Genomic DNA, 141,748 nt, shown 5'->3' on the forward strand with positions numbered 1-141,748 from the left:
GTAAAATGTCCTCAAAAAATATATATTTTGTAATGTTGTCTATAAATTAACTTTTGTCATGACAATGTTATTGCTGACCATGTCCCAGTAGTTAACCAACCTGTTTTACGGGATTCCTCGTAACTTTCATCCAGTCGAAAGTTTTTTAAATTAATCAGCAGAATCCTTATCACTACATTGGGAAGGAACTAATATCGAGTAAATACTCTCCAAGTCTTCTTGCTGCCCCTCTTTTCCACTGCTAAAGTGAAGATACTAGCTGCTTGGTGCAGACCCTGGCCCACTGTTCCCCTCGTCCAGGAGGGGCATGTTCGTTCCAATGGCTGAAACAGGAATCCCAGGCGACAGAATGAAACCTCGTTCTTTCTCATGATTGAGAGCGTATTGATGAAGTCCATAGTCCACGTTTGGCCCTGTTGGCGAGCAATACACCGAGTTTCCCGTTGTGCCAAACTGGAGATCTATATGATGTGGCTGATACTGGCGGAGAATGTGGCTCGAAGTCTTATGCTGAGGCACCGAAGAACCACCAACTAACCGCCCATCGGACCCGTAACTATCACTTGTTGCGCATGAATTGGAAGACGAGGACAAGTAAACATTGTTTCAATTGTGGTATCCGGCCTTGGCATTGAATATGTTCGTCCCCCGGTTATTACTTGTATAATCTAAGTAAGAGGTCATACTGTATTGTTATGGCAAAATTAATGAAGACGGATAATGTATCTTCCCTGTGCCCTACAACCTAACCTCTAGGTTGTATGTCAAAGCTGTAAAACTGCCTACCAAAGCTCATATCACCTTAGTGACAGGCCATGTGACTCACTTTAGGTCAATGGCAAGGCACCTACAGCAGTTTGTCAAATCGGGATCATCCATCAAACGTCTTGACAAATGGCTGAATCAAACGCGCCCATCAATTTGATAAGAACGCGAACACGTGACAGAGCTTCTGCAAATACCTTCTGGTCAGACTGTGGGAGAATGATAAAGTCTTTCAAAAATGAAAGATTTCGTTTGTCGATATTTTAGAGTTTGAAGCAATCGGTTGATTTGGATGGGCTATGTGCTCGAAGTCGTCAATTAGCTGTGCTTTTTTACGAGTGGGCCAAAAATAGGCCTATGTAAGTTTAGTGAACTGAAATGTTCCATTGTTCCAAGATGATACAATAAAAGTATGTTCCCAATGTGTATAAGTAAAGCAGCTCGTGAATTATTTCATTAACTCGGCGTGTTTTACTGGCTGAGAGATAAATTTTAGAGAGGAGTCTTGGATGCAATGATCAATCTTCCGCTCCTCTAAACGCTTGACAGCTGGTTCTTCAATTTGTTCAAGCGGGAACAAAGAAACGGCTAAATGATTGTGCCTTTTAACCATTTATTTTTGCATACAATTTTCACCAGACTACACTTCGTGTGGCCTATTTCATTTGACATATTTTAACATACTTTTTATGTATTTTACATTTAGTAGATTTGTAGGTAGGGCATGCTCTTTTTTGAAAACAATATGTGTCATAAATAAACACACAGGTGCTGTATAACGTCTGAACAACACATGCATTTTATTCAACAGTACGACAATTCTTCGTCAGCATATAGCCTACATGCACTTGATAGAGTACATAAAAGGATATCACATTTAAATAACATTTTGAGGAACATTGATTGATTCGTCGGTCCCTCGAGCATAAGTGTCAGTCTGTCTGTAAACACTAAGCCCTATGATAGAAAAATGTCAGTCTTACAGAATAAAAAATAAGAATTTCCCATTAATTAATTTAGTAAATAGCCTATAAATAATACAAAATAACATTGTAATAAATATATTTCTAATATTCCAATGCCTGCTCCAATTATAAAAGTACACCACGTCAAGTCTAGCACAAACACACAAGTGAGAAACGTTTTTGCTTGATATTGATTTAAATTTGAACTGCACTTGATGTTTTACATTAACCTGTAGTTTCAGATAATTGGATAAGAAACCAAAATATTATAAATAAAGAACTGTCCGACAGGATCAATAGCCTGTAGGTGCTGCATGCATTTGGATATTGCGAGTAATGTGCCTTAGCGCAACAATTTTTTTTGTATTGCACAACCTGAGTTTGGATTCCATCAATAATGAGTCAGAGCGTGTTTGATTCTTTCTTGAGAAGAATTATGCCCCAACAGGTATGATGTGTTTGGATCACAGTGTATGTTTATGTTGCCTTGATGTCATCTGTGCAGTATTATTACACAAGTTATTTATCCCATATGCAGTGAATGGCAAGTTCACGTCAACATAAACAGGGCCGTCTTGAGCATTATGAATAAAATACTATCATTGTCCTGCATACTGCATGGAACATATTCTGGGGTTGTGTTGGCATATTTCTGTTGGGCTTTCATTGAGTTTGAATAGACTGGTGCACTGACATAATATTTTTGTTGAAGCTTTAAATATAACTAAATGCTATCTACTTAAATCCCCAAAAGTAATGATTTATCATGAGAGGGCCATAAACAATAACTAGTACTGCTACATACTCCAAGAAAGGTTGAAAATCTTACCTTTCTGGTAAAAATAGTTATACATTGCTGACTTTTGTAGTCACTTTTGAGGACAAGCTCAAGTACACAGCACAAATATGATCAAGTATGAAAATATGAAACAGTATTTCCTATTCAACAAAACTGTATGAATAAGGCGTCACATATTTTTCTAAATATAGTATAATCAATTTATAAAACCACTAACTATAAGATTTCACCTTCCTTATAACTGTAAAATACATATTTGTGTATTTAAAGTTAGAGAAAAAGTTCATATTTTCTAAAGCTCTCTCTTTATCAAAACCTCTGACCCCATTGCGGTGAATGTCTCAAAGAGCTCTAGCGTGATTTACTGAGCTCCTTAGGAACTCGCCTTTCATCTCATATTTATTTTATCCATCCATGACAAGCAGAAAGTGGTTTTGTTTCAAATCTATGAATTATTTTAGATTACTGGCTATAAATCGATCTCTGAATGGGCTACGGCAACGAAAAACACTCTCTCCTTCTGCATTACGATGTAAGGATTCCAGGCATATGTGGTGTTAGTGGCGTTGACATAGGATTCAGCTCGGAATTGATGGACAATTGGAAGAGCAAATGAAATGGTAGGAGAGACATCCCAGCTTCAAGTGGAGTCAGATTTCAAATCCAGCTTCATACAGGCAGAAGATACATATTCCTGTGTCAGTGAGAAACAGGGCTACCTACCGTTCATTGCAGGCCATTTCCACATATTAATTTATGAGCAAAAATGTCAGTCAGAAGCAGTACCAGAACCAAGCAGGTCCCCTAAACAGGGGATTTTACATCGAAGAGCTTTTAAAAGAGCAATATGCAGATATCGCTCCGCCATTTCCTGGTTGCTAAACTTCTAATAGTTCCACAAATTTCAGCTTATGTGACAAAACAAGCAATGCATAGTGTAGAGAATCATTGTACCAGTGTCACGCCCTGGCCTTATTATTCTTTGTTTTCTTTATTATTTTAGTTAGGTCAGGGTGTGACATGGGGAATGTTTATGTTTTGTTGTTTTGGGTGTTTATTTGGTAAAGGGGTTAATGGGTGTAGTATATGGTTTTGTGTTGAGTGTAGATGTTTAGCATTGTCTATGGTGGTTAGTTATCTAGGAGAGTCTATGGTTACCTGAATGAGTTCCCAATTAGAGACAGCTGATTTCGGTTGTCTCTGATTGGGAGCCTTATTTAGGGTAGCCATAGGCTCTCATTGGTGGTGGGTAATTGTCTATGTAAGAACGTTAGTAGCCTGTATGTTTGTGCACAACGTTTGTAGCTTCACGGTCGTTTTGTTGTTTTGTTGTTTTGTTAAAGTGTTTTTGTGTCGTGTTCATCTTCGTGTTGTTTAATAAAAGAAGATGGCTTATTTTCCAAAAGCTGCATTTTGGTCCGTCAATCCACCACACGATCGTGACAGAATTACCCACCATAGGACCAAGCGGCATGGAAGGCGGCAACAGGACCTACCTACACAGGATCTCTGGAGTTGGGAGGACGAATTGGAAAGAGATGGACCTTGGGATCAACCTGGAGAATATCGCCTCCCTCGTGAAGAGCTGGAGGCAGCGAAAGCCGAGAGGAGGCGATATGAGGAGGCAGCACGGAGACAAGGCTGGAAGCCTGTGAGTACAACCCAAAAATTTCTTGGGGGGGGCCTTAAAGGGAGTGTGGCGAAGTCAGGTAGGAAACCTGCGCCTACTCCCTGTACTTACCGTGGAGAGCGAGAGTACGGGCAGACACCGTGTTACGCAGTAGAGCGCACGGTGTCTCCTGTACGCGTGCATAGCCCGGTTCGGTACATTGCAGCTCCACGTATCGGCCGGGCTAGACTGAGCGTTGAGCCATATGTCATGAAGCCGGCCCAACGCATCTGGTCACCAGTGCGTCTCCTCGGGCCGGCGTACATGGCACCAGCCTTACGCATGGTGTCCCCGGTTCGCCTACATAGGCCGGTGCGGGTTATTCCACCTCCCCGCACTGGTCAGGCGACGGGGAGCATAGAACCAGGTAAGGTTGGGCAGGCTCGGCGTTCAAGGGAGCCAGTACGCCTGCACGGTCCGGTATTTCCGGCGCCACCTCCCCGCCCCAATCCAGTACCACCAGTGCCTCCTCCGCGCACTAGCTATATGGTGCGTGTCTCCAGCCCTTTACCACCAGTGTCTAAACCACGCACCAAGCCTCCTGTGTGTCCCCAGAGTCCTGTGCGTCCTGTTGCTGCTCCCCGCACTAGCCCTGAGATGCGTGTCCCCAGCCCGGTGCCACCAGTCCCGGCACCACGCACCAGGCCTACAGTGCGCCTCAGCCGGCAGGAGTCTGCCGTCTGCACTGCAATGACTGAACTGCCCGTCTGCCAAGCGCCATCTGAGCCATCCGTCTCCCCAGCGCCATCTGAGCCATCCGTCTCCCCAGCGCCATCTGAGCCATCCGTCTGCAATGAGCCTGCAAAGCCGCCCGTCTGCCATGAGCCCACTGAGCCGTCCGCCAGACAGGAGCCGCTAGAGCCGCCAGCCAGACAGGAGCCGCTAGAGCCGTCCGTCAGACAGGATCTGCCAGAGCCGCCAACCAGACAGGATCTGCCAGAGCCGCCAACCAGACAGGATCTGCCAGAGCCGCCAACCAGACAGGATCTGCCAGAGCCGCCAACCAGACAGGAGCAGCCAGATCAGTCAGCCAGCCATGAGCAGCCAGATCCGTCAGCTAGCCATGAGCAGCCAGATCCGTCAGCTAGCCATGAGCAGCCAGATCCGTCAGCTAGCCATGAGCAGCCAGATCCGTCAGCTAGCCATGAACAGCCAGATCCGTCAGCTAGCCATGAGCAGCCAGATCCGTCAGCTAGCCATGAGCAGCCAGATCCGTCAGCTAGCCATGAGCAGCCAGATCCGTCAGCTAGCCATGAGCAGCCAGATCCGTCAGCTAGCCATGAGCAGCCAGATTCGTCAGCTAGCCATGAGCAGCCAGATCCGTCAGCTAGCCATGAGCAGCCAGATCAGTTAGCCAGCCATGAGCAGCCAGATCCGTTAGCCAGCCATGAGCAGCCAGATCTGTCAGCCAGCCATGGGCCGTCCCTCAGTCCGGAGCTGCAGTCCCTCAGTCCGGAGCTGCAGTCCCTCAGTCCGGAGCTGCCATTCCTCAGTCCGGAGCTGCCCCTTACCCTGGAGCTGCCCCTTACCCTGGTGCTGCCCCTTACCCTGGTGCTGCCCCTTACCCTGGTGCTGCCCCTTACCCTGGTGCTGCCCCTTACCCTGGTACTGCCCCTTATCCTGGTACTGCCCCTTATCCTGGTACTGCCCCTTACCCTGGTACTGTCCCTTACCCTGGTACTGTCCTTTAGTCCGGAACTGCCCCTTAATGCAATGGGGTTAATGTGGAGGGGAGTCGTTTGGAGAAAGCCTAGGAGGTGGTTAGGTACTGTGGTGACGAGGGGACTACGACCAGAGCCGGAGCCGCCACCGTGGAGGGGAGCCCACCCAGACCCTCCCCTAGACTGTGTATGGTGCGCCCGGAGTTCGCGCCTCAAGGGGGGGGTTATGTCACGCCCTGGCCTTATTATTCTTTGTTTTCTTTATTATTTTAGTTAGGTCAGGGTGTGACATGGGGAATGTTTATGTTTTGTTGTTTTGGGTGTTTATTTGGTAAAGGGGTTAATGGGTGTAGTATATGGTTTTGTGTTGAGTGTAGATGTTTAGCATTGTCTATGGTGGTTAGTTATCTAGGAGAGTCTATGGTTACCTGAATGAGTTCCCAATTAGAGACAGCTGATTTCGGTTGTCTCTGATTGGGAGCCTTATTTAGGGTAGCCATAGGCTCTCATTGGTGGTGGGTAATTGTCTATGTAAGAACGTTAGTAGCCTGTATGTTTGTGCACAACGTTTGTAGCTTCACGGTCGTTTTGTTGTTTTGTTGTTTTGTTAAAGTGTTTTTGTGTCGTGTTCATCTTCGTGTTGTTTAATAAAAGAAGATGGCTTATTTTCCAAAAGCTGCATTTTGGTCCGTCAATCCACCACACGATCGTGACAACCAGCTAAACCACTGTGAAATATATAGTCAACAACCCAAAATATTGTATTTTCAGCTGTTTAAAGCTGGTGTACAAAACCTAAAGTTAAAGACCCAAAAACGAAACTTAAGAATGGGAAGCATAAAAATAGCACAAATAGAACAGATCTAATGCTTCTTAGACTTGCTGTCAATGATCATAACATATCTATAACTCCCATTTCTATGTTCGTTTGGTCAGTCACCCAGAAAGTTTGCAGCTTTAAAGATGGCGGGGAAACAGCATCATAATCATCATCATCATCACCCATTGCATTAATATAACCAAGGATGGTAAGAGCTTCTGGGCTACCTGATGAAGAGCACAGTCCTTAAACTTTTCATCTTTCTTGTACTTTCTTGTACTTCTCAGATTTTGAAACCAAATCTTGATCTGCCTTTCCTTTAAATGGAGTTGGTTAGGCATCTCCACGCGCCTGGGATGGCACAGGAAACGATTTAAGTGGAACGCCTCGAGCTCCACCAACTGGCCGCTTGTGTACGCAGTGCACACCCTTTTTAGGCTGTAGTGGTCGGGCTTTCCTCTTTACCAGAGAGTTCTGCCGAGATAAAATTAAATGTAACATAATCATAAATGGAATCTTATCAACATGATATTACATTATATCAACATTTAAGCTTCAGTCAAAACTGGAAATCGGCTAGAATTAGCCATCGCCCATTGGTCGTAATCACCTAATAATATTAGCATTTATCAAGCTTAAGAATCTATTATTTGTAATTGGGATTTCGCCTACTGTCCATCTGTTTGGCATTTGAATACACACCATATACTTTTACGGGTTTGTCTCGGTTGTTCTTTTTACAGATCTGCCTTGTCGACTCCTTCATCCATGGGAAGATGCTTTTGGTGAAGGTAGAATTTGAGTTAGGGTCACGCTCCTTTGGGTGCTGTGAATACTGTGATTTGTTGCCATTTAACTGCGATGAGCAATCCAACTCCTTCAAGTTGCTCTGGCTCTCCAGGTGGGACAAGGGTTGGTGGGCTGGTGCGTCATGATTGTGTCTAAACCCATTGACACCTTGATATGGGGAATCTCCAAATATATACGGAACAAAAATATAAACGCAACATGCAACAATTTTTACGATATTGCTGTTACAGTTCATATGAGGAAATCAGTCAATTGAAATAAATTCCTTAGGCCCTAATCTATGGATTTCAGATATGCATCTGTTGTCACATACCTTTAAAAAAAATGGGCCTCACAATGGGCCTCTGGATCTAGTCATGGTATTTTTGTGCATTCAAATTGCCATCAATAGGGCCTCCTGAGTGGCGCAGCGGTCTAAGGCACTGCATCGCAGTGCTAGAGGTGTCTCTACAGACCTGGTTTCGATCCCAGGCTGTATCACAACCAGCCGTGATCAGGAGTCTCATAGGGTGGCGCACAATTGGCCCAGCGTCATCCGGGTTAAGGGGGGGCTCTAGCGACTTCTTGTGGCGGGCCGGGTGCCTGCAGGCTGACCTCGGTCGTCAGGTGAACGGTGTTTCCTCCGACACATTGGTGCGGCTGACTTCCAGGTTAAGCTGGCGGGTGTTATTAAGAAGCGCTCTTTGGCGGGTCATGTTTCGGAGGAAGCATGACTCGACCTCCCCATGCCCATTGGGGAAACCATAGGGGAGTCCGTTGCGGAGTTGCAGCGATAATACATTAAAAGGGAGGTGTTCCAATGCCATCAATAAAATTGTCTTTGTTGTCCGTAGCTTATGCCTGCCCATACTATAACCACACAGCACCATGGGGCACTCTGTTCGCAATGTTGACATCATCAAACCACTCAAACCACACAATGCCATACACATGGTCTGTGGTTTTGAGGCCGGTTGGATGTACTGCCAAACTCTCTAAAACACGTTGGAGGCGGCTCACTAACAGGAATGTAAACAAATCTGTGCTCAAAATTTGAGAGAAATAAGATTTTTGTGCGTATGGAAAATGTCTGGGATCTTTTATTTCGGCTCATGAATCATTGGACCAACACTTTACATGTTGTGTTTAAATTTTTGTTCAGTGTAGTAGTTATGAAGTCATGGTAGGTATATTTTTCAGCATTGCCAAGAAAGGCCTCACCAGATATTGGGGCCTTTTTGACCTTCTGAAGGATCATTTGCACCCAGAAGTCACGTGATAGTTTTCTTCCAATGACCTCTTGGATGCTGTCCTGAAAGGTTATGAAAAAAGACAGAATCAATGAAACAATCAAATTGATTTATAAAGCCCTGTTTACATCAGCCAATGTTCAGAAACCCAGCCTAAAACCCCAAACAGCAAGCAATGCAGATGTAGAAGCACGGTGGCTAGGAAAAACTCCCTAGATAAGGGGGGTGACAGCATGAATCCATCTTATCATCTCAATAGCATCATGACGTGAATAGGACACTTTCAACCGACTTAGAGGCAATGTCACTACCGTTCAAAAGTTTGGGGTCACTTAGAATTTCCTTGTTTTTGAAAGAAAAGCTAATTTTTTGTCTATTAAAATAACTTCAAATTGATCAGAAATATAGTGTCGACATTGTCAATGTTGTAAATGACTATTGTAGCTGGAAACTGCACATTTCTATAGAATAATTACATAGGCGTACAGAGGCCCATTATCAGCAACCATCACTCCTGTGTTCCAATGGCACGTTGTGTTAGCTAATCCAAATATAAAAAGGCTAATTGATCATTAGAAAACCCTTTTGCAATTATGTTAGCACAGCTGAAAACTGTTGTTCTGATTAAAGAAGCAATAAAACTGGCCTTTAGACTAGTTGAGTATCTGGAGCATCAGCATTTGTGGGTTCGATTACAGGCTCAAAATGTCCAGAAACAAATAACTTTCCTCTGAAACTCGTCAGTCTATTCTTGTTCTGAGAAATGAAGGCTATTCCATGCGAGAAATTGCCAAGAAACTGAAGATCTCGTACAATGCTGTGTTAAATGAATAGACAAATGAATAAAACTAATTAAAGACATATGAATATAGCTATTGCATAATAATAACATTATTACAACTATCTATAGATATTTATCCAACAAAACTCCACACAAAAAAAAAACAAGATAAGCCTGTCAATAGTCTCGATCATAAAGTCCCATTTACAGAAAAACAAACAAAACCCTAACTTGCCACTGGCAGACTACACATTTCTTTATTCAATATCAGATACAGTTCCTTCAGAAAGTATTCACACCCCTTGACATGTTCCACATTTTGTTGTGTTACAAAGTAGGATTAAAAGGGATTTAACTGTCATTTTTTGTCAACTATCCACACAAAATACTCTGCAATGTCAAAGTGAAAAACAAATTATTACATTTGAAAAACAAATTATTACTTTTTTTCACAAAGGATCTAACGTGGTCAACACACACCAGCACAGTTGTGAAGAAGGCATGGCAGTGCCTCTTAACCCCCAGGAGGCTGAAAAGATTTAGCATGGGTCCTCAGATCCTCACAAAATTCTACAGCTGCACCATCGAGAGCATCTTGACTGGCTGCATCCTCCCCTTAGTATGGCAAATGCGCCGCCATTGCCCACAAAGCGCTACAGATGGTGGTACAGACAACCCAGTACATCACTGGGGCCGAGCTCCCTGCCATCCAGGACCTCGATATCAGAGGAAAGACCGAAAAATTGCCAAAGACTCCAGCCACCCAAGCCATAGACTGTTCACTCTGCTACCGCCTGGCAAAGGGTACCGGAGCATCGGCTCTCGGACCAACAGGCTCCAAGACAGCTTCTACCCCCAAGCGGCAGGGTAGCCTAGTGTTTAGAGTGTTGGACTAGTAACTGAAAGGTTGCAAGATCAAATCCCTGAGCTGACAAGGTAAAAATCTGTCGTTCTGCTCCTGAACAAGGAGCCCCCTGTTCTTAGGCTGTCATTGAAAATAAGAATTTGTTCTTAAAAAATAAATAAGACTGCTAAATAGCCAGACTGCTAAAGCATACCCATAACATGATGCAGCTACCACCATGCTTGAAAATATGGAGTGGTACTCAGTGATGTGTTGGATTTGCCCCAAACATAATGTTTTTTTGTATTCAGGACATAATGTTCACAGCCATTAAACACCATTGGCCTCATGGTGAAATCCCTGAAGAGTTTTCTTCCTCTCCAGCAACTGAGTTAGGAAGGATGCCTGTATCTTTGTAGTGTCTGTGTATTGGTACACCATCCAAAGTATAATTAATAACTTCACCATGCCCAAAGGGGTTTTCAATGTCTGCTTTATTTTATTTTTTATCCATCTACAAATAGGTGCCCTTCTTTGCAGGTCATTGGAACACCTCCCTGTTCTTTGTGGTTGAATCTGTGTTTGAAATTCACTGTTTGACTGAGGGACCTTGCAGATAACTGTATGTGTGGGGTACAGAGATGAGGTAGTCATTCAAAAATCATGTTAAACACTATAAATTGCACACAGAGTGAGTCCATGCAACTTATTATGTGAATTGTTAAAGACATTTTTACTCCTGAACTTATTTAGACTTGCCATTGTAGTGGTTTATTTGTTGAAATGTTGATGTTGAGGTTGTGCCTTGTGGTTATTTTTATTCTTCTTGTTTTAATTGTAATGTAAATTGTTCTTCCTGTTGTGAGAAAAATGTGTGTACTCAGGGCATCATTGGGAATGAGCTCTCAATTGAGCTACCCTGAATAAATAAAAGTTCATAAAAAAAAAGAAAAGAAAAATAACTGTTAATGGTAGGATATATGTTGTAAATGTCTAATAACGTTTATTTACATTTCCATTGAAATCTTCAACATGAAGAAAATCAAGGTCTCTAAATTCAGGTTAACGATTATGCTATAACGGGTATGCTGTTATAAGTAACCAAAATAGGTCAAACATAAGATTAGACACAGTTGTTTTGAAGAGAAAACAAATGTCGTTTGGTATGGAGACATACAGCTTTATGAACTCTGCTTGAACCGCGCGCGAGTCATATGGTCATAAATCAAAAAGAAAATAGCCAACCATTTACAAGCATTTTTCAGCCCTCGGCTTACCTTATTTTAGCGTAGTGTAGCCATAACGTAGATCGCGGAACTACTGACTAAATATGATTCATTTCACATCCAATGCCTCTAGAATCAATAACGAGAGCTCTATCCTTTCAAAAACACAAGGGAGTATTATAATCCAGTTCCAATGATTGGTTGCCTATAAACACATCTGCGGGAGGCGCCCACTATGGGAGAGGTCGTAGGAGAACATGGGTAGCTTTTAGCCTACGCAGCTGACTAGACAGCGAAGAAGAGTAATGGCCACATCGCCTATTGGGAAACACTATTCGCCGATCACCAGGATCTCATTCCGTAAATAAGAATCAAATCAAATCCAATTTTATTGGTAGCATACACATATTTAACAGATGTTATTGCGGGTGTAAATGCTTGTGTTCCTAGGTCCAACAGTGCAGTCATATCTAATAATGCAAAACAATACACGTAAATCTAAAAAGTTAAAGAATGGAATTAAGAAATATATAAATATTAGGATGAGCAATGTCAGAGTCCGGAATATAAATATATACAGTATGTATTATAGTTTACTTGCCTTACATGAATTAATTTAGGATATAATTGCTGACGTGAACATGGCTGCCTCGTGGTCTATGATTAGTTGTTTGAACATTAGTAAAATCCATTTGATTTGCAAATCCTGTTTATTGTATTTAATCCCCCCCTGTTACCAATTGGCATCGCATGAGAAGGGCAGCAGGAGGCCTTGCCGTTTTTAATAATAATTTGTCACATAACAATGTAAACTAATCCTATATATATATATATAGTACCAGTCAAAAGTTTGGACACACCTACTCATTCCAGGGTTTTTCTTTATTTTTACTATTGTCTTTTAATATTTTCTACATTGTAGAATAATAGTGAAGACACCAAAACTATTAAATAACACATATGGAATCATGTAGTAAGCAAAAAAGTGTTAAACAAATCTAAATAGATTCTTCAAAGTAGCCACCTTTTGCCTTGATGAAAGATTTGCACACTCTTGGCATTCTCTCAACAAGCTTCACCTGAAATGCTTTCCCAACAATTCCCACATATGTTGAACACTTGTTGGCTGCTGTTCCTTCACTCTGCAGTCCAACTCTTCCCAAACCATCTCAAATTGGGTTGAGGTCGGGTGATTGTGGAGGCCAGGTCATCTGTTGGAGCACTCCATCACTCTCCTTCTTGGTCAAATAGCCCTTACATAGCCTGGAGGTGTGTTGGGTCATTGTCCTGTCGAAAAACAAATGATAGTACCACTAAGCGCAAACCAGATGGGATGGCGTATAGCTGTGGAATACTGTGGTAGCCATCCTGGTTAAGTGTTACTTGAATTCTAAATAAATCACAGACAGTGTCACCAGCAAAGCACCCCCACACCATCACACCTCCTCCTCCATGCTTTACGGTAGGAACCGCACATGCAAAGATCATCCGTTCACCTACTCTGCTTCTCACAAAGACACGGCGGTTGGAACTAAAAATCTCAAATTTGGACTCATCATACCAAAGGACAGATTTCCACCGGTCTAATGTCCATTGCTCGTGTTTCTTGGCCCAATCAAGTCTCTTCTTCATATTGGTGTCCTTTAGTAGTGGTTTCTTTGCAGCAATTCGACCATGAAGGCCTGATTCACACAGTCTCCTCTGAACTGTTGATGTTGAGATGTGTCTGTTACTTGAAATCTGTGAAACATTTATTTGGGCTGCAATTTCTGAGGCTCGTAACTCTAATAAACGTATCCTCTGCAGCAGAGGTCTTCCTTTCCTGTGGCGGTCCTCATGAGAGACAGTTTCATCATATCGCTTGATGGTTTTTGAGACTGCACTTGAAGAAAATTTCAAAGTTCTTGAAATGGTCTGCATTGACTGACCTTTATGTCTTAAAGTAATGATGGACTGTCATTTCTATTTGCTTATTTGAGCTGTTCTTGCCATAAAATGGACTTGGTCTTTTACTAAATAGAGCTATCTTCTGTATACCACCCCTACCTTGTCACAGCACAACGGATTGCCTCAAACGCATTAAGAAGGAAAGACATTCCACATATGAACTTTTAACAAGGCACACCTGTTAATTGAAAAAATTAAAAATAAACTGTTAATTGAAAAGCATTACCTCATAAAGCTGGTTGAGAGAATACCAAGAGTGTGCAAAGCTGTCATCAAGGCAAAGGGTGGCTACTTTGATATTTTGATTTGTTTAACACTTTTTTGGTTACTACATCATTCCATATGTGCTATTTCATAGTTTTGATGCCTTCACTATTATTCTACAATGTAGAAAATAGTACAAATTTAGAAAAACCCTGGAATGAGTAGGTGTGTCCAAACTTTTGACTGATACTGTATATATATGGCATCAATTAGAATTGATCAAATTGTAACCAACCAACCCTTTTCGGATAGAGAAATAAATGGCCCCATTGAACGTTTCAGGAGAGGCCTAAGATGTGGGCATTGTTCAGGATATTATTATATATTTTTTTAAATATATATATATATATATATATATATATATATATATATATATATATATATATATATATATATATATATATATATACTTGCCTTGCAGCACATCTATATGAGACCAGACCGTCTGCCAAAGAAATATGAGAGTTCTTATCTTTGTTCTTGAAGGCAAAGAAGAAACTATGGGTATGTTTATTTCATATTTGCAGCACCCTGCAAATAATATAAAACACAAAGTTGTATTGCTCTGAAGCAAGTTCCTAAATCATATGTCAGAAAGTCTGGTGAGCAACCATAGTTGACCCCCACCATCTCTGTCACGTGATTAATGAAATACTCGAGGAAGAGTTTGCAGAGTAGATGCATTGGTCAGGCCAACCACTGTCATTTACAGCCGTCTGGTGTAAAAATCATATTCTTAAAAGTGTACATAGCCTGAAGAAGATCCTGCAAATGTATTATAAGTAGCCTATATCGACAATATTTTTTCGGGGGGGAGGATATGATTGGTATTATATGAATGTAGCTTACTCTGTGACATTGCAGAAAATGTATAGTCCAATTCAAGGAATGTTACATCATGTTGTTGGATTTTCTATATTGAAGTTTCAGTAGATGAGAGATCCATGGGCTCGCTAGACTATCTATCTCTATTTAATTGATTTTGATGTTTTAGAATAGATGATGTATACATTGCTTCCTATGCTGTCTTCCTCTCTTTCCAGTCTGCCAGTCGTCCGTTTTGATTTATAGACTAGTGATATGTGACCCAATATCAGAGCCAGCTGCCATTTCTGTGAGACTCTTTTTTTAACGGATGTATGTGCGATTCATCTTCAAATCTACAAGTGATAAGATTAATCGGTGCTCTTCGTTGTCTTTCTCCAGCCTTCATCTGGGCTGATCAATGACTGATAAAGACTTTATGAATGGAGGTCTCGGGTTACATCAACTTGGCAATAACAGAGACTTAACATTTAAGTTTAAATCTTGAAATAAATAATTGTCAAACTTCGACACCACATATATTTATGCATCTTTTCGAAATGATGGATCGTTCCTCCAGAATAGGAGCTTATTATGAAATAATATTGAAAACTATTATTATCGTATTCTCAGGACAGGGTATATGGCAATAATTTGTCTTGAGATTTGAAGAATAGACTATTATACCACACAAATATAGCCTATTTGATCACTACCTCACTGAAAGATTATGGTATAGGCACGTATCATCATATATTGGCCTACATTTCTAATGACAATGTAAAGGGAAATAGTGGGAGATTGACAACAATTTAATAGAATTACGGTATCCATGTGATAGCTAAATTCTACACATCCATGTGCATGGTCTGAACGGTCACAGACATATCTCGGCAAAATCTCGTTAGATTGGCAGTCCTGACGTATTCAATCAAATGACTGGTCAATGTCTAGGTTATGTTGTGTTATAGCCTAATTACTTTCACTTGTAATTAAACATGAGCTATCCTGTCTGGGGTAATACATCTTTTCCCTAACGAATGAATCGAGGGGATTGAATATTTTCAAATAAAAGATGAACACGATAGATCAAAGCACCGCCACAGTCCTAATGGGTATCGATCTACTAACAACAATCTCATAGCAGCACGTCTGATCCTCACCTCCAGTAGGCTCAATGTCTAAGCTAAACTGTACAGCCAAGAGGCAGATGGTTACCGAAAGAAATTGATGCAATTTGGGTCCATGAACTTTTGAGCACGAATTTTCTGGAATATAAACGTTACCTCTCCAAAACTGAATATGAGTCAGTGGTTGATGTTTTGACCCGTGGTTTACAAAATAGTAAGCTTTTCGTTGTGGTTCTCGGCCACGTTTGACAACAGCACAAACATGAAACCTCAAATTCACAGATCATGGAAATAAATTCTATTGAGATAGCAAATTTACATGAACGTTTTGACAAATTCCTCATTGACATCATACATTATTCATGCAGGGATTCGATTTACTCGTGTAGCATTGGGCCATGCCATATTATGCGAAGTCATAAATTGTCCAAATCAAAATCATAACCACAATTTAGTTTGGCACAGTTAAATTAGTAAATAATACAAAACTTATTTAAAAAAGAGTTTTGTCCATTTATTTATATTGATTTAACCGTTATTTAACTAAGCAAGTCAGTTAAGAACAAATTCTTATTTACAATGACTGTCTACCAAAAGGCAAAGGGCAAAAGGAAATTTCAGCAAATGAATTAAAAATTTAAAACAGAATACCTTACTACATAAATATTCAGACCCTTTGCTGTGAGACTCAATTTAGCTCAGGTGCATCCTGTTTCCATTGACCATCCTTGAGATGTTTCTACAACTTGATTGGAGTCCACCTGTGGTAAATTCAATTGATTGGACATGATTTGGAAAGGCACACACCTGTTAATAAAAGGTCCCACAGTTGACAGTGCATGTCAGAGCAAAACCAAGCCATGAGGTCAAAATAATTGTCCGTAGAGCTCCGAGACAGGAATTGTGTCGAGGCACAGATCTGAGGAAGGGTACCAAAACATTTCTGCAGCATTGAAGGTCCCCAAGAACACAGTGGCCTCCATCATTCTTAAATGGAAGAAGTTTGGAAACACCAAGGCTAATCCTAGAGCTGGTCACTCGGCCAAACTGAGAAATCGGGGGAGAAAGGGCCTTGGTCATGGAGGTGACCAAGAGCCTGATGGTCTGTCTGACAGAGTTCCAGACATCTTTTGTGGAGATGGGAGAACCTTCCAGAAGGACAACAAACTCTGCAGCACCACCAATCAAGGGCTTTATGGTAGAGTGGCCACACGGAAGCCACTCCTCAGTGAAAGGCACATGACAACCCACATGGAGTTTGCCAAAAGGCACCTAAAGCACTCAGACCATGAGAAACAAGATTATCTGGTCTGATGAAACCAAGATTGAACTCTTTGGCTTGAATGCCAAGCATCACGTCTGGAGGAAATCTGGCACTATTCAGTCAGTGATCCATTGTGATGGCAGCATCATGCTGTGGATGTTTTTCAGCGCCAGGGACTTGGAGACTAGTCAGAATCTAAGGAAAGATGAACGGAGCAAAGTACAGAGAGATCCTTGATGACCTGCTCCAGAGTGCTTAGGACCTCAGACTGGGGCAAAGGTTCACCTTCCAACAGGACAACAACCCTAAGCACACAGACAAGGCAACTCTGAATGTCCTTGAGTGGCCCAGCCAGAGCCCGGACTTGAACCCGATCGAACATCTCTTGAGAGACCTGAAAATAGCTGTGCAGTGACGCTCCCCATCCAACCTGACAGAGCTTGAGAGGATCTGCAGAGAAGAATGGGAGAAACTCCTCAAATACAGGTGTACCAAGCTTGTAGCGTCATACCCAAGAAAACTCCAGGCTGTAATAGCTGCCAAAGGTGCTTTAACAAAGTACTGAGTAAAGGGTCTGAATACTTATGTAAATGTGATATTACAGTTTTCCGTTGTTTTATAAATTTGCTAACATTTCTAAAAACCAGTTTTTGCTTTGTCATTATGGGGTATTGTGTGTAGATTGAGGGGGGGGTAAACAATTTAGTCAATTTTAGAATAAGGCTGTAACGTAACAACATGTGGAAAAAGTTAAGGGGTCTGAATGCTTTCCGAATGTACTGTACATAGATTTTGTCGGCCAATTCCTCAACCCACCATGCACGCTTTAAATAGCCTACCTCCGTGTCAGTGAAGGGCTGTGAAGTTAAAACCAGGAGTACCTTTAATTAAACAAAATGGAAAAAAGCACAGGCCTACCCATTGTTAGCTTAAAAATTTGAAGAAAATAAAACAGATCCGATTATATAAAGTGATCTACAGTTGTAACGGATTTCCTCTTCGTCTGAGGAGGAGTAGCAAGGATCGGACCAATGTGCAGCGTGGTAAGTGTCCATAATGAGATATTTAATAACCCAACAGAACACTGAACAAAATAACAAAAGTACAAACAAACAACCGAAACAGTCCCGTATGGTGCAAACACTAACACAAGAAACAACCACCAACAAAACACAATAGAAAACAGGCTACCTAAATATGGCTCCCAATCAGAGACAACGACTGACACCTGCCTCTGATTGAGAACCATACTAGGCCAAACATGTAGAAATATAACAACAGAACAAAACATAGAAAAACAACATAGAATGCCCACCCCAACTCACGCCCTGACCAACTAAAATAAAGACATAAAAAAGGAACTAAGGTCAGAACGTGACAGTACCCCCCCCCCCAAAGGTGCGGACTCTGGCCGCAAAACCTGAACCTATAGGGGAGGGTCTGGGTGGGCATTTCACCGCGGTGGCGGCTCTGGTGCGGGACGTGGACCCCACTCCACCATAGTCTTGGCCCACTTATGTGGCGCCTTTGGAGCGGCGACCCTCGCCGCCGACCTCGGACTGGGGACCTTTCAGCGGGCCCCGAATAGACGGGAGACTCCGGCAGTGCCGGACAGGCGGGAGACTCCGGCAGCACCGGAGTGATGGGCGACTCCGGCAGCTCCTGACTGACGGACGGAGACTCCGGCTGCTCCGGACAGGAGGGAGACTCCGGCTGCTCCGGACAGGAGGGAGACTCCGGCTGCTCCGGACAGGAGGGAGACTCTGGCTGCTACGGACTAGAGGGCGTCGCTGGAGGCTCCGGACTAGAAGGCGTCGCTGGAGGCTCCGGGCTGACGTCCTTCATTGGAGGCCTCATGCCATGGAACCTCACAGGGGGCTTCGTGCAATGGATCATCACTGGAGGCTTCGTGCCATGGATCATCACTGGAGGCTTCGTGCCATGGATCATCACTGGAGGCTTCTTGCCATGGATCATCACTGGAGGCTTCGTGCCATGGATTATCACTGGAGGCTTCTTGCCATGGATTATCACTGGAGGATTCTTGCCATGGATTATCACTGGAGGCTTCGTGCCATGGATCATCACTGGAGGCTTCTTGCCATGGATTATCACTGGAGGCTTCTTGCCATGGATTATCACTGGAGGCTTCGTGCCATGGATCATCACTGGAGGCTTCGTGCCATGGATCATCACTGGAGGCTTCGTGCCATGGATCATCACTGGAGGCTTCGTGCCATGGATCATCACTGGAGGCTTCGTGCCATGGATTATCACTGGAGGCTTCTTGCCATGGATCCCCACTGGAGTGGAGAGACACACAGGAGGCCTGGCTCTGGGAGAAGGCACAGGACTCACCAGGCTGGGGAGACATGCAGGAGGCCTTGTCCTTGGCCGAGGCACCGGATGCACTGGACCGTGGAGGCGCAGTGGCGGTCTCGAGCGCAGCGCTAGCACCACTCGTCCTGGCTGGATCCCCCCTGTAGCCCGGCAAGTGCGGGGAGTTGGAATAGGCCGCACTGGGCTGTGCTGTCGAACTGGAGACACCGTGCGTAGGGCTGGTGCAGTATACCCCGGGCCGAGGAGACGCACAGGAGACCAGATGCGCTGAGCCGGCATCATCCTTCCTGGCTCGATGCCCACTCTAGCCCGGCCGATTCGAGGAGCTGTGATGTAGCGCAACGGGCTATGCATGCGCACTGGGGACATCGTGCGCTCCCCCGCATAACACGGTGCCTGCCCAGTCACTCTCCCGCCACGGTAAGCACGGGGAGTTGACTCAGGTCTCCTACCTGAGTCCGCCAATCTACCCATGTGCCCCCCCCCCCCCCCCCCCCAAAAAAAATCTGGGGCTGCTTCTCGTGCCCGTTACCTCGCGCCAATTCCTCGTAGTGGCGCCGCTCCGCTCTAGCTGCCTCCAGCTCCTCTTTCGGACGGCGATACTCCCCCGGCTGTGCCCAGGGTCCTTTGCCATCCAAAATTTCCTCCCATGTCCAGGAGTCCAGAACCCTCTGCTCCTGGTTACCACGCTGCTTGGTCCTTTTCTGGTGGGTGGTTCTGTAACGACTTTCGTCCTCTTCGTCTGAGGAGGAGTAGGAAATATCGGACCAATGTGCAGCGTGGTAAGTGTCCATAATGAGATATTTAATAACTCAACAGAACACTGAACAAAATAACAAAAGTACAAACAAACAACCGAAACAGTCCCTTATGGTGCAAACACTAACACAGGAAACAACCACCAACAAAACACAATAGAAAACAGGCTACCTAAATATGGCTCCCAATCAGAGACAACGACTGACACCTGCCTCTGATTGAGAACCATACTAGGCCAAACACATAGAAATATAACAACAGAACAAAACATAGAAAAACAACATAGAATGTCCACCCCAACTCACGCCCTGACCAACTAAAATAAAGACATAAAAAAGGAACTAAGGTCAGAACGTGACAACAGTATAACAGCACTTTGTTCCGTAATGCTTTATGCTGGAAATCAGCTGTAAAATACCAGGGAAAGACATGACTGCAATGCATATGGTGATGTCAATGTTTCATTTCTTTGATATTCAGAGGATGTGCTACCACCTTCTATAGCTGAGGAGACAAAAAAATGTACTTTGCTTGGGAAGTAATGTAATTCTGTCACTATCAATTGATTAAGCTATTCACTTTCTGTACAATAAAAGTTGTTTAAACCCAGACAGCTTTTAGGGAAACACTTGTGACTTTCTCTCATTTGGGTTAAGCCATTGAAGAAGAGTAGCCAGCAGTGAAAGCTTACATTTTTTTCTGCATCGGTAGGCCTACTGTATGGGGTGGAAAGGTAGGCCTAACTTTTGAAAGTACCATGCTCAGATTCCTAATGACGTCTCAGACGTAATTGCAAACACGGACACTTTTGTTACAAACAAGACAGACTGATTTGGCATTGGAGAAATATTATAAGATGAATACATTAGGCCTATCTCTCTGTCCATTCTTAGCCTGTAAATTCTGTAATTTGTGTGGTATTAAAAATGATTCTGTTAATATGTAAAATGATGTAGAATTACATTAAACGTTTATGTCTGACCTGCAAATACAATGATAGATGAATGCAATTATTTTACTATAAAAGGAGATCTTTCCACCCCTACTCTTGTCCACGGTGGTCTGTGAACCCACAACCTTCTGTCCCGCTATCAAAATTCCTGCGTGGCCATGTTATGCTTACGGAACAGTTTCTAAAACGGCATATAAGGCTCTGGTCTGTCCAAGAAGTAAGGGTAAACGGTAAGGATGTTCTCTGCTATGCACTTTGTTTTAAATATTATTTTGGGTATACGAGAGTCACTCGTTTAGTTTTTTTCAATCATTCAGGAAGAGTTTAGGTAAACATATTTGCTCAAGGGAGGGCCATCCATTTCAGAGAGGCCTGGTTTTCCCCATGTAACCCTCACTATAAATAATGTTCCCTCCCTTCGTTCTACCTCCCGCAGTTGCACGTCTATGGGACTCCACTGCCCGTAGCACCCTTGTCATCAGTCTAGCTTTCAGAGAGGATTCCATCCTCCACCAAAGCAGCCTCGAGCAACTCTTTGACTACTGCTTTTGAATATGTGTTATACACGTGTTATTAAAATGCTTAGCAAAGAGGATCACATTTGCCTCGGTACATCGGTCTAGTACTTCCCAAGTGGGTTTTTCTTCAAATGCTTTTCACTTCGAAGTCCATGGCTTTTTTTTCTCCTTTTTTTATTGTTAATGCAACTTTCCACTGCTTCAGAGTGATTTGTGCGACTACAACTAACCTGGGACACAACATCCCGGATGAGCCCACATTTTGTGACGTTCCCCGAAAAGAAACCCAAAATCGTTGCTCAACAGAAAAAGGAAACTAACAAAGGAGCCACTGACAACCCAAACTAAACAGGTGGGGTTTTCAAAATGGGTTTTGAAAGGCATCCATGGAGGGCCTACTGAGTTGTGGCCAAGCAACTCTAGGTGGGTCTAAAAAGACACCCACTGGATTTAGCCAACCTGATATTTTTTATTTATTTACCAAATCGACCTCTAGGCCTCATGGGTGGAACGTTATTAATATTTTTCATTTTCATAATTAATTTTAAAAAAACATTTCTTTACCACAGAAAATCCAGTGGTTCTATGTCAAACGGTTGTGTTATATTTTTGTGTTCTGTGATGTATATGTAAGAATATTTCGAAGATAAATACCCAACGCAGAGGACGAGAGGTCAATACCGTACTAAAGGTCAAGAGGACTAAAAGTCAATAGAGTACTAACGATCAATGGAAATAGTGTTTTTTCTGTAATAGGGGATTTATGCAGAGACATGGGAGGAATTTGTCTATATATTGAGTCTGAAATAGGATACTTGTTATTTGGCCATTGACCCAGTTTTATTGCAAGGAATTCTAATTGGTCAACCACAGGCTAGGGCTGGGTTATAAAACTACATCCTGTCCCTTTGTTCTGTGGAGAGAATCACTCAGGAGAGAATCACTGAGGACAGAGGAGCATGAACATCTACCATCTATAAACATATTTTCCTTCCCCTGATTTGCTTTTGGGGTCTGTGTTATTGAAGAGTAACATCAACTGCTAACATATATAAAGTGTAATATTGAGATGCAAATTCAAAACTGAATACATTTCAATTCTATGTCTGACATGGAACAGGTGTTTTTTTTTAAAGCCCATAACCATGTGTGTGAGGTGTATACTTTTGTTTGAAAGTAGATTTGTTTAAGACTACCAAGAAACACTATGTTTGACCCTGATTTCCCCCACTGCAGTAAAAGGGTAGTCAAAACCGCTGCCCCTACAAACGTATTCAGTCCGATAGGTGGCAAGTCTAATGGTCACTTTATGGACGATGTAGTCTCGTTCTTATCAGAGGCTAGACATTCGGCCCACATTTCTTATTTTTTCCCTAATGTCCTGGTAAATGGCCCTGTTAAAAATCCGGTATGTGTTTCTCGGTAACAGTCGGACGGCACGTGAAGAGAGGCGGGGAGTGTGTTGTGTACCTCCAATGAAGTTGATTTGCAAATGTTCATCGACATTGGCACCATATTGGCTTAGATATGATGGTAGGGAGATTTGAATTTAACATTGAGCTTCATCCAATGCCAACAAGCGTGACTATAATTGAGAAAAATGTTATTCAGAAACATCAAATACCATTTACAATGTGATATGATATTTTGTCATTATCGCCCAGCCCTAATGTGAAGGTGGGAAGAAAGAAAAAAGTCCAATTATATTATTTGGGAGTGAAGAAAACAGGGGGAAAGCATTTTGTCTTCTTTTTAGTGACCAGAATATGACATATTTTTCTCACCACCATAGGACCATCTGGTTACAATTCTGACCACTATATTATGTGCTATATGATGTACTGGTCATAGTTAAGACCTCATCATAATCTGGTAATGACCACCTGACTACAGCTTATTACCCAACCCACTATAAAAAGTATTGCAGGGGATAAAGTTGGATATTGAATGTTTACATTTCTATGTGTATCCATAGGCACCAATTCAAGTTTAAATCTGCAACATTTAAAACAAATCTACATCCCCATTTTTTGCACATCTGCATACAGTAATTGTTTCATAATTCACTCACAGACTGTAACAGTCCTGACCTATTTATGTTAGTTTTTATGTGTTTTTGGTCAGGGCATGTGTTTTGGGTGGGCAGTCTATGTTATTCGTTTCTATGTTGGTTTTGGTTTACCTGGTATGGCTCTTGATTAGAGGCAGGTGGTTTGCATTTTCCTCTAATCAAGAGTCATATTTAGGTAGGGCATTTCTCACTGTTTGTTTGTGGGTGATTGTCTCCTGTGATGTCTTCGTCTTCGTCGATGTAATTCACTTTTAGAGCTGTTTGGCTGTTCGTTCGTTTTGATGTCCGTTCCTGTTCGTGAGTTTACGTTTGTCCATGTAAGTTTATGTTCAGGTTCCGTTGTACGTCGTTTTCTTATTTTGTAGTTTGTTAAAGTGTTTTGTTTCGTGACCATCGTATTAATAATAAAGATGGCATATTTCCCTGACTCCGCATATTGGTCTGAAGATCCTTCTCTCCTCACCTCATCTGAGGATGAGGAAAGCGACAGCTATGAAAGAATCACCCACCAACAAAATGTGACCAAGCGGTATGGGAAAAATCGACGGAGCAATAAGGACTTTTGGACTTGGGAGGAGATTTTGGACGGTAGAGGACCTTGGGCTCAACCAGGGGAATATCGCCGTCCAAAGGAGGAATTGGAAGCAGCGAAGGCGGAGCGGCGCTGGTATGAGGAGGCAGCTAGGAGACGTGGATGGAAGCCGGAGATTCAAGCTCGTAACCGGAATTATGAGGGGACACGTCTTGCACGGAAGCCCGAAAAGCCCGTGAGTAACTCCCAAAAATTTCTTGGGGGGGGGCTAAAGGGTAGTGGGCTAAGGGCAGGTAGGAGACCTGCGCCCACTTCCCAGGCTAACCGTGGAGAGCGGGAGTACGGGCAGACACCGTGTTACGCAGTAGAGCGCACGGTGTCTCCTGTACGTGTGCATAGCCCAGTGCGGGTTATTCCACCTCCCCGCACTGGTAGGGCTAGATTGGGCATTGAGCCAGGTGTCATGAGGCCGGCTCAACGCGTCTGGTCTCCAGTGCGTCTCCTCGGGCCGGCATACATGGCACCTGCCTTACGCATGGTTTCCCCGGTTCGCCTACACAGCCCGGTGCGGGTTATTCCACCTCCCCGTACTGGGCGGGCGACCGGGAGCATTCAACCAGGTAAGGTTGGGCAGGCTCAATGCTCAAGAGAGCCAGTACGCCTGCACGGTCCGGTATTTCCGGCGCCACCTCCCCGCCCCAGCCTAGTACCTACAGTGCCTATATTACGCACTAGGCTACCAGTGCATTTCCAGAGCCCTGTTCCTCCTCCACGCACTCTCCCTATAGTGCGTGTATCCAGTTCAGTGCCTCCAGTTCCGGTCCCACGCACTAAGCCACCTGTGCGTCTACTAAGTCCTGTACACACTGTCACTTCTCCCCGTACTAGTCCTGAGGTGCGTGCCCTCAGCCAGGTGCCACCAGTGCCGGTACCACGCACCAGGTATAGAGTACGCTTTGAGAGTTCAGTGTGCCCTGTCCCTGCTCCACGCACTAGTAGGAGGGTGCTTATCATTAGCCCGGTGCCTCCAGTTCCGGCACCACGCACCAGGTCTACAGTGCGCCGTATCCGGCCAGAGCCATCCGTCTCCCCAGCGCCATCTGAGCCATCCGTCTCCCCAGCGCCATCTGAGCCATCCGTCTCCCCAGCGCCATCTGAGCCATCCGTCTCCCCAGCGCCATCTGAGCCATCCGTCTGCCAGGAGCCTGCAAAGCCGCCCGTCTGCCATGAGCCTGCAAAGCCGCCCGTCTGCCATGAGCCTACAGAGCCATCCGCCAGACAGGAGCCGCTAGAGCCGTCAGCCAGACAGGAGCCGCTAGAGCCGCCCGCCAGACAGGATCTGCCAGAGCCTCCAACCAGACAGGATCTGCCAGAGCCGCCAACCAGACAGGATCTGCCAGAGCCGCCAACCAGACAGGATCTGCCAGAGCCGCCAATCAGACAGGATCTGCCAGAGCCGCCAGCGAGCCATGAGCAGCCAGAGCCGTCAGAGAGCCATGAGCAGCCAGAGCCGTCAGAGAGCCATGAGCAGCCAGAGCCGTCAGTGAGCCATGAGCAGCCAGAGCCGTCAGAGAGCCATGAGCAGCCAGAGCCGTCAGAGAGCCATGAGCAGCCAGAGCCGTCAGAGAGCCATGAGCAGCCAGAGCCGTCAGAGCGCCATGAGCGTCGAGAGCCGTCAGCCTGCCATGAGCGTCGAGAGCCGTCAGCCTGCCATGAGCGTCGAGAGCCGTCAGCCTGCCATGAGCGTCGAGAGCCTTCAGCCTGCCATGAGCGTAGAGAGCCGTCAGTCTGCCATGAGCGTCGAGAGCCTTCAGCCTGCATGGACCTGCCAGAGCCGTCCAAACAGGACCTGCCAGAGTCCTTCAGCCGGGATCTGCCCCTTGTCCCGGTGTTGCCCCTTGTCCCGGTGCTGCCCCTTGTCCCGGTGCTGCCCCTTGTCCCGGTGCTGCCCCTTGTCCCGGTGCTGCCCCTTGTCCCGGTGCTGCCCCTTGTCCCGGTGCTGCCCCTTATTCCGGTGATGGTCCTTATCCAGGTGCTGCCCCTTGTTCTAGTGCTGCCCCTTGTCCCGGAGCTACCCCTTGTCCCGGTGCTGCCCCTTGTCCCGGTGCTAGCTGTTTATTTAGGGGAAGGTAGTGTTAGGGTGGTCATTAGAAGGGGTAGACAGAAGAGGGGAGTGACTATGGTGGTATGGGGACAGCGTCCGGAACCGGAACCACCACCGTGGTCAACTGCCCACCCGGACCCTCCCCTGGACTTTGTGCTGGTGCGCCCGGCGTTCGCACCTTGGGGGGGGGGTACTGTAACAGTCCTGACCTATTTATGTTAGTTTTTATGTGTTTTTGGTCAGGGCATGTGTTTTGGGTGGGCAGTCTATGTTATTCCTTTCTATGTTGGTTTTGGTTTACCTGGTATGGCTCTTGATTAGAGGCAGGTGGTTTGCATTTTCCTCTAATCAAGAGTCATATTTAGGTAGGGCATTTCTCACTGTTTGTTTGTGGGTGATTGTCTCCTGTGATGTCTTCGTCTTCGTCGATGTAATTCACTTTTGGAGCTGTTTGGCTGTTCGTTCGTTTTGATGTCCGTTCCTGTTCGTGAGTTTACGTTTGTCCATGTAAGTTTATGTTCAGGTTCCGTTGTACGTCGTTTTCTTATTTTTGTAGTTTGTTAAAGTGTTTTGTTTCGTGACCATCGTATTAATAATAAAGATGGCATATTTCCCTGACTCCGCATATTGGTCTGAAGATCCTTCTCTCCTCACCTCATCTGAGGATGAGGAAAGCGACAGCTATGACACAGACATTACATGCAAAGAAAGACTGGGATACAGCATGTATAAAGGCCCATTGTTTTATTTGATTCATTGGGGCGGCAGGGTAGACTAGTGGTTAGAGCGTTGGGCTAGTAACCCGAAAGGATGCGAGATCGAATCCCTGAGCTGACAAGGTACAAACCTCTTGTTCTGCCCCTGAACAAGGCAGTTATCCCACTGTTCCTAGGCCATCATTGAAAATAGGAATTTGTTCTTTAACTGACAAGCCTCGTTAAATAAAGATACAAAAATTTATAAAAAATGAATAAGAGTAGTGTGATGGGGTAGATCCTCATCAAGGTTCTCTGAGCACAGAAGGCGTTCTGAAGCATAATGGCCCTCTTGAAGAGTAGTGTGATGGGGTAGATCCTCATCAAGGTTCTCTGAGCACAGAAGGCGATCTGAAGCATAATGGCCCTCTTGAAGAGTAGTGTGATGGGGTAGATCCTCATCAAGGTTCTCTGAGCACAGAAGGCGATCTGAAGCATAATGGCCCTCTTGAAGAGTGGTGTGATGGGGTAGATCCTCATCAAGGTTCTCTGAGCACAGAAGGCGATCTGAAGCATAATGGCCCTCTTGAAGAGTAGTGTGATGGGTCAGATCTGCAGTGAAGAGAGTCCGCTCATTCCTACCACTTTATTCATTTGAGATTTTAAAAGAAAACTTACAAAGGGCATTTCTGAATAAGCTTTGTGTACACAGTTGGCTAAACGTAGGTTCATGGTTTCATGTCCTTAGTTATATCTAAATACACTGCTCAAAAAAATAAAGGGAACACTAAAATAACACATCCTAGATCTGAATGAATGAACTATTCTTATTAAATACTTTTTTCTTTACATAGTTGAATGTGCTGACAACAAAATCACACAAAAATTATCAATGGAAATCAAATTTATCAATCCATGGAGGTCTGGATTTGGAGTCACACTCAAAATTAAAGTGGAAAACCACACTACAGGCTGATCCAACTTTGATATAATGTCCTTAAAACAAGTCAAAATGAGGCTCAGTAGTGTGTGTGTGGCCTCCACGTGCCTGTATGACCTCCCTACAACGCCTGGGCATGCTCCTGATGAGGTGGCGGATGGTCTCCTGAGGGATCTCCTCCCAGACCTGGACTAAAGCATCCGCCAACTCCTGGACAGTCTGTGGTGCAACGTGGCGTTGGTGGATGGAGCGAGACATGATGTCCCAGATGTGCTCAATTGGATTCAGGTCTGGGGAACGGGCGGGCCAGTCCATAGCATCAATGCCTTCCTCCTGCAGGAACTTCTGACACACTCCAGCCACATGAGGTCTAGCATTGTCTTGCATTAGGAGGAACCCAGGGCCAACCGCACCAGCATATGGTCTCACAAGGGGTCTGAGGATCTCATCTCGGTACCTAATGGCAGTCAGGCTACCTCTGGCGAGCCCATGGAGGGCTGTGCGGCCCCCCAAAGAAATGCCACCCCACACCATGACTGACCCACCGCCAAACCAGTCATGCTGGAGGATGTTGCAGGCAGCAGAACGTTCTCCACGGCGTCTCCAGACTCTGTCACGTCTGTCACATGTGCTCAGTGTGAACCTGCTTTCATCTGTGAAGAGCACAGGGCGCCAGTGGCGAATTTGCCAATCTTGGTGTTCTCTGGCAAATGCCAAACGTCCTGCACTGTGTTGGGCTGTAAGCACAACCCCCACCTGTGGACGTCGGGCCCTCATACCACCCTCATGGAGTCTGTTTCTGACCGTTTGAGCAGACACATGCACATTTGTGGCCTGCTGGAGGTCATTTTGCAGGGCTCTGGCAGTGCTCCTCCTGCTCCTTCTTGCACAAAGGCGGAGGTAGCGGTCCTGCTGCTGGGTTGTTGCCCTCCTACGGCCTCCTCCACGTCTCCTGATGTACTGGCCTGTCTCCTGGTAGCGCCTCCATGCTCTGGACACTACGCTGACAGACACAGCAAACCTTCTTGCCACAGCTCGCATTGATGTGCCATCCTGGATGAGCTGCACTACCTGAGCCACTTGTGTGGGTTGTAGACTCCGTCTCATGCTACCACTAGAGTGAAAGCACAGCCAGCATTCAAAAGTGACCAAAACATCAGCCAGGAAGCATAGGAACTGAGAAGTGGTCTGTGGTCACTACCTGCAGAACCACTCCTTTATTGGGGGTGTCTTGCTAATTGCCTATAATTTCCACCTGTTGTCTATTCCATTTGCACAACAGGATGTGAAATTTATTGTCCATCAGTGTTGCTTCCTAAGTGGACAGTTTAATTTCACAGAAGTGTGATTGACTTGGAGTAACATTGTGTTGTTTAAGTGTTCCCTTTATTTTTTGAGCAGTGTATAAGAGACTTCAATCCATTATTTTCAATGCGTTACCACATTTGATAACATAAATGCCAAGTAACAAACGACTGAATGCTATGTTCCCAACTGCCCTCAAGCACATGTGCACAAGTTGCAATATGAATTAACCCATGAATCACATCTCCCCTTTAATAAAACATTCCACAATCGGTTATCAAAGGTGTGTTTACATTCAAACTCTGTCTACTGTTATTACGTAATGTAGCTATCAAGATGACAGTTTACAATCACAAGTAAACCTTTACTGTGAGCATAACCCATAAAGTAACTATACGTGTAACTATAATGTTACACACACCAACCACAGTTTAATCTTAAACTTAACTGTTCCGTGTTTGGCAAACCAACAAGTAAGCTCATAAACAGGATGAACAACATTCAACGTCTCTTTCAACCATCTCTTTTTAAATGTGTTTTACAGGAGAGGTGATTTGTAGCTGTCTATTTACCACCACAAACCGATGCTGGCACTAAGACCGCACACAACCAGCTGTATAAGGCCATAAGCAAACAAGAATATACTAGTGGCTGGGGACTTTAATGCTGGCAAACTTAAATCCGTTTTACCTCATTTCTACCAGCATGTCACCTGTGCAACCAGAGGGAAAAAAACTCTAGACCACCTTTACCCCACACACAGAGACGCATACAAAGCTCTCCCTCGCCCTCCATTTGGGAAATCTGACCATAATTCTATCCTCCTGATTTCTGCTTACAAGCAAAAACTGAAACAGGAAGTACCAGATACTCGCTCAATACGGAGGAGGTCAGATGACGCGGATGCTACGCTACAGGACTGTTTTGCTAGCACAGACTGGAATAAGTTCTGGGATTCATCCAATAGCATTGACCACCTCAGTCCTCAGCTTCATCAATAAGTGCATCGACGACGTCGTCCCCACAGTGACCGTACATACATATCCCAACCAGAAGCCATGGATTACAGGCAACATCCGCATCGAGTTAAAGGCTAGAGCTTCCGCTTTCTAGGACCGGGACACTATAAGACACTTATAAGAAAACCCGCTACTCCCTCAGACTAACCATCAAACAGGCAAAGCGTCAATACTGGATTATGATTGAATCCTACTACACCGGCTCTGATGCTCGACGGATGTGGCAGGGCTTAAAAACTATTACGGACTACAAAGGGAAACCCAGCCGCAAGCTGCCCAGTGACGCAAACCTACCAGACGAGCTAAATGCCTTTTATAATTGCTTCGAGGCAAGCAACACCGAAGCATGCATGAGAACACTAGCTGTTCCGGACGATTGTGTGATAACGCTCTCGGTAGCCGATGTGAGCAAGACCTTTAAACTGGTCAACATTCACAAAGCCGCGGGGCCAGATGGATTACCAAAACGTGTACTCAAAGCATGCGCGAACCAACTGGCAAGTGTCTTCACTGACATTTCAACCTCTCCCTGACTGAGTCTGTAATACCTACATGTTTCAAGTAGAACACCATAGTCCCTGTGCCCAAGGAAGCAAAGGTAACCTGCTTAAATGATTACCACCCGTAGCACTCACGTCAGTAGCCATGAAGTGCTTTGAAAGGCTGGTCATGGCGCACATCAACAACATCCTCCCGGATACTCTAGACTCACTCTAAACTAAACACCTCCCTCTGCAACTGGATCCCGGACTTCCTTACGGGCCGTCCCCAGATGGTAAGGGTAGGCAAAAACACGTCTGCCACGCTGATCCTCAACACTGGGGCCCCTCAGTGGTGTGTACTTAGTCCCCTCCTTTACTCCCTGTTCACCCATGACTGCATGGCTAAACACGACTCCAACACCATCATTAAGTTTGCTGATGATACAACAGTCGTAGGCCTGATCACCGACAATGATGAGACAGCCTATAGAGAGGAGGTCAGAGAACTGGCAGTGTGGTGCCAGGACAACAACCTCTCCCCCAATGTGAGCAAGACAAAGGAGCTGATCGTGGACTACAGGAACAGGCGGGCCGAACAGACCCCCATTAACATCAACGGGGCTGTAGTGGAGTGGGTTGAGAGTTTCAAGTTCCTTGGTGTCCACATCACCAATGAACTATCATGGTCCAAACACACCAAGACAGTCGTGAAGAGGGCACAACAAAACCTTTCCCTCTCAGGAGACTGAATTTGGCATGGGTCCCCAGATCCTCGAAAAGTTCTACAGCTGCACCATCGAGAACATCCTGACCGGTTGCATCACTGCCTGGTATAGCAACTGCTCGGCATCTGACCATAAGGCACTACAGAGGGTAGTGCGTAAGGCCCAGTACATCACTGGGGCCAGGCTTCCTGCAATCCAGGACCTATATTATCAGGATAAGGTAAGACCAAGATGTAGACCGTGTCGAAGTAACAATGTTTATTACAGCAACAGAGTCAATGGTGCAGGATGCCAGGCAGGCTCAGGTTCAGGCAGAGTGGTCAGGTGGGCGGGTTCAGGGTCAGGACAGGCAACGGTCAAAAACCAGGAGGGCGAGAAAAATAGAGGTTGGGAAAAGACAGGAGATGACTGCAACAAACGCTGGTAAGCTTGACAAACAAGACGAACCGGCAACAGACAAATAGAGAACACAGGTATAAATACACAGGGAATAATGGGGAAGATGGGCGACACCTGGAGGGGGGTGGTGACAATCACAAGGACAGGCAAACAGATCAGGGCGTGACATATATAATAGGCGGTGTCTGAGGAAAGCTCATTGTCAGAGACTCCAGTCACCCAAGTCATAGACTGTTTTCTCTTCTACCGCACAGCAAGCGGTACTGGAGCGCCAAGTCTAGGACCAAAAGGCTCCTTAACAGCTTCTACCCCGAAGCCATAAGACGGCTGAACAATTAATCAAATGGCCACCGGACTATTTCATTGACCCCCCATTTGTTTTGTACACTGCTGCTACTCACTGTTTATTATCTATGCACAGTCACTTCACCCCTACCTACATGTACAAATTACCTCAACTAACCTGTACCCCCGCACACTGACTCGGTACCGGTACCCCCATATATGCATTTTTTATTTTTTACTTTAGCTTATGGTAAATATTTTCTTAACTCTTCTTGAACTGCACTGTTGGTTAAGGGCTTGTAAGGAAGCATTTCTTACGATACTTGTTGTATACGGCGCATGTGGCAAATTAAGTTAGATATGATTTGACTTGATGAATTAACCCATTCATCACACACATGTTAAATCTGGCAGGGCTGTCTGCCCAGACTATCACGCCCTGACCTTAGTTATCTATGTTTTCTTTATTTTTGGTTAGGTCAGGGTGTGACTAGGGTGGGTATGCTAGTTTTGTATTGTCTAGGGGTTTTGTAAGTCTAGGGGTTTTAGTAGGTCTAGGTATTTGGAAGTCTATGGTGGCCTGATTATGCTTCCCAATCAGAGGCAGCTGTTTATCGTTGTCTCTGATTGGGGACCATATTTAGGTAGCCATTTTCCCTTGGGTATTTGTGGGTTCTTGTCTCTGTGTAGTTGCCTGTTCAGCACTCATTTGTATAGCTTCAAGTTTTGTTATTTTGTTAGTTTTGTTCTGTGTTCATTCTTAGAATAAAGAAGAATGTACGCATACCACGCTGCGCCTTGGTCTCCTCCTTTTGACGGCCGTGACACAGACGGCATCCAAAGCCGAGTGTTTACGGACATATTAAATCTCTCCATATCCCAGTCTGTTGTCCCCACTTGCTTCAAGATGTCCACCATTGTTCCTGTCCTCAAGAAGATGAAGATAACTGAACTAAATGACTATCTCCCCATAGCACTGGCGTAACGCAGTTTCTCCGGACACCCCCTTTTCTCTGGAACTCCTCAAAGACAGGGTCCGGAATGTTTGTGTGCAAATGTTTTCACTGCCTATATGTCCAGGTTGCGGGCCTACTGTTTTCTATACTGAGTATTGACAATCCAGACAGTCTTTCCTGAGACATTGTACATTATATGTACATTATATGTCCATTGCACTGTACACAATTTAAACTTAGTCTTGAATGATGCATGCCAAGATATACCAGAGACAAGTGACTGTTGATATTGCAACCACACAACTCAAACGCCAGTTCACCAGTATGGAAAAAAGCGCAAACCGGTTATATTTTTGTGCCCTCAAGAACTGGGTGTCCGCTAAAAATGATAATCTGTTTGCATCTGTCAATTTATTGGCTGTCTAGAATCCAGATAACCTGTCCCAGAGCTTCCTATACAGTTAATATTAGTTTATTATTAAGGAGAATGCAAGAGGCTCAATTTGTTATGGTAGTCCTCCTCCTCTTCAACCGAAAAGGAGGAGTAGTGATTGAACCAAGGTGCAGCGGGTTGTGAATACATAATTTAATAAAGACATGACAAAACAATGAAGACAGAAAAGGACCTATACTTGAATAAACTACAAAATAACAAAACCGAAATGTATAGACAGACCTGAACAAATACGAACTTACAAATAACGCGAAGAACGCACGAACAGGGAAAATAGACTACACAAAAGAACGATGAACAAACCGAACAGTCCCGTATGGTGCGACAAACACTGACACAGGAGACAACCACCCACAAAGAACACTGTGAAACAACCTACCTAAATAGGACTCTCAATTAGAGAAAAACGCCAAACACCTGCCTCTAATTAAGAGCCATACCAGGCAACCCTTAAACCAACATAGAAACAGAAAACATAGAATGCCCACCCAAACTCACGTCCTGACCAACTAACACATACAACAAACTAACAGAAATAGGTCAGGAACGTGACACAATTAAAGATTTTTGAAGAACTGCTGTATTTGAAGCACCACTCCCTTCTGCCCAGTTTCCTTGATGTTGCTATGACAATCAAGCTGTTTTTAACCATCCTGTCACGCCCTGACCGTAGAGAGCTTTTTATATCTCTATTTTGTTTTGGTCAGGGTGTGATTTGGGTGGGCATTCTATGTTCATTTTCTATGCTTTGTATTTCTTTGTGTTTGGCCGGGTGTGGTTCTCAATCAGAGGCAGCTGTCTATCGTTGTCTCTGATTGAGAACCATACTTAGGTAGCTTTTTCCAACATGGTTTTTGTGGGTAGTTATTTTCTGTTTAGTGTTTTGCACCTGACAGGACTGTTTCGGTTATTATCTTTGTTATTTTGTTATTAGTTCAGTTTCAATAAAAAGCATGAACACTTACCACGCTGCGCTTTGGTCCACACCTTCTTCAACAGACGACCGTTACACATCCCTGTAACTGTCGCTTCTGCAGAGAGAAGTTTTCTAAACTACCTAAGAAACATTAGGCTCTCGGTCTGATATGCACTTTTGAACACCTCAGAAAACTCCCCTCATTGCACTGGCACAGTTGTGGCCTCGACCACGGTATTTGTTCACCGATATCCCCTTACTTTCAATTATATATTTTTTGCCTGAGGCACTTTGATCAGTCACATTCTTGAAGCCCAAGGAACAAATACTTAGCTTCCTACTACATAGGGAAATTAAAAATATTTCTGAATGACATTTTGGATGGTTACTGTCAATTATTTATTAAATTAAAAAAAGATATACCAATGTCAGAAAGGCGCATGGGCCCCCAGAGCTCTCGACCTACTCCACAACAGCCCAGTCGACGTGGACGGGGGTGTGCTCTCCCCTCTTTCTCCTATAGTCCACAATCAGCTCCTTGGTCTTACTGACATTGAGGGAGAGGTTGTTGTCCTGGCAACACACTGCTAATTCTCTGATCTCCTCTCTGTAGGCTCATCGGCATCGGTGACCAGGCCTAGCGCCGTCGTGTCGTCAACAAACTTGATGATGGTGTTGGAGTCGTGCTTGGCCACGCAGTCGTGGGTGACCAGGGAGTACAGGAGGGGACTAAGCACACACCTCTGAGGGGCCCACGTGTTGAGGGCCGGCCTGTCAGGAAGTCCAGGATCCAGTTGCAGATCGAGGGGTTCAATCTCAGGGTTCCCAGCTTGGTGATGAGCTTGGAGGGGACTATGTTGTTGAATGCTGAGCTGTAGACTATGAAGAACATCCTCACATATACTGAAATAAATATAAACTTAACATGTAAAGTGTTGATCCCATGTTTTTCATGTTGCATGAGCTTTAAATAAAAGATCCTAGAAATGTTAAATATGCACAAAAAGCTTATTTCTCTTACATTTTCTGAACAAATGTGTTTACATCCCTCTTAGTGAGTATTTCTTCTTTGCCAAGATAATCCATCCACCTGAGAGGTGTGGCATATCAAAAAGCTGATTAAACTGCATGATCATTAGACAGCTGCACCTTGTGCTGGGGACAATAAAAGGACACTAAAATCTGCAGTTTTGTCACACAACACATTGCCACAGATGTCTCAAGTTTTGAGGGAGCACGCAATTGTCCAACCGGCCTCACAACCGCAAACAATGTGTAACCACGCCAGCCCAGTACATCCACATCCGGCTTCTTCATCTGCAGGATCATATGAGACCAGCCACCCGGACCGCTGATGAAACTGAGGAGTATTTCTGTCTTTAATAAAGCCCTTTTGTGGAGAAAAACTCATTCTGATTGGCTGGGCCTGGCTCCCCAGTGGGTGGGCCTGGATCCCAAGTGGGTGGGCCAATGCTCTCCCAGGCCCACCCATGGCTTCGCCCCTGCCCAGTCATGTGAAATCCATAGATTAGGGGCTAATGAATTTATTTCAATTAACTGATATCCTTATATTAACTGTAACTCAGTAAAATTGTTGAAATTGTTGCATTGTTGCGTTTATATTTTTGTTCAGTATAGTTATTTCCATTTTGTCCATGTGGGAGAGGGCAGTGTGAAGTGCAATTGAGATGGTGTTATCTGTTTAGGCAATATTCGAATTGGAGTGGGTGTAGGATATCTGGGATGATGGTGTGTACCGTATGTGTGTCATGACCAGCCTTTCAAAGCACTTCCTAATTACAGATGTGAGTGTTACAGGGCGATAGTCATTTGGGCAGGTTATTTTGGAGCTCTTGGTAACAGGGACAATGGTGGTCAGCTTGAAACATGTTGATATGACAGACTGGGACATGTATAACCTGTCCTGAACCTTAGTCACTGTTCTAGCCGGCTACAACCCGATACTACCCTGCACCTTCAAGACTGCTGCCCTATGTATATAGTCATTGAACACTCATCCTATATAACTTTTTTATTTTTTATTATGGATTATGTGTGTATTGTTTTTATCTTTTTATTGCTAGTTATTACTGCACTGTTGGAACTAGAATGATATATATTTTTTTTTTTAACCTTTATTTAACTAGGCAAGTCAGTTAAGAACCAATTCTTATTTACATTACATTTAAGTCATTTAGCAGACGCACTTATCCAGAGCGACTTACAAATTGGTGCATTCACCTTATGATATCCAGTGGAACAACCACTTTACAATAGTGCATCTAACTCTTTTAAGGGGGGGGGGGGGGGTTAGAAGGATTACTTTATCCTATCCTAGGTATTCCTTAAAGAGGTGGGGTTTCAGGTGTCTCCGGAAGGTGGTGATTGACTCCGCTGACCTGGCGTCGTGAGGGAGTTTGTTCCACCATTGGGGTGCCAGAGCAGCGAACAGTTTTGACTGGGCTGAGCGGGAACTGTACTTCCTCAGAGGTAGGGAGGCGAGCAGGCCAGAGGTGGATGAACGCAGTGCCCTTGTTTGGGTGTAGGGCCTGATCAGAGCCTGAAGGTACGGAGGTGCCGTTCCCCTCACAGCTCCGTAGGCAAGCACCATGGTCTTGTAGCGGATGCGAGCTTCAACTGGAAGCCAGTGGAGAGAGCAGAGGAGCGGGGTGACGTGAGAGAACTTGGGAAAGTTGAACACCAGACGGGCTGCGGCGTTCTGAATGAGTTGTAGGGGTTTAATGGCACAGGCAGGGAGCCCAGCCAACAGCGAGTTGCAGTAATCCAGACGGGAGATGACAAGTGCCTGGATTAGGACCTGCGCCGCTTCCTGCGTGAGGCAGGGTCGTACTCTGCGAATGTTGTAGAGCATGAACCTACAGGAACGGGTCACCGCCTTGATGTTAGTTGAGAACGACAGGGTGTTGTCCAGGATCACGCCAAGGTTCTTAGCACTCTGGGAGGAGGACACAATGGAGTTGTCAACCGTGATGGCGAGATCATGGAACGGGCAGTCCTTCCCCGGGAGGAAGAGCAGCTCCGTCTTGCCGAGGTTCAGCTTGAGGTGGTGATCCGTCATCCACACTGATATGTCTGCCAGACATGCAGAGATGCGATTCACCACCTGGTTATCAGAGGGGGGAAAGGAGAAGATTAATTGTGTGTCGTCTGCATAGCAATGATAGGAGAGACCATGTGAGGATATGACAGAGCCAAGTGACTTGGTGTATAGCGAGAATAGGAGAGGGCCTAGAACAGAGCCCTGGGGGACACCAGTGGTGAGAGCACGTGGTGCGGAGACAGATTCTCGCCACGCCACCTGGTAGGAGCGACCTGTCAGGTAGGACGCAATCCAAGCGTGGGCCGCGCCAGAGATGCCCAGCTCGGAGAGGGTGGAGAGGAGGATCTGATGGTTCACAGTATCAAAGGCAGCCGATAGGTCTAGAAGGATGAGAGCAGAGGAGAGAGAGTTAGCTTTAGCAGTGCGGAGCGCCTCCGTGACACAGAGAAGAGCAGTCTCAGTTGAATGACTAGTCTTGAAACCTGACTGATTTGGATCAAGAAGGTCATTCTGAGAGAGATAGCAGGAGAGCTGGCCAAGGACGGCACGTTCAAGAGTTTTGGAGAGAAAAGAAAGAAGGGATACTGGTCTGTAGTTGTTGACATCGGAGGGATCGAGTGTAGGTTTTTTCAGAAGGGGTGCAACTCTCGCTCTCTTGAAGACGGAAGGGACGTAGCCAGCGGTCAAGGATGAGTTGATGAGCGAGATGAGGTAAGGGAGAAGGTCTCCGGAAATGGTCTGGAGAAGAGAGGAGGGGATAGGGTCAAGCGGGCAGGTTGTTGGGCGGCCGGCCGTCACAAGACGCGAGATTTCATCTGGAGAGAGAGGGGAGAAAGAGGTCAAAGCACAGGGTAGGGCAGTGTGAGCAGAACCAGCGGTGTCGTTTGACTTAGCAAACGAGGATCGGATGTCGTCGACCTTCTTTTCAAAATGGTTGACGAAGTCATTAGCAGAGAGGGAGGAGGGGGGAGGAGGGGGAGGAGGATTCAGGAGGGAGGAGAAGGTGGCAAAGAGCTTCCTAGGGTTAGAGGCAGATGCTTGGAATTTAGAGTGGTAGAAATTGGCTTTAGCAGCAGAGACAGAAGAGGAGAATGTAGAGAGGAGGGAGTGAAAGGATGCCAGGTCCGCAGGGAGGCGAGTTTTCCTCCATTTCCGCTCGGCTGCCCGGAGCCCTGTTCTGTGAGCTCGCAATGAGTCGTCGAGCCACGGAGCAGGAGGGGAGGACCGAGCCGGCCTGGAGGCTAGGGGACATAGAGAGTCAAAGGATGCAGAAAGGGAGGAGAGGAGGGTTGAGGAGGCAGAATCAGGAGATAGGTTGGAGAAGGTTTGAGCAGAGGGAAGAGATGATAGGATGGAAGAGGAGAGAGTAGCGGGGGAGAGAGAGCGAAGGTTGGGACGGCGCGATACCATCCGAGTAGGGGCAGTGTGGGAAGTGTTGGATGAGAGCGAGAGGGAAAAGGATACAAGGTAGTGGTCGGAGACTTGGAGGGGAGTTGCAATGAGATTAGTGGAAGAACAGCATCTAGTAAAGATGAGGTCAAGCGTATTGCCTGCCTTGTGAGTAGGGGGGGAAGGTGAGAGGGTGAGGTCAAAAGAGGAGAGGAGTGGAAAGAAGGAGGCAGAGAGGAATGAGTCAAAGGTAGACATGGGGAGGTTAAAGTCACCCAGAACTGTGAGAGGTGAGCCATCCTCAGGAAAGGAACTTATCAGGGCGTCAAGCTCATTGATGAACTCTCCAAGGGAACCTGGAGGGCGATAAATGATAAGGATGTTAAGCTTGAAAGGGCTGGTAACTGTGACAGCATGGAATTCAAAGGAGGCGATAGACAGATGGGTCAGGGGAGAAAGAGAGAATGTCCACTTGGGAGAGATGAGGATCCCAGTGCCACCACCCCGCTGACCAGAAGCTCTCGGGGTGTGCGAGAACACGTGGGCAGACGAGGAGAGAGCAGTAGGAGTAGCAGTGTTATCAGTGGTAATCCATGTTTCCGTCAGTGCCAAGAAGTCGAGGGACTGGAGGGAAGCATAGGCTGAGATGAACTCTGCCTTGTTGGCCGCAGATCGGCAGTTCCAGAGGCTGCCTGAGACCTGGAACTCCACGTGGGTCGTGCGCGCTGGGACCACCAGGTTAGAGTAGCAGCGGCCACGCGGTGTGAAGCGTTTGTATGGTCTGTGCAGAGAGGAGAGAACAGGGATAGACAGACACATAGTTGACAGGCTACAGAAGAGGCTACGCTAATGCAAAGGAGATTGGAATGACAAGTGGACTACACGTCTCGAATGTTCAGAAAGTTAAGCTTACGTTGCAAAAAATCTTATTGACTAAAATGATATAGTACTGCTGGCTGGTGAAATAGGCTAGCTAGCAGTGGCTGTGTTGTTGACTTTGTTTGAAAGTGTAGCTGGCTAGGTAACCTCTAACTGGCTAGGTAACCTCGACAATTACTCTAGACTACACAATTATCTTGGATACAAAGACGGCTATGTAGCCAGCTAAGATCAAACAAATCAAACTGTTGTACTGTAATGAAATGAAATGTTATACTACCTGTGGAGCAAAGCGGAATGCAACTACTCGCTCCAACCCGGAAGTGTGTATCGTAGAGGGAGAGGCAATAGAAGTGTTGTTTCTTGTATTATTGTATTTTGTGTCTTTAGAGGACTGCTTCACCTTATTGTCCCTTTTCGGCCCTTTCCCTTTTCTTCTGTCCTTATTTTGTCCCACTTTGTCCCTTCTTTATCCCTTCTTCTCTTCTGCCAACTAGACACTCCTTGTTAGCTAGCTAGCTTCTTCCAGGAATGTCCCTAGCAACTGCCTAGCAACAGGTAAACAACTTAGCTAGCTAAGAAAACGATATAATTTTATGAAAAAATTGTTACTTTTTCAAAAGCCTTTCTTCTTTGTTTGCTGCTTGTTTGGTCTCCTATTCAGTTTGCAGTTTTCTTTTGATTTTTTTTTATGTACTTTACTCTAAAAAAACATTTAAATTTCAACATTTGTAGGAGCTCATCTTTTCAGCTGCTGCTGCTTAATTTAGAACTCCGGAATCTTATTTACAATGACAGCCTACCCCGGCCAAACCCGGATGACACTGGTGCCAATTGTGCGCCACCCTATGGGACTCCCAATCACAGCAGGATGTGATACAGCCTGGAATCAAACCAGGGACTGTAGTGACACCTCTTGCACTGAGATGCAGTGCCTTAAACCGCTGCGCCACTCGGGAGCCCACAAGCATTTTGCTTCACCTGCGATAACATCTGCAAATCTGTGTACGCGAGCAATAAACTTTGATTTGATTTGGTACTTGTTGAAGTGTGTGGCAGTTATAGCTTAGAGATGTCTTCAAAAAATATCAACTTGCTCATATACATACTTTGCGTCCTCCTCCACCACGGCGGTCAGGGTAAATTTGAGGTCTTTCCAGAGTCCCCGCAAACACATCAACCTTCTGAGTTTTCTGGATTTTCATGACACTTACTGTAAGTATGAAAAAAAAAGAAAAGAAAATAACAATTGGCAATTGGCATGCAGGACAGGACAGAACAGAAACGCACAGTAAAATATCTTTAAAAGAATCTACAAAAAATGTCAATGTTTCTATGTCAAATGTCTCAACTGCTCACATTTACTTATCAACTACAAGAGTGGTAGCAAAGGCATGTTTGCTTCATATTGAAGTGGCACATTAAATCATTGGTCATCACTCTGAAACATTTTAAGAGGATATCAAAATTAGACAGTAGTTGGATAAAAAATGTGTACATTTTGTTTTTATCCTTCATAATATATGTTGTAATATTCAAACAACTTTCTATAAACACATTGCTCCATAATCCTGAGGACTGCTGTCACACCCTGATCAGTTTCACCTGTCCTCGTTATTGTCTCCACCCCCTCCAGGTGTCGCTTGTTTTCCCCAGTGGATTTATCCCTGTGTTTCCTGTCTCTCTGTGCCAGTTCGTCTTGTATGTTCCAAGTAAACCAGTGGTTTTCCCGTTCTCCTGCTTTTTGCATTCTCCTTTTTCTAGTCCTCCCGGTTTTGACCCTTGCCTGTTTCTGGACTTTGTGCCTGCCTGACCACGAGCCTGTCTGCCACTCTGTACCTCCTGGACTCCGATCTGGTTTTGACCTTTGCCTTTCCATGATCGTTTTCTTGCCTACCCATTTGGATGAATAAACATTGTAAGACTCCAACCATCTGCCTCCTGTGTCTGCATTTGGGTCTCACCTTGATAAGGACATTGTCCCAGATAGAGGTTTATGTGTGAAGAGACAATTCAATATTCTCCTTTTTTAAAAGTTGTGTCCATCTGATCATTCCTGCAACAAACCCTGTTAGAAATCGGTGTAATAGACAAATCTCTACTCCTCCAACTGCGCACGTATGTGAGTTTGAGCGAGCGACAGGAAGAATAAGCAAGAGAAATGGGAGGAACTTTACAAGACTCACCAAGGTCGGTGTCTGTTGAATCAGGACACAAGGTTTCAGCACCTGAAAAAGAAGGCAAATTAAAATAGGATTTTATTTGCTTTAAAAACATATATTATTAGAAGGGCAGCTGAATAGCATGTCTCTTGGGGAATCCAATCTCAGTGAGACCTGATGTAGAGAACTTTAATAATCGGCAAGCTGTTTAGTAGGAATCAATACACATTGAAGATCAGCGTATCAAAAACATTTTCACAACTTACTGTCAATGACTATGGATTTAAGTAGGAGTGATTCTGCTCTCTCCTTTCCCTGTGATGTGGCAGAATAGGTAACTGAGTGGGTGGCCAAGCAGTGCTGTAGAGGCCATGGGAGAATCTCAATGGCATACTCTTCACGTTGTCTCTCCTCTCTCCTTGCCTCCTTCTCAAACCCCATTCGATAAGAAAGCCAGCGGTCCCTCCCTTCTGATCTTCTCCTCCAATGGGTTTTGAGAGTGAATCGAGCAGAGAGGATGCCAGGAGTATGCAATTGAGATTCTCCCCTCGCATCAGGTAATTGACGTTTCAGGAACTGTAAAGACCGAGACGAACGTTGATTAATTAACCATTAGCTATGGTCTTGACTAAATTAGCCTCGCAAGTACATTGACTATGATGCCCCTCAGCAATCTGTCAGTCAGGAAGACAAATGGAGAGAGAGAGCCTATGTTTTGCTGTCTATTTACATTTCTTAATCAGCAGGCTGGACAACTTCTGTACTCCTTCCCTTTGTTCCGTCCTCCATTCTTCCATCCAAGCTAGACAATTCCTGCAAAAAGAGAATCAAGAATTGAAAAAGGCAGTTGAGGTGTAACCTTAGAATGAGTGTTGAGGGGAAGCAGGGATATGCAAAATGTATCGTCAAATACAAAACACACAAAAATACAAGGGTCCCTGATGAATCAAGAAAAACTTCCCATTCATATTGGGGGTACATGTTTCAAGGATTAGGCTAGTTTTTAATGTCTCTCTCACACACACTCTCTGACTCACACACACAGTTAGCATTGACACAATGTTGACATGATGACAATCTTTTCCATAATTTATTGTGACCATCTCTCTTCCCCCCCCCCCCCTTTCTCACACAGAACACCCACACACATGCACACAGCTTGCATGACAACGTTGACATGACAAAGTTTTCTAAAGTTATTGTGATCATCTCTCTGTTTCTTTCTCTCTCACACACACACACACACACACACACACAGACAGAGAGAACACATACACATACACACATTTACTGTCATTAACCAAACAGATATAAAAATGTCAAAATGTTAGCTAGCTAGCTAGAAAAGGTAAAAATTAAAACTTACCATGTCTGTGGAGGAATAGCCAGAGAGCTAATGTTAGCTAGCTAAAATAAGCCAGCTAATGCAAGTTAGCTGGCTAATGTTAGCTAATTAGCAAATATTTCCTTGACGTTCTTCTCCCGAACTAACTGCCGGTTTACTTACAAAAGTAAAATATATCTATTGCTGCGCGCAAGGCACAGATTTCAATCCAAGTTTTAGCTTGAACTGATATGTACCGAAGTCAGGAGAGGACATATGAATAAAAAAACTATTCCATCATTATGTCGAGATCACAACTTATTTAACTCATGATCACTATAAGTTTTGTCGAGATCACGAGATAAGCAAAAATACCACACATCAACCATTCAGTTGTTCAGATACACGATAACCACCTCATCAAGGAGCCCTGTGGCTGCATTGATCACAATGAACTCATGGGTCATTTAAGCCCTGAACATGCCTGACAAGCTGTACTGTCTCCCAGGCTTCGTGCAGCCCCCAAGACCACAGCCAATCACATGCAAGAAACAAGGCAACGAACTTGGCTTGTGAGCTAGCTAGGTAGCTAGCTTGTTATCTATGCTGGTTGTTAGCTTGCATATCTGATATGAGTATAATTACAAGGGACACTTCATGTTTTGTGGATAATATTCAAATTGACAGTGGGTGAGCTCCATTCCTGACAGACTAATCAGATTCAATTTCAGCCTCAGAGACTGATTAGTCAGGATGCTGTTATGTAGGCTGTTTCTAGGTAAGGCTCCTTGCAGGCAGATTAGCGATCAGCGCTTTATAGGCTGATGCATATCATCCAGAGTTGGTGAGCTCTTCCTGGCAGGGTGATCAGATTCAATAGCAGCCTCAGAGGCTGATAAATCAGGATGCTGCCTTGTAGGCTGTTTGATATGTAAGGCTCTTTGCAAACAGCCTACAAGGCGGCATCCTGACTTATCAGCCTCTGAGGCTGCTATTGAATCTAATCAGATTGCCAGCAATAGAGCGCACTCACTTTTGATCATATACATAATGCACTGACTGCTAAAATGCCTGCAAGCAGCTTTACATATGAAACAGGTTGATAATCCTGAATCTGGTCAAGCTCTGAGGCTGAAATTGAATCTGATCAGCCTGTCAGGAATGGAGCTCACCTACTCTGTAAATGTAAATAATATCCATAAAACATGGTGTCCCTTACAATTATACACATATCAGTTATGCAAGCTAACACCCAACAAGACTACCTAGTTAACTAGCTAGGTCGCTAGCTCACAAGACTAGCCAAGTTAGCTGCGTTGTTGCTTGCATGCGACTGGCTGTGGTCTTGGGGGGGCACACAGCCTGGGAGATGTGCTGCCTGTCAGGTAATGTTCAGGGCTTAAATGCCCCACGGGGGCCCTAGCTCCCCCACGAGCTCTTAGCTCGAGGCAGGGGTAATTTAGCTTGCTAACGTTCTAGCTCCAAACACAAATAAAAGCATGATGTTAGCATGAAATGTACCATCCCTTAGTGTAGCAATCAATAAAAACGTATGTGCTGATCCACTGTAGGCTCTGCCTCCTCAGCCATACAATCAATCTATCAACAATATTAACACTCCTATTTATAGAGTTTATCTCATGATCTCGACAAAAAAACTTTTGTTATGTCTTGATCATGAGAAAATGATCTTGTGATCTACACAAAACAACTTTCGTTATGTAGTGATCATGAGATAAATAAGTTGTGATCCTGACATAACGAGGGAATAGTTTTTTTCTTAATATGTCCTCTCTGAACTTCCGTAGATATGTCTACCTCCTTATTTAGCTACTGAAATTAAAATTAAATTAGTACACACATTATGTTGCTTAAAATCTTTATTAAGAGAAAATATATCATATTATCAGTGTCAAATTCAGGTGAATATTTTTTTTTACTAATTACTGATGGAAATAAATGCGATACAAAAAGGGTTTTGTCCTGGTGGATTGTAGTAGGATATTTAAATAAAAGGCATAGGCCTATGTGTTATTTGTTACATTCTGATAACGAATTTAGTTAGTTATAATAGAACATCAAAATTGCATTCAGTGGAACTACAGTTAGTAGTGCAATTAGCTAAGACAGACAAAAGATTACCATTAGAAACCAACACACACAGCAAGCTACCAGGTAGCATTAATTAAACAATCATGATTTAATTGTACTGCAGTGTTACTGCATTTTATCGGCAGTGAATTTTTGTAATGGTATCTTGTATTGTTGTGCATGTTTATCTTTCTTGCTGGTAGACTAGAACAAATGTTATGGAAGTGAATGTGCACTTTTGAATTGGGTGGACTGCAACGACGAAAAACTGCCATATAGACTGTAGTAAAATCAAAAGCGTTTATAGTTTCGGAGATTCGCTAAATTAAGGACCATCTCTGATAACTATAGGACCGCAGAGACTGTCACACGTTTTTGGTTTTGATAAAGTCGATGACTCTGAGGTGAAATCTATAAAAAAAAATGTTTTGTAAAATTGGTATTTCATCACCTGCCCAATAAAAACCTAAAATGGCCCAACTACTGAAAAAGTTAATCGGGCAGGATAAACTGAAGTGTACACGGCCCGAGAGTAGCCTACCATTAGCCGGAAACCAGTAGCCGGAACCCAGAGTAATATGATTCTGCCGGACTCGGGAAGAGTTCGCCTGCATGAAGCCCCTTGAATCCAAGTCCATGTCGAGTCTCAAACGGAATAGACCCGAGTCCAGCGTGTTGACTGGGTGCAGTGGTCCCTAACCCGCGTTGGTGGGTTCTGCCAGCTGTTGTTTTCCAACTGTGCTTAAACTGAATCATGAAAACCCCTGCTGAAAAAGAACATTACTCCAATTGTAATAATTGTAATGGCTCTAGTGTTTTAGGCTATCTCCAATGCGTGCATGGCCCACAAACACATGCGCATGTTTATATAGATTGGTGTCTATTTGAGTATCATTTAGATAACTGGTCAGTAGTTCAATCAGATTACAACTAAAAACCAGATATCAACGAAAATAAGATGTAGGCCTATTTTTCATGACGTCAAAAAGATGTCATGAAAATTACGTTTTAATCTAGTTGTGATCTGGTATAAAACGTCGACCAGATTTCAACCAGAAAAGGTTCACATCATATGGTCACTGGGTCAATAATTTTTGTTTGGTCCTGCCTTCCCATGCAAACACCAATTGTCTCTCCTATTCAAAAAGCATGTAGTTGGCCTACTGGTGATCTTTCATCGTGAAAATCCTGCCCCCTAAGAGGTGGACACAAGATATTTCTGATTAATCTCGTTTTTTGACATGAAGCCTTTGATGATCCGCGCGCCTCACGAATCCCATGGCATTTTAATATTTGTTAGACGTTGTGACCTGCGTTTCACCCCTTCCTCAAGGCCTCACACATTAACAATTTCTGATTTGGTCGATGATATTGAATAATGTAGTCCTAAGAGATATAGGAATTCTGAGCCTAGAGAGAGCAATGAAATGTATAGTGATTTACTATAGTTAAATAGCAAACAGTGGGCATAGGCCTACACCGTGCATTAATTAAAACAGAATTCCGAATAAAATAAATTATTTTTGATCCAGAAGGTTTTTACATGTTACTCGAGAAAATGTAATTGTATCGCCCCACATTGGACATATAGGCCATTGTCGTATAATCATACCTTTTTACACTTAATTTACAAACTTTTAAACAATATTTGAGTAATCTAAACGTCATAAATGTGATCCATTGGACACACAGTAGCCTATTGTTTTGTTTGTAGGCTATAACATGTTCATAGGCCGAGATAGATTGCGAGCCATAACAGTGAACCCGGTCTGAAGCGCGCTCTGCTGGTGTTCAGGTGGCGTTACAACACGTCACTGAAAACGCATAGGCCTCTGCTCAAATCGCATGTTTTAAGATTTACTTTGAGGTCACTTTGTGAGGCAAGATTATTATGCCATCTATCCACGCATATACAAATATTTGTTCGATTGCATTTTCTGCAAGACATGCTTTCAGAGAAAGAACACATATGTTGATCTCCCAATGCGTTTTCAATATGAAACTTCACACACACACAAAAAACTAATACATGTGTAAATAATATCCATGCAATTGTATTTTATTTAAATAATAAGTAGGCCTAGAAATGTAAAAAACGAAACAGCCAATTCAACACAAAACATTAATTATGTATGCATGAATCCATACAGAATACATAAGGTACAATTCCATAGGCTAGGATTTACGCTTCCAAAAGCACATATGAAAAAAAATGATTCAGACTTGTCTCGTGTAGGCTTATGTATTTCGAGGATGGTGTCTGAGAAACAGGCCTATTGGTATTGTAGGTTAGAGCCTCGGCTTTGCATCTGTGGACTGTGGCTCTCGTCTAGTGACCTCGCTATGATCCCAGGTCTATGAATTATTAATGAGATCCGTGCACAGATTACCTCTATCAATATTCAATACTCATTACCCTGGTTAAATGGCTATTTAACAGTTATGAATAGTGGAACTGTTTCAACCCAATGGAAAACATTGGCGTGTGTGCTTTAGCATCTTTATTTTTAATAACATATTGCTTAATTATTTAAGCAAAAAAAGTTTCCGACATTTTCTGGAATATTGCATTTAGTTGAATTTTCGATTATTAGATTACAGCTACAGATGTCAAAAACAGTGTTTTCATATTGGCCTAGATTTGATAGGATATCACTACGCAAAACTGCGATTGCATGGTTGAATTTATACAATATGGTCAGGTACGCAATGGGAAAAATATCAAACTTTGAGAGGACATGATGCATTATATAGCAAAGGCGAGAAAGCACCTACAGCAACGCGTAGGCCTAATTACAATGTAAAATAGTTTACAAGTACACAAGTCGTACGCAATTCCAAGTTTGGCATACACAAGCCTATACAATCAGGATGAGTTTATAGAATCATAAAGCCTAACATTTATATTGTTAGATCTCCATTTATCCAGCATAACTTGTTCGAATCGTCTGAGGTCTGATCCCCACAATTATCAGTGGATTCACCTATCCTCTCTTTGGACGCACGTTCAACGGCTTATCTTGAAGATCGACACAAAACCCCTGCTCAAGTTCCTGTCTATACCTTAGGCTATACGCTTTTATCAAGACGGTCCAATTTTAGTATACAGACTTGAATTTCACATCAAGATTTTTTCTGAATTTTCTGAATTCAGTCTGAGCCATATGCAGTATAGTAAAGCCTACATTGCCCTTCCATCAAAGCAATTCTTGACTTTAATTTTCCTTCTCATATCAGAACCTCTACACTGACTGCACGAGGTTCAATTAAGTCAATGTAGAAATTTAATTACTTAGTGCCCTGTTCATAAAGCCACAGAATTTCCCCCAGTTTTTCTAGCTTTACGCAGCACAAAATCAATTCATTCATTCTTATTTGCTGGAGTTTAGGTAGCCAATAATTCGATTATAATCCATGGATTCTTAAAATAATGTATTTTGAGGCTAATTCTAACATGAATAACATAAATCATTTTTTTCATTATAATCCTATAAAGTGGAAGACTTATTTGACTTTATCACTGCATTTCTGATATGAACTTTCAATCCCAAGACTAGTGCTATACAGTCCGCAACCCTTTCGAATCCCCTCGCAGCAGTTAAACCGTCACTTTCCTTAAATAATGTGAATTATATAGTACATTGCCTACTCCCCAAAACCATAGAACGAACTTTATGGACCCCACGTGACCTTTCAAAGTCAGTAAAGGGGTTATATGTTCTATGGTACGGAGACATTTACTAACTTCGAGCCATGCACCTGTAAAACAGCCAACATCTTGGGACATTTGATGGGGAAACGAATATCTAAATACAAGCAAACAGAAGAGCAACTCAACCCAAAGAAATCGTTAGAGGGTAAGTTTAAAAGGGTAAGCGTTTGTTTTTCTGGTAAAGAAGGCCAGCTTGCAAAAGTAATGACTCCAATAGCCTTGAAATGATGTCGGGCACTTTATAAGTGGCAATATAGGTTGGACTAAAACAATGCAAATACTTGCCACATTAAATCAACAACAAACCTGACTCAAATGTAATCCACGTATAAACCTAGCCCCAAAAAGTAATCTCAAAACGATAATATGCATAGAAACGTCTATGGAAATTATTTTTGTTAATGTGTTATTATATAATATACTCATTTAAAACAGCACAAAAGCTGTTTTTTATGAAGTGAATTTGTTTGAACGTGGCAAGGTGAAGTAGGCCAGGTCTAAATTGTTGACACAAGTAGTACAAAATGGCATGAATGGTTTACGTTCACGAGTGTTAGGCTAAAGCCCATTTGTGTCGATAGAATTTGTTCAATATTGCATTCAACATTTGTGGGGCTAATGTCTTATTTTAAAATATGTTTAATGAAGAGATGAATTAATTGCAATACTTTGCTTCAAATATATCAAGCGATGGAGAGAAACTTTATTTCCAGCTCTATAGATTCACATACAAATACAAAAAGCTTAATTGGCAAAATGTTTACCATCACTGTTGCCTTATAGGCTAATCCACAGAATACCACTCTCTCCTTGTCCACTACTAATGGATCACATTGAAATGTTGAATAGCCTACATTCACATTAGTATGCAACATAATAAGTACTTAGTTCTAAACAATTACAATTGATATATTTGTGCATTTGGTATAGCCTACATAACATATTTACTTGTATTGTTAAACCTCCTTGAAAACATAAGGCTCTGGCCACGATAATCAAGCATAAATACAGCATTAAAACGTACACTAAAGCGCTTTGAATGATCATCTACAGGTTTACATTCAATGAAGAGCAGCATATGGTGTGGAAACATAGTCTACTGTACACGTTACACCTGTTAGACGGTTTACACAACATAAGAGCTCGCGTGAAACATGACAACCTCCAAGAGATAAAACAGAGCACATGGCTTTAAACCCTTCGACAATTAGTCTTTTTTCTTTTTTCCCTATTTCCAAAGATAAGTTCTACAGGCTACCATAACACAATGGAAAACTAAACGCCTGTTTAAGACCACAGAACATCTTTCCGTCTAAAATCACAACATGCCGAAAGGTGCTGCGCTTTAGTTTACACTCCGGATTCCCCCTTATCATCACTTGCAGTTCGAGCTCAGTTGTGGAACGCGCTGCCTCCTGTAACCAGACTCATACTTTTCAGTTTATTGTCCTTCTTCCATTTCATCCTTCGATTCTGGAACCATATTTTTATTTGTCGTTCCGTGAGGCACAAAGTGTGGGCTATCTCTATTCTCCTCCTCCGGGTTAGGTATCTATTGAAGTGAAATTCTTTCTCCAGTTCTAGCGTCTGGTAGCGGGTGTACGCTGTTCGGGCCCTTTTCCCATCTGGTCCAGCCATTTCTAAATTGTATGAAAAATCCATATTAGAAGTGGACAACACATAGGGGAAATATAATTTCAAACATTACAAAAAATAAACATGTTTAATCAACAGAACAGGCAAAATATGGAGCAATTATGGGTGTGGAATAGGCTGCACGCGGGCGAGTGCCATGCACGTATTGTAGCTACAGAACCAGAAATAGAACTTGCTTCCAGCCATAAATATAAATACCCACCAATTGACCAACATTTAAATTCAATATTTGAACAGTAATTTTCTTAATTCATACTGTTTTCAATTCAGATCTCCTGCATAGGTTACCAATTATTATGCGTTATCTTGCACTGGACTCCGTCAAAAAAACAATGATCATACAACTGCTACCCCATCCGTTGCCATATACCATCTTTAGTGACCTTACCGAGTTCATGCAACACTTGACAGATTTATGATGCTACAAATTTAGATTACAGGAAAACACAAACAGCAAGCATGCAATCCACTACAAAGCAAGACCACCACAAAACACAGTAGAAGATGTACCGTGGTTAATGTGCAGTTTCCGCATCCAAGGGAATATTTGTGGCGTTTGGCAATCGTTTGACGTCGTGGAGGTTGCGTTGGACTCCTGCTGTGGTTGTTGCGCCAGGGCAGCCGTGCTGCTGGAACTGCTTGTGTGTGCGCCTTCCTCGGACTCAGAGACAACGGCGGTGTCCTCTATCTCTGTGAAATGACTGTTGTTGCCTTTGTTGAGATTATTATTGCCGCCTGAGGTCGTGGTCCGGTCAGATGGAGGAGAGGGGCTTTTTATTTCCAAAGACTCGGGGGTGGCGCAAGGCAGGGGGTGTGGATGTGGAGACGAGAGCGAGCAGGTCGGCTGTCTGTACCGGGCGTCCGTGCCCGTGGACGGGAAACCACGGGTATCATCCCCAACAGCCCCGAAGTGGCTACCAGTGTTGGTGCGATTTACGGTTAGGTCCATGCCATTGTAGTTGCAGCCGAAAGACCCGGAGTTCATGGTGCCAGAATCCCTAAACGTACCGTTCACAGCGCCGTTAGTCCCATAATTTAATAACTGATAGTCGGAGCCATTCGGATAGCGCCCTGAAAACGAGTTAACAAAGTAAGAGCTCATTTGGTTGTTTTTAAAGACTCGATTTGTAGATCTTTGTCGCTATAATCCTCTGCTTCACGATTTATGATGTAATCATGAATTATAGCAATGAAGCCTACTGAACTTTGCCAGGTATGCGGCCAAATATGGGAGAGCGCTCGGGAATCACGTGCCTTTGTTGACCAGTCGTAAATTCTCACTGATGACTTCAAGAGGTAATTCATGCTCTATGGTTACAAATGATGACGAAATTATGGTCGTTATGCTCAAGTCAATGGTGCCTCCCCATTGCGCCCTGAGATCCAAGTAGGCAGACAGCGTCATCTACTGGTAGTGGAGATAACTGGCAGTGAGGACGCTATGCAGGATTTTTTAATTTCTTAGAACATTCTCGGACATAAAAGTAGGCTAAACTATTTTACCAACAGGTATTTCAGACATGTATCCCAGTAATCTGTTATAGTAATAAATTAGCAATTTGATCGTTAAAAGAGAGAGACTAAAGTTTGGGCTTGCTGAACTAGGTCAATATTTACAGGAAATAATAATAATAATAATAATAATAATAATACAATAATTATGAAACCAGCCTGTACAGCAATAAAACTTTCTATGAAATATTCACACAACTAAACAATGCTTTATTTGTATTTATAAAAGATGACAAAACATATGCTTCCAGATGTGCAAGTGCACAATAAATAACTTGTCAAAACATTATTCAGTTGAACATGACAAAGCGATGTAAAAGTCAAAAACGAACAATATACAACACACACTAGGCTATTACAAAGCTTGTATCGATATTAAGGACATTTTTTGAAGCAAACTATTGAATTATCGTGTCATTTTGACTAGGTCTGTTGTTGCACAGACCTAGTCAAACAATATTTACTGCAACAATATTTACAAAACTAAAAACAAATACGATCAAATAAGAATAGGCTAACCTACATACGCTATTTAATCGTGCAAATATATTAGTCTATGCCTATTGACATATTTCACAAAAATGTGTAGGCCTATGCAGCTATTTTCTGAAAAACAACAACAATAATTCAACCGCTCTCAATTCATATTACAACAGTTATGGCTTGTGTAGCTTATGTATTCAATGTCTTTTAATCTGTCTTGTTTTCCTCTTCTTCGTCGCTGGGTTTCGAAGGATTCATAACTTTGTTCTCCTTTTTCCACTTCATTCTGCGATTCTGGAACCAAATCTTTATCTGGCGTTCAGTGAGACATAGAGCATGCGAAATCTCGATTCGACGACGCCTGGTCAAATACCTATTGAAATGAAATTCTTTCTCGAGCTCAAGTGTCTGGTAACGAGTATAGGTCTGACGGCCCCTGCGCCCACTGCTACCAAAGGCCCCTGCAAAAAAAAGGAACGCTAATAACAGTCAGCCATTATGTAAGAAACAAAGGGATAGACAGGCAAAAAAATTGATTATAACCTTTACACTATTATCACTTTTATAAGCTATACTGTTATAATCCCTATTAATAACTATTATCATAGACTACTATTATTATTGGATGTATTAAATTTGCCGCCATTAGCCTATAGTAATGATTTTTGATTCACATGATAGCCTACTGTATTTTGACATAGCTTAGCAACATTTTGTTTCCGATACAAAACGAGTTTATCTATCTGTTCAGATATTCTTCACGTGAATCACGTCCTGGGCTATTGAATCCAATACATATCCAAATCATCATGCACAATGTCTTGTAGAATTATTCCTCTTTTCAAAATTGAAATGATTTTTTTCCCGTCTTAATTGCATAAGAAATAGTTACTTATGGACTCAAATCTGAATGCATATTGTGGACAGGCAACGCTGTTACAGTAGTCACATGATTGATAGGCAACATGCTGATTGTAAACAGGTCAGAAGTTTAAAACAATTTTTACAAATAAAAAAGTTTCACTCACCGGTGGCGAAAGAATTCATCCTTTGCATCCACGGATAAAGCAGAGAAGAAGACTTGTCGTCCACAGCAGTGGTTATGTTTACATTTTGCTCGAGGCACTCTGACCTGCGCGGATCCTGAGTTAATACGAGCGGCTGCTCCTCTCGACTTGCGAAAGCGCACGAACGGTCACTGTCCTTGTAAAAAGTTCCAGCTGGGTAGTCGCAGGGAGCGCTGGTGCTGGGGCGACCGTAGACACCAGAGGTTTGCTGGTAATATGAGGTTGGGTAAGCCTTCTCTTGCATATTGGCAGCTCCATATGTAGCGTTAGAAAAGTGTCTTAAAGGGTCAGTATATCCGGAGGAATATAATGGTATCTGACCCAGGAGAGACTCCTGTCCTCCCGGCCGAGAAACAGGAAAAGTTGAGTTGACAAAATAGGAACTCATTGGATGAACAACGGTATGCTCCGAGGAATATGATTTGTAATGTTTTATAGTCCAAGTGGGTTTGCCATTACTTTATCGGAGATTTGGTTCTAGCTGAAGGGGGCTTGCGTGATGCCACTGAATAGGGCAGAAGGGAACTGTACCATCTGATCAACGTCTGGCCAATAGCGAACGTCTGCGGTTGCAATATTGCCCTCCTGGGAGGCTCATGTTGCGTACAGGGGTCACCAGTGACTGGAAACGTAGCGCCCAGGCACATATCAAATGAGCAACCTCGATCATTCAAAATTGAAGTATTTCGTTTTCGTTCTTAATTTCGATGCAAACAAATTATGTAAATAAATAATATAATACTGACAGCACCGCTCTTTTTCGCCCCTCCCCATCTCCCCCACCACCTTTAAAACAAATAATCAAATGTAGGCCTACTTGAGACGAATTATGCTGTTGTTCTCTGGTTGTCACTTTCAATTACCCACACATGTAAAGCACTGATTACTAAGAAGTAGCCTAGTTGCACAATGAAAAGTGGCCATATCCAACTGGGCACAGACGTCAATTCAACGTCTATTCTACATTGGTTCAACGTAATTTCATTGAATACACGTGGAAACAACGCTTGATTCAACCAGTGTATGTGTGCCCAGTGGGATTACATTGTTGCAGCTGAATGAATCTCTACTTTCATGCAGCTGTTATTTTAAACTGTTGGATAACATTTATGTTTCATCATTCCTTCACGTATAAGTTAACGTGTTCGTTATGCTTTCTAGGTGTTCCCATACTGGGCGGATAAGGAGTAAAACACGATCAAGACGTCTACACGTACAAATCAACGCACAGATGCTCACACAGAGGCAAAATGATTTTCCAACGGATCAAGATCAAGTATATTATCAGTAGGCCTATATTATTTAAATGAATATGTATTATTGTTACGCTATTATCGTTATTTTTTGGATGACTAAAACGGTCAATAAATAAAATAAAAAAATAAACAAAGCTACTTTCTTTACAACATGACGCATTTCCTTTTTCCAAGAAATTATATTTTCCTTGTTGAAAATTACATGTCAACACAAATTTCTCATTCAAAATCATTTCGTATTATCTATCACAAGTAGCCAAATGCAAAAGCCATTTCTGAAATCAACGTCAAGAAAAGCTGAGCCAAGTTAATAGTTTATATGTGTACTCATTCAATTTTCCATCAACAGCATTAGGCCTTTGTTTCAACAACTAATCAAACCTTTTAGCTTAGTATCCTGCTGTATGCAGAATGACAGCTTTTCAACTTCAATAGCTTCTGTGCAAAATGCATATCAGCTTGCTTTTGTTTAATTTTATTATAAAAAACGAAAGAAAAAAAGAATATGTGCCAATATGTCAATTGAGTGTATTTGTGTGTGTGTGTGTGTGTGTTACTGAATGCATTTATTGACCTTGGTAAATCATGGAAATGCAGTAATTGAGAACGAATACACCCTTAACTCAAAAGTTTATGGATTTCTTCGGGAAAGAAGCCTTTTTGGAGGTGCCACCGCCACCAAATGTAGGCCTTATTATCACCCCTAGATGGAGTCAAAGAGTAATAAATGAGACGAGGTGAAGAAAATTCAGCATAAAGCTGAATTAATGCAGACATTTCAGAGTTTCCTAGTTCCGACTAGCATATGAACGCGGCAAGAATTAATATGAATTGGACTGCCGGTCGAAACGCAGAATACTTGTGGCAGCTTCCAAGAGGTATCATATAGGCCTACCTATTTATCTGAAACCTTCGTCACCCGCCAAAGATGCTGCTGCCATTTTGCCACTAACACATTATCAGTATAGCAACCAGGTTTTGCAAATGGAAACAATGCTATACTTTAAAGACACTGAAGACCCTGTAGCCATTTTGAGGTATACCAATGTTTGTGTAACTGTTTGTTATCGAATCCAATTTGAACCTCTAATGGCCTACTCTAGTATGATTGTGGTGGTATAGGAAATTATTGAGACTTGACGACCTACCTTTGTTTATAATCCATCATTTCGCTTGTGGGTATTCCGGATGCGATTATCTTGGTTCTTTTTAGATATTCAATTGTTGTTCCTTTGGTATAAAGCATACGGTAAATAACAATAACTAAACGAGTCCCTCTGTTGAAAATAAAATAAATATTCCATTGTCCTGGCGTATATTGAGTCTTCTTTGACGGTACAATTCAGAGATGGCCACATTAGCATAGTCTAGCATTGGATGAGAGATTCCTCATTGACTCCATCTCTCAGTTGATGGAGCTGCACAGTTACTGGACACATTTCTTTGACACAATTAAACCACAGCAAAGACAAAAAGCCAAGAAAACGAAGGTGTTACTGAATGAGCCGTAGAAAACAGACAGCTGCAATACAACCTCATGGGGGGAAAAGTTCCCTGTCCAGAGTCCACATGACCAACCTCAGCCAATCCCAGAACCCAGGCAGTCGTAAAATTCCATCACAAAGTTATACATTTTCATAAAGAGACTCAAATTTATAGCATTTTCCAGTAGAAGGCATTTTTTTCTTCATCGCCATCTTTTTCTTTCAAAGACGGGTATGCATCTTAAGCCATTTTTGGAAGCTACATTGTCTTTAAAGCGAAATGGCTAGACCTATAATATTTCAGGTTGGTATCATATTTAGAGAATTTGATGATCATGCCTTATCAATTCAATTCAAAAGGCAGTAATATGGAAACGTTTCCCCAATTGTAGTTCCACACTATAGCATATAGGCTAATCTATAACAAGTTTGACAACTATTTACATTGTATTATAGGGTAAGTAGCCTACTATAGGTTTACTTAAAGGATTGATAAAAGGTTTAAAAGTTTAGGTAGCTCATGTAAGCGACTAATAATAGTTGGCTAGGCCTAGTCTACTTTTGCATTAGCCTACATTTAGTTAAACTATATATCAACATAATCAACCGTGCAGTCTTTATGACTCCCTTAGGTATGCCTACCTTCATAGCGTTAGCACACATTTTCAAGCAAACGCAAGCAAAATGTGTTATATTTCCCTCCGTTAAAGCCTATTGAGCCACCCATTTTTAGATTTTGCTCACATATAAAATAGTTGTTTGTTAAAATAGAGATATATACCAAAGATATCCCTCTATGAAAACATCAGGTATATGAAGTGAAAAGTAAATATCAAATGAATGGAACATTTCTCTTTTTTAATTATTTTTATTTAACCTTTATTTAACTTGGCTAGGCCTATCCCCAGCAACTATTTGCATGGTGCCCTGTTCAACTTCATTTCGTTGACAAAAAGGATTTCCGACATTTATAGATGCAATAAAACCATAACCCCCCCCCCCCCCACCCCAATGCAACCTAATCCCTCTGCAAAAGGTTGCACAGAGAGATATCGGCCTAATCTCCCGAAAATGGGGTACTCAAACCGAACATAGGTTATTCTAGAAAACTGACAGTTATTTAGTTAAATTCAATTATCGTAAAGGTAAGTATTTTTTTTATCGAAATAACCCAATTAACCTCCACGATTATAAATGAAAATACGTTTTCTATCATTATCATTATTTTCTAGGAAATTCTTAAATATGATGTATATTATGTAGGCTATCTTCTGATCTTTTGAATTTGATGTCGTCTAATAGTGCAGTTTGAAATGATTCTTCCTCGAATTAATGTGACAAGTAGATTCTAGTCCTACATTTGCCCGTTTTTATTGCAGCTAAAACATGCTAACAATCTATCAACAATAGGTAAACTAACATAAAGCATTTCAATACATTACAGTTTTCATTAACTGCACACCTTTGGGCTTTGTTGGGTCATGAATGTGGATAAAATGAATTTAAATAGTGTGTGTGTCCCTCTTTCCTGGCATTAACTCCCTAATTAATCCACACTTTCAGACTTTTTTACATTAACCTTCAGTAGACACTTTTATTTTTACACTAGGCCAATGAATATAAAATTGCCCAATTAGCATAAATGCATCAGAGGGTACTGCATATGGCCCAGTACATCACGGGGCCAAGCTTCCTGCCATCCAGGGCCTCTATACCAGGCGGTGTCAGAGGAAGGCCCTAAAAATTGTCAGAGACTCCAGCCACCCTAGTCATAGAATGTTCTCTCTGCTACCGCACGGCAAGCGGTACCGGAGCGCCAAGTCTAGGTCCAAGAGGCTTCTAAACAGCTTCTACCCCCAAGCCATAAGACCCCTGAACATCTAATCAAATAGCTACCCAGACTATTTGCATAGCCCCCCCCCCCCTTTCTACGCTGCTTCTCTCTGTTATTATCTATGCATAGTCACTTTAATAACTCCACCTACACTACCGTTCAAAAGTTTGGGGCCATTTAGAAATGTCATTGTTTTTGAAAGAAAAGCAAAAAAAATATCCATTAAAATGACATAAAATTGATCAGAAATACAGTGTAGACATTGTTAATTTTGTAAATTACTATTGTAGCTGGAAACGGCAGATTCTTTATGGAATATCTACATAGGCGTACAGAGGCCCATTATCAGCAACCATCACTCTTGTGTTAGCTAATCCAAGTTTATCATTTTAAAAGGCTAATTGATCATTAGAAAACCCTTCGCAATTATGTTAGCACAGCTGAAAATGTTTGTTCTGATTAAAGAAGCAATAGAACTGGCCTTCTTTAGACTAGTTGAGTATCTGGAGCATCAGCATTTGTGGGTTCAATTACAGACTCAAAACGGCCAGAAGCAAAGAACTTTCTTCTGAAACTCGTCAGTCTATTCTAGTTCTATTCTTGCGCAAACTGTCTCTAACCAGAATAGAAAGAGGAGTGGGAGGCCCCGGCGAACAACTGAGCAAGAGGACAAGTACATTAGTGTCTAGTTTGAGAAACAGTCGCTTCACAAGTCCTCAACTGGCAGCTTCATTAAATAGTACCCGCAAAACACCAGTCTCAACGTCAACAGTGAAGAGGCAACTCCGGGATGCTGGCCTTCTAGGCAGAGTTGCAAAGAAAAGGCCATATCTCAGACTGGCCAATAAAAATAAAAGATTAAGATGAGCAAAAGAACACAGACACTGGACAGAGGAAGATTGGAAAAAAGTGTTATGGACAGACGGATCTAACTTGTAGGTGTTCGGATCACAAAGAAGAACATTCGTGAGACGCAGAAAAAATGAAAAGATGCTGGAGGAGTGCTTGACGCCATCTGTCAAGCATGGTGGAGGCAATGTGAAGGTGTGGCGGTGCTTTGGTGGTGGTAAAGTGGGAGATTTGGTGGTGGTAAAGGGATCACTCCATTTTGCAACGCCATTCCATACCCTGTGGATGGCGCTTAACTGGAGCAAATGTCCTCCTACAACAGGACAATGACCCAAAGCACAGCTTCAAACTGTGCAAGAACTATTTAGGGAAGAAGCAGTCAGCTGATATTCTGTCTATAATGGATTGGCCAGCACAGTCACCGGATCTCAACCCTATTAAGCTGTTGTGGGAGCAGCTTGACCGTATGGTACGTAAGAAGTGCCCAGCAAGCCAATCCAACTTGTGGGAGGTGCTTCAGGAAGCATGGGGTGAAATCTCTTCAGATTACCTCAACAAATTGACAACTAGAATGCCAAAGGTCTGCAAGGCTGTAATTGCTGCAAATTGAGGATTCTTTGACGAAAGCAAAGTTTGAAGGACACAATTATTATTTCAATTAAAAATCATTATTTATAACCTTGTCAACGTCTTGACTATATTTCCTATTCATTTGCAACTCATTTCATGTATGTTTTCATGGAAAACAATGACATTTCTAAGGGACCCCAAACTTTTGAACGGTAGTGTACATGTACATATTACCTCAATTACCTCGATTACCAATGTAGCCCCGCACATCGACTCTGTACCGGTACCCCCTGTATATAGCCCCGCTATTGTTATTTACTGCTGCTCTTTAGTTATTCGTTATTATTATCTCTTACTTTTTTTGTTGTTGGTATTTTCTTAAAACTGCATTGTTGGTTAAGGGCTTGTAAGTAAGCATTTCACTATAAGGTTGTATTCGGCGCATGTGACTAATAAAATTGGATTTGATTTGACATTGCTGATCACAAATCATATATTTTTTTTAATTTGATGCCAATGGCGACAGCTAGTCTTACTGGGGTCCCATAACGAAAAAGACATTACAGACAAAATACTTTACAATTTACATACATTTAAAAACATTAACATGTAGTGTGCCTGTGTGTGCATCTATTTAGTTACACATACATGTCAGTACATACACACAACAAGTAGGTCACATGGGGGAGAGGCATTGTTCCGTGAGGTGTTGCTTTAAAAATAAAAAATCAATGTAAACCAGGTTTGCTGTTCACTTGCGCTATATCAGATGGGAGTTCCATGCACTCATGGCTCTGTATAATATTGTACTTTTCCTTGAGTTTGTTCTGGACCCGGGGACTGTGAAAAGACCGCTGGTGGCATGCCTGGTGAGGTGTGTGTGTGTGTGTGTGTGTCAGTGCTGTGTGTAATTGACAATGCAAACAATTTGGAATTTCCAACACATTAATATTTCCTATTAAACAAGAAGTGATGTAGTCAGTCTTTCCTCAACTCTAAGCCAAGAGAGACTGACATTCATAGTATTGCTTTGAGGATAACACAGTGCCACCGACGTGGCCCGCTACCAAGGACTGTGGGCTCTCCTTCTCCGTAGCTGACGTGAGTAAAACATTTAAAACGTGCTAACCCTCGCAAGGCTGTCTGCCCAGACAAGGCTGTCTCCCTAGCAGCGTCTCAGACCAGCTGGCTGGTGTGTTTACGGGCTTGTTCAATCTCTCCTTATCCCAGTCTGCTGTCCCCACATGCTTCAAGATGGCCACCATTGTTCCTGTACCCAAGAAGTCAAAGGTAACTGAACACAATGACTGTCGCCCAGTAGCACTCACCTCTGTCACCATGAAGTGCTTTGAGAGACTAGTCAAGGATTGTATCACCGCTACCTTACCTGCCACCCTAGACCAACTTCAATGTGCTTATCGCCCCAATAGATCCACAGACGATGCAATCGCCATCACTCCGCACAGTGCCCTATCCCATCTGGACAAGAGGAATACCTATGTAAGAATGCTGTTCATTGACTACAGCTCAGTTTTCAACACCATAGTACCCCCCAAGCTCATCCTTAAGCTCGAGGCCCTGGGTCTGAACCCCTCCCTGCGCAACTGGGTCCTGGACTTCCTGACGGGCCGCCCCCAGGTGGTGAAGGTAGGAAACATCACCTCCACTCCGCTGATCCTCTCGATGGTGCAACTGTAAAACCTTTTGAGGATCTGAGGACCCATGCCAAATCTTTTCAGTCTCCTGAGGGGGAATAGGTTTAATTGTGCCCTCTTCACGACTGTCTTGGTGTGCTTAGACCATGTTAGTTTGTTGTTGATGTGGACGCCAAGGACCTTGAAGCTCTCAACCTGCTCCACTACAGCCCCGTTGATGAGAATGGGGGCGTGCTCAGTCCTCCTTTTCTTGTAGTCAATTTCGCTACACCCGCAATAACATCTGCTAATCACGTGTACGTGACCTATACAATTAGATGTATTAGCCCTCTCATTACAATGAAGAGCAACATTTGCTGCTCTGTTCTGGGCCAGCTTCAGCTTAACTAGGTCTTTCTTTGCAGCACTTGACCACACGACTGGACAATAATCAAGATAAGATCAAACTAGAGCCTGCAGGACTTGCTTTGTGGAGTTTGGGGTCAAAAAAGCAGAGCATCTCTTTGTCACGGACAGACCTCTCCTCATATTTACAACCATTGAAGCGATACGTTTTGACCAGTTTACAATCTAAGGTAACACCAAGTAATTTAGTCTCCTCAACAGCTACACCAGATTCAGCTGAGGTCTAGAACTTAGGGAATGATTTGTACCAAATACTTAGCTTTAGAGATATTCAGGCAGTTTATTACTGACCACCCATTCCAAAACTGACTGTAACTCTTTGTTAAGGGTTTCAGTGACTTCATTGGTTTGGGCTCCAGAGTGGTGCAGCGGTCTAAGGCACTGCATATCAGTAGGCGTCACTACAGTCCCAAACTGGCTGTGATTGGGAGTCCCATAGCACGCACAATTGGCCGAGCTAAGTCTGGCTTTGCCCGGGGTAGGCCGCCATTGTAAATAAGAATTTGTTCTTAAATGACGTGCCTAATTAAATAAAGGTTACATTTAAAACTTTAAAAAATAAATAGTTGTGGTTGCTAACGCATATAGGGTTGACTCATCAGCGTACATGGACACACAGGCTTTGTTTAATGCAGGTCATTGGTAAAAATCGAATGAAAGAAATGGTAGTATTAGTAGTATTTTTTGCACATGGTTACAATAAAATGTATGTGCTTTTATTGAGATGTGAAATGTTGCGATAAAGGGTGTTTGTTGCACGTTATATAAAAGTAGGCTATAACTAAACTGTAATTTAAACTTGTTATGCCAACTATCCAATAGTCACAAGTCCTAGATCTTGAGAGATCCAGTATATCACGCGAGTAGAAATTCAGCGTATTCTATATTCCAATTGAACAATAAATATATCGTTAAATCATCTCTTCTTAAATAGCCTTCTTTCCAAATCCTCACTGAGGTAAAATTAAACCAATCGACATATCGAATTTCCAATTACGTACAGTAGACCTAGCCTAGTACAATGTTTATGAGCTACATTTTAAACAAATCAAACAGTGCGATTATTTTTTTATTTTTCCTTTATTTAACTTGGCAAATAAGAACAAATTCCTATTTACAATGACGGCCTACACCCGCCAAACCCTCCCCTAACCCGGACGACACTGAGCCAATAGTGCGCCGCCCTTTAGGACTCCCGATCACGTGAAACAGCCCGGGATCGAACCAGCGTCTGTAGTGACGCCTCTAGCAGTGATATGCCTAGCCTTAGATCGCTGCGCCACTAGGGAGCCTTGTTAAAGAGAAGAGAGAAGCTTTCATTTTCATTCAAATAGCCTATCGTTTGCATTTCCAATGATTTCACTTATAATTTGATAGCCTAAAATGGTGCAAAACTGGGGTGTTACAATAAAAACGTCTAAGATTTCTCACTTATTATTTGCTAAACTGTTTGACTAATCATATGGAGCATATTGATAATAAGCCTAGCACTATTATCAATATCATCCTGAATTTAACAAATATCCTCATATAAACATGAGCAAAGATGAATTCATAACATATTTCTCACCAACTCAAATAAAATAATGCGCAATAAACAAATGTACACCACATCCCAAATAGCCATGTGAAAATACTATGGGTTAATCTACAATTAAAATCAGTGAAATCTGAGGAGTATTTGTTAGTCCCGCTTCGTGGTAATTTCAGTACCCCCAGCGTTTTTTTCTTCTAAGACTTAGCACAAATGAACGATTATGGTTACCATTGCAGAATTATAAACAAAAACTAATATGATAAAAGCCTAGTAGCAAAGTCGCACACATTTGCTATAGGACTACCTGGTCACACCCATCTCTTCCTTTCAGATTTCACATAACTGAGTAAAATGTCCAGATTTCCTGAAATAATATTTTGAAGAGTTTTCACCATTGTCTCAGTGGTTATGGTGATATTTAACAACCCAAGGTATTTGATAAGACACAGATAGTATTCACTTAAATTCCACTCTGTAAAATCCACAGTGTTTGCATAGACATTGAAATGACACATCTTTCTACCAAGAACCACGCAATACCTAAGTCACAATATGCACCATTGCTTCCATATTTTCACAATAAGGCCTCACTCCATTTCTCTTCTCACCATTTCACCTCAATCAATTATCAGAACCTCAGTCCTATCATAGAAATTAATTTCATTTTGAGGATGAAAAAAAAAATGAAGAAATGTATACACTATATGGAGAGTATTTGGGGAACAACTTATGCAAAGTTTGCCAGGAAAGCTCGTTTGCTCTCCCTCGCTCGTGGTTTTTGGCACTATGGAAGGACCAGTGACAGCCCTGCTCCCTAACGCCTTTGTCCGTGTTGGGGGACTTTACGGGAGGGGTTGTAGATGGGGTGGGGGATGTCAGGCCGCTGGATCAGTGGGGCTGGGGTGGAAGTGACAAACAGGCTCTGGAGAGCCTTGGGGCCAGAGGACATGGGGGGGTGCAGTGGAGCCATCCAGGCATGAGCTGGGAGAGATTTGACACTGTGGCCCAGGCCCTGGACTCTGCATGGGATGAGCTCATAATTCACTGACGAGCACCACTGACAGAGAGAGAGAGAGAGAGAGAGAGAAAATCAATACTATGCCCTCAAAATAATAAACATGATTATCCATAAGTACAATCTACAATTTGAGATCAGTGGCGGTATGGTAATGACGCAATAAAGTGAGGACAAGAGCTGCATCATGGATGCTCAGTGGTTGAGCTCACTTGTCCATGGAATACGCTGGGTACTGTTGGTCCTCCTCAGGTCCCCTGGCACCTGGCAGACCATCTCTATGACCGGATCCTCAGGGGTGTATTACTGTAGGCAGGCAGACTCAGTTTGAGCGTGCCCCTGGGGGCCCCTGCCCAGACTGGTAACTTTGAGACAATGCAGTGCCCATATTTGTGCGGGGCGGCAAGTAGACTAGTGGTTAGAGCATTGGGGCAGTAACCGAAAGGTTGCTAGATCGAATCCCCGAGCTGACAAGGTAACTGTTCCTAGGCCGTCTTTGTAAATAAGAATTTGTTCTTTAACTGACTTGCCTTGTTAAATAAAGGTTAAATTATGCACCAAGGTGTCTGGTTGAACTACTGGTACACAGCACCGACACCAATGCATGCCACCAGAGGTCTCTTCACAGTCCAGAAGAGACAATGGGAGGCTCACAGTACTACATAGAGCCAAGACTACATGGAACTCTTTTCCACATCAAGTAACTCATGCAAGCAGTAAAATTAGATAAAAAAAATACACCTTATGGAACAGCGGGGACTGTGAAGAGACAAACACAGGCATAGACACATGCATACACACACGATAACATACACACTATATACACACGTGGACATGGATTTTGAGTTGTAGATTTGCTGGACCCCAGGAAGAGTAACTGCCTTGGCAGCAGCTAATGGGGATCCATAATAAATGTAAATATCCCATATTAGGACAAATATGGAGGACACAATTCCCTGACAGGGAAACAATTAACATAAACGGACCAGTTAAATATCTATGAAGCTGTAGCCTAACCTTATTGGCTCGTTCATGTATTTATAGGGGCAGGTCATTCTGCTCGTGGCGTCAGGATTGGGGTGTCCCCCCTGCAGCAGCTGATAGACTTGGTCCCGTTGGAGCAGTTCACTCACCCACTCCGCCTCCTGTAGGGCAGTAAGCAGGGGGAGTAAGTAAGTTGCAGGAAGCAGGGGGAGCAAGGTCAAGAGCTGGAGAGACACAATTCACACCATATAGTAAGGAAACATTTCATCACAATGTATAATCATTTTTCAGTATTTAATGAGGTGTTAACGTAGATGTGTTAAATGGCCATCTTATGGTGTGGTAGTTGGACATGTATGTAAGTTGTTCAGTGGGAAAGAAGTTTGGCTCCCTCCTGTGGCCGCTGAAAGGCCCTGCAACTACAAGTAAGATTGCCACTCCCAATGATGCCATGAGACTGACTTCCCTCTATGTTTGAGGACAGCTAGGCTTCTGTAGGTAAAAATACATAGAAAACCATAGGTAACATGTCACAGATCTAGCAATGATACAGGACCCACTCCCCCACGTACATACAAAACTGATGGCAGGGTGATGTGACTCACAGTAACCTGTTGGAAGTTGGTCTGTTGGGTTCGTACTCTGTGTGGGTTGGCCTCTCCTCCAGATTCCACCAGGAAGTCTCATCTACAGTTCCCATTTTGCTCCCTCTCCTTCTGCTCCTGCTTCAGACGTAGCACCTGCAGCTGCTGCCTAAGTACACAGTCACACACAGAAATAAATTGTACATGAAACAACGAAAAAAGGGGATATAAACTAAGATTTTGTATTTTCTGTTTGAGTGTTTTCATGGTATTGTCTACAAGCCTGTATGTGAGTGTGTGTGTGTGAAAATGTTTGCCAACATGGGATGTCTATGTGGCACACTCCTCCCTGGTCTTGGAGGTGGCAGTCTCTTGAAACAGGGCACTGCTGTGTTTGAAGTACTTCTCTCCATCCTCGCGGGAATAGATCCTGCGGAAGCCACCTGGGTGTTTGGTCTCGCCCATTTAAACTTGCTACACACTGGCTGCCTCGGACTGACACATCTCCTCACAACACAAAAATGACCTCAACTGACCACAACTGAATGAATGAATTGAATGCATCAAAAAAAATACATACCGGATTGAGTTTGGTCCAAATCACTTTGTTTGTTACATGTCTATAACCATGATAATTCATAATATGACCCATCATAGCTTGTTGTTACATGGTCAAACTGATCATACAAGCACATTGAAATTCCACAAAGACAAAGTTCCAAATGGTCTTCCTACCCATCACGTTGTTCTGATTGTACCGGGCCTCTCTGGACCAGTTCTGCAGCAGCCTCTCCTTCACCCTGCGCTTATCCTCCTCAGCGATCTTATGGCGGTCACGGGCAGACAGATTTAGAAGGACCAGGGTGTCATTACAGCAGGCCATCCTTCTAATCCCAGGCAAATCAGTGGGGAAACTGGGGGGGTGGTTCACCTGCACACACACACACACACACATGAACATAATTGAGCATTATGAATATACCTTGTTTGCTTTCTAGCTTTAAAATAATATGCTAGCAAAATGCCTTAGCATAACACATTTCTTAGCTCAAAAGACGCTTTAGGGATATAGGACCCATATCAATACGTCCTCCTAACCCAAGAAGAGGGCATCACCTCTAGCACCCAGGGCCTGTTGATGGTCTAGCAGCACATCAAAGCCCAGGATCTCAAAGCAGGCACTGCCAGCAGCGTGGTTAGGGGAACAGGTGTGGTAGTTGTGTTTGAGGACAGGGGGGGCAGAAACAAGCGTCTTAATAATCACGTCCTCAATGTCCAACCACATCTTCTCTGTGTCGTAACACATGGCCTCCAGGTGCGTGTTCAAGGTGGACAGCTTCCTGGAACGACAGGGAGGAGGGAACTGAGATGGAAGCATTGGCTTAGCAGTCACTTGTGGATGGGAATTCCCAATGAGATGAATTATACAAAGAAATGAAGGTAAAGTTAAATTCGAGAGGTATTTGAAGTAAAGGAACACCTGCTTACCTTTTGCTGCCAGTGTCGTCGTCACGGACAAAGTTCTCACTGGGCTTGTTGGATGGCATAGCTTGTCAGATGCATGCAAACATCATCCTTGTAGAAATAGAAAGATAGTCAGTGCGGGAGAGTCAGGGATCAGTAAAGTTACTGATGAGATTCCTCATGTTAAATGATTATCTAGTGCTTCAAAGCATCAACTGTACAAACAACACTGCCAAACAGAGCAAGATAGGCAAATGAGAAGTGTGTAATGCTGTGTAACAGTTGGCATTAGAAGTGTTAACTGAGTAGCCGTGTTGTCCACCTCACCACTTTGCCATTGCTGGGCTCATTGTATTGGGTAGTGCAGAAGCGAGCCAGCCCATCGTTGTACAGGAAGATGCGGAAGGGGTCACAGGAGGTCACCAGTACATAGATACGCAGCTCAAACTTGAAGCCGTCAATAATGAATGGCTGGGGGAGAGCACAGTTGGCATTATGATATAGCTAATGACATCATCATAACCCTGCTTTCTGATTAGACCCTTCATCATAACATTGACATAACCCAGCTCTCTGATTGTTCCCTTCATAATGACATCCTCATAACCCTGCTCTCCGATTTGTCTATTTCTAATGACATCGTCATAACCCTGCTCTCTGATTGGTCCCCTCAAAATTACATCATCATAATCTTGCTCTCTGATTGGTCCTTCATAAAGACAGTCATAAACCTACTCTCTGATTGTTCCCATTAAATACTGTCACATAATAAGGTATCACTTATTGCACCTGTCCTCCGGCAACCTCAGTTGAGCTACGAGTTGAATCGATTCTGCAGAATATTATACAATACATACAAAGTCTAGAAGGTTCCCTCTCTGAAAAGGGAGGTGTGTGTGTCAGTGAGTCTCACCCGGGAGACGAACAACTGGTAGATCATGTGTTCTCCGGGCCGTATGTCGTTGCGGGACTTGGTGATGACGATGCCTCTCCCTTGGCAACCGGAGTCCGCCTTACAGATGTATGTCTTGGGTTTTTTGGCCCTAGTTTAGGCTTGGAAGTCACTATAACTGCAGATACAAAAAAAAAAACGACAAATTCTCCATTGATTACACTGCTGATTCAGTATGTGTTTTGAATGACGAGACTAAGCACAGTGACAATGAGAACTCACTCTGCCGGTAGGCACCATGTTCAGGGAAAGATATTGTAGTATCTGGGGAAGAGCTTCAGCGTGCGGTTCATGTTTTGAGCCAGAAGATCCTTTCTACAAATCTCACTCATCCTGGGAAAGTGGTTGATCTTCTGTAAGGTTACAGCAAACACATAGCGTTGAATGTGACAACTCAACAGCTGCAGAGGCACATATTCAGAGCACTATGAGGAGAGGGAGGTGGACTTGGAAGAGGTAGAGTACCTCGTAACGCTTCATGTCCATAACTCTGTCCAGGGAGACAGAGCAGTCTGTCCAGAAGAGAGTCCAGTCCTCTGAATAGGATCTCTATGATTTTAAGTATCAGCTAACCAAATGAGCAATCCGTCAGTCGATGACACTGTCGATGACATGGCCACACAATGATTGGTTGATGCATGCAACATCTGAGCAGGGGAACGCAACCATTGTGTGTTACACTTCGATCACACCAATAGAGTCATTGCATTTTGGTACACCAGAAGTACATTCATTTTTAATGGAACGCTTAGTTTGCATTGCAGCATTGCGATGCATTGCGTTCTGTGTGGTGCAAACGTTGGATTTATCGAATGTATGCATCGTATGTACTGCATGCGTAGACGGCTTGACAGAAATGGTAGCAGAAGGTGAATGTTGAACTTTTCTTGCACACATATCCAGATGATGCTGCGTACCATTTTGCGCAAAAGATTCTGTCGGTGGGATCGAGGCGTTATTGTGGCAGGCACATGGTGTCAATGTTGTTTGAAAACATTCCGACGTCCTGGGGTGTAATCATAAGTCCAAACGTTTGGTTTTGCAAACAAAAACGAGAGTTTCTCTTGGACAAATTCAGGTAAGTCCTTCCCCGTTTCCGTCCGTTTGCTTCCGTTTAAGAAACGTTTTGCAACAGTTGTGGCTTAATGAATACGCACCCCTGCTCTTGCTCTTCTGTACTGAATTTCCTATACAAATAGACTGGGCTTTTGTCCAATCACACACCCCATTGACCTTTCTACAGATTTTCTAAATTAGCTAGCTACTGTATCTAGGCTACTCACCATACTATAGGCTACATATTTGAGTCCCCACTAGAGTTGTTATTTTTATGTTATTGAGTAGGCCAATATACACTGCTCAAAAAAATAAAGTGAACACTTAAACAACTGTCACGTTCCTGACCTGTTTTCTGTTGTTTTGGTATGTGTTTAATTGGTCAGGGCGTGAATTTGGGTGGGTAGTCTATGTTATGTGTTTTCTATGTTGGGTTAATGGGTTGCCTGATATGGCTCTCAATTAGAGGCAGGTGTTTGGCGTTTCCTCTAATTGAGAGTCATATTAAGGTAGGTTGTTTCACATTGTTTGTTGTGGGTGGTTGTCTTCCGTGTCTGTGTATGTTGCGCCACACGGGACTGTTTCGGTATGTTTGTGCGTTCGGTTTTTGTGTAGTCTGTTTTTCCCTGTTCGTGCGTTCTTCGTGTTACATGTAAGTTCTTACGTTCAGGTCAGTCTACGTGGTTTTGTTATTTTGTATATCTTTCCAAGTGTTTGTTTTAGTGTTTCATCGTTTGTCTAATAAATCAGTATGTATTCACAACCTGCTGCATTTTGGTCTTCCGATCCCTCTCTCCTCTCCTCGTCTGAGGAGGAGGAAGAAGTAGACAATCGTTACAACAACACAATGTAACTCCAAGTCAATCACACTTCTGTGAAATCAAACTGTCCACTTAGGAAGCAACACTGATTGACAATAAATGTCACATGCAAATGCAAATGGAATAGACAAAAGGTGGAAATTATAGGTAATTAGCAAGACACTCCCAATAAAGGAGTGATTCTGCAGGTGGTGACCACAGACCACTTCTCAGTTCCTATGCTTCCTGGCTGATGTTTTGGTCACTTTTGAATGCTGGCGGTGCTCTCACTCTCGTGGTAGTATGAGACGGAGTCTACAACCCACACAAGTGGCTCAGGTAGTGCAGCTCATCCAGGATGGCACATCAATGCGAGCTGTGGCAAGAAGGTTATCATGCTACCACTAGAGTGAGAGCACTCGCCAGCATTCAAAAGTGACCAAAACATCAGCCAGGAAGCATAGGAACTGAGAAGTGGTCTGTGGTCACCACCTGCAGAATCACTCCTTTATTGGGAGTGTCTTGCTAATTGCCTATAATTTCCACCTTTTGTCTATTCCATTTGCACAACAGCATGTGAAATTTATTGTCAATCAGTGTTGCTTCCTAAGTGGACAGTTTGATTTCACAGAAGTGTGATTGACTTGGAGTTACATTGTGTTGTTTAAGTGTTCCCTTTATTTTTTTTGAGCAGTGTATATCTTTGTTAATCAAATTATTAATCTAACAATAAAAATCTTTAATTTTATAAGAAATGTAAGGTCTTTTTACATATTGCAATAAAGTTGACAAAAGTAGAAGCTCGTCTTTTATTTGTAGGTATTTTCACATGGTAATGAGTAACACGTAATTATATAGAAATTGCTCATAGGTAACTATAAAGTTACACTTCACTTTAAATAGCTAAATCCTGTGTAAGAACTAGCGACAAACTTGTATTTATGCAGATATTACAGATATGTACTCTGCGATGTATTAGTGTGTTTATTTTCTCACTTGGATGGCACTTTCAGAAGCTGACGATTAGATTATCGGAATGGGTAACATACTTTGTAGGTACACAATAATTACAAAGTAAGTACACCTCAAGATACACAGGATTTAGCTCATTCAAATGAAGTGTAACACCTAGTAATTACATTGTACTTATGCAGATATTACATGTACTCTGTGGTGTACTAGTCTGTTTATTCTTAAACTTGGATGGCGCTTCCGGAAGCTTTAAAATTAGGGTCAGGATGGGTAACATACAATATAAGTACACATTAATTACAAGTAAGCACCCCCAGCATACACTTAATTTGGCTTCAGTAGGCTTGATTACCAACAACAACGAGACGGCCTACAGGGAGGAGGTGAGGGCCTTCGGAGTGTGGTGTCAGGAAAATAACCTCACACTCAACGTCAACAAAACAAAGGAGATGATCGTGGACTTCAGGAAACAACAAAGGGAGCACCCCCTATCCACATCGACGGGACAGTAGTGGAGAGGGTAGAAAGTTTTAAGTTCCTCGGCGTACACATCACGGACAAACTGAAATGGTCCAACCACACAGTCAGCGTGGTGAAGAAGGCGCAGCAGCGCCTCTTCAACCTCAGGAGGCTGAAGAAATTTGGCTTGTCACCAAAAACACTCACAAACTTTTACAGATGCACAATCGAGAGCATCCTGTCGGGCTGTATCACCGCCTGGGTCGGCAACTGCACCACCCGCAACAGCAAGGCTCTCCAGAGGGTGGTGCGGTCTGCACAACGCATCACCGGGGGCAAACTAACTGCCCTCCAGGACACCTCCACCACCCGATGTCACCGACATTAAGGACAACAACCACCCGATCCACGGCCTGTTCACCCCGCTATCATCCAGAAGGCGAAGTCAGTACAGGTGCATCAAAGCAAGGACCGAGAGACTGAAAAACAGCTTCTATCTCAAGGCCATCAGAAGGTTAAACAGCCATCACTAACATTGAGTGGCTGCTGCCAACATACTGACTCAACTCCAGCCACTTTAATAATGGAAAAATTGATGTAACAAATGTATCACTAGCCACTTTAAACAATGCCACTTTTATATGTTTACATACCCTACATTACTCATCTTATATGTATATACTGTACTCTATTGCATCTACTGCATCTTGCCTATGCCGTTCTATACCATCACTCATTCATATATTTTTTTATGTACATATTCTTATTCATTCCTTTACACTTGTGTGTATAAGGTAATTGTTGTGAAATTGTTAGGTTAGATTACTCGTTGGATATTACTGCATTGTCGGAACTAGAAGCACAAGCATTTCGCTACACTCGCATTAACATCTGCTAACCATGTGTATGTGACAAATAACATTTGATTTGATTTTAATTAGCTAAATTCTGTGTACACCCAGTAATTACATTGTACTTGTGCAGATATTAAATGTACTCTGTGGTGTACTTGTGTGTTTATCCTCTCACTTGGATGGCAAGGAGGTTCAGGTTGTCATAATGGCCAACGTACACATTAATTATAATTATCAAACCCTTGACTACTTGAATCAGGTTTGCTAGATTCAAGTAGTTGTGACACGTCTGCCCGAGGAGAGTTTTGAAAAAGGATTTAGGTCAGTTTGCTCCATCTAGGAGGCGAGGTTAACACTGACGTCCAGTTCACTGAGACTCAAATACTACTGCAGGATCATACGGAGGTTCAGGTTGCTGAGCAAACAGCATTAATGCAAGTAAAATATTGCATTATTTAATCACAATTCTTCAAAACTCTCCTCGGGCAGACTATTTTGAAACATTTTCAAAACAGGAGGCATTTAGCCTACCCACCAGGGTGTACAGACTATCTTTGAATGAAGCAGCACAGGCCAACAAGGTTCTGATCAAATAAAATGGGTCAGAATGAAACTTCACCCGGATACATGCACTTGATAAAAATACATGCACTTGATAAAAAGCAATATTGTGCTGCTCTGTGTGTTGATTTAGGTAAACAAGGTAAACAAGGTAAACAAATACACTTGACCAATAACCAACAGTAAATATTACTCACGGGTGACCAGAACACCTGTCGAAAAACCAGCCATCATAACCGAACTGAACATAGAAATAATCACGCACAACAAACATGGGGGAAACAGAGGGTTAAATACATGAACATGTAATTGGATAATGAAAACCAGGTGTGTAGAAAATAAAGACAAAACCAATGGAAAATGAAAGATGGATCAGCGATGGCTAGAAGACCGGTGACGTCGACCGCCGAACGCTGCCCGAACAAGGAGAGGGACCGACCTCGGGCGTAAGTCGTGACAGATTTGCACTTGTCGCACCAAAGTATGTTCATCTCCAGGAGACAGAACGCATCTCCTTCCTGAGCGGTATGACGGCTGCGTGGTCCCATGGTGTTTATACTTGCGTACTATTGTTTGTACAGATGAACGTGGTACCTTCAGGCATTTGGAAATTGCTCCCAAGGATGAACCAGACTTGTGGAGGTCTACAATTATTTTTCTGAGGTGTTGTCTGATTTCTTTTGATTTTCCCATGATGTCAAGCAAAGAGGCACTGAGTTTGAAGGTAGGCCTTGAAATACATCAACAGGTACACCTCCAATTGACTCAAATGATGTTAATTAGCCTATCAGAAGCTTCTAATGCCATGACATAATTTTTAGGAATTTCCCAGCTGTTTTTAAAGGCAGTCAACTTAGTGTATGTATGTTAAATAATCTGTCTGGAAACAATTGTTGGAAAATTGACTTGTGTCATGCCCAAAGTAGACGTCCTAACCGACTTGCCAAAACTATAGTTTGTTAACAAGAAATTTGTGGAGTGGTTGAAAAACGAGTTTTAATGACTCCAACCTAAGTGTATGTAAACTTCTGACTTCAACTGTATCTATATCCACAGTAAAACGAATCCTATGTCGACATAACCTGAAAGGCCGCTCAGCAAGAAAGAAGCCACTGCTCCAAAACCGCCATAAAAAAGCCAGACTACAGTTTGCAACTGCACATGGGGACAAAGATCGTACTTTTTGGAGAAATGTACACTGGTCTGATGAAACAAAAATAGAACTGTTTGGCCATAATGACCAACGTTATGTTTGGAGGAAAAAGGGGGAGGCTTGCAAGCCGAAGAACACCATCCCAACCGTGAAGCACGGGGGTGGCAGCATCATGTTGTGGGTTGCTTTGCTGCTGGAGGGACTGGTGCACTTCACAAAATAGATGTTATCATGAGGAAGGGAAATTATGTAGATATATTGAAGCAACATCTCAAGACATCAGTCAGGAAGTTAGAGCTTGGTCGCAAATGGGTCTTCCAAATGGACAATGACACCAAGCATACTTCCAAAGTTGTGGCAAAATAGCTTAAGGACAACAAAGTCAAGGTATTGGAGTGGACATAACAAAGCCCTGACCTTAATCCTTTAGAAAATTTGTGGACAGAACTGAAAAAGCATGTGCGAGCATGGAGGCCTACAAACCTGACTCAGTTACACCAGCTCTGTCAGGAAGAATGGGCCAAAATTCACCCAACTTATTGTGGGAAGCTTGTGGAAGGCTACCCGAAACATTTGTTAAACAATTTAAAGGCAATGCTACCAAATACTAATTGAGTGTATGTAAACTTCTGACCCACTGGGAATGTGATGAAAGAAATAAAAGCTGAAATAAATCATTCTCTACTATTATTCTGACATTTCACATTCTTACAATAAAGTGGTAATCCTAACTGACCTAAGACAGGGAATTTTCACTACGATTAAATGTCAGGAATTGTGAAAAACTGAGTTTAAATGTATTTGGCTAAGGTGTATGTAAACTTCCGACTTCAGCTGTAGGTGCAACTTTATTAATGTGCTCCTTTTCTGGTTCAGGCTGTTGAAGAGCTCCAGACTGCTTTTCAGTCACTACAGGCCTCCATTTATGGTCTCAAACTGGTCTAAATTCATGACTTATATAAGAGCACTCAGCCAGAGAAGGTTAGCATTGTCACATCTGGTGGCTTATTCCATTGAAATAGTGTTATCCCACAAATACCTAGGTATATGGTTGGATGACAAGTTGTCCTTAAAAGTTCATATGGATAATCTTGTGAGGAAGCTTAGATTGAAATTCGTTTTTTGTTTTCGTAATAAGGCTTGCTTCCCGCTTATGGCTAGAAAGAAGTTTGTTCAGGACACTTTTCTCTGTAATTGATTACGGTGTTGTATATGCATGCAGCCTCCTCTGTCTTATAGACACTGGACTCTGTTATTCATGCATCCTTGCGCTTTATTACGAATCCCAAGTCACTCACCCACCATTGCACCTTATACCAAATGGTGGGGTGGACCTCACTTTATATGCGCAGAAAGCTACATTTCTACGTGTTCATCTACAATGCCCTTTTGGGTAAACTCCCACTTTACCTCTGTAATCTGGTCTCCTTCACCACCAGCAGTTACCATACCCGGTCTGCTAGGTGGTTGCTACTTAAAGTCCCCAGGACATTTACAGTATTAGGCAAGACTGCCTTCTCGTCTTGTGCACCAGGGGTATGGAATAGTCTACAATCCATGCTTCAACTAGATATGTTAGTGCCACTGAATTAATTCACATTTTTGATGGTAGACCATTACAGAGGAGTATAAATGCCTATTTTAGGCTGGATCATGTTGAATTTTATTGTATTGTCTTATGTTTTTATTCTGTAATGTATTGATTGTTGCTGTCTTCTTAGCCAGGTCTCCCTTGAAAAGGATACTCTGGGTCTCAATGAGCTTATCCTGGTTAAATAAAGGTTAAATAAATAAATTAAATACATCAACCTCAAAATCAATAAACCACCATGAGAATAAATCCTTCCATAAATCCAGTATGGTTCAGAGCAGTGAGAGAAAAATCCAAAAGCCATCACCGGCCTGCAACAGGTGCAAAGAGCATTTCAATGCACCATCCTGTGTCTAATACTACACTATCCTGGCTAGCATCAGAAAGGTTAGGGTTACGCAGTGTGTTTTAAGCTGGTTAATACATTGGGGAGCTGCTGTCTGTCCAACTAGGCTACACACGAGTCACACCTACAGTATCTGATACAGCGCCCAGCAGGAAATCTCCTCTTGTCCACTGAACCAAGGGAACCAGAAGGAGAGCAATGGGCTAGTGTTACCGGAATAGCAGCACCAATGTGTCGCCAGTGATTATGTTATGGCATGGTATCTGCTTCTGCTATAGCAAAATTCTACCCAGTGTATGCCTTTTAAATTTCCATTGGTTGTCATCGTCTATGGCCCTTTTTTCTCATCTGCTATTGTTTGCCAATAGAAGGAAGCCTCCTTGCACCTTCAATCACACCAGCTTGACCAAGACTTCGGGCAAACACAGGAGATTGTTCCATAATTGAACCAACACATCTAAATGAAACACTGTGGTTCGTTGCCCCAGAAAACAACGGATTAACCGAGGAGAAGCCTGTTGGCTGCATGCTACATACACATATCTGAGTGTGCTAGGGATTTGGGATTTGGTGCAGGGATTTGAAAGTTGATCCTGATTATCCCCCATCCTGTTATCTATCCTGGGTGACCGTTTATTTTTTGCTTCAGCTGAATTGTCATTGATGAAAACAGAAAGAGTCCAGCAACAAGGCTACCTGAACCCCTTTCCAATTGGATAGTGCTATATTGACTAGTGACATGCCGTTAATTGACATCAGCAATATCCACACAGTCACAGCATAAGACCAACCCTTTAATAACGGGGACAGGTCACTATCGCATTTGAAATGAGGGAAGAGGCTATCTCCAATTTCATATTGTGAAATCTCCCCATCTTAAAATAGGCATCCTAAAAAGATCAAAACGGGTTGTTGTGATAACCTCCATTTTCATGTGTAACGGAGCATAATACAATGTAACTGTTACAGACATTTTGTTTTGGGTCTAGTGACATTTTTTTATTCTTCAAGTCTATTTGATTCAAGCGAACAAGATTGTGACATCTTATTATGATTAGGCTAGTAATCTAGGTAACTGATCACTTTGAATATTTTTGTTCCATTGTCGAGATAAAAAGGGAAAGTTAGTATAAGCCCTAGCTGACAGTAGACTGGCCTTTTAAACTCCAAAATCCACTTCTGATTGGCCAATCAGAAGAAACTACATTTCCCGAAGAGGCCTACGGTTGATGACGTTCGTGCACACTTGAAATGAATACCTGGAACAGTATTCTGAGTTGACGTCTGAGTTGCGACCTTTATATATACACAGTCTATGGTTGCGACACCGCTGAGTTGAACAGGCAGTGGCAGTCCAAACTTCATGTAAGTTCAACTATTTAGTTACATTTTTTTTTTGCTAAACTGCATAACACATGTGATCGTAATAATGACAGAATTGCGTTACCTTTCACATGAGTTTTCTTTCCTGTGTTTTATTTGTGGCATTGTATGGTTTATTATGGCTTGATCAAGCATAATAAAACAATCTCGAATAATCTATTGGGCTAGAAGTGTATGTTTGACAATAAAATCAAATCATTCTGTGTTAAATATGGTCTGGTGGGAAGCATAAACATTGCACAACCTATTTTAAAGGAAAGTGAAACTTAGTTTTGAAAACAACGCAATAGTGTTTGCAATTTCTATGCCTTATAATAAACAACCACCCATCGACACTGTGTGCTGCCAGAGAAGATACATAAGTGTTCAGTTGACAACATAAATAATGGTTTATGCAAGTTGCACCCGCTGTTAGTTTTTTTTTTTTTGCTCATGTTTGGCCTTCGTGTTTTCTTTTTTATCTTCTCAATTTCAGAACTCAGAATGGAGAGCTTCGAAACTGCAGCCAACATGGAATTGTCAACCAACTTTTCCCAGGTTGTGTTTCAGGAAATCCCCAACTCATATGTGTCAAATGTTGCCTTGACTTGCTGCTACACTCTGACAGCAGCAATCCAACCGAATCCCAGAGACTGGGTGGGGATATTCAAGGTGAGATTATAGACCAATTTGTCATGAATATTCATGAACAATGTTCCCGCTAAATTTTTCCTGGCATTGAGCAAATTTCATGTCTGCTGAGTGCAAACTTGAATGTTATGACAAATCTGTGTAATTTCCAGCATGTGCTTACTGTGAACACTGATGCTGTACCCACTTTAAATTAGTTTCAGACAGTGGGCAAGTAGGCTACTGTGGCTATTTGATCATAATGTAGGCCTACTAGAGTGGCCTATCATAAAAAAAACTAAGGAGAAAATACATCCCATAACATTTTAACATGGAAATAGCTGTTCTATTATTCAGCCTACAATAGCAGTCAATGCGTGGTGTTCAATGTAGGCCTACATTCCATGAATTTTGAACAAAACATGCAGCGCTTGACATTAACCTGTTTATCCACTTGTCCTTCCAGACAAGGTGACTGAAAATGTGTTGTTTGATGCAGTGTTGGGTAGATTACTTTCTAAATGTAATCCGTTACTAGTTACCTGTCCAAAATTGTAATCGGTAACGTAACTTTTGGATGACCTAAACTCAGTAACGTAGCTGCGCACCCACTCGCAGTTAAGAGGGAACATTGTTCATGTGTGATCGGTTCAATCTGAGATTATGATATGGATTGTATTTCCACAAAGTAAATAACCTATATTACACAATAAATATCCAGTCTGGAATGTCTCTCTATATGTTGTCAGTCATAAATATGTTATAACTGGTGTATCATTGTGCAGGTGGGCTGGAGCACCACAAAGGATTATCACACATTTGTGTGGGTAGAACCATCATTGGATCTGATAGGACTGGAGACAGTCAGAAAACAAGTGCTTTTTACTGGTAAGACTATGTGTGGATTTTATCCTCAAACTTTTCAACTGACATGAACTTTGATATGAATTATTGTGATCAATTTATACTGAACAAAAATAAAAAACGCAACATGCAACTATTTCAAAGATTTTACTGAGTTACAGTTCATATAAGGAAATGCATTAGGCCCTAATGTATGGATTTCACATGACTGGGAATACAGATATGCGTCTGTTGATCACAGATAGCTTTAGAATTATTATATATTTTTTTAAAGAAGGTAGGGGCGTGGATCAGAATACCAGTCAGTATCTGGTGTGACCACCATTTGCCTAATACAGCGCGACACATCTCCTTCGCATAGAGTTGATCAGGCTGTTGATTGTGCCCTGTGGAATGTTGACCCTCTCCTCTTCAATGGCTGTGCAAAGTTGCTGGATATTGGCGGAGCCTGGAACACGCTGTCATACACGTCGATCCAGAGCATCCCAAATATGCTCAAATGGGTGACATTTCTGGTGAGAATCCAGGCCAAGGAAGAACTGGGATTATCATGCTAAAACATGAATGGCACGACAAGGGGCCTCAGGATTTTGTCAAGGAGCTCTGTCAATTCAAATTGCGATCAATAAAATGCAATTGTGTTTATTGTCCGTAGTTTATGCCTGCCCATACCATAACCCCACCACCACGGGGCACTCTGTTCACAACGTTGACATCCCAGAAATGCTCACTAACAGGGATGTAAACAGATTTGTGCACAACCTTTTAGAGAAACAAGCTTTTCGTGCACATGGAACATTTCTGGGATCATTTATTTCAGCTTATGACCAACACTTTACATGTTGCATTTATATTTTTGTTCAGTGTAAGTTACTTCTTTTTTTTTTATATGATACCTGTAGGCCAATGTTAACTTTACATTTTTTTTTTTATATTAAAGTGATCAATATTATGCAGGGGATTACACTGACAATGATATTGTGATTCTGATAGCATACTACTTGCCAAAGGATGACTCAGCATTCTATCAGTTCTGCTATGTTGATAGCAATGGCCAAGTTAGAGGAGCCAGCACCCCCTTCTGCTTTAAAACCCCAGGGGAACAAAGCACAGACTGCAGCCTTGAAAATGACCTCTTGGTTATCATAACTCAGGTACAACACAATCCACCATATCTAACATTGATTGTGTTTTGAAGACCATGCTTGAAATACTTGTCTTACAAATGCAGCACACTCTGTTTGGCTTGCTTAGTGACTGGGTCAAGGTGAGGATGTTCCTCGCAAATTTATTTTGCTAAAATGATCCATAGGAGGTTATGTATGTACATGATTTGCATCTCTGAATCTAGGAAAAGGTAGAGCAACGTGAGAGGGAGAAAGAAGAGCTGGTCATGGAGTTGGGGCAACTGAAAGAACAAAATGAGACTCTGAGAAATGCTCTGAAAGAGCAACAGCAAGAGATTGATCACCTCAAGGTTTGTTTTCAAGTTATTTGTTCCAACAGCGGGTCATTTCTAGCCCCTAGTCATGTGTGAGAATAAAAATGTGAGACAACAGAATTGTAACATTATTTCTGCAGCTGTCAAATGAGGAACTATACCAGGCAGATGGGAACACGGAGAATACGCAGGAGAATGCAAGAAAGCATGAAGAACTGACAGAGAACACTAAACTAATGGATGACTCACACAGAGGGCAGGAGGTAATATTTGGTCCATTTTGTGTCTTTAACACACTGATCACAAACCATCTGACAACTAAGAAACAACATATTGAAACGTCAATGCTTTTGAACATAACTTGTCTTGATGGAACTACACTGAGTTTACAAAACATTAGGAACACCTGCTCTTTCCATGACAGATTGACCAGGTGAATTCAGGTGAAAGCTACGATCCCTTATTGATTGTTAAATCCACTTCAAATCAGTGTGAAATGAAGGGGAGGAGACCGGTTAAAGGAGGGTTTTTAAGCCTTGAGACATGAATTGTGTATGTGTGCCATTTAGAGGGTGAATGGGTAAGACAAAAGATGTGCCTTTGAACGGAGTATAATAGTAGGTGCCAGGTGCACTGGTTTGAGTGTATCAAGAACTGCAACGCTGCTGGGTTTTTCACGCTCAAGTTTCCCGTGTGTATCAAGAATGGTCCATGCCTTGATTAATTGAGGCTATTCCGAGGGCAAAGAGGGGAGCAACTCAATATTAGAAAGGTGTTCCTAATGTTTTGTACACTCAGTGTATACTTTATGTATAGATGGAACTATCCAAACAAATTAAGAGGTTATGGACATGATTTAAGCATCTCTGAATCTAGGAACAGGTGGGAAAAAGTGAAAGGGAGAAAGAAGAGCTGACCATGGAGTTGGGGCAACTGAAAGAGCAAAATGAGACTCTGACATGTGCCCTAAAGGAGCAGCAGCAAGAGATTGATCACCTCAAGGTTTGTTTGCATGTCTTTTCTTTCCACAAGCAGTTGTACTTCTAGCCCCTAAATCAGGTTGAGAGGGTGATGAATTGTATATTGTGTCTGTAGGAATCCAAAGAGGAACTGGTACAGTTAGTGAGCAAACTGGAGCGGCAGCAACAGAATACTAGAGAGCATGAAGAACTGGCACAGAATGCTAAATCAATGGATGAATCACAGAGAGGACAGGAGGTAACTGTTGCAAACCAATTTCCCATTTGTTATTACTAATACTTATTCTATTAATAGAGTGAATTTGTATCTGTGGTAACAAAATATCTGATCTGACAGCTGTAGGCTATGCATCTAAAAAAAAACATCAATGCTTTTCATTGTAACAACCTCTTTTTCCACTTTCTCTGTATTCATGTCTTGTTTCTGTCTCCTTGTCTTGTTTCTAACTGTTTCTTTCCATGAATGGCTGCAGTCTCTGACCCCCATTCATGAAAAATATTTGGGGAGTTTAGTGTCAAAACATGTGACAGCTGTATGTATACAATCACTATTTTTCAACGCTACTACTTGTTTTCCTCATTTTCAGTCTGCTGGTCGTGTATCTAACTTGCTATTTCTTTTCATGAATGGCTGCAGTCTCTGACCCCTATTTGTGAGAAATATGAAAGAGCGTTGATCAAGATCAAACAGCTAAAGAAAGAACGAGAGGTGTTAAGAGGAAAAGTTGAGGTCCAAAGTGTGGAGATCGCACAGTGAGTCATTCTTGTCTGGAGCAATCCATTCAATGCATGGCAACATAATCTCCCCTACAGAACACCGCTCCAGTGATTTTAAAATCAAATATTCTCTCATGATATCATCTGGTTTTGGAAGGTTTTGACAATTGTGTCACTTGATGTGGTTCCCTATGCTCCTGTGTATACAGGCTGAGCCCAAGGCTCAAAGAATCTGAGCGGGAGTCACACAGACTGAAGGCTCACATTCAGCTTTTACAGGTCTGCACAACCAGCAAAGTAATATAATGTGAACAAATGCCTGTAACCCACAGCGTTTTAAAATGCAAAACTCAGACAATCCAATCATAGATTTTCATTTCCAGGTGGATCTCCAGAGCAGTAAGAAAGAGAAGAAGGGTTCTGCCCTAAAGGAGCAACAGCAAGAGGTTGACCACCTTAAGGCTTGTTTCCAAGTTGTTTGTTCCAACAGATGTCTTCTTTCTAGCCCCTAAATCAGGTTGAGAGGGTGATGAATTGTATATTGTGTCTGTAGGAATCCAAAGAGGAACTGTTACAGGTAGTGAGCAAACTGGAGCGGCAGCAACAGAATACTAGAGAGCATGAAGAACTGGCACAGAATGCTAAATCAATGGATGAATCACAGAGGGGACAGGAGGTAGCTGTCGCAAACCATTTTCCCATGTTGGACTACTAAACTACCAGTACTACTACAGCTAATTGTCAGTAGTAGTAAAAAAAAACATCCAATCTGACAGCTATAGGCTATACAGCTGAATACCATCAATGCTTTTCAATGCAACAACCAACTTTTTCCACTTTCTCTCTGTCTTCTTGTCTTGTTTCTGTCTCCTTGTCTTGTTTCTAACTGTTTCTTTCCATGAATGGCTCCAGTCTCTGACCCCTATTCATGAAACATATTTGATGAATATAGTGTCAAAACATGTGACAGCTGTATGTATACCATAAATATATATTTATTTCAATACTTCTATTCTTCCCCCCCCCCCACTTTCTCTGTCTCCCTGTCATGTATGTAACTTCCCATTTCTTTTCACAAATGACTGCAGTCTCTGACAACTATTTGTGAGAAATATGAACGAGCGTTGATCACGATCAAACAGCTGAAGAAGGAGCGAGAGGAGTTGAAAGGAAAGATTGAGGTCCAAAGTGTGGAAATTGCACAGTGAGTCATTCTTGTCTCGAGTAATTCATGGGGACATGGCTATCTAGTACAATACCTTTCCAGTCATATCATCACTTTTAGGATATTTCTTTACACTATGTGGTTCCACATGCCCCTGTGTCTGTGTAAATAGGCTGAGCCCAAGACTCAAAGAATCTGAGCAGGAGTCCCACAAACTGAAGGATCATATTCAGCTTCTACAGGTCAGCAAACTCCACAAAGTAATCAAATGTGAATGAATACCTGTAACGCAAACTCTTTGAATGAATTGGCCAACAAGTATTTCAATGTCAGAGTGCTTTCTTTTGATTGGAGAAAAACAATAATATAATCTCATGACCCTTTCCAGGTGGATCTCCAGAGCAGTGAGAAGGAGAAGCTTTCTGCAGCGCTGCACAGAGTGTGTGGTGTCACACATGATCTACAGGACCTGAAGACTGAGAACAAGGCATTACGTAGAAGCCTGTCAGAGCAGGAGCAGCAGCCACTGCAGATGGTGGACAGTGATTGGAAGGTGTGAGCAAGTTTCTAAAAGGACCATGTCCTTCCCCCTACAAACCATTGTGCAATGTCATTCTGTAGTATTGTGTGTCTACAGGAGCAATACCAAGCCCTTCTTGGTCAGCTGGAGGAGGCTCAGACACAGTTGCACAAGGAGTTGCAGGCTTCCAACAATACCCGCAAACGTGCAGAGCAAGCAGAAAGGGAACTGGAGGAGCTCAAGGAGTGCATGGAGAGCCCGGCCATGACGTCTGATCAGACAAAGCAGGAGAGCAGCAAACTAGAGGTGCTTTGAGAATCTTACACTATTGGATTTTCCAATCCAGCGACGATTTTTGCTAACTAATATGTTGTTTGTTCTATGAAGTTAGTTGACCCGTGAGAAGAAATGAACAGAGAACACACTAACCTTGTTCTCTTGGCTGATCACAAGTTGCCTGTTTTCTCCTCTCAGATGCAACTTTCAGAGTTAAACGAAATCATTGAGGAGAAAGAAAACATGGCAGAGATCGCTAAAGTAGAGAAAGAGGAGTTGTCCAGAGAGAATCAGGTGATTTCTATGAATTGTGCTAATATTTACTAGTCATTGAATTATTTACTTTACAATAAAATTAGGGACATTTGCTTACCTAGAGGTTTTTTCAATGTATTCGGTCTGGCAGGATCTCAAAAGAGATATTGAAAGACTTCGCAAGGAATTTGATGACATCCAGGCTGCTCCAGTGCCCATGCAGTATCCCAACCCTTATGGCTCTTCAACTGACCCTAACACCAATAAGGAGCAGCAGCAAGAGGCTGACTCTCTCCACTTTGGGAACCCATATGAAACCCCAGGTAATCCCAATTGTCCAGCTATTGGGAAGCCTCACCTAAATATTCCTAAACGAACACCACTTGTGCCTTACGGACACACCTTGAAAACAATAACACGTTCAATTATGACTGACATACGATTCTGTTTGCAGGCACGGCTACAAACCTGGAGGAAGAGGTATGTCAAGTCATTCCTATGGTACACATGGTATTAATACAGATTACAACAACATACACAAGTGATTTGGGATCGAAGGGTTGATGTCATACTGCTCTATCCACAATCATTTCTGTCCTACGGTACAGTTATAGCGCGATCCAGTCTAGATACAATATTATTACCACTTAAGACCTGTGCCTGTCCCATAGTTGTCCTTGGAGTGTCGTCACTGCCATGAGTCCTTCCCTGGCATCACCCAGGACGAGCTGGAGCTGCACGAACACAGCCACAGAGCGTGCCCCTTCTGCACCCTCATCTGTGACGGAATGGAGCAGGCTTTATATGAAGACCACGTTTACAGCCATGAGGTGTAGAGATGCTACTTCCTCACAACCCGGAGTTGTTTGTGAGTTGACTACTCATAATTTAAAAAAAAAAAGAAGCTGATACTCTAATTATTTAGTAAGGGGGGGAGGGCAAATAAATATGGGCTAACAACCAATCCAGGATATTATATAAATAACATGTATAATCCCCTGTTCATTACGGTAAATGTCCTCTTACCTGGTCAAATAAGTTAAGAATTAAATGTCTGGTAAATCCATAGCTAATTTATTTAGCCTGAAATGTATCATACTATATCAGATATTTCTTTGATGGCACTTGGAGTAGAATTTTGCCTCCATTGCTGGGTGATAGAAATGTATTGCTTTGCTATTTAATGGTTTCCTATGTTTACTCCGTTATAATCTCTGCTGAACTGTTTACTTTGCGTAATTACACTATACTAACTTTCTGCCCTTAAACCTCCTGAAAATATGTATACATAACGTGTTGCATAATAGAGTCAAACACTTAATGGTCAAATGATGCCATCTGAAAATGAAATGGTTCAAATGGGATTCATGTGGGAAGCAACAAATAAAGTTGTCTTCACAGTTGTGTTGACATGGAAGTACACATTGTTTTGTATCATGAACTGCAATATGCAAAGAATTACTCTGTTTTAATAAAAGGTCATTGCATAGAATGAAACTGTATACCAAATCCATGATTGACAACTGCCACAGAAAACATAACATTTAACCTAGTTTTCATCACCACAATCACTGATGGGAAGCAAGATGTGTACCTACCCTTGAAGTTATATACACGCCACTACAATTCAGGACATTTGCAACATGCACACATTGTTCATCAAAAAGTCCCCCCGACTTCCCAAAAATGCTATTTTTCTTAAGGCGTCATCTGATTGGCCTCTTCAGGTGTGACATCAAGGGAAGTCAGCTCCGAGAAGAGGGCTGGCAGCCAATACTGTGGCTTCTCCAGAAGCTTGGGAATCCAACCATGCCAAGCCCTCTTTCAACAGGTGTTCCTAGAACAACAAGGAGTGTGTTAGGATGGTGGGTAAGGAGCCAGATACTTGCTAAAAGGTTGAACGTACATATCATTAGGATCATAAGAAAATCCATACATAAATTGTTAAGATAGTAAGAAAAGCCATGTGTGAAACATGAAATGAAAACGTTACAATTGATCTGTAAACGTACAAAACCTGTGTTACGACTATGAATGAACATTTACACTTTTCCAATTCTTACTTTACGTCTCCCTTTACTCGGTTAATCTTTTTTTTATGCGTACAAACTTTTGTCAGTAATATGGGCATCTGCAAAGGACATGAACTGAATGTAGCTCGTCAATCAAGCAACTCTAGCCCAGATGTTAGTTGCTTTGCAGCTTCAGGTTTCATTTACAAAATAAAAGTCTAGAGCTTCTTTTAGAACTGCATCCAATAATGACATACGAGTAGATTATGTGGTATAGGCTTGTGCCTTCAGCAAATTATTTGTGTGAGAATGATAAATATAAAGAAGAACATTGTCTAGAATAACCGCCTGAGCTGCAAAATAGAATGTAAATATGATTTCGGCTAGGCCTATTCCGCTCTCTAAATATGCCATGCTGTTGTTTTATATAATTGCCATATAATTGTATAATACATATTTATAGCTGCGTGGTGATCATGTAACCTAATGAATCATTCGTTTTCCCAGATTTTAAGAGCACGTGCTGTAGGCCTTATATTAGACATTTTGACTGTTGTATTAGTGAATTCCACTCGGTATGTAGGCTTGTTATAGCCATTTGCGTTGCTCACCCCAATCACACAGAGGCTATATCCATATCAATAAATAAGACAAAACAAAATATTGATTAATATAACCTGTCCTGAGTGTTAGTAGTTGCCATTCTCCAATAACACAGACCCCAAAGTGAATCAGGGGGAGAAAAATAGATTTATTTGAAGAGGACAAATCATAGATGTTATGCTGGGAGGTACAGTTGAAGTCGGAAGTTTACATACACCTTAGCCAAATACATTTAAACTCAGTTTTCCACAATTCCTGACATTTAATCCCAGTAAAAATTTCATGTCTTAGGTCAGTTAGGAGCATCACTCTATTTTAAGAATGTGAAATGTCAAAATAATAGTAGAGAGAATAATTTATTTCAGCTTTCATCACATTCCCAGTGGGTCAGAAGCTTACATACACTCAATTAGTTTTTGGTAGCATTGCCTTTAAATTGTTTAACTTGGGTCAAACATTTCAGGTAGCCTTTCACAAGCTTCCCACAATAAGTTGGGTGAATTTTGGCCCGTTCCTCCTGGCAGAGCTGGTGTACATGAGTCAGGTTTGCACACGCTTGATCAGTTCTGCACACAAATATTCTATAGGATTGAGGTCAGGGCTTTGTAATGTCCACTCCAATACCTTGACTTTGTTGTCCTTAAGCCATTTTGCCACAACTTTGGAAGTATGCTTGGGGTCATTGTCCATTTGGAAGACCCATTTGTAACCAATCTTTAACTTCCTGACTGATGTCTTGAGATGTTGCTTCAAAATATCCACATAATTTTCCATCCTGATGATGCCATCTATTTTGTGAAGTGCACCAGTCCCTCCTGCAGCAAACCACCCCCACAACATGATGCTGCCACCCCCCTGCTTCACAGTTGAGATACTTTTGTATCTATATCTTCACAATGTCCTTTGCTGTTGTTCTGGGATTGATTTGCACTTTTCGCACCAAAGTACGTTCATCTCTAGGAGACAGAACGCGTCTCCTTCCTGATGGCTGCGTGGTCCCATGGTGTTTATACTTGCGTACTATTGTTTGTACAGATGAACATGGTAGCTTCAGGCATTGGAAAATTGCTCCCAAGGATGAACCAGACTTGTGGAGGTCAACAAATTTTTTTCTGAGGTGTTGGCTGATTTCTTTTGATTTTCTCATGATGTCAAGCAAAGAGGCACTGAGTTTGAAGGTAGGCCTTGAAATACATCCACAGGTACACCTCAAATTTACTCAAATGATGTCAAGAAGCTTCTAAAGCCATGACATAATTTTCAGGAATTTTACAAGCTGTTTAAAGGCACAGTCAACTTAGTGCATATAAACTTCTGACCCACTGGAATTGTGATACAGTGAATTATAAGTGAAATAATCTTTCTGTAAACAATTGTTGGAAAATTGACTTGTGTCGTACACAAAGTAGATGTCCTAGCCGACTTGCCAAAACTATAGTTTGTTAACAAGAAATGTGTGGAGTGGTTTAAAAACTAGTTTTAATGACTCCAAACTAAGTGTATGTAAACTTCTGACTTCAACTGTAGATGGTAGATGTTCATTCCCCCTGTCCTCAGCTTTTCTCCACAGAACAAAGAAGCAGGATGCCACTTATAACCCCACACCCTAGCCTGGGGTTGACCAATCAGAAGTCCTTGCAGTACAACTGGGCCAATGGCCAAATAACAAGTATCCTGCTCCAGACTCAATGTACAGACCGATGAAAACGTGGCACACATTTATACATTTTTTCACCTTTATTTAACCAGGTAGGCAAGTTGACAACAAGTTCTCATTTACAATTGCGACCTGGCCAAGATAAAGCAAAGCAGTTTGACACATACAACAACACAGAGTTACACATGGAGTAAAACAAACATACAGTCAATAATACAGTAGAAGAATAAGTCTATATACAATGTGAGCAAATGAGGTGAGATAAGGGAGGTAAAGGCAAAAAAAAAGGCCATGGTGGCGAAGTAAATATAATATAGCAAGTAAAACACTGGAATGGTAGATTTGCAGTGGACGAATGTGCAAAGTAGAGATATAAATAATGGTTTGCAAAGGAGCAAAATAAATAAATAAATACAGTAGGGGGAGAGGTAGTTGTTTGGGATAAATTATAGATGGGCTATGTACGGGTGCAGTAATCTATTAGCTGCTCTGACAGCTGGTGCTTAAAGCTAGTGAGGGAGATAAGTGTTTCCAGTTTCAGAGATTTTTGTAGTTCATTCCAGTCATTGGCAGCAGAGAACTGGAAGGAAAGGCGGCCAAAGGAAGAATTGGTTTTGGGGGTGACCAGAGCGATATACCTGCTGGAGCGCGTGCTACAGGTGGGTGTTGCTATGGTGACCAGCGAGCTGAGATAAGGGGGGGACTTTACCTAGCAGGGTCTTGTAGATGGCCTGGAGCCAGTGGGTTTGGCGACGAGTATGAAGCGAGGGCCAGCCAACGAGAGTGTACAGGTCACAGTGGTGGGTAGTATATGCGGCTTTGGTGACAAAACGGATGGCACTGTGATAGACTGCATCCAATTTATTGAGTAGGGTATCGGAGGCTATTTTGTAAATGACATCGCCGAAGTCGAGGATCGGTAGGATGGTCAGTTTTACAAGGGTATGTTTGGCAGCATGAGTGAAGGATGCTTTGTTGTGAAATAGGAAGCCAATTCTAGATTTAACTTTGGATTGGAGATGTTTGATGTGAGTATGGAAGGAGAGTTTACAGTCTAACCAGACACCTAGGTATTTGTAGTTGTCCACATATTCTAAGTCAGAACCATTCAGAGTAGTGATGTTGGACGGGCGGGCAGGTGCAGGCAGCGATCGGTTGAAGAGCATGCATTTAGTTTTACTTGCATTTAAGAGCAATTGGAGGCCACGGAAGGAGAGTTGTATGGCATTGAAGCTCATCTGGAGGGTTGTTAACACAGTGTCCAAAGAAGGGCCAGACGTATACATCAGAGACTCACAAGCAGCAAGAGCGACATCATTGATGTATACAGAGAAGAGAGTCGGTCAGAGAATTGAACCCTGTGGCACCCCCATAGAGACTGCCAGAGGCCCGGACAACAGGACCTCCGATTTGACACACTGAACTCTATCAGAGAAGTAGTTGGTGAACCAGGCGAGGCAATCATTTGAGAAACCAAGGCTATCGAGTCTGCCGATGAGGATGTGGTGATTGACAGAGTCGGTCAATGAATACGCCTGCACAGTATTGTTTCTTATCGATGGCGGTTAGGATATCGTTTAGGACCTTGAGCGTGTCTGAGGTGCACCCATGACCAGCTCTGAAATAAGATTGCATAGCGGAGAAGGTATGGTGGGATTCGAAATGGTCGGTAATCTGTTTGTTGACTTGGATTTCGAAGACCTTAGAACGGCAGGGAAGGATAGATATAGGTCTGTAGCAGTTTGGGTCAAGAGTGTCCCCCCCCTTTGAAGAGGGACGCTCACCATGTCCCCCACTCTTCTCTACCACCAAATCAAGGAAATTCTGACAAAGTTTAATGATATTTCTCAACGATAGTAAAGGACAGTAATGTTACGAGCAAATAAGATATTTATGTGTCATGAAAGGAGTGTGGATATTTGGCCTGGCGAAGCAGTTTTATGGGCTGACAATGGGAGCTGATAATTAGGAATTTTTCCCTCCGCTGGTCTCTGGCAAGAAATTACGAGTCCTCATTGTACGAGAGAGAGTCAAGACCGAGTAAAAATATATCCGACACAGAGACAAGACCAAGACTACAACACAGCCTCCTCCTAAACTTACCAGAACACGACAGACACGCTCTCGCTCCCACTTGAGAGACTCTCTGATCTCACTCACTGAAACGTAGCCCTTCTTCTGATTAGGCAGACACACGATACAGATTCAAAAGGTGAAATTAAGGATTACCTCAGCCAGCTGAAGTACCACAGTGTGGTCCATGTTGAGCTCTGCTGGCACTGACTGCACAAGGTAAGAGCTTCCAACAGGAATCATCCCAAAGCCGTTCCCCATGGCTTTCAGCTTCTTTATGGCCCGCCGCAAGTCATCTCTGGAGTGGAGAATAGAGATACAATTTCAACTTCATAACGAAATTGCACAAAAGTGTATGAATAGTTGTGTGCATTATTGTATTAAATATGATCATAAATGTTGACTTTCTGCATTTCTTAGGAGACACAATTGAATGTATAATTTCAAATATTTGTCTGATGGTACTCACTGGCTCACATCCTGAGCAAATTTCCCCCTTCCCTTCAACACTCTGTGATATTACTCTGGGTGAGCTCTAAGTCCTAAAACAGAGATAAAACATAAATGAAAGGCACATTACAAATGCAGTGTTTTGCTATGACTATGTTCCAAAGAAGCCTCACCCCCATTTATGTGTTTCAGGGCCAGACATACTTCAATGATCTGCACACCCAGCTCGTAATAGAGGTCACCCACACCAAGCATATCTGACCAAAAGCCTTTGCCAGCTGTCAATGACACAGAACACCCTCAACTGGTTGCGTTTCAATTCATTGAATATATACAACGCATGAACCTTATGGAGCATGCATAAAAAATTACTAAGGAACATTCAATACCCTTAGCTAATGGGCTGCTAGAGCAAACAAAACGACACAGTTGTGATCCTCACAGGCCAGTGGGTCAACTCCAATGGTGGCACACATCTCCTGGAACTGAACCCGGAACTGGGAACTCTTACGGATCTCTTGTTTGTGCTTTCGGGCAAATTCCTCAAGGTTAGATTTGAAGGTCTTCAGCTGTTTTGGCATCTGAAAGACCATGATGGTTAGATCTTTCTACAATGGCAGCAAGTTGATTACCTACATGGATTAAATAGCATTCCAAAGTAGACACACTTGCACACCCACACGACTTATTGGGCTTACCTGAACAATTTGATCCTCTGCTAGAACATTCATAAATGACACCGGAAGTATGTCTTTATACTTGACCTACAGAAAATATATATTCTTTTGGCTAAGATGTTTGTATTTCTTGCTGCTAATGAACATGACTGCAATGTCATGACTTGATTATTTACATTTTGTAGATGGGCACATTCATCTATAGACGACATGACGGCAAACAAATTACCTCTGCAAGCTTCTTTTTGGCGATAGCTCCCGCACCTACTCCTCTCCTATGCATCTTGTTTGTGTCAAAAAAAGGACTAAAGTTACCTAGCAAAAAGATGACACTACTACTGTTATGCTAGCTAGCTAGTTTCCAGTTGAACGGTCAAAGTAACATGCTAGTTCGCAAAATGCTTTTTTGGCTATTGCAGCCACGTGATGAGTGTCGGCATTCCGTAGCTATTCAATAATACTTTCCATGCACACATCTCTGAAATCGACTAATATTACACTCTTTGTGACATTTGAGAGCTAACGGACTACGCTTGCTTCCTTACCCGGAAGTAACTTCTCCTTCTTTGGGATTGCGTTTGCAAAACGCATCCAACTTTCAAGGTGCATACACTGCCACCTACTGTACTGGAGTGTGAGGGAAGTCACGGTCTAACTACATGAAATTCTCTTAATTAGTCCTGTTCCTCTAAGAAGGAGAAATAGAGCCCTAGACACCACTTCCCTCCCCCGAATTACACCACCCAAACCCCAACCCTTTCACACAATCTCTCCCCATCTATGTCATACAATTCCCAAAACATCAACACATGCTCCACCGTTTCCTCCACTAAACACTCATCACACAGACCTGTTTCATGTCTCCCTATCATCCACAACATGGCATTCAAACCTGTGTGCCCAAACCGTAGTCTACTCCACACAACTTCCTCTCTCCCACGTCCCATACTCCCCACCTCTTCATTTACTGACTGATGCATGCTATAAAATTGCCTCCCCTTACTACCAGCATCCCACTCCCTTTGCCTAAGATTGAGCCCTTTAGCCCAGAATAAGGACTTGACTTCCTAGTGGTACATTTATTACATAATTTTTTTTCATTATTAAAGTGGCTAGAGATGAGTCAGTATGTTGGCAGCAGCCACTCAATGTTAGTGATGGCTGTTTAACAGTCTGATGGCCTTGAGATAGAAGCTGTTTTTCAGTCTCTCGGTCCCCGCTTTGATGCACCTGTATTGACCTCGCCTTCTGGATGATAGCGGGGTGAACAGGCAGTGGCTCGGGTGGTTGTTGTCCTTGATGATCTTTTTGGCCTTCCTGTGACATCGGGTAGTGTAGGTGTCCTGGAGGGCAGGTAGTTTGCCCCCGGTGATGCATTGTGCAGACCTCACTACCCTCTGGAGAGCCTTACGGTTGTGGGCGGAGCAATTGCTGTACCAGGCGGTGATGCAGCCCGACAGGATGCTCTCGATTGTGCATTGGTAAAAGTTTGTGAGTGTTTTTGGTGACAAGCCAAATTTCTTCAGCCTCCTGAGGTTGAAGAGGCGCTGCTGCGCCTTCTTCACCACGCTGTTGTGTGGGTGGACCATTTCAGTTTGTCCGTGATGTGTACGCCGAGGAACTTAAAACTTTCCACCTTCTCTACTGCTGTCCCGTCGATGTGGATAGGGGGCTGCTCCCTCTCCTGTTTCCTGAAGTCCACGATCATCTCCTTTGTTTTGTTGACGTTGAGTGTGAGGTTATTTTCCTGACATCACACTCCGAGGGCCCTCACCTCCTCCCTGTAGGCCGTCTCGTCGTTGTTGGTAATCAAGCCCACTACTGTTGTGTCGTCTGCAAACTTGATGATTGAGTTGGAAGCGTGCATGGCCACGCAGTCATGGGTGAACAGGGAGTACAGGAGAGGGCTGAGAACACACCCTTGTGTGGCCCCAGTGTTGAGGATCAGCGGAGTGGAGATGTTGTTACCTACCCTCACCACCTGGGGGCGGCCCATCAGGAAGTCCAGGACCCAGTTGCACAGGGCGGGGTCGAGACCCTGGGTCTCGAGCTTAATGACGAGTTTGGAGGGTACTATGGTGTTAAATGCTGAGCTGTAGTCAATGAATAGCATTCTTACATAGGTATTCCGCTTATCCAGATGGGTTAGGGCAGTGTGCAGTGTGATTGCGATTGCGTCGTCTGTGGGCCTATTAGGGCGGTAAGCAAATTGGAGTGGGTCTAGGGTGTCAGGTAGGGTGGAGGTGATATGGTCCTGGACTAGTCTCTCAAAGCACTTCATGATGACGGAAGTGAGTGCTACGGGGCAATAGTCATTTAGCTCAGTTACCTTCGCTTTCTTGGGAACAGGAACAATGGTGGCCCTCTTGAAGCATGTGGGAACAGCAGACTGGGATAAGGATTGATTGAATATGTCCGTAAACACACCAGCCAGCTGGTCTGCGCATGCTCTGAGGACACGGCTGGGGATGCCGTCTGGGCTGGCAGCCTTGCAAGAGTTAACACATTTAAATGTTTTACTCACGTTGGCTGTAGTGAAGGAGAGCTCGCAGGTTTTGGTAGCGGGCCGTGTCAGTGGCACTGTGTTGTCCTCAAAGTGAGCAAAGAAGTTGTTTAGTTTGTCTGGGAGCAAGACATCGTGGTCCGTGACGGGGCTGGTTTTCCTTTTGTAGTCCGTGATTGACTGTAGACCCTGCCACATACCTCTTGTGTCTGAGCCGTTGAATTGCGACTCTACTTTTTCTCTATACTGACGCTTAGCTTGTTTGATTGCCTTGCGGAGGGAATAGCTACACGGTTTGTATTCGGTCATGTTTCCGGTCACCTTGCCCTGATTAAAAGCAGTGGTTCGTGCTTTCAGTTTTGCGCGAATGCTGCCATCAATCCACGGTTTCTGGTTGGGGAATGTTTTAATAGAAGCTGTGGGTACAACATCACCTATGCACTTGCTAATAAACTCGCGCACCGAATCAGCGCATTCATCAATGTTATTGTCTGACGCTATGTTGAACATATCACAGTGCACGTGATCGAAGCAATCTTGAAGCATGGAATCCGATTGTTCGGACCAGCGTTGAACAGACCTGATCACGGGCGCTTCCTGTTTTAGTTTCTGTCTATAGGCTGGGAGCAACAAAATGGAGTCGTGGTCAGATTTTCCGAAAGGAGGGCGGGGAGGGCTTTATATGCGTTGCGGTAGTTAGAATAACAATGATCCATGGTTTTGCCAGCCCGGGTCGCACATTCGATATGCTGATCAAATTTTGGGAGCCTTGTTTTCAGATTAGCCTCAAACGTATAATCATGGCCATCAACTCTGCCGCATACATTGACACAATCAGTTAACCACTTACATACTCTAACATTGAAACATGGGATATACATCCCAGCTCCCACCCTTTCACTGACTGGATCCTTTGAACCGTCTGTTTATATCCTCAAAAACAAATAAAGCTAATTATCTATACATCTCTCCACACACCATCTCAAGTCTTCACCCCATTCTCTCATGCCCTCAACCATGTCCACATCTTCACTTGGTTTTCGAAACAGCCAAGCAGGAACATTCCCCAATGCAATTGCCAGCCCTATCTCTCTCCCCCAGTCAATATTCTACTACCGTATGCCCTCTGCTCATCCCCTCCTCGCTCCCAGCATTCCCAGGTTGCCGTGACCGCAGGATGTCCTTCTGAACTCCCTTTCAACCTCGTCCAGTATGCTAATGATGTTTGTCCTGCCTTATCCTCAGTGGCAGTTCCCCACTATCCATCTGCAAAGCCTCAACAGATGTCGTCCTGAAGGCACCCACACACAATTTCAGGGCCCTTGACTGTATCCTATCCAGCCGCTGTATTACTGTTTTGGCTGCCGATCCATATACAAAGCACCAGTGGCGTGCCGTGGGCCTGGGGCCTGGGCCTTCAGTGAGGTACTACACAGTCCCACCCGAATTAATCCACCTCTTATTACCATCATTATGATGCCATGGCTCTAGACACTATACATTTAGACAGAAACGCAGTATAACCAGGCGTTGCGTCACCTTGAAATTGACAAATTGACATTTTTGGGTAAACAGTAACCCTAAACATGACACAATCAATGAGTCTTTTCAATATTTCCCTTCACCTTTTCATTGTGCAGCTCCGTTGCCCTGCGCGCTTGTTCTTTGAGCTGTAGATCCACTCCGGTGTCCCCAAAAGTTTTCAAAAGCACCATTGCTTGTAAGTGCCCAGCCGTACTTTGGTGTCTCGTTGCTGCCTTGGTTAGACAACTCAAGTTTGCAAAGCCAGTGTGGCTCCAAACACCAAATCGATCACTTGCAAATAATAGGCATTCCCAGCAGTACAGTTTGCAGTGCTTCTCGGAGCCAAGGAGCCTGTGGCGAGCGAACGAACCCCTTTCCCGCCTGTGACAGGCTTTGTGGCGTCGGGCGACCTCTCCTTACAATGTCTAACTTTTCTTGAAAAGTTCATCTTGAGAATGGCGTTATAATTATATCCTCGACCAAATCGATATCTTCTCCTCCTTCCGCCATTGTGGGTTGAAAAAACAGCTTAGTAGTACGCAAATTAATTTGTTTATCAAATTCAGTTTCCTAGATCTCCATAGGACCTGCCTCTCAATATTGGTAATCCAATCAAAAGACGTGCACGCACTACGCCTGCTAGCTGGCTCCTGTGTAACACTGGAGCCAGCCAGCAGGCGTACAATAGCCAACTCTAAAGCTGATTGGTTGACACAAAATTTTCATTTCCATTCACTATAAGCTACAAGCGCCCGCACTGTTGATTCTGAAGGCCTGAGGGCAGATTTTAGACCCCTGGCAACACATGATGGCTGAATATGATTGGATAAAAGATCTAACATAAAGACCAGCCCTCCAAATCTCAACCTGGGACTGGAAGCAGTGCAACCAAGAGGAAAGCTATGAAATGAAGAGTATAACTCTTACTCTGGGGAATAATTTAATACATATCTGTGGGAAAATATATTTTTAAAAAAATTATATTCTGATGATGTTTAGGCCAGCAGAGAAGGCCTTGCAGGCCCTGACGGCCCACCACTGCAAAGCACCCATAATCCAAACATGACATGATCAATGCCTGGTACATATACAACAGTGTTTGTCTATCCCACCCCCAACCATAACCTGCCATTGCTTTCATGCGGTTCAGCACCTTCCTACACTTAATTAGAATATACTCAACATGTCTCTTCCACATACGCCTCTTATCAAACCACATACCTAAATACTTAAATCCAGACACCCTATCTATATCCTGACCCTACATTTGCAGCCTAACATATTTAACCTTCCTCCTAGAAAACACCATAAAGCAGGACTTGGCCACAGACATCCTAAACCCCCATGTTAGAGACCAATCATCCACAACTCCCACAGTATCTAGCATCTTCCTCATCACATTTTCACATTCCCACCTCTCTTCCATACAGCCCCATCATCAGCATACAATGCCACACCCATTCCCTGTCCCACCTCCTTAAATATGTAATATATCATCAAGGTGAACAGCACAGGAGTAATGACACTTCGCTGTGTAGTACCACTGTCCACTTCAAACCGCATTGACAATTCTGACCCCACCCTCACCCGTATGACTCTATCGAACAAGTCCATGATCCAGTTATACAGACGTCCCCCAATGCACTCAACTTGATCAACAACCCTTCCCTCCACATGGTATCGTAAGCTGTCTCAATGTCAAAATACACAACACTCCTCTTTTATTGTCAGGGCCTTGGCTATCTCTGTACTAACTGTCACCAGGGCATCCATGGCTTCTTCTTCTTCTTCTTTGGGATTTAGTTGGTGGATAACATCCAACTTTTAGGTGGATACACCTCTACCTACTGTACTGGTGTGTGAGGCCGTTCACGGCCTACCTACATAAAATTATTGATAAGGTAATACAAAATTGGGAAAAAGGAAAATAAAAATTGCCCTGCCTACTATTAGCCCTTTCTAAATAAATATATATTAAAAAGACACCACCCCATTCCACTATTTAACCCTATCCAATCCTACTCCAGACCAATGGCTCTGGGAGGACAGAACACTACCACGCAACACCTACTGCAACTGTTCTGCAGTAAATCCTCCCAATCCCAAGTACTTCTCAGTCGCTGCCACCACAACCTCTATTTTCTGTGTGATATCCAATCAATTTCTGCAGTACAAGTGACAACCATGGCTATAAATGCTAAAAAGCCCACCTTACTGAAGCACATATTCATCCCATCATGCTCTCTTGGTTTCTGCCTACTCACAGGAATCCTCTCAGTATCCCTCACCCTGTAACCATCTTCCTCTACCACTCTCTTCACTGCTTCGGCATATGACACTTTCTGTACTACTCTAACCCTGACAACCTCAACCTTGTTTTCTCTCACCGGACACCTCCAATCTCCAGCCCCATGGGAACCCCGACAACTAACACAAGGGGCGCAACTTTCACTGGGGAAAAGTGTTCCCCCCACATTCTGAAATTGCATTTTTGCCCCCCCCCCCCCCATGCGGACACCACAGAGCGGTCGGGTAGGCTGTTTGGAGTGTTAATTAATCCAACTGGAATCCCCCTCCTACAATATGCCCATAAAGTAAGTATTTTCAGAACACAAGCTCTCACGGGATAATTTACACTTCCTAACTTGACCTTGTCGGGCAAAGACTACATCAAAACTCAGCAGGACAGACAATGTCTTCTCCGTTTCCCCCACTCTCTCCACCGCAACAAACGGCGGGCGTCACAGACACCGGGAATCTTGAATTTCAACTGATCCTCAACACTTAACGCCACCCCGCTATCACTCCTTTCAACGGCTCCCTGCTCCGGAGAGCAAAGTAAGTCACATTTCTTGTCCCCAATCGTGTGATCCGGAGTGCCCACTCTCTTTGGACTGAAGAAACACAATAAATCCTCGCTATTCCACTCCGAGTTATTCTCACCAACTCAACAGTCCCCAACATTTTCTCTACACAACCTGATACCACATATGGATCAGCTAAAATGCAAGGATCCATTCTCCACAAATATCACTCCCACTGGGCCAGAATCATCATTTTCATCCTCGGGATGAGGCCCGATGTAGATACTACATCCATACTCTTGTCAGGTTCCATATCTGATCTACTATAGCAATTATCCCCTTTTTTCCACTTGGCGCCAACCTTCCTCACTACACCGCTTATCTCTCCACACTGAGCTCCTTCCCGGCGGTCATCACTGCACTTGCCACCACAATTAATTCACCCTCACTGTCTTCACGTTCTCTTTCCTTCAGCAGATCTTGCAGAAGGCTTGTGCAATCCCCCACTCCATATTTATTAATAATTTGTTCCATCTTCTTTCGTCCTACCTCCATTAATTTGCCCGCGTCTTCTCTTCCAACCGAAAAGGTGCGCTCTGCCCGTTGAGAGACATTGCCCTTCATCTAGAGTTGAATACTGTCACTTACTGCCTCGGCAAGAGACTAATGAGCGGAGGCCCATTTTTGTTCTAACACCCCGGTTGGACAAAAATTATTATAATAAAGCCATGTAGCAAACTCGGTTCTAGTTGTTGCCTATTTAGTGGTCTATGAAGCTTCTTCTTCACAAGAAATGCAAAGGACCATGATATTCTTTCAGTATGACCAGTAGGAGCCTTTTTTTTAAGGTGGGACATTTGTGAAAATATTACTGTGTACGATTTTTTGCCATTTCATTTGTTACTTTCGTGAAATGTTTCTCATGCTAAATGCTAGATGAAATGACTACCCAGTGAGGCCAATCTTTGTTTAATAGTTCAATCATTTAATTTCCCCTTAGAAATTATTTATGAAAAAGGTAAGACATTCTGGATTCATAACAAAATAGAAAGCATAATTTTTTCTCTAAATTGTCATAATGTTGTGGTTGACTTGAGGCTTCTCTGTGCATCATTCTCTCGCCTATGTTGGTAATTTGCTGATATTCTTTAAAACATCACTGGGTCCTGTAGTGAGGAAACAAATTGGAAAATCTTATAATAAGATGACACAATAAATCATTTGGAAACAATTCATATTGAAGTTCATTTTGCAGTAAATATCTTCACAGAATGAACTCACATGGATCTGTGTCCCTTGCTGCGGATGCACAGTGCAAGCTTTTTCAGGAGATTGTTGTACAAGCGAGCCCCTGGATCTTCCTCCGGAGTGACATTAGACCTGTGATAGTTTTTGATTCTATTATAGTCGTTGTTAGTGACTGAATTTGCTCTCAGTTTCTACAATATATCAAGATCTGAACTGTAGCAATTATAGTCATTTCAAACTCTATGGTCAATTTTACTTACATGCTCTTTTTCTCCTTCTGGTTGAGCAGGAAGTTGACAAAATTCTTCTGAACCATGGAGTCCATGATTTTGCTCATGTCACTGGCAATGGTTGACTCAGCATATCTTCTACCCAAACCCTGTCCATTTTCTGTGAGACTGACAACCAGACATAAACACAAACATGAGAGAGGAATGGAGATATTAGATAATGCAGGGGACACCACATCAACATCAAATGAGCAGACATCTCAAATGTAGGATGGGAATCTTACCTGTTCTCTCCAGACTGGTCCGAGGCCTCAGCATGCAGCATTCCAGCCACGCAGAGGAGCACCAGTACAAACAATGCTACCTTCATGGTGACAAAACTAAACAAGGTAGAGGAAAGAATAGAAGAGAGAGGCATAGAAAGTCAGGAAGAGAAAAAAAAACATCTGAAATTGAGGAAAATGTGTTACACTTACAATGCAGAATATACATTTTTTGTTTCTGATTCATTTCTAAATAACTGCTACTTATTAAGGCAAACATGTATTACACACCCAGTAAGCTAGAAACAAGCATTTATGTATTGAGTAGAAATTGATAGTTTGAACAGGAACAGGGTATATTTTGAAAAGTATCTTGCCTTGAGAATGGAGATTCTTCACTGAGAAATGCAAGCTTTTTGTGAGTTGCTACAAGACATTTGTCCTTTTATACAGTTTCTCAGAGGTGATTTGTGTCGTGACCAGAATAACACTTAGGTTCCACTAAATTAGGGCAATTAATGACAATAACATACACATACTTCCGATAAGCAAGCTTTCTAATAAATTCAGAACTATTAAGTCGGTTTTTTTCTGCTGAGTAAGATAATAGGGTGGTTAAAATTGCTCTCTAGATGAGCGGTAACTACCCTTGATATGACCAGTGTAAACCTTTCTGGGCTATTAGGCTAATCTGAATGAGGCTGGATGGGAAACAATTGAGAAGTGAACAGCTTAATGCTCAAACTAGAAGATATGGAAGTTAAGGAAAAGGTTAATGTTTTCAGTGATGTAACACATTTTGAGTTGCATGCAGCTGTATTTAAATCTAAAATGGTCTTTGAGATGGAAAAACATGATTTGTTGTAAATATAACAGATGGTGTTGTAATGGTTTTAATATGCTATCAATCAATCAAATGTATTTATAAAGCCCTTCTTACATCAGCAGATGTCACAAAGTGCTATACAGAAACCCAGCCTAAAACCCCCAAACATTTAGAAGCATGGTGGCTAGGAAAAACTCCTTAGAAAGGCAGGAACTTAGAGGAAAAGTTAAAACTTTTCCTCTACTTAAAACTAGAGAGGAACCAGGCTCTGAGGGGTGGCCAGTCCTCTTCTGGCTGTGCTGGGTGGAGATTATAAGAGTACATGGCCATTAAGGCCAGATTGTTCTTCAATATGTTTGAAAGTTCATAGATGACCAGCAGGGTCAAATAATAATCACAGTGGTTGTAGAGGGTGCAACAGGTCAGTACCTCAGGAGTAAATATCAGTTGGCTTTTCACAGCCAAGCATTCAAAGGTCGAGACAGCAGGTGTGGCAGAGAGAGCGAGAGAGAGAGTCAAAAACGTCAGGTCTGGGACAAGGTAGCATGTTCGGTGAACAGGTCAGCATTCCATAGCCGCAGGTAGAACAGTTGAAACTGGAGCAGCAGCACAACCAGGTGGACTGGGGACAGCCAGGAGTCATCAGGCCATATAGTCTTGAGGCATGGTCCTAGGGCTTAGGTCCTAAGGCAAGGGAGGAAAAGAGGGAGAGAGAGAGAATTAGAGGGAACATACTTAAATTCCCACAGGACACCAAACAAGACAGGAAAATTACACCAGATATAACAGACTGACCCTAGCTCCCCAGCACATAGACTATTGCAGCATGGTTACTGGAGGCTGAGACGGGGGAGGGTCGGTGGACACTGTGGCCCCATCCAACGATACCCCCGGACAGGGCCAACCAGGCAGGATATAACCCCACCCACTTTGCCAAAGCACAGACCCCACACAGGATATCAACAGACCACCAACTTACTACCCTGAGAAAAGGCTGAGTATATCCCACGAAGATCTCCTCCACAGCACGAGCCAGAGGGGGCGCAAAACCGGACAGGAAGATCACGCCAGTGACTCAACCCACTGAAGGCATGGAAGAGCACCAGTAAGCCAGTGACTCAGCCCCCGCAATAGAAGAGAGGAGTCTTCAGTAAAGACTTAATGGTCGAGACCGAGTCTGCGTCACTCACGTGGATAGGCAGACCATTCCATAAAAATTAAGTTCTATAGGAGAAAGCCCTGCCTCCAGCTGTTTGCTTAGACATTTTAGGGACAATAAGGAGGCCTGTGTCTTGTGACCATAGCGTACGTGTAGGTATGTACAGCAGGACCAAATCGGAGAGATAGGTAGGAGCAAGCCCATGTAATGCTTTGTAGGTCAGCAGTAAAACCTTGAAATCAGCCCTAGCCTTAACAGGAAGAGAGTGTAGAGAGGCTAGCACTAATATGATACAATTTTGGGGTTCTAGTCAAGATTCTAGCAGCCGTGTTTAGCTCTAACTGAAGTTTATTTAGTGCTTTATCTGGGTATCCAGAGAGTAGAGCATTACAGTAGTCTAATCTAGAAATGAAAAAAGCATGGATTAGCTTTTCTGCATAATTTTTTGACAAAAAGTTTCAGATTTTTTCAATGTTACGAAGATGGAAAAAGCTGTATTTGAAAAATTATTGATATGTTTGTCAAAAGAGAGATCAGGGTCCAGAGTAACGCTGAGGTCCTTCACAGTTTTATTTGAGACGACTGTACAACCATCAAGATTAACTGTGTTTCCAATCTCTCCAAAAGAATGTGGTGATCGATGGTGTCAAAAGCAGCAGTAAGGTGTAGGAGCACGAGGACAGATACAGAGCCTTGGTCTGACGCCATTAAAGGGCAATTTGCCACTTTCACAAGTGCAATCTCAGTGCTATGATGGGGTCTAAAACCAGACTGAAGCGTTTCGCATACATTATTTGTCTTCGGGAAGGCAGTGAGTTGCTGTGCAACAGCTTTTTCAAACATTTTGGAGAGGAATGGGAGATTCGATATAGGCCGATAATTAGCTTTTTCAAGAGGCTTTATTACTGCCACTTTTAGTGAGTTTGGTACACATCCGGAGGATAGGGAGACATTTATTATGTTCAACATTGCAGGGGCAAGCACAGGAAGTAGCTCTTTCAGTAGTTTAGTTAGGATAGGGTCCAGTATGCAGCTTGAAGGTTTATAGAGGCCATGACCAGGATTTTAAAAAACTTGAGTGGCTCCATTGATCCTAGGTCCTGGCAATCCTGTGCAGACTCAGGACAACTGAGCTTTGGATCTTTTTGTCACTGCTGAAATGAAAGCCATCCTCTCTTGGGGAATATTGCTTTTTATTTAGCTTTGCGATAGTATTAAAAATGCATTTTGGATTTTTTTTATTCTCCTCAATTAGGTTGGAAAAATGGATGATCGAGCAGCAGTGAGGGCTCTTCGATATTGCACGGTACTGTCTTTCCAAGCTAGTCAGAAGACTTCCAGTTTGTTGGAGCGCCAGTATTTTGTGTACACCATGGAGCTAATTTCTTGTGAGAAATATTTTTCATTTTTAGGGGTGCGACTGCATCTAGGGTATTACTCAAGGTTAAATGTAGATCCTCAGTTAGGTGTTTTTTTTATCCACAATATGTTTTCCAGGGGACAAAGCTTGATCCAGGGTATGACTGTGACAATGAGTAGGTCCGGAGACATGTTGGACATAACCCACTTAGTCGATGATGGCTCCGAAAGCCTTTTGGTGTGGATCTGTGAACTTTCCCATGTGAATATTATCTGCCATAACTACAAGGTCTGATAGGAATTCAGGGAACTCAGTGAGGAATGCTGTATGTGGCCCAGGAGGCCTGTAAACAGTAGCTATAAAAAGTGATTGAGTAGGCTGCATAGATTTCATGACTAAACGCAGTCATTTATTTTTTAGTAAATTTAAATTTGCTGTCGTAAATGTTAGCAACAGCTCCACCTTTGTAGGATGCGCAAGGGATATGGTCACCAGTGTAACCAGGAGGAGAGGCCTCATTTAACACAGTAAATTCATCAGGGTTGTTTCAGTCAGGCCAATCACATCAAGATTATGATCAGTGATTAGTTCATTGACTATGACTGCCTTGGAAGTGAGGGATTTAACATTAAGTAGCCCTATTTTGAGATGTGAGATATCACAATCTCTTTCAATAATGACACGAATGGATGAGGTCTTTATTCCAGTGATATTGTCAAGGCGAACACCGCCATATTTCGTTTTTCCTAACCTAGATCTGAGGCACAGACACGATCTCAATGGGGAAAGCTGAGCTGACTACACTGACTGTGCTAGTGGTAGACTAAGCTGGCAGGCTGGCAAACAGCCTGCTGCCTGGCCTGCACCCTATCTCATTGTGGAGCTAGAGGATTTAGAGCCCTGTCTATGTTGATAGATAAGATGAGAGCACCCCTCCAGCTAGGATGGATTCTGTCACTCCTCAGCAGGCCAGGCTTGGTCCTGTTTGTGAGTGAGTCCCCAAAAGAGGGCCAATTATCTACAAATTCTATCTTTTGGGTGGGGCAGAAAACAGTTTTCAACCAGCGATTGAGTTGTGAGACTTTGCTGTAGAGCTCATCACTCCCCCTAACTGGGAGGGGGCCAGAGTCAATTACTCAATGCCGACACATCTTTCTAGCTAATTTACACGCTGAAGCTATGTTGCACTTGGTGACCTCTGGTTGTTTCACCCTAACCTCGTTGGATAACAATATCCCTATATTCTCTATGCTCGCCAGTTTTAGCCTTAGCCAGCACCCTCTTCAGATGAGCCTTTACGTCGGTAGCCCTGCCCCCTGGTAAACAGTGTATGATCGCTGGATGATTATTTTTAAGTCTAATATTGTTGCTAAAGGTGTGACAAGGTTAAGCCCACCTCCGTCTCACAATATGCATCACAGAGAACGCAAAAAAACACAAAACATTCCCCATTCATCTCTACCTTGCACGCTGAATATCATTTCAAATAGGTTTATTGTGAAGCATAAACATACATGTCTACAATTGCATCAGACGGAACATGACTGCTTTTTGCAGGCCAAATGTCAACTGAGCCCTCATCTTCTCCACTATTAAAAGTTTTAAAAAACATGGAAATGTTTACGAGTACAAGATAAAGAAGCACAGGTGTGAGAAATTGATAATTGAAGAGAATCACCTGACCCACCTGACATGTAAGAACATGTTTGCTACAGTTACAGAGGCAAAGAGGTTTCAAAACATAGGTCTATATATATATACTGAACAAAAACATAAATGCAACATGTAAAGTGTTGGTCCCATATTTCATGAGCTGTAATGAAAGATCCCAGAAATGTTCAATATGCACAAAAAGCTTATTTCTCTAAAATGCACAACTTTGTTTACATGAGAATGTATCATTTGCCAAAATAATCCATCTACCTGACAGGTGTGGCATATCATTACACATATGTGTGTACTGGGGACAATAAAAGGCCACTCTACAATGTGCAGTTTTGTCACACAACACAATGCCACACGTGTGAAGTTTTGAGGGAGCAAGCAATTGGCATGCTGACTGCAGGAATGTCCACCAGAGCTGTTACCAAATAATTTAATGTAAATTTCTCTATCATAAGCCACCTCCAATGTAGTTTTAGAAAATTTGGCAGTACGTCCAACCGGTCTCACAACTGCACACCACGTGTAACCACGCCAGCCCAGGACCTCCACATCCAGCTTATGGTTTATTCACCTGCGGGATTGTCTGAGGGGGTGCTGAGGAGAATTTCTATCTGTAAAAATCTATTTTTGTGGGGCAAACTCATTCTGATTGGCTGGGTCTATGCCCTCCCAGGCCCATCATGGCTGTGCCCCTGCCCAGTCATGTGAAATCCATAGATTAGGGCCTAATTAATACATTTCAATTGACTGGTTTCCTTATATGAACTGTAACTCCTCAAAATCTTGGAAATTGTTGCATATTGCTGTTATATTATTTTGTTCAGTATATTGGGGAAGACGGGCTCAGTGGAATGATATCAAATACATCAAACACATACATGCTTTCCATGTGTTTGATTCAATTCAATTTGCTCTGTTCCAGCCGTTACTATGAGCCGTCCTCCCATCAGCAGCCTCCTGTGATATGGACCCTCTTTGACAAAGGTCAATAAACTATAATATATTTACAGAGGGAAGTAAAAACTGTGGACCAAGCCTATTTCCAGCTCATCGATGTCATCTACTGATGCTTTTCTTCAACTTTATTCTTCCCAAAACACGAAAACATGACCATTTGCCGTAACTACGCATGCGCCATCTTGGGCGCTTTAAACAAGTATGCAAGAGTGGAACATGAACATACTAGGTGAGTTTGAGAAATATTACGAAAATGAGGGATAACACAAAATACCATGCTCCGTGAAACTATATGCTAACTTATGATAACTTATTTTCAGTAGGTTGTTACGTACTTCCTCCAAGTCCCTTTCGCATGCAGCGAGTCAGTGGCAGTGCAGTGAAATACTGTTCGCTATGATTTTCATCAATGGCAATGCGTGATGGACTAAAATGGAGGAAATATCGAAGTGCTAGCTAACACTTGCTAGAAGCACGAACCACTCTAGCCAACTGCTACCCCCGTTCACCCTTGTATTTTTCAGTAAAGATGGCTAGTTACCAACCCTTCGGCAGGACCATGAGGGTGTGCAAGCAATATTTGTTACCCAATTTTTAAATAATATACCCTACGTAACAAGCTAGTTAGCTAGCTACCTAACCTTAGCCACAAACGTTAAACGCTAACTAGATGCTGGGAGACTCAGTGTTCGTTAACTAGCTAGCTAACTTGTTTGTCCTGTACAGTTAGCTTTGCTAGCTGAAATGTTGTATAGTTTTAGATAGTTAGCTAACGTTAGCTGGTGAAAGGGTGCCCAGCAGTCAGGCGCAGTGCAGTATTTAATGTGTCAATCAGTTGTAGTAACTAGTGAGGTTGCCAGTCATTGAGCAACATTGTGCCTAGCTAGCTTGCTAGACAGCACATTTTATTTAGACCCGATAGCAGTCAATGAATGTTGGTTGCAATACTGATGATAACTTATTTATATTACAGGAAGAAGACTGATCCAGGCTCAATGAAACAGGAATAGGCATCAATGACACTTGACTGCTTTGCAGAATAAGCAGCTATTCTGTAATGCTAGTTCAATAACACCTGAGTTGTATTCGCCATGACTATGAGATCCACTTTGTTCGCTAATGCAGGATTTAAGCTGGACACTGAGAGAATTGACTTTGACAAATCACAAGTTGGAAATGCAAATGTTGTGAACTCCATAACCATCAAGAGAGAAACCTGTGACTTTGTCATAGATGTCCATGACGTACATGGGGACATCCACAACACTGGAGGGGAGAACCTCAGCAAAACTAAAATTCTAGACCAGAAATACATAATTCGGGCCCCAGTGGTGGCTGCACAAAATAAAGCAGGAGGGGCACTGGTTCAAGGTGACAATTGGGAAAGCACAGGGGTGCCGTCATCCTCTGTCAGACAAATGGGGGGTGAGGGAATCCCAATGAAAGGTAAACACTTTCTGAGTGACGGTATGGATAATAAAGAGTTGGTTTCAAACAATAACTCCAAGGATGCTGGTACTGATGAGAGCACCAGAGGGGTCTCCCCTGGAGGAGTTGTCAACACTGCATCCATTGAGTTCAGCACAGAGGGCAAGTGGAGGAACATCAGAAAAACCCCTTCTAACCCCCACACACAGGCCACCTGCCTCCGGCAGATTCTCCTCCTTCAGCTGGACTTGATTGAACAACAGCAACAACAGCTGCAGTCCAAGGACAAGGAGATAGATGAGCTGAAAGCAGACAAGGAGACGGTATGCACAGTATATTAAAGTGTCTAATTGTTTGTAGATGACAGTAACGCTGTCATTTGTTTAGAACCAAATCATTTAAAGTAACATGTCTGCATACATAGTTGCTGGCGCGTATTGAGCGCATGGAGCGTCGCTTGCAGCTGACGAGGAAGGACCCACGTGATAAGCGCCTATTTCAGCCACTAGAGCCCTGGACCCCAGATAAAGAGGACCTGTGGGATCTAGAAGTGTGTGACAGCCCACAGACTCCCACCCCCAGGACAATCCCCTTCAGTCGAGGCGGCAAAGGCCTCAAGAGGTAACAGACCCCAAACACTACTCTGCATTCACTTATCCTCAGTCAAACTATCTTCTACTCACTAATACATCTGCTCTGCTCATGCAGGAAATTTTGCTTCCTGGACTCAAAAATCCAGAAGTCACGAGGAGGGAAAGGCTCTAAGTTCACCTCCCCGAAGTCAGAGTGTGGAGCTGGCTCACCATATCAGAGGGAGCTGCGCAGTAAAGAGACCCCAGAGAAGATGGGGTTTGGTCGGTCACCGGTGGAGAGGGATACTCTGTACCCGAGCAAAGAGGACCCGGAGCGCACCGATCAGATGGAGGAGCTCCCTTTCATGTCTACTACTGAGATGTACCTGTGTCGCTGGCATCAGCCGCCCCCCTCCCCCCAACGTGAGCCATCCCCATCCCCGAAGAAAGAGGAGGTTGTAGCCAGTGAGTAGTCCCACCACACATGCCAGTTGTTCCGTTCCAAGTGTTAAGATGTGTAATATTGCCTCGCAATGAATAATAATGTAGAAATCCAAATAGTATTGTTATTAGTCCTATGTCTTTTTTTACACTGTTCTGTTTTCCAGTTCCATCCTGGAAGGAAAACAGTATGGAGCCCTTGGATGAGGAGGCTGCCAGTGACATCCCAGAGGTGAGAGAGGAGAGCACACAGGCTTTACAATTTAAACTGAGAGTGAGAAATAAAGCCAGTAATGCCACACAATATTCAACTCAGCATGTACCCCTGCAAATGGTCCTTAACCACATCAACCATGTGTTTGTGTTGTTTTATCAAGATGTTGGACGACAGTGTCTTTTTGAAGCGCCATGCAAAGCTGGAGTTGGATGAGAAGAGAAGAAAAAGGTACAAATGGGTTATCTGACTTCCAAGTTACTCTCAATGCCTCATCATTGTCAGTCTCTAACCTCACTCACTACGGCTCCTTTTTTGTGTGTGTAATGCAATCTCGATTTACTATATCGAACCACTAACGTTTTCATCCATTCCTTGCTCTCTCATTATCCCTCTTTATCACTGAATCCTGTTTTTTGTAGATGGGACATTCAGCGTATCCGTGAGCAGCGCATGTTTCAGCGCCTCCAGCAGCGCATGAACAAGAAGAAGGGGATCCAGGAGAGTGAGCCAGAGGTCTCCTCATTTTACCCGGACACTGAGGATGGTATGACTGGCCACTTCATCTGCTGTCTAAACATGGATCTGTTGTTTTTTACAGAACCATAAAGTTGCTACGCCTTTAATACTGTCATTTACTTACTGAAGTTTTACGAGCAATGTTTTCATTGCATGCAGACACAGTCTTGATTTTGAGACTCCCTTTTCTTTCTTTTCTCCAGTCGAGTCCATAATCATCACCCCTTTCCTGCCTGTGGTGGCCTTTGGCCGGCCATTGCCGAAGCTTACCCAACAGTAAGTTTTTTTGGTATTTTCGATTTCATCCACCAGTAGTCCTGTCAGTCTTTTTCAACTACAACGCTCATTGTAGGTTCTGTTCAACATGCAGGGAACAACCCTATCACACATCATGGCACCCTTTTCCAAGCACTTGGTCCAAACAAACACATCTATGCATTTTTTTGTGTATCTTTCATTCAATGGAGATAGTTTGTGTGATATACCATTTGTATGCAGAGATGTTATTTGTTTGTCTATTTGATCTTTTATTCAGGTTTTGACATTTTCCTATAGGTTCACTTGTAGGACTATATAAGCAGGCTTTTTTGTTAGGCTTGTCACTGGACATTTCTTTGTATAGTTGAGTTAGGGGATAAGTTAGGTATGTAAATCACTATGTCCACTAGCTTGAGTTCATCCAGTACTATGCGTAATTTATTTTTCAAGATGGTACCATGGTGCAGGTGGCGGGGCAGGGCGAGTTTCACAGAAAGACCTTTCATCAAAATGCAAGTATTTATTCTTCCCCCAAGTATGTCTTTAAAGTCTTAAGCAAACTGTGAATATTTTACACCCCAAGCACTCATAGGCAAGTATTTTGATGCCTATTCCTTCCTCTGTTCTCAAAGAAGGGGGCATAGGCCTAAGGATTTACAAAAGAGGGCAATAGGAATGCAAACTGGTGTAAATTCAAAAAACATTAATGCTATTTTGAAGACATTGTAATTCAAGTAAGTTACCTATTGACCAGTGTTGGAAAAAGTAACCAATTGTCATACTTAAGTAAAAGTAAAGAGACCTTAACAGAAAATGACTCAAGTAAAAGTTAATGTCACCCAGTAAAATACTACTTGAGTAAAAGTCTACAATTATTTGCTTTTAAATATACTTAAGTATCAAAAGTAAATGGAATTGATCAAATATACTTAAGTATCAAAAGTGAAAGTATAAATTATTTCAAACTCCTTATATTAAGCAAACCAGATGGCATAATCTTCTTGTTTTGAATTTTTGTTCTGTTTACGGATAGCCAGGGGCACACTCCAACACTCAGACATCAATTGCAAATGAAGCATGTGTTTAGTGAGTCCACCAGATAAGAAGCTGTAGGGATGACCAGGGATTTTCTTTTGATAAGTGTGTGAATTAGACCATTTTATTGTCCTGCTAAGAATTCGAAATGTAAATGAGTACTTTTGGGTGTCAGGGAAAATGTATGTAGAAAAAGGTACATACTTTTCTTTAGGAATGTAGTGAAGTAAAAGTTGTCCAAAACATAAATGGTAAAGTACAGATACCCCAAAAAACGACTTAAGTAGTACTTTTAAATCATTTTTACTTAAGTACTTTATACCACTGCTATTGCCAGAGGATATTTATATACCGGTAGTTTTGCAAGTCCTTTAAAGAAAATGGACAAAAAAATACAAAATCTTTATACAATACAATTTTCCTAAACACTGTTTTTTTTTATACATTTATCCATTCCAACAGTCATTATTTCTATTAACATGTCTGCATGTGTGCATATTGAGACAATGTGCTATACATTGAGTCTGAAAACAATTGAGACTCTCTTTATCTAACACATGCTGTGCCAACTGAATGATAACCAAATGTGAAATGCTTTTTAGGTTATGGGGGTCGGATTTTCCCAGTAACCTTTCCCTGCTTCCTCCAGTCAACATTTGTATTTCTGAATTGTCTTCCTCTGTAGGAACTTTGACCTGCCTTGGCAGCGAAGCCGCTGCCGCATCGAGGTGCCCAAAAAACACACGCCACACCGTACCTGTCGGAAGTGAGGTGGTATCTGCGTGTGTTAAGCAAAAGAGAGCCCTCTTCTCTCCCCAGAAAGGTTCTCTTTTCTTTTGTGGGATTAGGCTGTCACTGGCGTAGCATGCACTACTCTCAATAGTCTGTGGAAAAGTAAACCATTGTCCTCCGTGTTGTCACTTGCCAGCTGTCTTAGAGAAGGAGCTGCTGTACATTGGGAAAATGGCTACCAAATTTGTTAGCTATGGTACATTTGTTGCCCATGCTACTCAAACTGAAAGAAAAGCTGTACCCCTCCTCAGATAACAGTCCCCCTACTAACAGCTAAGTGATTATAAGGTAAACCACAATAGTTACTTAGTATGTCTCTACTGTAGCAATTTAGTAATAAGCACGTTCTGTGAAGCATAATTGGGGAGCACATGTTCTAATGTTTTGGAATTTGGTGTAATGTACCTAGTCATCCTTAATTACTGCATCATCACTAAAATGTGTAGCTTTTGATCATTACTACATTATTACATAGTTGTCACCTGACTGAGTAACTTGGGGACTGTGATCTAAAGGGGAAGAAGAGAAGTGGCGGTTTTCTGATTTGACTGAATGGCAGTGCTTGAATTGTACAATTTACAACTAACCCTGTGCGCTGGAAGCACCATTGGCGTTTACATGCTCTGGGTTTTGCTTTGATTGAAACTGTAATAAATTTTTCCTGTTTGTGTATTTACTGTAATAATAGTTCCTTATGTGGACACCGCTTCAAGCGAAAGGTTTTATCATTGTGCACTAAAGTGTGGATATAAGGTGTTTGATCCTTTCTCGGCATGTATGTTTTTTTTATTACAAATGCAGTAAATATTCGATTTTAAAAAGTCCTCCTCTGATGCAAAAATTATTGATATTCTGCGTTGTCCATACTTTGCTTCATGAAAACAAGTTTGTTTGACAGCTTCTTGGTAGACATTGGCTTTTCAATTAATTTGAGAACCTTTGATCTTCTACAGTATGCTTCTTTGTTCTGTTTTCATAATTTTATTATGTGAGTCTGCATGACACATTTGGTCCAAACGATATCAACTATTACCACGGTAGAGCTGTAAATGAAACGACATCCTTTCCACTTAGTGCAATTCAGAGAAGAGAAATAACATCTGTTTTGAATTTCAAAAGCATGACAATTTGGCTGCTTTATTCAAAAAGCACTGCTTTGTTCAGACAACTGCCTTGTCTCCAGCCCATTCTCTAATGTGATGAATTTGCTTGAGTTTTACATTTTTTGGTGTATTTTTCCAGTACATCAGAATACGCTTACTTGTAGTAGATAATAGAGATATAGACATCAGTCCTATGGTGAAGTTTAGAAAACATGGGTTTTGTTGGCATTAGAGTTTAGCCTAATCAGCTAGAGCACTCAAACTTAATGCTAGGTGTTTTCCTTCTTAAATTCTATCTATATTTAACAATCTTGGTAACTGCCAAAATAAAGGAAACACCAACTTAGTGTCTTAATAGAGCCTTTTGCCAGAACAGCTTCAAGGCACCTTGGCATAGATTCTATATGGCTGTTTACACAGGCAGCCAGAATTGTGATCTTTTTATACTAATTGTTCTTTTGACCAATCACATCAAAGAATTTTCACATCAACTATTTTTCAGGGCTGATCTGATTGGTCAAAAGACCAGCTAGTGAAAAAAATATTACGGTTGGACTGTGTGTGCTTAATGCAGCCCAACTGTCTGGAGCTCTATTGGAGGGATGTGATGGCATTCTTCCACGATAAATTCCCTCATTTGGTGTTTTGTTGATGGTGGGAAACGCGGTCTCAGGCGCCGCAACAGAATATCCCATAAGTGTTCAATTGGGTTTACATCTGGGGACTTCAACAGCCATGGCATATGGTTTACATCATTTTCATGCGCATCAAACCATTCAGTGACCACTCGTGCCCTGTGGATGGGGCATTGTCATCCTATGGGGATTTAGCCATGGTAGCTAAAATAATGGCCTGCCCAGAATTTGTATACATGACCCTAAGCATGATGGGATGTTAATTGCTTAATTAACTCAGGAACTACACCTGTGTGGAAGCACCTGCTTTCAATATACAGTACTTTGTATCCCTCATTTACTCAAGTGTTTCCATTATTTTGGTAGTTACCTGTAGCTCCTGGTGATGTGTTATCGCTTAAACATTTTACTTTTGGCACAATGGCCTCCAACGCTACAGACCACAAAATACAGAGTGGTTTTCAAATGATGTGAAATTAGTCTTCAGAAACAAATGTAAATATAAAAACATGGCTGTTTTATTTTTTTTTATTTAAACGTTCAAGTGTTGAGTACATTCAATATTATTGTTCTATGATAATGATTGTATGTTGACAATAATTGACAAGTTTGTTTTGGAATAAAACAAAAAACATCTAACAGTTAAGCCTAGTCTCAGTTATCGATTTGTAGATTAACAAGCTCTGAGATTGATTGATAATGGTAATTAATAATGGAGCCATATCCGTCAGTGAATTGGAGTGCAAACTTTTTTTTTTTTGAAAACCCCTTGAATTATACTATTGGGATACCTGAGTTTGAACAACATTGGCATATAAGCAATGAGAATTTAGAGGCAAGCAAGGTTACACCATGGGAGCTTAGTGTATAATTACCACTGCTATAATGAGATTGATCTTGTTGGTCAAGGGGGGGGTGGGGTTAGTCTGGCTGACACCAGCTCGCTGTGTCGTTACATGGGTCGGGCAGGGTATGTAAATTAATCACATTTCTAGGTATTGAGGGAAGATGATTAGCTCCAGCATCTGTCAAATGTGAAAAATGTTTATTGAATAAAGGCAAAATAGGACATTTCTTACAAATATAAACCACACCCTCAATCAACCTTTCGATAAATATTATGTTATCAGGAACTCATGATGACTACACTTTTATGGATAAAAGGCTATTTCAGTTCTATCAGGCACCATCGAGTAAGTGCCCCCTTTTTGGACATTTGACATGGAGAAAAATTTACCAAATTGTACACACATTTTACCACACTCAACACTTTTTTTTTTTTTTTTATGTTTATCCATTCCGCAGTCCCATTACTAATTCTAAACCTAGGTTATACAAACTCCCACAAATATAATTATACAAAGTAAATCAAAAGCAAGCAAGAAACCACAAACCATTACAAAATCATGTTAATATCTGACAATGTGTAGTGAATGCTCTTAGGCACACCTCTATGAAAGGTAAGAATGTACAAATGTAGTGATGCTTGTACATCAAATATACAAAAGGTTTACTTTATTAGAATAGTCTAAATTCACTAACTTTGGGTTCCTTTAAATAATGTTACATTTACCCATGAAGCAAAAATAACATGCCTTTGGGCGTATTCAAACTCACTTCATTAAAATATTCCCTTTAAAAGAGAATGCTTCATTTTTTATTTTTTTTAACAATTGTGTATGGATAATGATTCTGATCAGTCATTGATAAAATATAATACCTGCAAACAAAAAGCCATATACCGTAATAACATGGACTACTCACTGAAATCCTCCAGTGTTCATCCACCACTCTACCACACAAGGAAATCTATACTGAACAAAAATATAAAAGCAACGTGACAATTTCATTGATTTGACTGATTTGCAGTTAATGAGGAAATCAGTCAATTGAAATAAATTCTTTAGACCCTAATCTATGGATTTCACATGACTTGGATTACAGATATACATCTGTTGGTCACAGATACCTTAAAAAAAATGGGCCTCAGGAACTCGTCGCAGCATTTTTGTGCATTCAAATTGCCATCGATAAAATGCAACTGTGTTTGTTGTCTGTAGCTTATGCCTGCCCATACCCCCACCACAGGGCACTGTTCACAACGTTGACGTCAGCAAACGACTCACCCACACAATGCCATACACGGTTTGCCGTTGTGAGGCCGGTTGGACGTACTGCCAAATTCTATGAAACAACGTTGTAGGCAGCTTAGAGTAGAGAAATTAACAGTCAATTCTCTGGCAACAGCTCTGGTGGACATTCCTGCAGTCAGCATGCCAATTGCATGCTCCCTCAAAACTTGAGACATATTGTGTGCCAAAATTTCACATTTTAAAGTGGCTTTTTATCATCCCTAGCACAAGGTGCACCTGTGTAATGATCATGCTGTTTAATCAGCTTCTTGATATGCCACACCTGTCAGGTGGATAGATTATCTTCGCAAAGGAGGAACACTCACTAACAGGGATGTAAACAAATTTGTGCACAAAATTGAGAAATAAGCTTTTTGTGCGTATGGAAAATGTCCGGGATCTTTTATTTCAGCTCATGAAACATGGGACCAACACTTTACACGTTGCGTTTATGTTTTTGTTCAGTATAGATACAGAAAGCTAAGTTGCTGAGAACATCTAGCTGTATTAACACCAGGCAGCCAAAGGGCTGTTGTGTATCAGTCTCTCCTGAGGTTATTCAGTCTCTCTTCCAGGTCAGCATCTGCATCTGCCAGAGCTGGCTGGGGTTCAGTTTTCTTCCCACCTGCCACTGAGAGGCTACCTCCCGTGGATGGCAGATCTAAATGAACAGGAAGGAAATGATTTATATCAATCAATAGGAACCGTGATGAAGAGATGACCAGCTGTATCACTACTACAGCATTTTAGTAAAGTGAATGCAGTTGTAAATCTTACTAACTGCAAGCACAATAACTTCAGTTTATTCCTTACTTGAGAGTTCGTCAGAGAGATTGAGACCCAGCTCGTCCAACACTTGGGACACAACGGCATCACTGAAAATAAAACAGAGTTAGTGTTTCCATAGATTTACCAGCTAACATAAGTATGCCAAAAGTATAAATTGTACAATTTAAAATAAGATTAACAAATAACGATGTCTTCATATTGAGTTGGGGCAGGTTTTCATTTTTAGAATTTTTTTTAACCAAATCTGTATTTTGGATGTAAATGACATTTTTTTTGCGATTTCACTTGGTCTTAAGAAACTTACCCCACCCGCAATAGACTTCTTCATGCAGATAAAACATTAACAAAGGCTCCAAAAACACCCAAATACATCCTTTTAGAAATGACAATTCTCTCAGTATAGATATTTTCCATTTTGTTGGACTTGAATGATAACTTCTCCATGTAGCCGGCGCATGCGCACACGGAAAAGTATCACTCGAGTTCAAAATGGAATAAAAAAAAAGGTTTGGAATGACACAATGTCATGTGTACAACATCTAAAGACTTACATCACTATACTGATAGTGTTGCCGTTTCGAATTAAGTGATAATGCCCCAGAAGCCAGTGTTTGGTCGGGCATTATCACTTTTATACAACGGATTACCAACATATTCAAATCCAACTTTATTTTGATGAATTTATTCATACTATTTCATCCTTCCACAAGATATAGTCCTGAAACAAATCTAGGGTTGCTACCCTAGCCGGTTGGTCGTTCGTTTTATTGGTTCGGTTGCCAGACTGAACGGACCCAGTCGTTCAGTCTTTTTGATCTGTATCTATGGACGTGACCCAGTCGTTCATTCTAAATGTTCCATTGCCATTTTGGCTGGCAACGTTATGACTTGCTTGCTAGCTAGCCAACTACGGCTAACTTACAGTCACGTCAAACAGTGAAGACAGAATAACAGCAGCAGCTGCATTTGTTTAAATTTAAGCTGTTTTCTAGTTACATTTCTTTGGATACATCCATAACAATGAGCTAATGAGGTACGATTTTGCCAGGCATAGAAAATGTGCTCGTGTTACCTTTTTTAAATTAAAATTTCTTTGTATATATCCATAAAAATTATGCCAGCTAATTCATGATTTTGACTGGCTGAGAAACTGCCTGCCTCTCTCTCGTCCCGACTCCTGACACGTTCATTACTATGGGACAGTTGGAGATCGAATTTGAATATTGAAACAATGTTGCAAATGTCAGAGAGAGACAGTATAGTTTATACAAATCTCAGATGTTGAAAACTAAATGTTAGTCTAAAAGAAATGTGAGAATGTCTAGATGCTTTTTATGGTGGAGATCAAGTTTATAACTTTCCTGCCTGGGTTGATGAGACAGTGGATTGCGTAGTCAAATGGAACAGAGCAAATAGGCATTTTAACGTCATAGATTTAACCGGTGGTAACTTGTGGAATAGACACCGGCTGGAATGCGCTTTTAACCAATCAGCATTCATGGTTCATGTTTTATCTGTGCCTCTGCAGAATGAGCATTAGGAAGTCTATCGCTGGTGGTATAAGTTCCTCAAAACCAAGTGAAATCGCAAAAAAAAGGTCTGGACACTTCTATGACATGACATTTAAAGTGTACCTATCCTTTAAAGGATTTGGCTAGAATTTCTCTGTCATGAACCCCCTACCTCTCTTCTTCATCATCCTCATCACCCATGGCATCATCTATGGCATCATTCATCATCTCCTCTTTCATGTCCATGATCTCACTCTGTCGTTCAAACTCCATCATGATCTTCTGAATCTGTGGCAACTTCATCTGTGTAGGGGAAGTGAATGTTATGTTATGAGCCAATGGAATGTATTAGCACAATTCAACCGGTAACAAAAATGACTACAAAAGTTTGAGGCTTTTTAAGTGCCTTGCAGTTCTACTGGCACGTTGTCTCGATACAGAATTGAATCGTGTTTTTAACAGGAATCATGAAACAATGAAAAGATACACACCTGTCTGTTCATGGTAGCCATGGCTTTGGTGACTCCTTTCATTGCCTGTGCCATGCTGTTGTTTGACTTGAGAGTCTGGATTTTCAGACTGACTGCCTGGATATTTGCCCTCATCATAATAAATTTCTTCACATAGTGCCTTGTGCGAACCAAGTCCTTCGCCATGATCTTGACAGCATCCTAGAATGGTGTGTGGATAAGTGTGAGACAATTGACAATGATGCATGACAATTTACATAAAGGCGTGAAGTCTTTTTCCCCTTTAAACAGACCCTTATATTTGCCCTCATTATGTCACCATTTGTCCTTGTTTGGCCATTTTCTTAATGTCAGCTATTATTTTCTTCTCCTGCTGCTCCAGTCTTTGTCGCTCTCTGTCCAGATCTCTCATGGCCCGATTTAGTGCCCTCTGGTTCTGCCTCAGCATCTCCTCTGGGGTCTTCCGCTTCCCAAACAGGAACTCCATCTAATGTACAAAATTGGGAAAGAAAATCAGGAAATAATTTGGCTACACATATCATCCAAATCTACCTCTTTCCTGTCAGTCATTATTACTTAGAATTTACAACGTGTCCGTTTCCCCCCTAAACAGGCACTGATTTTCTGTACGTTTCATGCATGCGTTTTGTTTGTAAGATAGCTACATTATAAACATGAATTCGTGTAGGATAACTCCTCATCTGATCCATTTACTGTAGCTAACTGGACTCGGATTAAACTTCTTTTTAACAATCATCGTTAACGTCATTTATCAAATTCACAGAATTCAATAAACAGGCCTACTATGCATTGCTAAATGGACTTGATTATTTAGACCTTTAAACTATTAGCTAGCTAGCTAGGTATGCTTGCTTCCTTGGTAGTTTAACGTTAGTAGCTAACATTAGCTGCTAGGTAGCTAACTACGAAGTTGAGTCATAGTAACAAGCTAGTTATTATTCAATTTTATGTTACAGTGTATGAAGTATTTCGTGGCGGGGCTGTTTAAGTCGCGATAATGGCTACTGTTATGGAAAATAGCTACCGTTTGAGAGGTCTTCACCGGTTTTAAATCGGAAACAGACACCCTTTTTGCACAGATAGATGGATTTGTTTTCTTTTATGGACTTCCGCAGAAAGTTAGCTTCACTTCCGTCCTACTCCTTCCCCTTCTCCTTCTCATACTCCTTCTACTTCTTCTACCCCTTCTCTTTCTTATTCTCCTCCTTCTTCTTGATTTGATTCTTCTCTCTCTATGGCATATTGGCGTTCGCAACAATTAAATGTGCATTCCGCACCTTACTGTGCTGGTGGATAATAAGTATCCCAAAAAAGGAAAACATTTTAGGTAAAAATAAAGAAAATATCATACAAACCACCAAACAAAAAGAAGTGAACTAAACAAAATCAACCTGCTTTTCTGTAAAAAAAAATTTGAATTATAATCAGGACCCAACAGACTCAGAAGCCTCCTGTGAGTGCGGGACATTTCCGAGCGACAAAAGTCCTTGTAGTGCTTCTGCTGTAAAGTCTTTGAGCCCCAAAAACGTATCAGCTGCAGATATAATGATATCCAGCTTATTGGACTTCTTAGACACAATTAATCACTGTGGCTATAAATGCCACAAAATCCACCTTCTTCACAATGAGTGTATCCTGATCCCCTGATTGACTTAAAACACTAGCAACTGGTTGCAATGTATCCACCGCCATATCTTCAACACTGTTGCCTCTTGCCCCTTCGACTTTCTTCACCGCCTCCACATAGGAGATCCGCTGCGCAGCCCAGATCCTTGACACCTCGACCTCCTTCACTCTACAGTGCACTCAAGGATGTCCAGAATATGATCCCCACCACAGTTGCAACAATATACTTCTCCCGTCTGCAAACATGTGACACGGGATCATATCCTTTAGAATTTCTACACTATAATGGGTTGGACATGTTCTCCCCGCATACCTCACATATCCACGCTTCACATATTCAGGCAGAGTCTCCTCAAACAACAATAATATCGACAGGCTTTTCTTCTACCTTACATTTACCATACGGGTCAGGCGAGATGCACTGACAATTCCTGGGAATTTCCTGGGAATCATCTACAGTGCCAGTCAAAAGTTTGAACACACCTACTCATTCAAGGGTTTCTCTTTATTTTTACTGGTTGAGAGAATGCCAAGAGTGTGCAAAGCTGTCATCAAGGCAAAGGGTGACTACTTTGAAGAATCTCAAATATAAAATATATTTTGATTTGTTTTTTGGTTACTACATTATTCAATATGTGTTATTTCATAGTTTTGATGTCTTCACTATTATTCTACAATGTAGAAAATAGTAAAAATAAAGCAAAATCCTTGAATTAGTAGGTGTGTCCAAACTTTTGACTGGTACTGTACTTAGCTAGCGAATGCCGCTAGCTAGTTTAGCCTACTAAAACACCCGGCTCAAACAGAGAGGGATGCTATGTTAGCTAGCTGGCTATGGCTATCCAACACTGAAACTCTTCCGAGTCAAGATAAGCTTTTGGTTTTATTAATTTATTGCTACCTGGGCCCGCCTGTGTAACTGTTAAACTGCTAGCTGACTGTACACTGTACTGCATTATTGTAGTGGGTTATATTAGCTATGTTGACTATGACATTAGCTAATAGTGTAACAACGATATAGGCTGTGTGTAGAGGTTAGCGGTTATGATATGAAGGTTTGACTTGGAAAGTTTTTTTCGCCTGGCCTCAGACAGCTGATCTGTTGCAAACTGTAATCCACAAGCGAAGGGAAAATGTGAGAGGAAGATAGCGTGAAGGAATTATACAAAGAGCAAAGTGATCATGCTGTTTGTATTTGGCTGCTATGAAAGTTAACTGTGTTTGCGTGTGATCAGTGGTGTATTCATTCTGACAATTCTGTTTAAAATCTTTTCTTAAACGGAACAAAACAGGGATAAACATACCTGAAATTGTCCAATTGAAACTCTTGTTTTCAAATGTTGGACTAATGATTACACCCTAGATCAGCTAGATGCAGGCAAGCGTTTACAAGACGGTATCGAATGTACCACTGTCTGCCACCTTGATTGTTAAATGTGTCTCGACCTGTGCACCGATGTAGTAAACTTTCATTCATAGGCTAGGTTGTAGCAACATGATGGGTGTTGGGAAAATTTCAGTATCATGTAGTAGCATAAATCGATCAATGTTATATTCAGCTGAATGGAATATGAATGACAGCCATCCAATATGTAAGTCTATGTGATTGTATGGGTATAGTCCAGTGTGTGTCCATAGAGTCGGTGCAAGAGATTTAGTGCAAAAAACAGGTCAATGCAGGTATTCCGGGTAGCCATTTGATTAGCTATTTAACAGTCTTGTTTAGCAGTCTCATGGCTTGTGATTAGAAGCAGTTCAGGGTCCTGTTGGTTCCAGACTTGGTGCACTGGTACCGCTTGCTGTGCGTTAGCATAGAGAACAGTCTATGGCTTGGGTGTCTGGAGTCTGAGTTTATTTTGGGCCTTCCTCTGACACTGCCTGGTATAGAAGTCCTGGATGGCAGGGAGCTCGGCCCCAGTGATGGGTACTGGGCCGTATTCACCACTCTCTGTAGCGTCTTGCCTTGGAGTTGCTGTACCAAGCGGTGATGCAGCCAGTCAAGATACTCTCAATGGTGTAGCTGTATAACTTTTTGAAGATCTGAGGACCCATGCCACATTTTTCAGCCTCTTGAGGGGGAAGAGGCACTGTTGTGCCCCCCTCACAACTGTGTGGGTGTGTGTGGACCATGTTAATACCTTGACCTGCTCCACTACAGCCCCATCGATGTGGATGGGGGCGTGCTCATCCCTTTGGTTCCAGTAGTCCATGATCAGATCCTTTGTCTTGCTGATGTTGAGGGAGAGGTTGTTGTCCTGCCACCACACCACAAGTCATGACATTGCACAAGTGGGGGGGGGTGGGCCTTTCCTATTTCGCTGTCTATTGATCCTCTATTGTTCTTCAAGCAAGGGGGAGGCCGATAACATCACGACTTCCCATCAAACCAACTCCTTGAAATTTGCAGTTGTCTAAAAACAACTTTTGCTCAATACATATTTGACCCTTTAGTGTGTATACTTTGTCTGTATTTATGTGTTGCGGATTATCCCATGTTTAATACCAAGTTCACTGCCAAAGTGGCAAAGTGCCTATCCAATGGTGGTCACCAGCTGACCATATTTAGATGGCCAACACACACACCAAACAATTCATTGTCTGGCAGCCATCATCCCAGGACATTCCAGTATGTGTCATATGATTGAAGTGTGTTCTCTATCTGATGTAGTCTGTTACTGTGTGCTGTGATATGTGCTATAGTTTCTTACTTATCAGATGATGTTTGAACCTTACTTTTGATGCTCTACTGCCCTATTGTTTGCCTATTGCTACTTAGCATGTAGCATATTGTCAATTTCAGTTCTTACTGCCATTCAAGTACTTCTACTTACACTTTGACGTAGAGTAATGTGTTGTCATCTAAAACACTCACAAACTTTTATAGATGCACAATCGAGAGCATTCTGTCGGACTGTTTCACAACCTGGTACGGCAACTGCTTCGCCCTGAACCGCAAGGCTCTCCAGAGGGTAGTACGGTCTGCACACCGCAACACCGGGGGCAAACTACCTGCCCGCCAGGATACCTACAGCACCCAATGTCACAGGAAGGCCAAAAAGATCATAAAGGACAACAACCACCCGAGCCACTGCCTGTTCATCCCTCTATCATCCAGATGGCGAGGGCAGGACAGGTGGATCAAAGCAGGGACCGAGAGACTGAAAAACAGCTTCTATCTCAAGGCCAACAAACTGTTAAACAGCTGCCAACATACATATCGCTGGCCACTTAAATAAATGGACTTAATAAAGGTATCACTAGTCACTTTAAATAACGCCACTTTAATAATGTTTACATATCCTACATTACTCATCTCATATGTAAATACTGTATTCTATACCATCTACTGCATCTCGTCTTTGCCGCACGGCCATCGCTCACCCATATATTTATATGTACATATTCTTAATCTTCCCTTTACATTTGTGTGCATAAGATAGTTGTTGTGAATTTGTTAGATTACTTGTTAGATATTACTGCATAGTCGGAACTAGAAGCACAAGCATTTCGCTACACTCACATTAACATCTGCTAACCATGTATGTGACCAATAACATTTGATTTGATTTGATATATTGTTTTAGCATTTAGAGGGTAACATATTGGCCAGATTTATGCCATTTGAGTATTGCTGCTGTTCGCACTTTTGGGGTAGCATTATGTGGTGAATGTGTATTGTGGAACTGTGTAAACTAGGCTAATTGAAGCCTGTCTGTTGCGGATATGTTGACTTAATAACTGCCACTTGCTTCCTTTGTAGTAGTATGTATGGTTCTAGGAACAATGTCTTCTGATCATTGAACTGCCATAATAAAACTGATTAAATAGAAGTCCTAAATCTGAGTCTCTCTGACAGGAGCACTTTGGCAGCAATCACCATTCTCACTAAAACCAGCCATACAGTCCTTTCAAAACTAGAAAATGTCTTTACACTTGGGATATCACTTTTCAACAGGAAGAGTTACAAAAATGATGGCTTTAAAGACAGAATAACACAATACAAAATGAACAAGGGCTCCTTATATACAGGCGAAGGTGTTTGTTGGCCATATTGGATTCAAAATTAAATTGATATATACTAAGTCTTTATACTGAAAAAAAGCCTAATTTACACAATTCATATTTACAGGTGATTTAACCTCCATCAAATGTTATCATGGCAGCCATATTGTTATCATGGCAGCCATATAAAGACAATCCCACTGGTTTTCCTAAGAGCCCCTTTATAATAGCCACATCAAGAAACGTGTAAAGTTTTCATTTTTGTCACACAGTAATGAATGAGAACATTTGACTTGGAAAGTTGTCTTTTGAACAGCTACCAAAAAGTTAAATTCATTACAAATATTCATAGTTGATATTTCCGCCTATTGTATGTTTTTACAGGTGTATATTTCCAAGATATATGAATATATCCTAATGCTGTTTATTGGTGTATGTAGGGCAGAACACTGACTACTTGTATTCCAAATTTGAGCAATATCAGAGCTTGCAATATTGGGTTACATTAGCATATGTGGCCCACCCCTCTACAGCCAGGCATTCTGTACTTTTTTTATTTTATCCTTAGATGTTATCCTTTATGTTATCCTTAGAGCAGATTTACAATAGCCACAACATCAAAAACATGTTGCTGTATGTATTTTTATCCGACAGGACCATACAGCACTGATTGAGAGCAGATTTTACTTGTAAGTTGTCTATTGAACAGCTACCAAAATGTGATGTTTACAATCATCACAAATATTCATAGTTGATATTTCTGCCTATTGTATCTGTGTGTTTACAGGTGTATATTTCCAAATGCTTTAAGATATCCTAATGTTATTTGTTTCTGTATTTAGAGCAAATGACTACTCATATTCCACATTTTAGCAATTTGAGTTAAGGGGGCGTCATATCTATAAATGTAACTACTTTTGCAAAAACATTTTTTTTTACAACCATCCATTCCATATATGGGAGACCTTAGAGATAAACAGTTGTTTTGTTAGACCTCAGGTAGGTGCATCTCAACGTTTTGTGGGGACTCCACTTGGTGGAAGTAATGCAATTGCAATAGTATCAACTTCCCAGCTACCCTGATCAGTGTTGCTATGTTTGCAGTTTTCCTGGTAAATTGGCCTAATTTGAAAACGATGTCGTGGTTGAAAATGTATTTTTTGCGGATTTTTGGGCTATTTCTAAGTTGCACCGCAACCGCCATGGCATTTCTCTTAAAAATATATATATTTCCTTGTGACCTGTTGCTGAATGTGAGGCAGCTGTTGCTGAGTGAGTGAGTGGTGTGGAGGGTCGGAAGGGCGTGTTTGTGTTGAGGGAGCATTTCAGCTATTGGCTGAGTCACATTAGCGAGAGGAGAGAGAGAATCACCTGCTCACGTGGTGACAACTTTTTACCAATTGTAGGTAGGCTATTTAGATGATCGTTATGGAGAACCCTATTTCTAATCCATTTTCCACAAAACATATTAATACACTAGAACTGATGCACATCAAGAAATACTGAAGACAAAGCACTGGAAAACGACTGGGCGCATTACATAAATTTGCTCGGAGGTTATGGGGGGGTGATAAGAGACAGAATTAAGCCTCATGAAGCCACTGATACCTCTCACAAAGTCACCTAATGTCTTCCTAGCGCCATAAAATACCACCATGAATTAACATAGACTGTCAACGGAGAAATAAGTGGTAGCCTCGATCTCTAGTGGCGAATTCAAAACAACTCGTAACTCTGCAATCTCTGACTTCCGACTTCAGTGCATTCAAGACAACTGGGAACTGGGAAAAGGAGCTCAGACTTAGAAAAATAGTTTTGTCATGATTTGACCTCGTTTTTCCCCCAGAGTACCCAGTTTACCGATTTAACAGACACAATCACTGTCACCATGCAATCCTTAGGCTATACATTTCTGTGGAGATGTCTGGTTAAATGCAGGGCTCAAATTGAGGGGTATGTGAGGATATAGGCCTAACCTTTGTTATAGAGACAGGTAAAAAGCATATGCTACCCCTTGTTTACTTAGCCTTAGAAAAAACAACGGTCCAGATTATGTAAAGCGATCTAGGCTATAACAATGATTAATTCCACAATTATTTCCGCATAGTCTACTAGCCTATCGAAGGTCTTGCTCAGACTCAACATGGTTTCTTGCTCAGACTCAACATGGTTTCTTGGTAGACCTATAGGCGTATGAAAACAATCATTTTAAAATGAAAGCAAGTATCATTATCGCAGGAAAATATGGTTGTTTAATTAAATGCTCCACAATTTAGAATATTAGTGGTAGGCTATGCCTACAGCAAAAGACCAAAAAGATAGAATTGGTATGGGTCTATCCATAGACCAAACAATTGAACAGATAAACACTTTGTTATTCTGGAGAATCACATTGAATCAGGCTATTCATTTCAGTGCAGTTGCGTTCTTACGCATATCCTTAGTCTAAACGGAACCGAAAACACCCCAGTCTGTTTTGATGACAGATCATGATAAAGACTAAACATTTCAGCTATATTTGTCATTGATTTAGCCCACAATTACCGACAGATTTGATACACATGAAGGCCTATGTTTTCTCTGGATTTGACAAACAGTAGATTGACTAGGATGCTTTGACTTTTCCTTATGTTATATTTGTTCTCAATTTGGCTAAATATAGTCCTATTTATATGCTTTTAAAGTTTTCCTATTAATTTACACAGGCTAACCATTGTCATTAATGATATTTACTAACATCTACTTTTTATGAATAAACACGCATCAGGGTAAAACAAAACAAAAAGTGTTGGCCCCCCGACACATTAATGTTACTTATCTTAGATCACAAAGTCAGCTAACTTCCACTCCATTCATATGCAAATACATTTGATTCTCACATTTACATTTTTACATTTTAGTCATTTGGCAGATGCGACTTATAGGAGCATATAGAGTTAAGTGCCTTGCTCAAGGGCACATCGACAGATTTTTCACATAGTCAGCTTGGGGATTCAAACCAGCAACCTTTCAGTTACTGAACCAACACTCTTAACTACTAGGCTACCTGCCGCCCATACATTGGCTTGTCTGGCTGGCATGTTTTCATTTTGAGCTGGCCTTCCCTTATCTACACTGAAATAATATTATTTCAGTAGTCCTCTATTATGATAAAAAAAAATTATAGCTCAGTAGTACACCCTTGTGTTTGAATATATCTATTGTGGGTCCTAGAATACAGCAATGAATGATGTTGAACTAACAAATACCGTCAAAGGATACGTTACAATTTACAGTAATGAACACCTTGTGAAACAGCTGTGAAAACCAACCTGCCAATATTTAAGATTTAAATATATAAGCTTTTATATTTTTTTGGTACAGGTGTGTTAATTGACTTTCAGAGATTTTCTGTACACTGACATGGCAATCATAGCCTGCAATACTACCCAACTACACAGAACATTGCTGTGTGGGTGGAAGGTTCTGCCTGTCACTTGTTCTCAACAGGTAGTCAGTCTCAGAAGGGGGTCTCAAAGAGGGAGACAGTGAAGTCCAGGTACTGGTGCTATGTTTGTTCTGAGTGTTTACAATGCTAGTGTTTTTAGTTCATATGTGTATCCATAGCAGCACCTACCTGTAGCACGCGCTCCAGCAGGTATATCTCTCTGGTCACCCCCAAAACCAATTCTTCCTTTGGCCGCCTCTCCTTCCAGTTCTCTGCTGCCAATGACTGGAACGAACTACAAAAATCTCTGAAACACTTATCTCCCTCACTAGCTTTAAGCACCAGCTGTCAGAGCAGCTCATAGATTACTGCACCTGTACATAGCCCATCTATAATTTAGCCCAAACAACTACCTCTTTACCTACTGTATTTATTTTGCTCCTTTGCACCCCATTATTTCTATCTCTACTTTGCACCTTCTTCCACTGCAAACCAACCATTCCAGTGTTTTTTTTACTTGCTATATTGTATTTACTTCACCACCATGGCCTTTTTTTTTATATATATATATATATATATATTATTTGCCGTCACCTCACTTGCTCACATTGTATATAGACTTATTTTTCACTGTATTATTGACTGTATGTTTGTTACACTCCATGTGTAACTATGTGTTGTATGTGTCGAACTGCTTTGCTTTATCTTGGCCAGGTCGCAATTGTAAATGAGAACGTGTTCTCAATTTGCCTACCTGGTTAAATAAAGGTGAAATAAAAATAAAAATAAATAAAATCTCACATTATGTACCCAGTATGATAGAGCAAGAACATTTCTTAGCAGATAATGACAACATGACAATAACAGTAGCTGTAGATGACGTAATGAAAAGTTGGAGGGTGGTTGGTAATGGAGGACTTCAGCTGGATCCATTTCTGGGTGTTAGGCAGAACCCCTAGGTCCTGGAGAACAGGAGCAGAGTAAAGGGAACAGGGTAGAGGAGACAGAGACGTAAACAAGCAAACACACAGGTTACAGGTTCGTAAAAATACAGTTATTCAATTTAAATGTTTGATTAGACATGCAATCAATGGCAGACAGAAAAGAAAGGATACCCATCTGTCATTTTTTATGTCAGTGGGGTGGATGAGGGAGGTAAGGGATGGTCCCTGGAAAAGATGAGAGCGTTGAGTTGTGAGAGAAACTCAGGGGTGGTGTCATATCCACTTGAGTCATACACCTTAACAGTACCTACCTGGCAGCGGTGGTTACTTAGCTTGACCCAGTAGTTAGCCTTCATATTGACTATTTGGAGAAACCCCCGGACCAGTGTTGGTACTGCTGAGAGCATGGCGATGCCGCCCACTGCGAGGAGGAAAATACAAATAGTCATCATCTGAGAATCTTAAATTCACCTTAACTGATGGTGACCCCATCTACTGTAGAAGCGAAAGAGAAGCGAGGTTTCTCAGGTCTTGCCTTCCATTCGTCCTTCTTCAAAACCAAGTAATTCGCCCAGATGTCGAAGCTCTTGGTCCCCTCCAGTAGCTTTCCTTCTGTTTCTCCTGCGCCTGGTCCATGTTCAATCTCACCTTGATTAATAATAGAAATAAATACAAATTATATTTCATATTATTACAAATACATCACTTACGTATCTCAGAGGGCCAGAAAATAGATTTACAGCAGACAATCATGTTTACCTTGTCAAAAACCTCCACATCCTTCTCAGCCTGTGCCTGAAGGTGGTCCTTGAAGGTATTCTGATCTGGTTCGATAGCTTCCACCATATCAGATGGAGTTTCAGTGATCTGAAAGCATGTTATCTTCTTCTGGCTGCAAGCCCGAGGCCGGCCACAATATGACAGCCACTTCAAGTGCAGGGCGCGAAATTCAAAATATATTTTTTTGAAATATTTAACTTTCCCACATTAACAAGTCCAGTACAGCAAATGAAAAGGTACACATATTGTGAATCCAGCCAACATGTCCGATTTTTAAAATGTTTTACAGCGAAAACAGCACGTACATTTATGTTAGCTCACCACCAAATACAAAAAAAGGACAGACATTTCACAGCACAGGTAGTATGCACAAAGCCAACCTAACTAACCAAGAACCAACCAAACTAACCAACAAACAACTTCAGATGACAGTCTTATAACATGTTATTCAATAAATCTATGTTTTGTTCAAAAAATGTGCATATTTCAGGTATAAATCATAGTTTACATTGCAGCTACAATCAGAAATTGCACCGAAAGCAGCCAGAATAATTAGACACCAACGTCAAATACCTAAATACTCATCATAAAGCATTTCTGAAAAATACATAGTGTACAGCGAAAGACAGGCATCTGTGACTCCAGCCAATATTTCCGATTTCTTAAGTGTTTTACAGCAAAAACACAATATAGCGTTATATTAGCTTACCACAATAGCCAGAAACACAAGCCATTTCCCAGTAGCAAAAGTTAGCGATCGTAACAAACCAGCAAAAGATATCATTTTTGACTAACCTTGATAAACTTCATCAGATGACAGTCCTATAACATCAGGTTATACATACACTTATGTTTTGTTCAAAAATGTGCATATTTAGAGCTGAAATCAGTGGTTGTAACGACTGTCGTACTCTTCCTCCTCCTCGGACGAGGAGAGGAGAGAGGGATCGGAAGACTAATGTGCAGCGAGGTATGTAGACATAATGAATTTATTAAACACGACGAACACTGACACGAACTATACTTGAAATATTTACAAAATAACAAACAAAGTAGACTGACCTGAACATGCAAACTACATATAACGAAGCCCGCAATGAACAGGGAAAAAACCGAACGAGACAGTACCGTGTGGTGCAATAAACACAGACACAGCGACAATCACCCACAAACAAACAGTGAGAACAACCTACCTTAATAGGACTCTCAATCAGAGGAAACGCCAAACACCTGCCTCTAATTGAGAGCCATACCAGGCAACCCTTAACCCAACATAGAAACACAACACATAGAAATGCCCACCCAGCTCACGTCCTGACCAACAAAACAAAGGATTAACAAAAAAACTAGGGTCAGAACGTGACAGGTTATACATTGTGCTAACGTAGCATATTTTTCCCACAACGTCCAGATATTTTTCTGACACTTTTTCTGACACACATATTCTGACCAAATAGCTATTCATAAACATAACTAAAAAATACATGTTGTATAGGAAATGATAGATACACTAGTTCTTAATGCAATCGCCGTGTTGGAATTCTAAAAATAACTTCATTACGACATCCAGCTTAGGTATAGCGAGAGAGTACCCAAAAGCTGGGCGCAAACGACTAGCACAACATCTTCGACAGATATATGAAATAGCATCATAAAATGGGTCCTACTTTTGCTGATCTTCCATCAGAATGTTGTACAAGGGGTCCTTTGTCGGGAACAATCGTTGTTTGGATTTAGAACGGCCTTTTTCCCTCTCGATTTAGCAAGCACACTTGCCAAGTGGCGCGAATCTCTCCATGTCAACAAACGGAAGAGAACGGAACACGGCAAAACTCCCGAAAAAATTTCAATAATCTGATTAAACTATATTGAAAAAACATACTTTACGATGATGTCACGTTCCTGTCCTGTTTTCTGTTGTTTTGTATATGTTTAGTTGGTCAGGACGTGAGCTGGGTGGGAATTCTATGTTGTGTGTCTAGTTTGTCTGTTTCTATGTCAGCCTAGTGTGGGTTCTCAATCAGAGACAGATGGTAGTCGTTGTCGCTGATTAAGACTCATATATAGGAGGCTTGTTTTGTGTTGGGATTTTGTGGGTGTTTGTTACCTGTCTCTGTGTTTGTGGTCTGCACCAGATAGGTCTGTATCGGTTTTGCACATTTGTTATTTTGTAGTGTTTCACTTGTTCTGGTATTAAACATGTTTAACACTAGCCGCGCTGCACTTTTGTCCTCTCCTTCACCCCTGGAAGAAAACCTTTACAGATGATATTGTCACATGTATCAAAGCCGGAGATATTAGCCGTCCATAACGGCAGCTTATCAGAAGGGAAATCCAGGTCCCTGCTCGCGCTCTCCAGAAAACAGGAAACTGGTGACACGTCATGCCAAGAGCTATAATTCGAGCCCAGATCAAGTTACACACTCAATTTCTTCTCTCACTGCTTTTCGACATCTAGTGGAAGACGTATGAAGTGCATCTAAACTAATAAATATCAAGGACTTTAATAGGCAGCCCTTAGAAGAGAGAGATTTCAGATTTTCTACTTCCTGTCAGGAAGTTTGCTGCAAAAGGAGTTCTGTTTTACTCACAGATATAATTCAAACGGTTTTAGAAACTAGAGAGTGTTTTCTATCCAATAGTAATAATAATATGCATATTGTACAAGCAAGAATTGAGTACGAGGCCGTTTGAAATGGGCACCTTTTATCCAGCTACTCAATACTGCCCCTGCAGCCCAAACAGGATTTATACAAAAATAGCAATATACAAACAACATTAAGCCAATCACAAAGTTGAAATACTACAGTATATCCAATAATTGTATATACAATTGCATTATTTACCTCAGTCAACAGGTGCAGCTCCCGTCCATACAGCAGGCAATAGGGTGAGTGCTCTGGAGGCCTGGACGCTGATGTTGTGTGGAAAGAGAATTACCTTCAGGTTGTCCTCCCACCATTCCTGGAACCAGTCAAGGGACTTGCCCTTGGCAGTCTTGAGGGTCTGGTTGGTCCATTCATCCAAACCTGGAGGAGGGGGTAGGAAAGGGATATCTATTGACAATGGAAGATATTGAAATGTCTCATTATGTACCATTGAAAAACTAAAACTAATTGTAAAAAAAACTTAAACAAACCATTGGTGACAGAATATAACATCCGTATCTCGTTCCAGAGTTGACGACCTCGGTCACTCAAGATGACCTCAGGAGAACCGTGGGTGTTGAAGATATCCATCATCGCCTTGGAGGTGGCCTCGCCAGTCTCGTCCTTGATGGGTATCCTGCAAAAGAAAATACATTTTTGGGCCTCCCGACCCAGAATTAAGAGTTAAGCACGTTCTCTTCCTTTACAGACCCTAGTGGGTATTGCCTCCACCCACTTGGTAAAATAATCGGTCACCGTCAGACACCAGCAGTTGCCATTCCTGGATTTCGTGAAGGGTCTGATGAGGTCCACCCCTAACATATAAAGTCTTAGAGAGAAGATTACTTAATTCTTACCCGTATCTGTGTCATTCAGTATGCAGATTTTCATATTTGTAAGGATAATGACACACAATCTATAATATTGAACTCTGCTGTGGTCAAATAAAGCAACCAGTACAAAAAAACTTATCAGGGCAAAATTTGAACAGTGACACTTACCGACCATGTGCCATGATGAAACAACTGATGGGCTTCAACTCCTATGCCACAGTCTTCACCCTCTCAAACTTCTGTCAGGCTAGACAGGTACTGACCTTTAAGCACAAGGTGACAAATTGAATCATTGTATTCTCTCGAATATGACGTTCATTGAAATCATAATCATTTCAGATATAATAGAATGTGATCGAATAAACAAAAGGTTATTTCACTTGCCAAACTGTTCACATCCTTGACAATCCCTTGCTAAAAGAAGCGTATGTTTATTTTGGCAATCGTGAGCTTCACTCTGAAACGGCCAACATGCATCTCGGTCAGCATGCCCTCCTTCTCCTCAGTGAAAATCACCCTCCTGTGTGGCTGGCCATCCTTCCACCATAGGTACATGTGCCGAATAAGTTTGAAGACAAGAGTTGTTGAAATACTCAAGTCTAAGTAATTTTGTGTGACTGTCTTTGTCTGTTTCTCTCCCCACATCTCTCTCTGTCTTTCACTCTTTTCCCACCTCTCTCTTTCACTCTCACTTTCATCCTCTCTTTCTCCCCCCCTTTCTCTGACTGTGTGTCTACCTAGCAAAGACACCTAGTTAAGGGCAGTTGGAAAGACCATAATTGCTTAGACCTATCCATTTGATTGATCAGGGTTAACTTATAGCTAGATTCCTCAATATGACAGACATAACTAAGTGTATAACTAGCAACTTCTAGATGACCAACTACCTAGATGGAAAATGGTTGTTGAAAAATGTTTGTTCATAGCTAAATCCTTCCAGTTATGTAATAGAAGTTAACTGCTCAACGTTACGCTGAATAGTGAATTTCTGCCCCCTACGATTGTTGCGCCTCTTGTCGAGATCAGTAGTGCCTTCATAGTACTTTGCCTGTTTGGAAAGATAAAATAACACTCCTCGAGGGATTCCATGGAAGTGCAAGCTACATACAAACAGAAAGCTACAAAAACCATTATCTAGCTAGCTATCATTAGCTAAACAAAAGGTTGATGTAAGTAAATAAATAACGTTACAGTAGTTAGCCATTTCAATCCAGAAACAGCTTAAATGATTTATTCCTATTTAACAATATTTTGTTATATAAAGACAAATATATGGCAAAGAAAAATGAACACTCGTTGTCTTCTTCTTCTAATGTTTGTCAGATTACAAACGGGGTCTTCTTTGATACTATGGCGGTCTGCAAAGAAATGTCACAGGCGCATGCCGCCACCCACCCCTCTGGCTGTATATCAGCCCAAATAATAAACAAAATACAAATTGTCACGTCTACTTCCGCTCCTCCCCTCCGGTGTTCGACATCGCCGGTATACTTACGACCGGTCCTGGGATTCATCATTACGCACACCTGGCATCAATCATTACGTGCACTTTCACGTCATCATGATACTCACCTGGACTCCATTACCTCACCTATATCTGTCTATCCCTGTGGTTCTTTCCTCAGTAAGTATTGTTCCTGTGAATATGCATAGACCCTACTGTTATGTTGTCTCGTTTTATTTTTTTATGTTTCAACTGCACCTGCTTCTTGACTCTCAGCGTCTCTGTTACAGAATATTGACTCAAACAATGGAAGCAGCAGGAAAACAGAATATCTCCCAGACGGTGGACGAGCAGGGATACCTTTTAAGTCAACACCATGACCAGCTGGCACAACTGGGGACGGCTATGGAAGAGGTTCTTTGCAGTGTGCAACGTCTCGAACACACCTGGGAGGCATTGTCGTCAACTAGCGGAGGATACTCTACAACCAGTCGACCCAGCGAGTCAGCACTACAGCCCATTCATCAACCTGCTCAGGTCAGTGATGCCTGTTTGTCCATCCCGGATAAATAATCAAATCAAATCAAATGTATTTATATAGCCCTTCTTACATCAGCTGATATATCAAAGTGATGTACAGAAACCCAGCCTAAAACTCCAAACAGCAAGCAATGCAGGTGTAGAAGCACGGTGGCTAGAAAGAAACTTCCTAGAAAGGCCAAAACCTAGGAAGAAACCTAGAGAGGAAACAGGCTATGAGGGGTGGCCAGTCCTCTTCTGGCTGTGCCGGGTGGAGATTATAAGAGAATAAGTCAGACAGCACCCCATCTAAATGCTGTGGCTTCCTACTTCAGTGCTCCCTCTACTTTACGCACCAAATGGGAGCTCCAGCCACCAGGAGGTCCAATGTTGCCATGGTTATTTCTCTACTGAGTGGGTGGGTGTTGGAAAAGACCATGGCTGTCTGGGAGAGAGGAGAGGAGCTAGATTCTTATGAGGGGTTCATGGCTCTGTTTAAATGTGTATTCGATCATTCCCCCCCCCCCCCCCCCCCGGAGGGCAGATAGGGAGGTGAGTGCCTACTCCAATTACGGTAGGGGGACCAGACGGCTGCCGAGTACGAGCTCACCTTCCGGACAGTAGCAGCATCCAGTGGATGGAATGAGCCGGCGCTTCGTACACTATTCAGAAGAGGTCTGCGTGAGGAGGTCTAGATGGAACTGTTCTGTTGCAACAAAAAGCTCTCCTTGGATGCACTCATTGCGATGGCCATCCGACTGGATAACCTACTTCGGGAGCGTTGGTACTCTCATCACTTCTCTCCCTCCCTCAGTGAACACTCTGGATCAGAGCCCGAACCCATGGAGGTAGGGGTCACACTCCTCCCGTGGCGGGGCGGCGACAGCTGGGGCTCTGTCTGTATTGTGGTCAAGGAGGGCACCAGCTCCAGCAGTGTCAGGCACTTCTAATCCCGGAAACACAAGAGCAGAGATACGGTCACGTGATCTTCCACCTCCTAGGGCAGGAGTGAGTATTCCATCTTCATCACTCTCTGCTAACTCTCGTTGGTGTCCATCACACTAGTTGACTGTCCCTCATGTACTGTGTCTACAGCATTAGTGGATTCCTGTCCCGCGGGGAACTTTATTGACCAGACCCTTGCCTCTTCTCTTAACATCTCATAAATGCTCTCCTTTCCTGGTTCAAACCCTCGATAGTTGGCCACTAGGATCTAGAACCATTACACACATCACCCAACCACTCACCCTCCCCGTGGAGTCCATTCATCAGGAGAACATACCCTTCATTACCAGTTCACAAGATCATCCTCAGCCTCCTTTGGCTTCAACGCCATAAACTCACCATCTCATGGTCGAGGATGAGTCAGACTAGTTACCGGAATGCCAGAGGACCTGCTTCCCCATCCCCTGTGGTTCCACATCGATTGAGAGTCCTGTGGTTTCCCTTCAGCCCAACATCCCAGAGGTATACCAGGATCTGCGGGAGGTATTCTCCAAGTTCTGAGCAACTTGTGTTCCTCCTCATTGCCCCTGGGACTGTGCCATCGACCTGCTTGCATGTTCAGCGCCTCAGCGCAGACGCATCTACCCTCTGTCGGTGGCTGAGACCCAGACCATGGAGGATTACATCCAAAAGGCGCCCCAACAAGGTTTCATCCGCACGTCCACTTCTCCTGCGTTTAGCACTATGTCTGGCCGCTATGAGTACTTGCTGATGCCCTTTGGCAGATGCCCTCCAGGCATTCGTGAATGAGGTGTTCAGGGACATGCTCTGATGCCAGGTGGCCGTGTATATTGATGACATCCTGTTCTACTCGGCTACCCTGGAGGATCACATCACTCACTCACGTTCGAGCAATCCTGGAACTCCTCCTGGCTAACCAGCTGTTCGTCAAGGCTGAGAAGTGCCAATTTCATTAGAAGGCTGTCTCCTTCTTAGGCTACCAAATCAGTCCGCAGGGAGTGAGGATGGACGACAAGAAGGTAAATGCATTCAGGTCAGTCCCAACCACCATCAAGGGGCTACAATGGTTTTTGGGGTTTTCTAACTTCTACCGCCGTTTCATCAGGAACTTCAGCTCCGTCGCCGCTCCTCTCACCTCTATCATGAAGGGTGGGCCCCTTAGGTTGGTGTGGAGCCCAGCCAGCAGTGGTACTTAAGTAGTACTTTAAAGTATTTTTACTTAAGTTGTTTTTGGCGGTATCTGTACTTTACTTTACTATTAACATTTTTGGTAACTTACTTTTAATTCACTACATTACGAAAGAAAATAATTTACTTTTTACTACATACATTTTCCCTGACACCAAAAAGTACTTGTTACATTTTGTCAGGAAAATTGTCCAATTCACACACTTTTCAGAGAACATCCCTACTGCCTCTGATCTGGCGGACTCACTAAATACAAATGCTTTCTTTATAAATTATGTCTGAGTGTGCCTCTGGCTATCCGCCAATAAAAAAAATATACAAAAATTGTGCCGTCTGGTTTGCATAATATAAGGAATTTGAAATGATTTATACTTTTGAAACTTAAGTACATTTTATCAATTCCATTTGCTTTTGATACTTAAGTTATTTAAAACCAAATACTTGAAGGTATCTAACACAGATTCCCCCGGTACTGCTGCTCATTCTGTGCACCAGTTCCGGAGGTCTATGTCACCGACCCAAAATGGAGACAGCAGGAATGGCCCGTCCGCTGCCGCAGCTTCAGCAGCTGCAACTGACCCAACTACGTCACCGGCCTCTAGGCGTCACTGAACTGTCTCATTACGCACACCTGGTTCCCATCCCCCCTGATTAGTAATTGTGGTCTTTGTTCACCATTGTCTTGGTTGGTTATTGTTCCCATGTCCGTTGGTCTTGTGAGTACCTGTGCTTTGTTTCGGCTTTTGTGCTGCGTGTATTGTGCACTTGTTATTACGGGTCTTGTCCTGTGTATTTATTAGAGGTTTAACCTTGCTCTTTTGTTTGGGTTACATCCCTGTGTTTTGTATACGTGTATGTTTTGGGCTTTGTCCCCCGCACCTTTCCATGGCATGTTGTTGGGTGGCGTATTAAAACCCCCTAGTACGTATTCCTGCACCTGTCTCCAATTTATACAACATGACAGTATCTTTACTTTTACTCAAGTATGACAATTGAGTACTTTTTCCACCACTGGAGCCCAGCAGCCTTGATGAGAGGTTCCAGGCGAGCAGAAGCAGTGTGGACGAGGCTCACGTGAGACTCCGTCAAAAGGAGCAGGCAGACCGCCACCGCAGTGCGACCCCTGTGTTCCGCCCCGGGGATTGTGTCTGGCTCTCTACCAGGAACCTCCCACTCCGCCTGCCCTGCAAGAAACTGGGCCCCCGGTATGTGGGGCCGATCAAGGTTCTCCGGCGGGTCAACGTGGTGACGTACAGGTTACAGCTTCCCAGTGACTACTATCATCTTCTTTTCATGTCTACCTTCTCAGGCTGGTGGGTCCCCTAGCTGATGCTGTCCCCAGCGACACCCTTCCACCCCCCGGATATCGAGGGGTCCGGCCTATGCCGTCAGATCCCTACTGGACTGTTTTAACTAGCAAAGTACAAATAAATGTTAATTCAGATTGGGTGTGAGTTTCTGCTTGAATTTGGTTAAAAGGACAGTGAAATTGTCATACTTTGAGAACTTGCTACCAAGCTCCTGTGTGTATCAGACGCATATCGTGTTCTCTTAGACTATTCTGAACTGAAGACAAGTGTGACCACGTTGTTTTAGCCTATTGGCGTTAGTCCTACTCTGTGTAATGTATAATGTATTTCATGTACACTGTAATTGTTTGAGTGTTGTCACATCTTCTCCTGCTCCTCCCTTCCGGCGTACGACTTCGCCAAAATACTTACCACCGGTCCTGGGATTCATCATTACACACACCTGGCACTCATCATGACGCGCAGCCGTTAATCATGATTCACACCTGGACTTCATTACATTAATTTCCTCCCCTTTTTATGACACTCCCGTATGTTTTCTCAACAGTTGGTATTGTTCTTGTGTAGCCTTATGGAATTGTCTCGTTACTGGTTTTGTTTTATTAAATATTGCACCTGCTTCCTGACTCACAGCTCCATTATTACAGAATACCAACTCAAACCATGGAAGCAGCAGGAAAGTCATAAATATCTGACGGTCAACGAACAATGGTACCTTCTATGTCAACACCATGACCAGCTGGCTCAACTGGGGATGGCCATGGAAGAGGTTCTCCATAGTCTGCAGCGTCTCTAACACCCCGAGAGACGTTGCAGTCCAGCATCAGAGGATACTCTAGAGCCAGTCTACCCAGTGAGCCAGCGCAACGGCCCATTCAGCAACCCGCTCAGGTCAACGATGCACATCTATCTCTCCTGGATAAATATGACGGTACACCCTCCAAATGCCGTGGCTTCCTCCTTCAGTGCTCACTCTATTTTTCACACTAGTTGGGAGCCCCCACCACCGAGAGGTCTAAGGTTGCCACGGTTATTTCTCTGCTGACCGGGCAGGCATTGGTATGGACTACGGCTGTCTGAAGCTTCAGCTACAGCAGGGGAATCAGACGGCTGCTGAGTATGCACTCACCTTCCGGACAGTAGCAGCTCCAGTGGATGGAATGAGCCGGCGCTTCGCACGCTATTTAGAAGAGGAAAGTGTGAGGAGGATGGCACTGGCCTGTCGGAACGACAACCTCACCCTGGATGCACTCATTGAGATGGCTATCCGTCTGGATAACCTTCTCCAGGAGCGTCAGAATTCTCATCGCTTCTCTCCCTCCTTCGGCGAGTACTCGGATCAGAGCCTGAACCCGTGGAGGTAGGGGTCACATGCCTTTCCGCGGCAGAACGACGCAGACGGATACAGCTGTGGCTATGTCTGTACAAGGATGGCACAAGCTCCAGTGGTGTCCAGGTACTTCAGAATCCGGGATCCACTAGAGCACAGGGACGGTCACGTGATGTTCCCTCCCCTGTAGCAGGAGTGAGTATTCCAGATTCAGCTCTTCCTACCTAGACTCTTTTTGGTGTCCATCACTCCGGCTGACTGTCCCTCATGTACTGTGTATGCAGCTTTAGTGGATTACGGCGCCGCTGGAAACTTTATGGTTCAGACCCTGAAAAGACTCGACTGTCAGCCATTAGGATCTGGGACCAACACTCAACCACTCACCCTAACGGTGGAGTCCAATCACCAGGAAAGCATCTCTTTCTTCATCACAAGTGCACCAGGTCACAAAACCACCGCTCCTCTCACCCCCCTCCTCAATAGTGGGCCTCGGGGGGAATTGGAGGGACGCCATGTGCGACTGACGTGTTTTCCGTTTGCTCCCGCGGTATTCTTGAAGTTTATGTGAATTTTGCAGCAGAACCATATTTATTTTCAAATATTAGTTTGGTGATCCCTTTCCGTAAAAACCAAGACTACTTTGCTTTCAAATGTCAGCATGTCGACGAAACAGGCCAAAAACATGACTTTGGCCCATGGAGGAATGGGCCAAAGTATTGAGAAACTTTTGTTATTGACCAAATACTTATTTTCCACCATAATTTACAAATAAATTCCTTAAAAATCCTACAATGTGATTTTCTGGATTTCTTTTCTTCTCATTTTGTCTGTCATAGTTGAAGTGTACCTATGATGAAAATTACAGGCCTCTCTCATCTTAAGTGGGAGAACTTGCACAATTGGTGGCTGACTAAATACTTTTTTGCCCCACTGTACCTCATTGCCACGTGCCTTATCTGTTCTTAAAAAGTTTGGATCAATCTCAGGGTACAAGCTGAATCTATGCAAGAGTGAGCTTTTTCCTGTAAATAATGCTGCTTTAAAGTGCTCTTTTACAAGTTTTCAGTTTAGGATTGTCTGGAATCAACTCACCTACTTGGGAGTTAAAGTGACAAGGAAATATTCAAATTTGTTTCAGGAAAACTTTGTTGCTCTAGCAGACAGTTTGAAACTATCTTTTACTTTTTGGAATTTGCTACCTCTTTCTCTTATCGGAAGGATTAATGTCATTAAAATGAGTGTGTTGCCCAAATTTCTATATTTATTTCAATGTTTACCCATTTTTATTCAAATCTTTTTTTTATTCACTGGATCAAACAGTCATGTATTTTATTTGGGATGGCAAGGCACGACGGCTTGGTAGAAAACATTTACAGAAGCCTAAAGCATTGGGGGGTTTAGCTCTACCAAATTTTCAGACATACTATTGGGCTGCACATTTCAGAGCCCTTCTGTACTGGCTGCAGACTGATCCTACTGGCCCTAGACCACTCTGGGTTCAGATGGAGTCTGAATCGTGTAAACCTGCTGCACTTTCTTCTGTGTTGTGCTCGTCTCTCCCAGTGTTCCTAGGCAAAAGGTGTGTCAACCCAATTGTAAAGCAGTCTCTTAAAATTCGGAATCAGTTCCGTTTAGCCTCCGAGGCTTTTCTCTCAGGCCCAATTTAATCAGAACATTTTATTTCCTCCATCTTTGAATGATGGGGCTTTTGCCATCTGGCACTCACTAGGCCTCTCCTCACTAGCCCAATTATTCTTTGATGATACATTTGCCTCTTTTGCTCAGCTACAGGAAAAGTTCAACCTCCCCTAATCCCACTTTTCCGCTATCTCCAGAGTAGGAACTTTGTCAGAGCTAACACACCTGAATTTTCCCATAGGCCTGCGAATACAGCTATAGAGAGGATCTTTGAGCTGAACAAGCTTCCTAGGGGCGCAATTTCAGATGTATATGCAATCATTCATGACTTACAGAACCCTTCTTTGGTGCCTTTAAAGACTCGGTGGGAAAAGGATTTGGGGGAGGAACTTGGGGAAGACACCTGGGAATCTGTGCTGCACAGGGTGCATTCGTCTTCTTCTAGCACTAGACACAGCCTCATTCAATTCACTGGTTCACTGTATCCACTGGTCCGCGGCCAAACTTGGAAGAATATTCTCTGATTTTGATCCTACCTGTGTCAGATTTAACATGGAACCAGCCACACTGTTGCATATGTTTTGGGGCTGTCATAAACTGTCAGGTTTCTGGGAATTAATATTTAACTATCTCTGATATATATGACACTGTTATAGATCCGTCTCCCCTTACAGCCCTTTTTAGAGTACTGCCCATAGGTACCCCCCTGTCAAGAATCCAGTTGGACACTGTTGCTTATACAACTCTTTTAGCTAGACGGCTAATACTACAGAACTGGAAGATGGCAGCTCCCCCATCTTATAAA

The 141,748-nt window shown here is 42.5% G+C and overlaps 6 protein-coding genes and 4 pseudogenes across 12 annotated transcripts; 2 read left to right on the forward strand and 8 right to left on the reverse strand.

Moving 5' to 3' along the window:
- LOC129828529 (homeobox protein Hox-B1b-like) overlaps nucleotides 1–806 on the reverse strand; it is a 1,364-nt pseudogene extending 558 nt beyond the window's left edge.
- Nucleotides 807–2,121: 1,315 nt separating this feature from the next.
- LOC129828530 (homeobox protein Hox-B3a-like) lies at nucleotides 2,122–8,726 on the reverse strand (annotated as a pseudogene).
- Nucleotides 8,727–49,731: 41,005 nt separating this feature from the next.
- On the reverse strand, nucleotides 49,732–52,261 carry LOC129829241 (homeobox protein Hox-B5b-like). Its single transcript, XM_055890917.1, has 2 exons — nucleotides 51,215–52,261; nucleotides 49,732–50,688 (listed from the first exon to the last, which is right to left on the reverse strand). The coding sequence occupies exons 1-2, from the start codon at nucleotides 51,804–51,806 to the stop codon at nucleotides 50,441–50,443; spliced, it is 840 nt and encodes a 279-aa protein (XP_055746892.1). The 5' UTR covers nucleotides 51,807–52,261; the 3' UTR covers nucleotides 49,732–50,440.
- A 144-nt stretch (nucleotides 52,262–52,405) lies between these two features.
- LOC129828494 (homeobox protein Hox-B6b-like) lies at nucleotides 52,406–54,293 on the reverse strand. The gene is made up of 2 exons (XM_055889527.1): nucleotides 53,728–54,293; nucleotides 52,406–53,160 (listed from the first exon to the last, which is right to left on the reverse strand). The coding sequence occupies exons 1-2, from the start codon at nucleotides 54,152–54,154 to the stop codon at nucleotides 52,907–52,909; spliced, it is 681 nt and encodes a 226-aa protein (XP_055745502.1). The 5' UTR covers nucleotides 54,155–54,293; the 3' UTR covers nucleotides 52,406–52,906.
- A 9,877-nt stretch (nucleotides 54,294–64,170) lies between these two features.
- LOC129828531 (tubulin polyglutamylase ttll6-like) lies at nucleotides 64,171–68,856 on the reverse strand (annotated as a pseudogene).
- Nucleotides 68,857–77,392: 8,536 nt separating this feature from the next.
- LOC129829242 (calcium-binding and coiled-coil domain-containing protein 2-like) lies at nucleotides 77,393–85,777 on the forward strand. 5 transcript variants are annotated; one of them, XM_055890918.1, is made up of 21 exons: nucleotides 77,393–77,512; nucleotides 78,006–78,181; nucleotides 78,925–79,027; nucleotides 79,997–80,157; nucleotides 80,355–80,480; nucleotides 80,585–80,707; nucleotides 81,321–81,446; nucleotides 81,540–81,662; nucleotides 81,898–81,957; nucleotides 82,062–82,177; nucleotides 82,351–82,420; nucleotides 82,525–82,587; nucleotides 82,695–82,817; nucleotides 83,230–83,345; nucleotides 83,479–83,548; nucleotides 83,695–83,859; nucleotides 83,944–84,132; nucleotides 84,301–84,396; nucleotides 84,509–84,680; nucleotides 84,812–84,837; nucleotides 85,029–85,777. In XM_055890918.1, exons 2-21 carry the CDS (start codon nucleotides 78,014–78,016, stop codon nucleotides 85,191–85,193), a joined length of 2,361 nt encoding a protein of 786 aa, XP_055746893.1. In that variant the 5' UTR covers nucleotides 77,393–77,512; nucleotides 78,006–78,013; the 3' UTR covers nucleotides 85,194–85,777. The 5 variants fall into 5 exon arrangements, with proteins under 5 accessions (XP_055746893.1, XP_055746894.1, XP_055746896.1 ...); XM_055890919.1 differs by lacking the exon at nucleotides 81,898–81,957 and having other exon boundaries at nucleotides 77,394–77,512; XM_055890921.1 differs by lacking the exons at nucleotides 81,898–81,957; nucleotides 82,062–82,177; nucleotides 82,351–82,420 and having other exon boundaries at nucleotides 77,395–77,512.
- A 29-nt stretch (nucleotides 85,778–85,806) lies between these two features.
- LOC129829243 (vacuolar-sorting protein SNF8-like) lies at nucleotides 85,807–92,407 on the reverse strand (annotated as a pseudogene).
- Nucleotides 92,408–99,663: 7,256 nt separating this feature from the next.
- Nucleotides 99,664–100,630, reverse strand: LOC129828496 (gastric inhibitory polypeptide-like). Its single transcript, XM_055889529.1, has 4 exons — nucleotides 100,423–100,630; nucleotides 100,169–100,306; nucleotides 99,942–100,040; nucleotides 99,664–99,826 (listed from the first exon to the last, which is right to left on the reverse strand). The coding sequence occupies exons 1-4, from the start codon at nucleotides 100,554–100,556 to the stop codon at nucleotides 99,817–99,819; spliced, it is 381 nt and encodes a 126-aa protein (XP_055745504.1). The 5' UTR covers nucleotides 100,557–100,630; the 3' UTR covers nucleotides 99,664–99,816.
- Nucleotides 100,631–106,491: 5,861 nt separating this feature from the next.
- LOC129829244 (male-specific lethal 1-like 1) lies at nucleotides 106,492–114,011 on the forward strand. Of its 2 annotated transcripts, XM_055890925.1 has the most exons (10): nucleotides 106,492–106,597; nucleotides 107,342–108,119; nucleotides 108,221–108,417; nucleotides 108,505–108,833; nucleotides 108,977–109,041; nucleotides 109,187–109,254; nucleotides 109,446–109,570; nucleotides 109,746–109,818; nucleotides 110,251–110,312; nucleotides 111,521–111,610. In XM_055890925.1, coding segments are annotated over exons 2-10 (1,581 nt in total). In that variant the 5' UTR covers nucleotides 106,492–106,597; nucleotides 107,342–107,459; the 3' UTR covers nucleotides 111,523–111,610. The 2 variants fall into 2 exon arrangements, with proteins under 2 accessions (XP_055746900.1, XP_055746899.1); XM_055890924.1 differs by lacking the exon at nucleotides 110,251–110,312 and having other exon boundaries at nucleotides 111,521–114,011.
- Nucleotides 114,012–114,393: 382 nt separating this feature from the next.
- Nucleotides 114,394–119,517, reverse strand: LOC129829245 (charged multivesicular body protein 2a). 2 transcript variants are annotated; one of them, XM_055890926.1, is made up of 6 exons: nucleotides 119,313–119,517; nucleotides 118,587–118,754; nucleotides 118,289–118,468; nucleotides 117,970–118,100; nucleotides 116,311–116,372; nucleotides 114,394–116,158 (listed from the first exon to the last, which is right to left on the reverse strand). In XM_055890926.1, exons 2-6 carry the CDS (start codon nucleotides 118,752–118,754, stop codon nucleotides 116,037–116,039), a joined length of 663 nt encoding a protein of 220 aa, XP_055746901.1. In that variant the 5' UTR covers nucleotides 119,313–119,517; the 3' UTR covers nucleotides 114,394–116,036. The 2 variants fall into 2 exon arrangements, with proteins under 2 accessions (XP_055746901.1, XP_055746902.1); XM_055890927.1 differs by lacking the exon at nucleotides 119,313–119,517 and adding an exon at nucleotides 119,243–119,283.
- Between the last annotated feature and the right edge of the window lie 22,231 nt (nucleotides 119,518–141,748).

The sequence above is a fragment of the Salvelinus fontinalis genome, chromosome 30 (assembly GCF_029448725.1).
Source record: "Salvelinus fontinalis isolate EN_2023a chromosome 30, ASM2944872v1, whole genome shotgun sequence".
Classification (NCBI taxonomy): domain Eukaryota; kingdom Metazoa; phylum Chordata; class Actinopteri; order Salmoniformes; family Salmonidae; genus Salvelinus; species Salvelinus fontinalis.

What these genes read in the sequence shown, in the direction of transcription:
- LOC129829241 (XM_055890917.1), bottom strand. Translation starts at nt 51,806, where the DNA reads ATGAGCTCTTACTTTGTTAACTCGTTTTCAGGGCGCTATCCGAATGGC. An exon ending in GAAACTGCACATTAACCACG is followed by an intron (nt 50,689 to 51,214) that starts GTACATCTTCTA and finishes CATACAATTTAG; the next exon opens with AAATGGCTGGACCAGATGGG.
- LOC129828494 (XM_055889527.1), bottom strand. Translation starts at nt 54,154, where the DNA reads ATGAGTTCCTATTTTGTCAACTCAACTTTTCCTGTTTCTCGGCCGGGA. An exon ending in GATGAATTCTTTCGCCACCG is followed by an intron (nt 53,161 to 53,727) that starts GTGAGTGAAACT and finishes TTTTTTTTGCAG; the next exon opens with GGGCCTTTGGTAGCAGTGGG.
- LOC129829242 (XM_055890918.1), top strand. Translation starts at nt 78,014, where the DNA reads ATGGAGAGCTTCGAAACTGCAGCCAACATGGAATTGTCAACCAACTTT. An exon ending in TCTTGGTTATCATAACTCAG is followed by an intron (nt 80,158 to 80,354) that starts GTACAACACAAT and finishes CTCTGAATCTAG; the next exon opens with GAAAAGGTAGAGCAACGTGA. An exon ending in AATCACAGAGAGGACAGGAG is followed by an intron (nt 81,663 to 81,897) that starts GTAACTGTTGCA and finishes GAATGGCTGCAG; the next exon opens with TCTCTGACCCCCATTCATGA.
- LOC129828496 (XM_055889529.1), bottom strand. Translation starts at nt 100,556, where the DNA reads ATGCCTCTCTCTTCTATTCTTTCCTCTACCTTGTTTAGTTTTGTCACC. An exon ending in GACCAGTCTGGAGAGAACAG is followed by an intron (nt 100,307 to 100,422) that starts GTAAGATTCCCA and finishes TCTGGTTGTCAG; the next exon opens with TCTCACAGAAAATGGACAGG. An exon ending in CAGAAGGAGAAAAAGAGCAT is followed by an intron (nt 100,041 to 100,168) that starts GTAAGTAAAATT and finishes AAACTATCACAG; the next exon opens with GTCTAATGTCACTCCGGAGG.
- LOC129829244 (XM_055890924.1), top strand. Translation starts at nt 107,460, where the DNA reads ATGACTATGAGATCCACTTTGTTCGCTAATGCAGGATTTAAGCTGGAC. An exon ending in GAAAGAGGAGGTTGTAGCCA is followed by an intron (nt 108,834 to 108,976) that starts GTGAGTAGTCCC and finishes TCTGTTTTCCAG; the next exon opens with TTCCATCCTGGAAGGAAAAC. An exon ending in TTGCCGAAGCTTACCCAACA is followed by an intron (nt 109,819 to 111,520) that starts GTAAGTTTTTTT and finishes CTTCCTCTGTAG; the next exon opens with GAACTTTGACCTGCCTTGGC.
- LOC129829245 (XM_055890926.1), bottom strand. Translation starts at nt 118,754, where the DNA reads ATGGAGTTCCTGTTTGGGAAGCGGAAGACCCCAGAGGAGATGCTGAGG. An exon ending in TGGCCAAACAAGGACAAATG is followed by an intron (nt 118,469 to 118,586) that starts GTGACATAATGA and finishes ACACCATTCTAG; the next exon opens with GATGCTGTCAAGATCATGGC. An exon ending in TCTCTCTGACGAACTCTCAA is followed by an intron (nt 116,159 to 116,310) that starts GTAAGGAATAAA and finishes CTGTTCATTTAG; the next exon opens with ATCTGCCATCCACGGGAGGT.